Raw genomic sequence first — 113,841 nt, 5'->3', positions numbered from 1 at the left:
TGAATCAAATCTCATTGTAGCAAGGTTGATTAACCATCCAGTTGGTAACTTAGTAGTAAGAGTTTAAAATTAAAGGGTTTGTTCCTCTGTGGTCTCAAATTCGAGCTCTATGGTTACTAATATGATTGTCATTGGAGGTTTACATGATTATTAACTTCAGGGTTTGTGAAATTAGTCGAGGTATGCGTAAGGTGTCACGGACACCTAAGTTAATAAAAAAAAAGGTTGATTATTTTAATTAAAAAAATATTATATAAATTTTTTTATTTGTAAAATTTACTAGGAAGATGGTATTGATAACAATTTGATGAGAAAGGGTGGCAGCTCGGAAGATGGACCTAACTTTATTCAATGGGATAAAGAATGCAGGTGAAGGTGGGGGCGGAGGAAAATAAAGGTGTTGAGTTTTCGAAGAAGAAAAGAAGGTTGAATAATATGAATATTAATTATCATTGCGACGACGAAAACAAATATTCCGTGACAGGATATTTTCGTTGGCATTTTCTGGTTTTTTTTTTTTTTTAGTGATGTAACTTTTTCCTTTATTTTATTATTTATATTTTAATTTTTCTTCGGACAGCTCGTTGTCATCCCTCTTTCTTACCTAATTGCATCCATGACAAGACAAGTTTTAGTGTTTTTTTTAAGTCAAATGCGATCGGTTTTTTCTTTATTCAAATACCATATTTATTGTTTATCACGAGCATGTTTATTTTTATATTTTAAAATTATTTTTTTAGTAAGTTAATTTTTATATTTTTTTAATGTATTGATATTTCAAATAAATCTTAAAAATATATTATTTTAATAAAAAATTATTTTTAAAAACAACTATTAGTTTTAAAATACCAAGATTTGACAACAATAACCATAACACAAGTTCAAGTTTGCATAAACATGTTGAAGGAAAGGATTAATTTTTTATTTTTTACATGGAGAGTGATTCCTGCATCTAAAGTTCATTTTGAATACATGAGGTTTGAATTAAGAGACGGTGTGTGTCTATATATATATACTGGGATCCGGGTAGGAATAGTAATATAAAAGTCAGTATTCTTAGAAAGAATAAGAGACCATTAGACTATAGGTATGCAACTAAATGGTGTAAGTCTCGTTTGAGTTTTAGGGCAATAAATCCATATAACCTGCAGCCTGTTTCCTAGTTTATCTTTCCTTTTTATGGATTCCGTCTTTCACAGGACTACTTCTATTTCGGCTTCCTCTACCTCTGAATCTTCTGAAAGCAGAAGAATAGTACAAAGTGAAGAAATAACTATTGAAGACTTTACAAAAAACATTGATGACTGGAAAATTCCAAAAATTTCTCAAACACAGATTTACCAAAAATCTAAATATGATATTTTCAAAACAGATTTTACTATCAAAACTGAAGAACGAGATATTCAGCTTACCAAACCTTTTGAAACCATTCAACTCCTCTCTCAAAAATCCCTACAAAAACATCTCGCCCGGAACTATAAATATATTCATGTTGGCCTTGTCCAAGTCGGAATAAAACCCCTTACAAAAGAAGGCTTAAACACCTCTATTTTAGCTGTCCTCCGTGATGCTAGATTTCAAAACTTCAAAGACTCCCTCCTCAGTTCTATTGAGTCTAGCCTTTGTAGTGGTCCGGTATCATTCGACTGTTATCCAAACATAACCATATCCCTCAAAGACAAAAATATCTTACAAAGTATGCTACTACAAATAAAGACCCACAATTATGACATGCTCGAAGGATCTATCCATGTTGCTCTCATATTCAAAATCCATTACAAAGTCATGTTCTCAGCCTTTGCCAGCAAACACAAATTTCAATCTCAAAAAGGCGAAACACTCCTACTACAAACAGATTTATCCCGTTCAAACACTGTTGTCCCAAAAGCAATCCAATGGAAAGACATATCCCTACCAGACGATTGGATCCTTGAAGGTGCAGCACCACCAGAAAAACCACCACCACCTCAACCCAATGTCCAAATTAAAAATATTACCCAATACACAGATGGAAAAGTCAAACTATCTTTCCACCGACACTCTACAAGTTCCAGATTCTCAGAAGCCTCTTCCTCTTCCAGTACAATAGATCTGGGAAGAATTTCCAAAATCCCTTCTGTTATCAATATCCCTTATCACAAAAACCTTCTAAGAAAATCTACATTCGATATCCCTTCTCCTAGTTTCCAAAATGCAGACTATACTACAAATATACCAAAACCTGTCTTTACAAACCTTGATCAACCATCTCCTCCAACTTCACCAACCTTTTCAGCTATTACTGAAAATATCCAAAATGAGCTGAATGTTTTGACTTCAGAGAAACATTTTGTTCTTCACAAAACTCTTTTCAAAAAGGATTTTTATTCGACCTGTAACTCTACAAAATGAATTTGGTTTTTTCAAAACTTTCTCGAACACAGAAGTGAAATACAAAAACAATTTTATAATTTCATTGAGTTACACAAAATACAGATTCTATTTTTTGATTGGTTTGAATTATATTATGCATCTAAGCATCACATTCCATATCCTTTTGCATCCATTAAACATGCATGCCCGGTCACATCAAGGTCAAAAACCCCTGTATGGAACCTCACCAGTGGACCTGCAGTTGAATCTGAACATCCACCTTTGAGAAATATCCAGATAACCCACAATAACCAGACTGTCGAGGCAGCTCCTTACAAAATATCTACTGATGACGCCCTTTCCAATACAAAACACATCATTAACCAAAACAACTTTACAAACACCAACCTTAATACATTGGGAAAGCAACTTACACGACTAGAGAAACAAATACAAAGAACTACTACAAGTTCAGTTGGCATTAAAACCTCAACTGACTTAAAACTAAAAAACTCAGTCTTCAAACCTTACCAAATTACAAAAACCAGCCAAACACAAATCCAAGAAAACCAAACAGATTTTCTTAGAGCTATTAAAACACATCTACAACACCTTGACAGTTCGTCTTTAACTGTCCCAGACACACCACAAATAACCAACCCTTCTACCTCCACAAATCAGGTCAACACTTTACAAAATGGCCTCGGGGAGTCTTATGATGAAGGTACTTCTCCAAACCAACCTCCTACCCTAAACAGACTTACCTGGCAAACTCCCAAAACAACCATTGCCCCAGACATTTCCATAACTACTGAACCAACTATCCTTACTCAACACAAATATAATGCCTCTTCCCTCTATGAATGGAATATAGATGGAATGTCCGAATATAATATCCTCAACACCCTCCAACAAATGACTATGGCAGCCAATGCCTACAAAACCCAGACAGGAACCCCATATAAAGCTATTGCTGAGCTCCTTATTGTTGGTTTCTCTGGCCAGTTAAAAGGATGGTGGGATTACCATCTCACTGAAACCGATCACCTATATATCCTAAACTCCTTCCAAACATATGAGGACCAAACACCCATCTTTGACCCATCCGGAAACACTATCCAAGACGTTGTGTCAACCCTTATTATTACAATTTCCTTATATTTTATTGGAGACCCTTCCCATTTGAAAGACAAAAATGTTGAACTCCTTTCCAACCTTAGATGTAAGAAGCTAAGTGACTTTCAATGGTACAAAAACACCTTCCTTACCCGTGTCATGCTTAGGGAAGATTCAAACCAACCCTTTTGGAAAGAAAAATTCCTTGCAGGACTACCTATTCTCTTAGAAGAAAAGGTTATAAACAAAATCAAAGATACCTTTACAACAAAAACCATACCATATGACCAGCTCACTTATGGTGAACTTGTAAGCTTTACTCAAAAGGAAGGTCTTAAAATTTGTCAGGATCTTAAACTCCAGAAGCACCTAAAGTGGGAAATGAAACGTACCAAACAAGAACTTGGTAGTTTCTGCCACCAGTTCGACCTTTCCACCAAAAAACCCTCCTGCGATGGAAACTGTTCACAACCCAAAAAATATTCGAGCCAGAGATCTCCTTATAGACGATCAGTACATAAAAACCGACAACAATTCTATTCTAAACCAGATCAACTTTACTACAAAAAGCCCTACAAAATTACCATGCCCCATAAACCTTTCCAGTCGAAACCCAAAACAAAATTTGACCCCAAAAACATTACCTGTTATAAATGTAACCAGAAAGGACATACATCCCGTTTCTGCAAGGTCAATACCAAACTTCATGAACTCCAAATAAACGAAGATACCATCAACCAAATACAAAATCTCTACATTGAGGCTACAGACACTGACCACTCTCCTTCAGACACTTCTGAAGAAGAATTTCAAATCGATGAAATAGCAACCACCAGTGCTACGTCAGATGCCTTTACAAATTCTAAACAAATCAACGTCTTGACCCAAGATCAAGAATTCATTCTTGAGGCTATCAAACGACTTGATGATCCTCAACTTCAAAAAACCTATTTGGATAAATTATTGAAAGACTTTAGCCAACCGGAGCAACCCCCGCCTAACCGTTCTATATTACCTTCTACCAGCACCAATACTTATGACCTTACAAAGATCCTTGGCAAAAAGAAATCCAAAACCACAGTCACCATTCCAAAATTACATTCTGAAATCAAAACCCTCAAATCCGAATTGCAAACCCTCAAACAGGCCTAACAGAAAGACTCTACCATATTACAACACCTTCTGTCCAAAATTGAAAGCCAGTCTGATACAGAAGATCAAACCATTGAATCTCATGCATTACCACATACACTTACAAGTATTGAGCATATTCCAGATGATTTTTTAAACGTACTAACGCAAATATCTTCCAAGAAATATTTAATTAGAATTCATCTTGTTTTCTCAGAAGATTTCAAGCTTGACACTATTGTCTTATTTGACACAGGTGCAGATTTAAACTGTATCAAAGAAGGCATGGTTCCAAAAAGATTTTTACAAAATACCTCTGAAAAACTCTTTACTGCTAATAATTCCAAATTACATATTGCAGGAAAAACTCAAGCCTCCGTTTTCAACAAAAGCATTTCTCTTAAAACATTTTTTGTTGTTACAAAAGACATCAATTATACCATCATTCTTGGCACTCCATTCATTGACATGATTACTCCATATCAAGCACATCATAATTGTATTACTTTCAAAATCAACAATACCAAACTTATTTTTCCATTCTTAGAAAAATCTAAGACTAGAAATTTAAATTTGATTAAAGCATGTTCCATACATACCTATCATATCAATGCACTGATTCATGGGAAATAATTTCATCTACATGATTTACAAAACCATGTTTCTTTTTGTCGTATTAACAAACAATTACAAAGTTCTGATTTACAAAAGAAAATCATTGATTTCCAAAATAAGATTGAACAATAGATATGTTCAGACTTACTTAATGCTTTCTGGAAGCGAAAATAACACATCGTTGATCTTCCTTATGAAGATACATTTTCAGAAAAACTCATACCTACAAAAGCAAGACCTATACAAATGAATGTTGATTTAGAACAACATTGCAGACTTGAAATCCGCGATCTCGAGTCTAAAGGTCTTATCTAAAAGTCTCGATCACCCTGGTCGTGTGCGGCCTTTTATGTTAATAAAAATTCTGAAATCGAAAGGGGCACACCAAGACTTGTGATCAACTACAAACCTCTAAATTCTGCTTTAAAATGGATCAGGTATCCAATCCCCAACAAAAAAAGATTTATTACAAAAATTGCACTCCGCATTCATATTTTCAAAGTTTGACATGAAATCTGGACTTTGGCAAATCTAGATTGATCCCAAAGATAGATACAAAACTGCTTTTACAGTTCCTTTTGACCAATACGAATGGAATGTAGTGCCATTTGGCTTAAAAAATGCACCCTCCGAATTTCAACGCATCATGAATGACATATTCAATGCACATTCAAAATTCTGCATTGTTTACATCGATGACGTGCTCATTTTTTCACATTCCATAGAACAACATTTCAAGCATCTACATACCTTCTTCCATACTGCCAAGCAAAATGGTTTAGTTGTTTCTAAAATAAAAATTTCTCTTTTTCAAACTCGTGTCCGTTTCCTAGGTCATTACATCTGCCAAGGTACCGTAACACCAATAGAGAGATCTTTAAACTTTACTAATAAGTTTCCTGACAAAATCACTGATAAAACCCAATTGCAAAGATTTTTAAGCAGCTTTAATTATGTTTTGGACTACTATCCCAATATTAGTCGTCTATCCAAACCTTTACATGACAGATTAAAAACCAACCCCATTCCTTGGTCTGACCTCCATACCAACCTCGTCAAACAGATTAAGAAACAGGTCCAAACTATTCCTCTCCTCCATTTACTAACCCTTTAGCTCCTAAGATTCTAGAGACTGACGCCTCTGACCTAGGGTATGGTGGGATTCTTAAACAGCTACAAAATAACAAAGAACAAATACTCCAGTATACATCTGCCCACTGGAATGACTGCCAGAAAAATTACTCTACTATAAAAAAGAAGATCCTTTCAATTGTTCTTTGTATTACAAAATTTCAAAGTGATTTATTAAATCAAAAATTTCTCTTACGTGTGGATTGCAAATCTGCAAAAGAAGTTCTCCAAAAAGATATCCAAAATCTTGCTTCCAAACATATTTTTGTCCGATGGTAAGCCATTTTAAGTATTTTTTATTTCGATATTGTTTACATTAAAGGAGAATCAAATTCCATCCCTGATTTCCTAACTCGAGAATTCCTTCAAAACAGGTCCTGATGCCTCCTAAAGCAAAAGCCAAAGATAAGGGAAAAACCCCTCAAACACAACCTACAAAACCAAAAAGCCCCAAGCCTTCTACAAAACTCATGTTTTCAGCCATCCTAGCCGCCAAACCTATCAAATCTTGGTATGAGGCAGTTATTGAAGACGAAGAAGCTACAAAACCACCATAGGTACAAACAGACGTAGTTTAACATTGGGTTGACACTATATCCAAATTGCCAGAATTACTCCTGGCATTGCAAAAAGTGTCCCAACAAGCCTCCAGTGACTCCGTATCTCAAACAAGTAGTATTTCCAAATCACTTTCAAAACCCCAAGGAGGCATTTCATCTTTAAAACTCTTCCTTTCCTTACAACAAACCAGTTTTCTAAAAATCAAATCCAAATATATTTTCAAAACTACTTTCCAAAATATTTTAACTATGGAAGAAGGATTTTACCATGAAAACCCTTCCATTGCTGCTTCAAAAAATTTCCCTCCAAAATGGTACTACAAACCTTGGAATCTAGCTCAACCACAGTCCTATTATGCAACCATCCTTGAAATTACCGATTCTGTCAAATTCAAACACTTCAAACTACATTCTGATCACATTGAACCGGCATACTCTACATGCATTATTCACAAAGTCATCCACCCTAAAGATTGGGGGCAACCCTTGCATCAACCTCTCTCCTTCCTCATGCACTACCGAATAAGCCCCCAAGACTTCAATACTACCTACACATATTAGGATTACCAACAGGCATGGTTTAATGCCTTCTTCATCCAAAATCAACATCATAGCCATTCTTGGCTTTTCTACTTCCACAGTACCATGAATACTACAAATCTCCCCCTCTGTCCTTCAATGATGGGACTTTTATGGTTGTCATGTTGACTACCTTAAAGAGCATCCTTTAATTGAAAATGGTTATCTATATTTCAAAAATAATTTCCAACCAGCTCCTTCTGAAAGAAAGTTTTCTTCCCTCCTTATCTTCTGTACAAAATTTTTTGTTCCGTAGATATATTCATGGTTCTATGATTATAATCTACAAAATGGACATCCAATACTTGTTCGCAAATTCAAAATCAAGTGGTGGGATTCCTTTGCAGCTGAGTCCAAAAGTTCAAAATTAGTTGTTACAAAATGGTTACAAAAACATCAAACAGCTCCCATCATTGATCCTCATCCTCGATCAAAGTTTTTAGCCTGAAAGGCTCAAACAGCAGCTCTCCTTGCCTCTGCTAGAACTGAGGAAGAATACCTACAAATAGTACAAGGAATTATACAAAGCCAAGACCCGGAAACGGTCTTGTCCCAATCCAGCTCATCTGGCTCGACATCTCCTGCCATTTCCCTTGGCAATGATAATGAAGATGACTGTTTTGGTATCCTGCCATCTATCAAGCGACGTTAAAAAAAAAGTATTTTAGGCCTTTTTAGGCTCATCTGTTTAGCGCCCATTTCTTTTTAGACTCATATGTTTTGAGTCCTTTTGTCTTTAGGCCCATCTGTTTTAGGCCTTTTTCTACAAATGTTACCTGCTATTACAAACCAACAAATCAAGTGTCGGTAGCAAGACGACAACAAAGGAAGCTTCACCAAAAACATGGACAATTTCTATTTTGTCATCATCCAATTAAGACAGACAATACCACATGGGTTCACATGGGTGCTGAAGAGCTTTTTCATCAGGACAGTTTGGCCCCTTCCTTGCCAATTCGTCTATAAAAGGCCACTTCAAGATCCACAAAGGACAGACCAATTTTTCCCCAGAAAATTTTACTCTCCCCTGTAACTCATATCTGTAACCCATCTCCATTCTCCTCTATAACCAATATCTCCTGTATTAATTTTCGTTACAAATTTAAGTAAGCTAATCTTATTTTTATCTGCATTTTTGTTATATCTGTTCTTGTTCTTTTTTATTCTTGTTATATTTAAGTGTGCTCTGTGTTTGATCAAGGATCCTGACATTGTTGGTCTTGCCTTGATCATTCGCATCAGAAATCTGTATATATTCCGCTTTTCTTTGTTCTTGTTCTTCTATAAAATCAGTATATAGGCTGGAAACCTGTGACCCGATCTTTTAGATCATTCTTAGGTATAACAACGCCACGTACTGAATACTCTGCTTATATCTACTTATATCTGTGCTTATAATACTCTGCTTTTTTTTTTATCTATATATATATATATTTGGTGTAAAAAATAATTTTTAAAAAATAATAAAAATATTATTTTAATACATTTATAGATAAAAAAAAGACATTTTAAAGAATAATCGCTACCACACTCTCAAACACGCTTTAAGAGAATATTTGAGAGTCTAGCAGTGATTGTTTTTTAAAGTAATTTTTGCTCAAAAATTATAAAAACAGTATTTTTTAAAAAAATTATTTTTTATATTAAGATATCAAACTTAAAAATATAAAAAAAATTGAAATAAAAAATAAAAAAAATATTTTTTTTAAATACGAAAACAAAAAATTAAATAAATGAGTAATCTCCTCAACTTGATATTGCCTAGTGGTGGTTCATAAAGGAGGTGTCAAGTAACATTCGGCCCTGTTTGTTTTTGTGTTTCAAAAACGTTTTTGAAAAAATCTGATAATTTTTTATGTTTTTCTTTGCTTCAAATTAATATATTTTTTAGTGTTTTCATATTATTTTGATGTGTTGATGTCAAAAATAATTTTTTAAAAATAAAAAAATATATTATTTTGATATATTTATGAGTGAAAAGTACTTTAAAAAACAATCACAATCACACTCAGACACGCTCAAACGCTCTATCACCAGACTTGAATGCTAAAAGCAGTTGCTGCAACAAGATCATGATAAATGTTTTTTTTTTTAAAAATAGAACAGTGTCGTTTCGTTTTATTTTTTCATGATACTAACTAGATCGATTTTATATGAGATTTAAATAAAAAAACTTAAATGAGTCAATCAGATTTTATCAATTTAAAATCTTATTTAGTTCAATAAAAAATAAAAAACACTTGTAATTGAATTTTAGATTTTTTAGATCAGCGTACTAAGTAAGGTTTTTCAAATTAAATTTTAGATCTTAAATTTTTTAAATTAATATACTGAGCTGAGAAAGTTCACCAACTAAGTAAAGTGTTTAAAATTGTAATAAAATTAACATGTTAAATTATCCAAAATAATTTAAAATAAAATAAAATTTAAAATTTCTCAAAAATAAATAAAAAAACAAACACTACCGAACTACCTCAATGATTATCCGGGCAGGGGCAGCGGGGTCCCATGCTAGACCCTCAATTCAACGACCATCATCACTGCCCTTGAACACACAAACGGGCAGCCCTAGATCATTCTAGAACATGCCACGTGTCACCACCTAACCCCGGCCCTGCTTTCTCTATAAGCCCAAAACCCAACCCTCCCTTCCCCTTCTCTTATCCTCTGCAAACCACACATATCAACACCTCCTTAGGGTTTTGCCTCTCCTTCTCTTTCAACCTTTTCGGTTCATTTCCAAGAGATAATCAGAGTAAAATGGCTTCTTCAACTGCCCAGATTCACGTTCTTGGCGGCGGCGGCGGAATTGGTGGAACATCTTCGATAAAACCCAGGTTTTCTTTTGCGCCAAGATCATCAGTATTCTTTGGTCAGAACCTTAGAGGAACCACAGCTACTTCCTTAAAACATACAAATAATACTTCAAGAAGAAGGTATAGTACAGGCCCCGTTAGGGTAGTGAATGAGAAAGTAGTTGGGATTGATCTGGGGACCACCAATTCGGCGGTGGCGGCGATGGAAGGAGGGAAACCCACGATAGTTACAAACGCGGAGGGGCAGAGGACTACGCCATCGGTTGTGGCGTATACAAAAAATGGGGATAGGCTCGTGGGGCAGATTGCAAAAAGGCAGGCGGTGGTGAACCCGGAAAACACCTTCTTTTCGGTGAAGAGGTTTATTGGGAGGAAGATGAGTGAAGTAGATGAGGAGTCTAAACAAGTTTCGTATAGGGTTGTGAGGGATGAGAATGGAAATGTGAAATTGGAGTGTCCTGCTATTGGGAAACAGTTTGCTGCTGAGGAGATTTCAGCTCAGGTATGCTGAGATTGCTTTCTCTGACTCTTTTTTTATTGAATTTGGAATTATGGGTCTGTTGTTTTTCCTGATACTTGAATGGTTAGTTTTTTTGGTTGAATTTTTGGTGCTTAGGAATGTTTCTTTGATGGGTATAAGTTGGATTGGCTTTTGGTGTATTTGTGTTTGTTTTTAGTTGATTTGGGGTTGGAAAATAGGAAGTCTTTCGTGTTTGTGGAAGCTTGAATGCTTCAAAGTGTAATTGCATTAGTAATTAACCTTGTAATCTAGCTGTATGCTATGTTGGTGTTAGGGTTTAGTGGCAACTAAATGTTTAGCCCTTTTTTTTTTTTATCTTCGGGGATGCATGGCGGAATAAACTTTAATATTGATGTACCATGCTTGTTAGGTTTTGGATAATGAGCTCCTAGCTCAAGTATTTTCTTTCCACATTGTCATCGTTGGTTGTTTCAATTATCTTATATTGTGTTTTTACTTGTGTAAATTTAGGTTTTGAGAAAGCTTGTGGATGATGCTTCAAAGTTTTTGAATGACAAAGTGACCAAAGCAGTTGTTACCGTGCCTGCTTACTTCAACGATTCCCAAAGGACAGCAACAAAGGATGCTGGCCGCATTGCTGGCCTGGAGGTTCTTCGAATCATCAATGAACCGACTGCTGCATCATTAGCATATGGATTTGAAAGGAAGAACAATGAAACCATTCTAGTATTTGACCTTGGTGGTGGTACTTTTGATGTTTCAGGTATTTTATTGTTGCAGGTCATTAATTGCAAAGTGCAAAAAACATTAGTGGTATTGTTGTGATTGTGAAATAAAAGATTATGAAAGCTTTTTTTTTGTTTTCTGCCCCTGTCAAAAAAAGAAGAAGGGAACATCGAAGACACAAACTGAACATCCTCTTTTTTCTATGTAGTGCTGGAGGTTGGTGATGGAGTCTTCGAAGTGCTTTCTACTTCAGGAGATACACATTTGGGTGGTGATGATTTTGACAAGGTTGGACCTGCTCTTCTTTGTTGCAAAAGTTCATTACACTTCTGTTGATTTAGTTCCAAGTGAGTTAACTGCTTGATTTTTTCTATGCAGAGAGTTGTTGATTGGCTTGCTGGTGACTTTAAGAGAGATGAAGGTATTGATCTCTTGAAAGATAAACAAGCACTTCAGCGGCTAACTGAGACAGCTGAGAAAGCTAAGATGGAGCTGTCTTCTTTGACTCAGACAAACATCAGGTACTTGTTTTGTGCATGTAGACTTCTCTCTCTTTCTCTCAAATGCTATAAATTTCAACTGATAAAACCTTCTCTTCTTCTGCAGTTTGCCTTTCATCACTGCTACTGCAGATGGCCCCAAGCACATTGAGACCACCCTGACAAGGGCCAAGTTTGAGGAGTTATGCTCTGATCTGCTTGACAGGTATTTTATTTAGCTGTTGGAATCAGCTTGTGTGCATCAAGCCATCATCTGCATTTTTGTCTTTGCTTTGAATGCTTTGGTGGTGCGAGCTCATGGCTGTAAGAAATGTGGCATCCTAAGCTACTGATTTTGTTCTTTCCACCAGGCTTAAAACCCCAGTTGAGAACTCCTTGAGGGATGCCAAACTGTCCTTTAAGGATCTAGATGAAGTGATCCTTGTCGGTGGATCAACACGAATTCCAGCTGTACAGGGGCTTGTAAAGAAGTTGACCGGGAAGGACCCCAATGTCACTGTCAATCCAGATGAAGTTGTTGCCCTAGGTGCTGCAGTTCAGGTGAGGCTACTTCCCTAATCTTAAACAAGACATGCTGTCCTTTTAAGATTACTGTCTCAATTACATGGTTAAAATTGACAGTATATATTTGCATAGGGAAAAATCTCTGCAGTCGTGGTAAATTTTCTTGTGAACTGATCTTTGCTCTGGTTCATCTCTAGGCTGGTGTCTTGTCTGGAGATGTCAGTGACATTGTGCTGCTGGATGTGACTCCATTATCTATTGGTCTGGAAACTCTAGGAGGTGTTATGACAAAAATCATCCCAAGAAACACCACTCTTCCAACCTCCAAGTCAGAGGTGTTCTCAACTGCTGCTGATGGACAGACTAGTGTAGAAATCAATGTTCTCCAGGGTGAAAGAGAGTTTGTGAGGGACAACAAATCTCTTGGCAGCTTCCGCCTGGATGGTATCCCACCAGCTCCGAGAGGGGTTCCTCAGATTGAAGTGAAGTTCGACATTGATGCCAATGGTATTCTCTCCGTCACTGCCATCGACAAAGGCACAGGGAAGAAGCAAGACATCACCATTACTGGTGCTAGCACCTTACCTAGTGATGAGGTATGTCTGTCCCTGAACTATTCAATCTGGATAGCATTTGATACTGCATTAACGAGTGCATATAAACTTCTGGTTAAAAATAGGAATTTCATTTCATGTTTTGAGCTGTGGTGCTGGCTCCTTCCGTATTCTACCTGCTCTTTAAAATTGGAATTTCAAGGTTAATGTGCTTGCTACGATACTCTTGTTTATAGACACGCCTGAATGCTATGATACTCTTGTTTATAGGACAAGTGCGCCAACTAAATACTCTTGTTTATAGGACAAGTGCGCCAACTAAATACTCTTGTTTATAGGACAAGTGCGCCAACTAATAACTGACAGGCTCTTTAGCCAATGCAGTATCAGAGCTGATCAATTGCTCTCATAGTAGAACAGGGTATATTGACTTGTGAATTTTATGCAGGTTGAGAGGATGGTCAGCGAAGCTGATAAGTTTGCAAAGGAAGACAAGGAGAAGAGAGATGCCATTGACACAAAGAACCAGGCAGATTCTGTTGTCTACCAGACTGAGAAGCAGCTTAAGGAGCTAGGGGAGAAGGTTCCAGCCCCTGTCAAAGAGAAGGTTGAGGCAAAGCTCCAAGAGCTCAAGGATGCAATTGCAGGTGGATCAACTCAAGTGATGAAAGATGCCATGACTGCCCTCAATCAAGAAGTCATGCAACTTGGCCAATCCCTTTACAACCAACCAGGTGCAGCGCCCGGTGCCGGCCCTGCCCCTGGCGGTGAAGCTGGACCCACAGATTCATCAAGCAAGGGACCTGATGGAGATGTCATTGATGCAGATTTCACAGACAGCAAATGAGATGGCAGAACTGTTTGCTGTGTTTTTTCCCCTTCTATGTCATTGAAATGTGTATAATAAATTTTGTGGGGATTGGGTCTGGTGCAAAGGCAGTCAAGTTTCCAGACATTTTTGCTACATCGAACTGAGAACAGATTGTTTCTAGTAGTATAGAGGATTAAACACCAACAGCAATATTTTACTAGCCAGAAATTTTTGGGTGCATAGACCCTGCACTTTTGTTTATTAATGATTTGCCCAGATTTAGTGTAACAAATTGTTGGTCTCTGTGTGCATGCGGTTGTTCAAGTCTCCTCCTGGTATCTGGATTTAGATGCTGGTCAAAGGTTTTTTAGCCCACTCTAACTTTATTTTTGCAACTTGATGGTAAAGGAATTCTAGTTAGACAATCTCATTGCTTGTAAAAGAAATGTCCCAATCAGCATGGCAATTGATCTAAAATCTAATCTAGGTCGGTGGTTGACGGATCAATAATTTTAATCTGCCACACATTTACACAATATTGTATGATTTGATAAATTTGACTGAGTCAATATTAAAATCAATTCAAATTAAAATGTAATTTAAATTAAACTTTAAATTAAAACCACGGAGTCAATATTAAAATCAATTCACTTTAAATTATAATTTTATCTGGTCAACCCAATGAACTATACAAACTATACAAGTTTGATTAATATGCAACGAAGGTATTACATATCTTCTACTCTAATGGTTGAATGAAAAAAAATAAACAATATGAAATAATTTAAATTACTCCAGTTGCATTATAGCAACGTATATGAGCTAAACTTATCCAGCTCCTCTGGTTTACAGCAGAAATCACAAGTTCCTCTGTGTTACTTTGAAATGTACCACAGAACATCCCTTTATGTGTAACTATAGCTTCATTTCCTGAAAAGATTTCTGGAATTTTTTCAGACAGTAACAGTTGCACAGCCATTACAGGCACCGAAACAAAAGTTGTGTGCTGTCTTTAACATTTGATGTATAAAGAAAATAGAAAATAAAGAAAAAATGTATTTTGCATCATCTTGGAGCTCAAAACAGCAAGTCGTGATAGCAAACCTGATGTTTCGTCGATGCTCTACTCCACAATTCTATTACCGGGGCTCTGGGGAAGACTGCCTGATCTATCAGCTGTCCTAAACCCATAAGAAGGGCTCTCATCTTAGTGCCCTTTTTTGCTGGAGTTTCCACCCCCAAAATTGTGTCTACTGAAGTAGTATTGATGGAGGCCAATACCAGTAGGAGCTCTCCCAAAATCAGGTCGTCCCAGTGATGATGGTGATAGCCTGTTAGGTTCATGAGGTGGTCTTGAAGGTTGGTGACCATGAGGATGGTGTTGCTGGTTGTGTGGATAGTAATGGTGATGGTGCTGATAAAGATGATGATTGTTCAGGTTATTGCTTTGGTGGTGGGGGGAGTTCAGATTGCATAGACTTGGAGAGCTATGGACTCTAGTCAATAGCTTTCTACTAACAAGATGGTTATTCACACAGGTGGGTTCATGAGGCGCGGAATCAAAAGTGTTGCCTTCTGGAGAAGTACATTTCGGAGAGGAGCTAGCAGAGACGCTGGAGGAGGACCAGTTTGCGTTGATAGGGGGAAGTTTAAAATTGGCAGTTGTACGAACCATACCATTGATAGAATCCAGATAACGTTGTTCTGGTGCACAGGGATCCATGGGAGTAGTTTTTTCTATTGCAGCAGGATTTGAAGGGAACAAGAAGGCCCGGAACTTTGGAGTTCCTGCGCTTTCATGACGGTCATATTCATCAAGCATATGCTTCAGATCCTCGTCACTTTTTACAGACACCAAAACGTCAAGTTCTTCAGGTATAACCTGGTACTTCAGGACCATGTCTCCTTCGAACTCTGCACTAAGCTTCTTTGTAAACTCTGCACGTTACAAACAGGACAATATTAAGAGAGCCATATCATGATCATCTATAAGATAAGCAGAAGAATATGCAAAAGAAGTCACCGTACCAAACAATGTACTCTGACAGAAATTAACAGAAACAGTTAAAGCGGAAATATTTTTGCAGAGAAAACATAACAAGAAAAACAAACAAATAAATAAACTAACCAGAGCCGTACACCACAACTACCACCATCACAATCCTAGTAATACTAGCGGATATAAAAGCTGCTGCTGCTGAGACTAGCTAGTAACTCAGTGTAGTAGAACTAGGCCTTGCTATTAATAGGACCACGGAAACATGGATATACTCGCTCCTCTATATACTTCACTTACCTGTTTTCCCACAAACTATATTTTCTAAGCTTACTCCACCTTAGTATATTGCTCCTAAAAACTTTTTAATTGGCTCAAGCCTGTTTTAATAACAACCCAAACCCTCAATGGATTTTAAAAGCATGGTTTGGACTCCCATCATAGTTATGGGTCTCATTGATAGGCCCATGCCCAACACCTACCACTAGGTGTGTTCAATGTCCAATGAGCTTGAACAACACACCTGAACTCAACACCCCATGGTTTAGGGCGACACACCCGAGCCCAAACATTGGGCCCACACCCAACACCCTCGTGGGTCGGGCGTGGTGCTCGAGGGCCCCCATGGGGTTGGGCGCCTTGCCCAGCACATATGGTCTCCAACCTTGCGCTTGAGCCCAAGCACGTTGCTAAATGTTCTTAGGCTCGAGGAGCGTCCTAACTCCTTTTAGGTCTGACTTTAGGTCTGACTTTATGGCATGAGCTCAACACTTTTCTTCTTGAAAGGTTTTTTTGTCAAATCTTTATCATTTTGCTTGGATTCTACTCAATGTACATAAGAGTCTCCCATAACCTATCACTTTTATTTCCCTTATTAAATTTTATATCAGGGATATTTATCTCTCATTAATCACGTGTAAGAGATATTTGTTTTTCATTAATGTTTATGTCAAAGATATCTATACCCTATTAATGCATGTGTAAGAGATATTTATCTCTCATTAATACTACAATGGTAGAATGACTTTCCAGCCCCCTCCCGAAACAAAAGGACAAGGAGCATTATGTATAAATACTTCATGAACCATGTAGGTAAAAAATTCACAATTTTCATTCTCAAATATACCCATAATCTTTTTACATCTCATTCATTTCATATCAAAACAAGAAGAAATAACATTCTTTTTAGAATTTAATGTTGTTTAAATATTTTGGATTTTAAAACATCACCAAACTATATATTTTAACTCGGATTTAGATTAGGTTATGATACTTTATTTATTATTCATTGGATAATAATTTTGGATATACATGTTTGATACGAAGCAATAAAACACACATATTTAAGTGCTCGTTTGATAATGAGAATGAACCTAATTTTCATGAAAATCTATTTTTTTATTTTAAATTAATTTTTTAGTGTTTTCAGATCATTTTAATATGCTGGTATTAAAAATAAAAAAAATATTATTTTAATATATTTACAAACAAAACACACTTTTAAAAAAACCCTCCATGGTTCTCAATCACCCTCTAAATCAGTTAGGAAGAATATCAGTCGGTTAGGATGAATGTCCATCGTGTGGCATCCCAATTTGCAAAGAGTATTGCTTTTCTTGTAATTATCTACACAGCAGGTACAATTCCACCGTGCTACATCATGTATCATACGGAGGATGCTAATGTTATCACGTGACACGTGTCACTAAACATGGCTATTTAATTACAGTGCATTAATTTATTTATTTTACTTCAAAAAATTTTAAAAATGAAATAAAAGAAGAGAAGAGGACGAGTAGGAAACCTGAGAAGGTGATGTCGCGAGGAATGGCAATGACACGTGTCTCACCGCCGATGTACTTGAGGTGGCCATCAACGGCTCTCGGCAAGATGTTTCCGCCATAGCTACACAAGAACTTCACTCTGTTCCTCGGCGACGACGCAGTAGAACCAGCTTCCTCCGCCATGTCTTTTTATTCCTTCCACCGAGTTCGCATTAACTCAGTACCCATAAGAATACGATTCCTTCATTCCAATTCAATTCCTTTGAATCTACGAAAAATTAAAGATCATTTTTTTCGCTTATTTGATAAAATTAAAAATCGGAACTAATCCTAAAAAAATTAAAAAAAAAAAAAAATTAGAAAGGAAAATGAAGAGAGAAAGCGAGAGGTCTATTTGTGATTTCTGTTTCTTCACCACTCACCAGAGGTCTGCCTCTCTCTCTCTCTCTCTCAGGCCTTTCTTTTTTATTTGTGATCTTTTCTCTTCTTTGTCAGGCAAATTTTCTCCACCAGTGCTGTATTTTTCTTTAATTTGAAAGGACGAGAAGCAGACTCTTTAATTTGAAAGGACAGTGACGTAATTTAGAAGAACACAAAAATAGTAATACGTCAATGGCTGAGGACGAACACATCCTCCCATGTCCTATCAGTTACATACGTCGGAATGTGAAAACCCCCAAACAGCAGGACACGTGTCTAGCAGATATAGACTCAACAGTTTCAGATTAGGTCCACAGCCCATGGTCCCTCTGGTTCTGGGCCTCCTCTGGGGCATGTGAGTGGGCCCCACGGCCCTTTAGTTCCCGATTACGTGGCAGAAAAGCCGGAAAGGGTTTAAAGCTGGAGAAAACGGGGACCCACTGCTGGGAGTATGGGGCCCATGGTCCGCTAGCTCATTCTGGCCCACAATCCTGAAAAAAATCAACAAACGGTTTTGAATTTCAAATATATTAAAATAGAGGAAGGTCAAAACTTACAATTTGGTCCTTAATTTCCTTAATAGCACCCCAGTGCTGTAATTTGAAGGTTTCAAGCTCTAATTAATTTCACGACCTAAGTACAGAATATATACTTCTCGGAAATTAAAGAAGATGGTTCTCCTCCTTCTGAGTGTCATGCAGTTTCTTCATGTCCTCGAGTAGTTCGATCGATCATGTCCTCCCTCAACGTTTTATTCTGTTAATTTCTTCACGTCCTCTCGTTGTCGGTTCAGATCATCGATCGATAATCTTCCTTTTGCGTTGATCTCTTGTCCATGTATTCTTGGGCTCCAACCACACCATGACCGCCTTATTGGCAGCTTCCAAGGAGGACGACATGCATAACAACAGCCGGAGACGGTGGTGGGAACTTGAAGGGTGAGACCAATTATATAGAAACGATAAAGACTGCCAAACAGGAAATAAAAACCCCCATTATTAGAGGAATATTTGGCTTGTTGAGAGTGATGCTGTTAGTCTAATTTCATTACTAGCTTTAGGCTTTCCTGATCCCTCCCAGAGGCTGTTAAATCCGATCCGATTTGATAGGTTAATCTGGAAAATTCATGACTCGAAACCTAACCTTGATTAAGTTTATAGCTGACTAAATACTGATCTTGTAAAATTCTGGTTGATCAAGCCACAGCTAAATATATATTTCTTAAATCTATATTTTTCTTATCGCAACCACAGAAGCTATATCTGAATCTCAAATCCTCGATGTTAGAGCTACGGACGGGAACCTTATGCTTGCATATAGCAGAGAGAATCCAATTCCATAACATTCATGGGCTGAATAATACAAGTTCTGTCTGCTGTGAATCGGGATTATGGTTGAATTTTCGTCCAAAACGTGTAGAGTGAGATCTCGTCATGCTGCATGCAGATCTGGGAACAGACAAATCGTCTCTGATACTTTTCGTGCCTAAAAGGGCATCCTATGCAAGGGAAATTAATGCAGTCCAAAAGATATACAGGGACGATGCAGTGTATTGCCTATATCGATCTTGGACATTTCACTGTTTGGATATTGATTTCCCTTCTCACTTCCAAGCTTCTTCCACACATACATATCCCAACATGACTTGTCAGCACAAAAAGACACACTGCAACTACGAAATGTACTTACCTTACCTTTTTCCAATTTGGGAGTTTTAAAATCCGGATTCGAGAGTAATAAAACGATGAACAACTTGGATTTTTAACTGGTTTTTTTTTTAAAAAATTTATTTTTCATGACTAAAATCCTAAACCTAGTAGCCAAGGAAACAAGTTACTAGCTCCTTGTAAATCATTGGCCAATCTCCTCCTCCATGCGTTGTTGATACTTTTCAGACGTACAAACAGAATTCTTTCATGTCATGGGTAATGATCAAGATCAAGCAGCATTGCTAGCTGTTAAAAGTAAATAATGTTAAGAGGATGCCCGATGGGATTGTTGCTTGAAGAATTGTGAGGACATAATTCGACCTCTGGTCCTTTCTCAATTCCTGTTTTGCTGTGGCGTATTAGGCTGTTGGAAACATCAAATTAATAATGTGGTTCTTAATTAGCAGTCAAGGAAAATTATTGCTCCTTCAAATGGAATTTTGTTGAGGACAAAAATATAATAAAGAGTTCATTTTTAATAGTTTTTTTTTTTTCCATTTCAGCTATCAAACTTAATTTCAAGATTTCATCTTCAAAATCACAATACCATGATTTGTTTTTGGTTTTCATTTCTTTCAACTCGCATTATATACTACTTGAAGATAGTTTGTTTTTTATTTTTGTAAAAACAAAATTTAATTGGGATTGGAACTAAAAATTAAAAGAATAAGAATCAGATTTGATAAGGAATAAAAAAACCTCATTTAGACTTTTGGCGTGGATAAATTCAATTTGATCCCTAAAATTTCAATTTTTCTATCATTTGATCCTTGTTTTTTTGGCTATTCATGTTTCAGTACCAAACCTCTTTTCATAATGTTTCAGTCCCTATGTTTTTAAAGTGACGAGAGAAAATGCTCGTATTACCATATTCTAGCTACTAAAAAACATTGATCTCCGTGTACATGAATGCGTCTTCTCGAGAGAAATTCAGTGCGGGTAGTGTTTTCTATAACCATGTTGGAAAAGGTACCGTAGGATCTGTTGAGTTTTTTATTTTTTATTTTTTGTTTTTTTAGTGATTAGAGTGTGTTTAAGAATTGAAAATGAATTTACTGAGGTTCATTATGTTTTTCAAGGTGTTTCTAGGTTAAACGAGTCAAAAAATGAGTTTTGGGGATTCAAATACTTAAATCCTAAATTTTCAGTTGTTAAAAAATTACCTAGCAACCAACAAGTTAGACGACATATCACTCGATTATATATAAGAAAAACTTGAGAGAACAACGTCCACACCTAAAAGAAGAAGAAGAAAAAAGTCTAAAAAATGTGGGCTTGGATTTCTAAACATAGGCACACTCAGTTTTTTTTTAAAATTATAGGCCAACGCTTGGTTCTAGTATGCTAGACCCATCAAAACTTAGTCATTTTTTTTTACTTTACATTAATCTTTTTTATTTAAATATTGATAATGTTATTTATCTTATTTTTTAAACTTTTGGGTTTAACTTTATTTTTAAATAGATATTGATTTTTTTACATGTTTTTTCTAGTTTCATAATACTTCAAAACAATTAATATAATTTATCTCCAATTTTTTCTTTTTATATTTTATATAAATTAGTTGTATTTTTATAGCGCATTCATAAAAACATAAATCCGTTGTTATGAGTAACTACAATTAGCCTCTAAGATAAAATAAATAAAAACATATAAAATAAAAACAATAGATGTAAACCCCCGGGTAAAATCTTTGATAATAATAAATGAAAATATTATGAAAGCTGGGGAAAATATTAATTAAATTATGAGAATGATAATGAATTGAGAATTCAAAGTAAAATGTTTTGTATGAGTGTTAAAAAAATAAAATATAAAAAATACTTAAAAAATAAAAAATACAGAAATGTGAATAAAATTTTATCGGGAGTGAGTTACTTGAAAAAAATTATCAATATGTTATTTGATGAAATTTAAATTTACCCGGGTAAAAATTTTATATAGACAGATGTCGGGATCTAAAAATTTTATTTTACTATTTAGGATATAGAAGGAATTTGGTAAAAAGTTAGTGTGTGTGGGTGTGCATGTGTGTGCTCGGCCAGATAAAAAAGAAAAGAAAACCACCATTTACATGCGAGAGAGGTGAGAAATTTTAATGGAAACATAAAATCTTGAGAGAAGATCTTGAGGGAACATTAAACAAGGTTAGCGAGCATTAATTGGAGAGAAGAAAATCAAGTGTAGAGAGGTAGAGAGGAAGTTCGGCCAAGATTAAAGAAGAAGAGGAGTTGGAAGCTTTGACTTGGGAAGTATTTAATTAGAGTTTAATTACTTACTTGGTAAGACATTCTAAACACTCTTGATCTAATTTTAATGGCTTAAAGTCCTCAATTGATTGAATTCTTGAAATTGAAAAGTTAGGATTGTTAAACAAATATGGAGGAAATAAAAATTTATTGTAATTTGTTTTTATTTGTAAAAACTCATGATTGTGTAATGTAATTTAATTGTAATTTATGATATGCAATATTGAATTGCTTAAATTTATAATTATGTGTGCAAATTAATTATTAAGAAATGGTATCTTGATAGGATATGAAATTTTGATAATTAAAAATTGTAGATGAGAGTCGATAATTTGATATTTAAAAAATAATTCGGGAAATACTACCAAATTTTTTATTAAAAAAATATGCCATAAGTTATAACAATGTAAAATATAATATTTATATATGTATTTATATTTTGTTTTTAAAATAAAAGAAGAAGAAGAAAAAAGTCTCAAAAATGTGGGCTTGGATTTCTAAACATAGGCACACTCAGTTTTTTTTTTAAAATTATAGGCCAACGCTTGGTTCTAGTATGCTAGACCTATCAAAACTTAGTCATTTTTTTTTTACTTTACATTAATCTTTTTTATTTAAATATTGATAATGTTATTTATCTTATTTTTTAAACTTTTGGGTTTAACTTTATTTTTAAATAGATATTGATTTTTTTACATGTTTTTTCTAGTTTCATAATACTTCAAAAAAATTAATATAATTTATCTCCAATTTTTTCTTTTTATATTTTATATAAATTAGTTGTATTTTTATAGCGCATTCATAAAAACATAAATCCGTTGTTATGAGTAACTACAATTAGCCTCTAAGATAAAATAAATAAAAACATATAAAATAAAAACAATAGATGTAAACCCCCGGGTAAAATCTTTGATAATAATAAATGAAAATATTATGAAAGCTGGGGAAAATATTAATTAAATTATGAGAATGATAATGAATTGAGAATTCAAAGTAAAATGTTTTGTATGAGTGTTAAAAAAATAAAATATAAAAAATACTTAAAAAATAAAAAATACAGAAATGTGAATAAAATTTTATCGGGAGTGAGTTACTTGAAAAAAATTATCAATATGTTATTTGATGAAATTTAAATTTACCCGGGTAAAAATTTTATATAGACAGATGTCGGGATCTAAAAATTTTATTTTACTATTTAGGATATAGAAGGAATTTGGTAAAAAGTTAGTGTGTGTGGGTGTGCATGTGTGTGCTCGGCCAGATAAAAAAGAAAAGAAAACCACCATTTACATGCGAGAGAGGTGAGAAATTTTAATGGAAACATAAAATCTTGAGAGAAGATCTTGAGGGAACATTAAACAAGGTTAGTGAGCATTAATTGAAGAGAAGAAAATCAAGTGTAGAGAGGTAGAGAGGAAGTTCGGCCAAGATTAAAGAAGAAGAGGAGTTGGAAGCTTTGACTTGGGAAGTATTTAATTAGAGTTTAATTACTTACTTGGTAAGACATTCTAAACACTCTTGATCTAATTTTAATGGCTTAAAGTCCTCAATTGATTGAATTCTTGAAATTGAAAAGTTAGGATTGTTAAACAAATATGGAGGAAATAAAAATTTATTGTAATTTGTTTTTATTTGTAAAAACTCATGATTGTGTAATGTAATTTAATTGTAATTTATGATATGCAATATTGAATTGCTTAAATTTATAATTATGTGTGCAAATTAATTATTAAGAAATGGTATCTTGATAGGATATGAAATTTTGATAATTAAAAATTGTAGATGAGAGTCGATAATTTGATATTTAAAAAATAATTCGGGAAATAGTACCAAATTTTTTATTAAAAAAATATGCCATAAGTTATAACAATGTAAAATATAATATTTATATATGTATTTATATTTTGTTTTTAAAATAAAAGAAGAAGAAGAAAAAAATCTAAAAAATGTGGGCTTGGATTTCTAAACATAGGCACACTCAGTTTTTTTTTAAAATTATAGGCCAACGCTTGGTTCTAGTATGCTAGACCCATCAAAACTTAGTCATTTTTTTTTTACTTTACATTAATCTTTTTTATTTAAATATTGATAATGTTATTTATCTTATTTTTTAAACTTTTGGGTTTAACTTTATTTTTAAATAGATATTGATTTTTTTACATGTTTTTTCTAGTTTCATAATACTTCAAAAAAATTAATATAATTTATCTCCAATTTTTTCTTTTTATATTTTATATAAATTAGTTGTATTTTTATAGCGCATTCATAAAAACATAAATCCGTTGTTATGAGTAACTACAATTAGCCTCTAAGATAAAATAAATAAAAACATATAAAATAAAAACAATAGATGTAAACCCCCGGGTAAAATCTTTGATAATAATAAAAGAAAATATTATGAAAGCTGGGGAAAATATTAATTAAATTATGAGAATGATAATGAATTGAGAATTCAAAGTAAAATGTTTTGTATGAGTGTTAAAAAAATAAAATATAAAAAATACTTAAAAAATAAAAAATACAGAAATGTGAATAAAATTTTATCGGGAGTGAGTTACTTGAAAAAAATTATCAATATGTTATTTGATGAAATTTAAATTTACCCGGGTAAAAATTTTATATAGACAGATGTCGGGATCTAAAAATTTTATTTTACTATTTAGGATATAGAAGGAATTTGGTAAAAAGTTAGTGTGTGTGGGTGTGCATGTGTGTGCTCGGCCAGATAAAAAAGAAAAGAAAACCACCATTTACATGCGAGAGAGGTGAGAAATTTTAATGGAAACATAAAATCTTGAGAGAAGATCTTGAGGGAACATTAAACAAGGTTAGTGAGCATTAATTGGAGAGAAGAAAATCAAGTGTAGAGAGGTAGAGAGGAAGTTCGGCCAAGATTAAAGAAGAAGAGGAGTTGGAAGCTTTGACTTGGGAAGTATTTAATTAGAGTTTAATTACTTACTTGGTAAGACATTCTAAACACTCTTGATCTAATTTTAATGGCTTAAAGTCCTCAATTGATTGAATTCTTGAAATTGAAAAGTTAGGATTGTTAAACAAATATGGAGGAAATAAAAATTTATTGTAATTTGTTTTTATTTGTAAAAACTCATGATTGTGTAATGTAATTTAATTGTAATTTATGATATGCAATATTGAATTGCTTAAATTTATAATTATGTGTGCAAATTAATTATTAAGAAATGGTATCTTGATAGGATATGAAATTTTGATAATTAAAAATTGTAGATGAGAGTCGATAATTTGATATTTAAAAAATAATTCGGGAAATACTACCAAATTTTTTATTAAAAAAATATGCCATAAGTTATAACAATGTAAAATATAATATTTATATATGTATTTATATTTTGTTTTTAAAATAAAAGAAGAAGAAGAAAAAAGTCTCAAAAATGTGGGCTTGGATTTCTAAACATAGGCACACTCAGTTTTTTTTTTAAAATTATAGGCCAACGCTTGGTTCTAGTATGCTAGACCTATCAAAACTTAGTCATTTTTTTTTTACTTTACATTAATCTTTTTTATTTAAATATTGATAATGTTATTTATCTTATTTTTTAAACTTTTGGGTTTAACTTTATTTTTAAATAGATATTGATTTTTTTACATGTTTTTTCTAGTTTCATAATACTTCAAAAAAATTAATATAATTTATCTCCAATTTTTTCTTTTTATATTTTATATAAATTAGTTGTATTTTTATAGCGCATTCATAAAAACATAAATCCGTTGTTATGAGTAACTACAATTAGCCTCTAAGATAAAATAAATAAAAACATATAAAATAAAAACAATAGATGTAAACCCCCGGGTAAAATCTTTGATAATAATAAATGAAAATATTATGAAAGCTGGGGAAAATATTAATTAAATTATGAGAATGATAATGAATTGAGAATTCAAAGTAAAATGTTTTGTATGAGTGTTAAAAAAATAAAATATAAAAAATACTTAAAAAATAAAAAATACAGAAATGTGAATAAAATTTTATCGGGAGTGAGTTACTTGAAAAAAATTATCAATATGTTATTTGATGAAATTTAAATTTACCCGGGTAAAAATTTTATATAGACAGATGTCGGGATCTAAAAATTTTATTTTACTATTTAGGATATAGAAGGAATTTGGTAAAAAGTTAGTGTGTGTGGGTGTGCATGTGTGTGCTCGGCCAGATAAAAAAGAAAAGAAAACCACCATTTACATGCGAGAGAGGTGAGAAATTTTAATGGAAACATAAAATCTTGAGAGAAGATCTTGAGGGAACATTAAACAAGGTTAGTGAGCATTAATTGAAGAGAAGAAAATCAAGTGTAGAGAGGTAGAGAGGAAGTTCGGCCAAGATTAAAGAAGAAGAGGAGTTGGAAGCTTTGACTTGGGAAGTATTTAATTAGAGTTTAATTACTTACTTGGTAAGACATTCTAAACACTCTTGATCTAATTTTAATGGCTTAAAGTCCTCAATTGATTGAATTCTTGAAATTGAAAAGTTAGGATTGTTAAACAAATATGGAGGAAATAAAAATTTATTGTAATTTGTTTTTATTTGTAAAAACTCATGATTGTGTAATGTAATTTAATTGTAATTTATGATATGCAATATTGAATTGCTTAAATTTATAATTATGTGTGCAAATTAATTATTAAGAAATGGTATCTTGATAGGATATGAAATTTTGATAATTAAAAATTGTAGATGAGAGTCGATAATTTGATATTTAAAAAATAATTCGGGAAATAGTACCAAATTTTTTATTAAAAAAATATGCCATAAGTTATAACAATGTAAAATATAATATTTATATATGTATTTATATTTTGTTTTTAAAATAAAAGAAGAAGAAGAAAAAAATCTAAAAAATGTGGGCTTGGATTTCTAAACATAGGCACACTCAGTTTTTTTTTAAAATTATAGGCCAACGCTTGGTTCTAGTATGCTAGACCCATCAAAACTTAGTCATTTTTTTTTTACTTTACATTAATCTTTTTTATTTAAATATTGATAATGTTATTTATCTTATTTTTTAAACTTTTGGGTTTAACTTTATTTTTAAATAGATATTGATTTTTTTACATGTTTTTTCTAGTTTCATAATACTTCAAAAAAATTAATATAATTTATCTCCAATTTTTTCTTTTTATATTTTATATAAATTAGTTGTATTTTTATAGCGCATTCATAAAAACATAAATCCGTTGTTATGAGTAACTACAATTAGCCTCTAAGATAAAATAAATAAAAACATATAAAATAAAAACAATAGATGTAAACCCCCGGGTAAAATCTTTGATAATAATAAAAGAAAATATTATGAAAGCTGGGGAAAATATTAATTAAATTATGAGAATGATAATGAATTGAGAATTCAAAGTAAAATGTTTTGTATGAGTGTTAAAAAAATAAAATATAAAAAATACTTAAAAAATAAAAAATACAGAAATGTGAATAAAATTTTATCGGGAGTGAGTTACTTGAAAAAAATTATCAATATGTTATTTGATGAAATTTAAATTTACCCGGGTAAAAATTTTATATAGACAGATGTCGGGATCTAAAAATTTTATTTTACTATTTAGGATATAGAAGGAATTTGGTAAAAAGTTAGTGTGTGTGGGTGTGCATGTGTGTGCTCGGCCAGATAAAAAAGAAAAGAAAACCACCATTTACATGCGAGAGAGGTGAGAAATTTTAATGGAAACATAAAATCTTGAGAGAAGATCTTGAGGGAACATTAAACAAGGTTAGCGAGCATTAATTGGAGAGAAGAAAATCAAGTGTAGAGAGGTAGAGAGGAAGTTCGGCCAAGATTAAAGAAGAAGAGGAGTTGGAAGCTTTGACTTGGGAAGTATTTAATTAGAGTTTAATTACTTACTTGGTAAGACATTCTAAACACTCTTGATCTAATTTTAATGGCTTAAAGTCCTCAATTGATTGAATTCTTGAAATTGAAAAGTTAGGATTGTTAAACAAATATGGAGGAAATAAAAATTTATTGTAATTTGTTTTTATTTGTAAAAACTCATGATTGTGTAATGTAATTTAATTGTAATTTATGATATGCAATATTGAATTGCTTAAATTTATAACTATGTGTGCAAATTAATTATTAAGAAATGGTATCTTGATAGGATATGAAATTTTGATAATTAAAAATTGTAGATAAGAGTCGATAATTTGATATTTAAAAAATAATTCGGGAAATACTACCAAATGTTTTATTAAAAAAATATGCCATAAGTTATAACAATGTAAAATATAATATTTATATATGTATTTATATTTTGTTTTTATTATAAATATTAGCATTTCATTTTAATACTTAATTAGTATAAATATTTTTTTTAATTTATGTATTTGTTTAATTTATTTTATAACGCATAATCTAACAAAACTTGTGAAACAAATGGATATTGTATTGTTGAGAGAGAGCTATTACAATAACAGTGAAAGTAGCTTAACAATACTTGAAAAAAGAAAAAGGCAGCAGCGGCAGCGGCAGCAAAGTGAATAATGACATGATGAGCCAAGTAACTGGGATTAAACAAATGGCAGAAGTGCACTAAAGTCCAAAAAGTTTCTTACAGACCTTCAGGAACCTGCCTGATCTGCTATGTTTTTTCGTCACAGATCTTGTTGACTCCATCGTGTCCAAAGTACCATCTTCATCATGGATGGGTGATGATAGTGTTGCAGACTGGTCATGGATCCTGCAATACCTTTCTGACACCGAAGAGGATCTTGTCACGGAGAATGCTTTCTTCACTGCAGACTGAAGTGCAGAAGCTGATGAAGAAACGGACGAGCTCCTCCTCAGCTTCGCGCCGAACCCCTCTACAACATTGTTTTCTTCATCTTCTTCAAGCACCGAGAGTGAGTCTTGGGTGGTGGTGTCTGTGCTAATCATGTTCTTCTTGGTATTGTCGTGGTCGCCTACTATCTTGTTGGTTTCTTGGGGCTCTGTGTGGGATTTTGTGGGCTCAGGAAATGCTAATGAAAGATCTGAAAAGTCCATGGATCTTGATCTGGCAGTGCCAAAGATTTTGATCTTGGAATAACCATTCATTTTGATTGCTGGACTAGCTAGCTTCTCAAAAGGTATGTGGGGCTATGGACGATACAGACTTTGCCATTGTTGTGAGGCTAGAGCTAGGGTGGAGGGAGGTATATACGCCAAGGGAGCGAGGAAGGTCTCGAAAGTGGGCCTTGTGATCAGTTCAAAGGATGGGACATAACTGGTTATAATGCCTTCCAATAATACATGGACTCCTTGATGTTACTGGATAATGGAATCCATCAATTGATCTGTACTTCGTTATTTTTATTAAAATAATATTATTTATTTTTTAAAATAATAATTATTATTGAACCGACTGATAATCTGTTTGTCTACGCCGCTACGTTTGTCTACGCGACTGCGGCTAAAATAAAACGCAGCAAATATATGTTTGGTTACAGAAAAAAACGTTGTTTGCTATTCATGGGTCCCACCTTTTACTGCGTTACAAACGCAGTAATCGCGAAACAACAGGAAGCTGCTTTTGTTTCAACAGTAAACAATGGGCAACACATATTTACGCACTGTGCATGCTAATTAATTAGCATGCAGAGTGTAACTTGCAGTATACTGTATGCATGTTACACTGTTCATGCTAATTAGACTGGTTCCGGCCAAACCAGTTCCGGTTCAAAACTTAAAATACATCGAATCAGGTTCAACCCAGTAAAATAAAAATTATTTTTAATTTTTTAATTGTTTTTTATTCGAAAAACTAGTGTTTAACATTATTTAATGACACTACATAAATTAGACAGAGATCGCTTGATAAAGTAGCATTTGCAGAATTTGATCGCAATCCTAATTTCGTTCTTGATTATATTTTACCTGATGTTATTCCGCGCTTAAACAACCAAAAAAACTGTAGTCCTTGTCGGATGTATTTCATACGTGATGGAATTGTAGATATTTTAATGGAACAATAAAAAATATTTTATATAAAGTATTATTTATTTCATGATGTAATAACAAAAGTTAAATCTACAATATTTAAATTAAAAACTATCAATATTAATATATATTTTTTAAAATTATTTTATAACCTCAATTTCAAAAGCATTCTTAACCAAACACATTAAACTACTTTTTCTTCAACCTCAATTTCAACTATAGTTTTAACCAAACACCTATTTTTTCAAACCAACATCAACTAAAAGTACTTTTTATAAAACAACTTCTTTCAAACCACAACCACAACAGCTACCGCAACACCAAACACACTCTGAGTTTAGTCTGAATTTATTCGGGTCATTTAAATCACTAAAAATCAGATATGCCAATCTCATTTCACTAAACCAATGCTTTTATTTTTTTAATTTAAAATCCAGTTCGAATTAAACCTATTATATATTTTTTAAATCAACTTTTCAATTCAAATTTAATAATTACATTGTATACACATGTAATGATTTAGGGCATAAGTAGTGGAAGAAGCAATTACAAAATAATTAAGATTATGTTTGGTACGAGGATAAAAATTTTGAAGAGAAATGTTTGAGATTATAATGTAATGTGCTTAAATGAATTTTTTTTTTTTAGTTTAGGGTTACTAAGAGACTCGAGTGTAATGGTCTTATCATAAATTCTAAGGGTAAGAGACTAGTTGTGGCTAGAGAAGATATTAACACCCCTAACACACCTTACCTGAGGTAAGCTGCATTGTACGGTTTAGATATGGTTTCAAGGTCTTGATGGGTTCTTAACCAATGGTCTATCTATGATCCAAAACAAATATTTACACTTATGAATAAATTTGATATTTTAAATTATTATGAGCTCGTATGCCCAGATAAATTCTTATAGAAAGAATTCATGTATATGCCCTGACAGGGTTCACCCATCTTAGAAGGCGAAGGTATTTTCCACAACTCATATATTGTGGTGAAAAATACTCCTAATTAAAATTGATGAATATCTAAAATAATTCTGAGAATTTTCTAGTCAACTCTTGATATTTAAATACCAACCTACTTGTAGGTCTCATATTTATACTAAAATGTTGATCATTAATTAATTTTTAGTAATTAAAATTTCTAGGGTTATTGAAATATTGGCCAAAATTATTTGGAATTTTAATAACTTGTTGTAAAATTCATGCAATTTTTTTTAAATGCCAAAATATTTTAGATTTTTAAATAATGCTCAAATAACTTTTAGGATTTTTGGCCATATGCAATTTAAAATAAAAGAAAGATTTTGATGTTGTTGTTTTTGTGGAAGGGAACTGATTCATTTAATACCGAAAAATACCTCATGTGTGGGTCACAATTTCAAATATTAAATGTGTGAGGGTAGAAAAAAGTGGGGAATTCAAAATTTATTACAAAATGATCTTCCAACAATTAAAAATTTATTAAGAACTATACGAAGACTATGTTTGACAAAACGCAAATAAAATGTTTTTATCAAGGCTATTTAAACCACAATATCAATTCAAAACAAATTATTATACATCAACTCAAAACCGAACAACGCCAAACATCCACACAAATATTATTAATGTCACCTACTTGGCTCAAATTTCATGTTAATCCAAATAAATCAAATTGAACCGAACATAACTCATGTGCCCAGATTTAGCGTCAACAAAACAATCACAACCCTAAAAAAATAAACCCATAATTCAACACAAATAATCAAATTATTTCAAAATACAAACACAAATCAAACCAAATTAATAGTCCAAACAGTCCAAATATTATACAAAACAATAAGCGATTTTGTCCCAAATTTCATAATATTTTAGCAATTTGTCCAAACAAATGTTTTGAGGTTATGAATCGACCTTCCAATGTGTTTGGCGTGTCTAGGATCTATTGGAATCGAGGCTGGAGAACCGCTGGAACAGTGGCGACGGATGTACCTCGCGCCACAAACTCTATCGGGGCGTGGATTCACACGTCACCACTGTTGGTAGAGATCAGGCTGGTGGATATGATGCTCCTCGGTCTCCTCTTTGCTCTTACATCGACGATACTCATTCATGCTGTCCAAGGAGGGACATCCAGTCACTTGGAAGCTCTTTTTTTCTTCTTTTTATTTTCAGGTCTGCTTCACTCTCTCTTTGCTGCAAATGAAAGCTACTATTTTGGAATTATGGAGGCCGAGGCAATCAATTCAGCTTATGCAGGTAGGAGGTGATGACGTAGTTGCTTCAATGGAGACATAAGACATTGCTGGAAAAAAGATGTGTTGCTAGTGTTAGTTGCACTCATTTGTTGCTCTTAGCCTGGTTCTACTAGTTTGCTAGTCCCAATTAGAAAATGAGATGCAAGGCTATTGTATCTTGGATTGTTGTTGTTGCTGCTCATGACTTCAATTGAGTCCAAAGACTCTTGGGTGCTGAAAGGGAAACATTTTGCTGTTGTTAGTTACGCTCCTCTGTTGCTCTAGGTTGGAAAAAACAAGATGCAAGGCTTTTGGATCTTGGATTACTACTGTTACTACTCATGACTTTAATGGAGACTAAATGCACTTATACGTTGGAAGAGAAATGGCGTGTTGTTGTTGAGACATGGTAGAGTGGTCGGCGATAGGTGAAGGGAGAAAGGTTGTATTTGTTCGATGAAAGAGGTGCTATATATCACGGTTGGAATCAATAGGAGAAAAGTTGTTGAGCTTGGTTTTGTCAAGAGCTGCTCATGTTGGAGAAGAAGGATTGTTGTGAGGATCCAGGGAAAATTGGCTAATTACAGTGGAGAGATGTTTTTTGTTTAGACTAACTGCTAGGTTGGATGAAGAGATATTGGTGTAAAGATGAGGTCTAAGGTTTATTGTGTGTCTTTTTTAGAATGTGTGAACTAGATAGAGTTTTTTTTTTGGCATTTTTCTGTTGGTTTTTTTTTTCATCCTTTCTCCTCAACATTATTTTTTTTTTTTGTATAACCACCTTCAATTGATAACAGAAAATAACGATAACGTCCTTCTAGTTATTATTATTATGTTTAGATTATTTATAATTTTTATATCCATGTTGTTTTTGTAATAGAGACATTATACAATCAAGGTGCGTAGGAAAACCGTTCCACGGGTTCTTATATTTTGAAAGGTGTTATGTAATAGTATGTCTTAAGTGTTATGCTGAATATTTGTTATTCGACACTTTTATAAAGACTTGTAATGAAAAATTGTAATGGAACGTGGATGTGGATGTGGATGTGCAAACATGCAGATACGATGTTATGAATATATTTATGTGGTATTCTCGTTCATGAAGATGTTGTGTTAAGAAATCACATGAGAATCATATGAAAGGAGGTATTAATTGTGTAAGATTGTCGTTCGGCACTCGTGTATAAACTCGTGTTGATAACGTGACTAGAACATGAATATAAATTCATGAGTATGTCAATAAGATGTAATGTAAATGTATGAATATGAAAATATAATATTATAGAAATGTCAATTTACGAAAACTATAGCCGTATGATGTCATGATAAGGAAGGGAACATAATTACTAATTCACAGAATATCATTGTGAGAAGTATCGAGAATAAAAAAAAACAATTCCACCGTTTTTGCTTGAAAAAGCTGGGTCGTTTCATGTTTAGAGTTTAATTACTTGCTTGGTAAGGCATTCTAATCACTCTTGATCTAATTTTAATGGCTTAAAGTCCTTATTTGATTGAATTCTTGATCTATTTATAGGTAAATATTTATATCTTCTTCCCCCTAATTGCTTGGTCCCCAAGCAATCTAAATTTTTTTTGGTCCCTCATTTCCTTCCTTTTAGTTTTGGTCTCTTTGCCCATTTATTATATTTTGATTTTTTAAAAAAAAAGAGGCAATATCAACGTTGACAAAAAAAACTGCGTTAACAACTAAACGTGTTGAAAGTAGATTTTTTTTAAAAAAATCTTTGAAAAAGACTAAAAATGATGCAAATACGTCAAGAACATATATATATATATATATATTTTTTTTTTCTATTTGTTATTTTTTTCAAAAAATTTCAAAAACAGATGATCAAAAATTGGATGGCAACAATATAAGCACATTAAAATCATCAGAAAATATTAAAAGAAGCATTAATTTGATGCTTTTTTAAGTCAAAAGTAGAAGCTCTCTCATATACTCTCTACCAACAAAACTAAATATAGACAAAATAAAAACATGTTTGATTAGAAAGATGGAGATGAAGATATAAAATTAAATTTATTTCTACAATGTTGTAAAGATGAGATCTAGGGTTTTTTTGTGTTTCTTTTTTAGAGTGTGTGAATTGGAAAGAGTTCTCTTTTTTTGGAATTTTTTGTTTTTTTTTAATCCTCTCTACTCAACATTCCCCATCTTTTGTGTATGTGTGTGTATAATCACCTATTAACAGGTAAAATCTTTTGCCTTCTTCCCTCTAATTGCTTGTTCCTCAATCTAAATTTTCTTTGGTCCTTTATTTTTTTCATTTTCACTTTTGGTCCCTTTGCTCATTTATTATATTTTGATTTTTCTTATTTTTTTTATATTTTGGTTTTTTTTTTAAAAAAAAAGAGGCAACATCAACATTAACTCAAAAGGTGCGTTAATAACTGAACGCATTGAAAGTAGATTTTTTTAAAAAATTCGTTGAAAAAAATACTGAAAATGATACAAATACATCAAGAACATATTTTTTGGAGTTTTTGTTGTTTTGTTTTTTTATCTGTTGTTTTTTTCAAAAAAATTCACAAAAAAAGATAAAAAAAATTAAGTAGCAATAATATAAGCATATCAAAATCATAAAAAAACAATAAAATAAACATCAATTTGATGCTTTTATAAGTAAAAAACAGAAGCTCTCTCATATACTTTCTGGGAACAAAACTGAAGACAACAAAATAAAAACATGTATGATTAGAAAGATGAAGACGAAGATATAAAAAGAAATTTGCTTTTCTGATAATATATATTATAGAGTGAAATATTTTTATTATTTTAAAATGTAAAGAATAAGGAGACATATCCTCCTTACCCTAAATGCATCCATATTTTCTGTTCCGGTGGATAGAGCAACCAAACACTATAAAATCTGGCATCTTAAGGGAACACTTGTCTTGATCTTCAAGATTATTGGTACGTACATCATCAAATATATTGCAGTAAATGTCAAGCTCGAGAGAGAACATTGTCTAGAATTGGGCGAGCTTTGCACATCGCCACTAAAGGTTCAACTTTGCATATAGTTATCGTAGTGAACTCAGCCATGTCGATTTCCTTTTCACTCACTCTCTTCCACTCGAAGCACTGAATCAAAGAGCCCAAAGTCAAAGCCATCACTCGGTTTGCGAGGCCATCCCCAGGACAAGCTCTCCTTCCCAGACCAAAGGGCATGAGCTTGCATGCTTGATCAACTCTTCCATTTTCAAATCTTTCAGGCTTAAAACTTGTTGGCTCATCCCACAACGTAGGGTCTCTATGAATGGCCCATGCATTTATAAACAACATTGTACGAGCGGGCACATGGTATCCTCCAACAGTGGAGTCTGCGGATGACATATGAGGCACTAACAGTGGAGCTACTGGATATAAACGCAAGTTCTCGGAGATGATATCATGAAGATAATGTAGTTTTGGAAGATCTGACTCGTCTATCAACTCATCTTGGCCAACCTGACTAGTGTCTAATTCTTCTTTAGCTTTCTTCAACACTTCTGGTTGGTTTAGCAGATTCGCCATTGCCCATTCCAACGATGTAGCACTTGTTTCTATCCCCGCGACCAACAACGTCTACAATAGATTAATAAATAGACAAAAAAAGTTAAACCAAGCTCAGATTTAATCAGGAGAATCTATAGGCTCGGTTGGAGATCAGCTCGCTGTAAGGATCTCTATCCAATATTCAGGATTTCTAGCTTTAAACAAATTAAAGACAGAATGAGAATTTGTTTACCAGAACATGACCTTTGATGATTTCGTCTGTGTAGTATTCAGGTTGCGATTCCTGCAAGGTAAGAAAATGACTTATCATGGTGTTTCTGTTCCTGTCAACTCGATGCTCATCAATCAGTCCTTGAAAGAACGCATCCATCCTTTTACTAAGCCTATCCAACTTGTTCACATATCCATTCAAATCAAGCCACTGCAAGAAGGGAAGAAAATCCCCAGCAGTTGCCGCCCCGCTATAATGAATAAACTCTTCCATCATCTCTCTAAATTCCCTTGCCTTGTCTACTTCGTGTACTCCCTCACCATAATATCTCTTCCCTGCAACCATTCTCATCATTATATTACTCGTCAAGTCAAAAAGCAGGGGCCTTAACTCTACCTTGGCAAAGCCATGCATTGAAACGCGGTACAGTCTGCTCAGCAAGAGCTTGACTTCATCTTTTCGCATGCCCAGAAAAGCGTTGAGACGAGTTGACGAGAAGATCTCTATAGCACTTATGCGGCGAAGGTTGCGCCAGTGATCACCATAGTCAGCTGTGCCCATGGTAGTGTTGTTGTAGTTCAAGATTCTTCCGATCAAAACATGGGGGCGGTTGGCAAAAACTATGTCCTTCTTGATTAAGCATTCTTCCACGCCTGAAGGGGATGACACGATGATGGCAAGGCGGGATCCGAATTTCAGAGAAAAGACTGGACCGTATTTTTGCGAGAGAGCTTCAAGGGTTCGGTGGATGGGTTGCCTGAGAAGATGAAAATGTCCTATAACCGGAAGAGAAAGTGGGCTTGGTGGGAGAGTCTTGCGTTGCTTTCTTGTTCGTAGCAGCAAGTTGATGGAAAGAACGAGGAACAAAGCGAATAGGATTACTGAGTATAGTAAGGTGTTTTCCATCTTGGGGTGGCAGAGAAGATTTGGTGACTGACTACGAGGCTGTCCGTGAGGATTTATTTGTTTTCTGGTATTATTAGAAATAAATTATTGAACTTTCCTGTGCTCTGATGTGACATGGGAACTCCTTTCCATCTTGTTTAGAACAACATCAATGGATATATTCAAGGACTTTCTTGCTAAATTTAATTGGAGAATTGATTTCAAAATTGCTTCTTGAATTATTGATTTATCCAGTTAGATCTAAACAATAGCCTTAAATTTAAATTGTGTCTCACAGGTAAATATCCTCTCCGATTTAACTATAAATTTAACATGGATTAGACCTCAAATCCGTAATTTTCAAGATACTAAAGAAAATGACATGAAATAATACAAGAAAAATTTGAATTATTAAGTTAGTCAACTAGGATCAATTATTTTTATTAAAATAATAATATATTTTTTTTCTATCAAATCAATATTTTATTTAATTTAATTAGGAATATATATGGTTAAGAAATGCTTTTAATAATTTACATGTATTGGTATGTTATTGTTGATTTTTTTTTCATGAGTAGAACTGAATTCAAGGTTTAAAGTGTAATTATATAAAAGAAATTTATTTTTAGAGAAGATAAAAATTATATCCAAAAATAATTTTGATATTTATACGAGAGAGACTAGCTACATTAACTAAAATAAATTATTATTATTATTAACATAGATGTTCGGGCTAACTTGCGCGTGCCTCAACTAATTTTATAGATCATAAAGTTAACAAGCATATAAATCTTTAGTGACTTTAAAATTTATGAGACTCGAACATATAATTTCTAGAAAATATATATATTATCTTTTCTAGTTATTTTATAACCTCAATTTGAAAAACATGTTTAACCAAATATATTAAACTATTTTTTATTTAACATCAATTTTAACAACAGTTTTAATCAAATATATATAAATACAAAATCAATCTTAACCTAAATTATTTTTTATAAAATAAATTTTTTTAAACCACAACCATACACATCATTTTCTTGAATTTAACGACATCGTCTAAGTCAACACTTTCCGGCGAAACCATAAAGCTGCATTTAACTAGGGATTTGCTTCCTTCCAAGTCTTAATTTCAAATCCTCCAGGCTACCATTAAATTTTGTGACGTCATACAAGGCTTAACTTTGTATAAAAGTTAATTCTACACGTAAAGAATTAATTTGTTACACGTAAACTAATCTAAAATATTCTGTATTTAAAAAAACATATTTTTTAACAAATATATGGAATAAATTGTGATGTTATATCAAAAAATTCAGTTTTTTTTAATTGAAAAAAACTAAATGGGAAGAGATATCACTAAAAATTTAAAGTGAAATCATTACTTAATATATTATTATTTCATGAAATTATTATAAATTCAACAAGTTAATCCGATACCACCGCCAATAACATAGAATCAAAACATTTTTGAAAATTCATGCCTATTAAACATTAATACACATTTAACACCATTAAATCCATTTCATCAAGACATTCGTCACAATATCTTATTAGACTGCATTAAATTTCATATCTCTAATTTTAATTTTAGTGCAATTAGAATTTGTTTTCTATATTTTACAAATAAAAAAAATTAACTAAATTAAAAGTAAATTGTCAAACTTTATATAGAATTGTTCAAATGTAAATATCAAACATTCTAATTCATAAATCTTCAATTTATTCATCCATCAACAATTTAAATAAAATCCATTTAGTAATATAAATACGATACGCTTGCATGGCGAACTAATTCACGGTCCTGAAAAACATGCTAAAAGATGGTGAGGAGACAAGAACACGGGACATAAAAATGTCTACTGTCCCCTCTGTCTTTGTTTTTTTATAGCAGCCAAGCCCTAACTTCACAGCAATCAAAGTAGGAGATTAGGTCAGAGATTACAAGGAGCAGCAAAGACAAACCCTGTTCATAATTCTGATCAAATGATGTGAATGACAGAAGAAAAATGTTGAGAAAGATCAACGTCAAGGCAAAAGGGTGAGAGAATAAACTAAAAACCATGCATTCTCCACCTTCTCATCCAGCACTAAAATCCTCTATAATGGAGGGCATATCATAAATATACATCACAAATTGTAGTTGTCTTCATATAATAACAAAAATACACCTTCACCAACATGCAAACTTAAAGCGCCTCAGGTTTCACAAATTATCCGAGCTCCTTTGGCAGCACCCTTTCTCACATCAAGTAAAGGATGGCAAGGGAGAAAATTTTTACAAATTTCGATACAAGACAATGGCGTGGAAGTTCAGCAGAACAAAGGTTGTTGTATCGATTCCTAGGTGTGCAAAGCCATGAATAAGTTCTGTTTACGAGCATAATCCGGAATGAGCCTATTGACAATATCAGTTGGTATGCCTGAGAGCTCTGCGGTAACAGAACAGGTTTATAAATTATTTTAGGCATGAAAGCTGAGGCAAAAGAAACTGAAAAACAATTCCAACAGAATACAGGTAAGAAAACAGCATGATTGAGGCAAATTTTATTCGTGGCAGGAAAAGCTGCCGCAGAAGTTGGAAGACATTCAAGGACTAGGTCTAGTTTCTTGTATGTCTCCAAATAAACATGGCAGCACCATGATGCAGCAATTAAGTTGAAACTTACCTTGAGGTTTAAAATTAAACAGTGGAGGAAGAGGGCGGCCATTTGGAAGGCGGGTGGCTGGATCTCTCAATTCATCAAAGAACGGGTGAATGCAAGCTTCCAGCTGCAGTACCACCAAAAAAACAACTCAAATTGATCAATAAATGAAGTTTATCACTCATGCAAATAACTTGAAAACATAATAAAACTTACAGCAGTGCATCGCAGATTAGGAGAGTACTGGAAAAATCTACAGACAAGGTCCACTGCTTCTGGGGGTAAACGCTTTTGGAAGACCTGGTGATTGAGAATTTCAGACAAAATCTCTTAATTCTTGTAACATAATTTATTACTAATCAGATTATAAATAACATGCAGTGCAGATACAGGATGCTCGTGATAAAGATGGAGATATTTCATGATGCAAGCATACAGCCCTGATAAGATGATAGTCTTTCGAGAAGAAAGTTGTGCAAATAATAAAAATGTTTCAGCAGCCAATTAGTCTCTTACAAAAGGAAATTACATGAAGAATAACAAGTTGCTTTGAGATTTTTACTAAATGTTCAATGTTTTGATGCAATCATTTCCAAGATTTAGGCAACTATGGAAGGGACAGGATGAACTCATGGACAAAGACTTGGGGGACTTCTATTGGTTTTTACAATATGGAACCCATCTTAAAAAAAAAAAAAAAATTGAATATCATACCCAATTTATTATGCTGCATAATTTTGAGCCAACTAAAAACAAAAAACAAAAAAGATGAGGTAGAACAGAAGACAAAATATCATTAGCTCTGGTTCACTTTCATATCTCCTCTCGGCAATTAAAGAACATAATCCTAATTTCCTATTTACTACATGAAAATCTAACCATTGAGTCTCAAGTTTCTACTTTTTTTTTTATTTGTTAAGAAAGAACACAAAAGAACACGAATTGATAAACTATGGTTTTAGCTGTTTTGGTATCTTAGACATGTAAAGAAATAGTTTGGATACCACCCCATTATTGTATTTTCTCATAATGGTCAGAAATGAGATTTATTTGCCATATGTTGGACTTGCATGACATCTTCGTTGTTTAAGATATGATTTTGATTCACTGTTGGATGCACTCGCTAGCTTCAGTTTCAAAAAGGTAAGACTTTTCTTTACATAAAAATAAGTAAAGTGTTTCGGACCAAACTAATGATTACTTCAAGTCACAAAAGAAAAAACCACTAAACTCAACTCTTCCAGACTAATTCTCAAAAAAAAAAAAAAAATAGGTTAAAAGACTGCCAGTAATCACTTCCACAAATTATCAGTGGTTGACTTTTGAGAAGATTGAGATTCATATATTGAGCTTCCATTAGTTTAGCTGGCCTCCAAAGATATTCATACAGCCATGGTATAGATGCAGCATCAAAGGTTCAACAAAACTGCATTATATGCTAACAGAATATGGATACACAGGAACGAGCTCTTAGATGAATGATCTAAAGAAAACATACGAGGTTCTAAGGCTTCTGTGACAGTTAAATCAAGCCTTTCCCAACATAAGAAATTTAAACTCATGGTTTATTAACTATATACAATTGACTGATTATAACAATCGCCAAACCCAAGTTAGCGAACCTGAAGAATTCTTCACAATGTAATTCCATAAACTTACTCATTTGTTGACTTCTATATGTATCAAAGATAGAAAATTTGCTGAACTATGCAAGCCATTCTATAATCTAATTCATAACTTAATAAAAATCAGTCAGTATAGGGGAGGAATAACACATACTTTGTGCCATGGATGAGGCTTAATCTGTGGGAACTTAAATTCTGTATAGTTTGGGTTCATGCACTTTATCTCTTCCCTGGTTGGTGTTCCCAAAACCTGGAAAAACACAGAATCGTTAACACTTCCTTCATGGAAGTTGACATTTTCAACTAGGTGCAATCAGAAACACAAATGATGGCATGTGAGAAAGGCAAGTATTCTGTCTCTTGAATTCCTTTCTTAATCTTCAAAGTTTAAATTGTATGTTTCTAGAAAATTGAAGTTTTTCTTCTCCATCTTTGATTTTCTGTTTGCCATGAATTGGCGAGGAGACAATAAGCTAATGTTACAAAATTCAATGTTATTCTTCAACATTTACCCATTTCTATCAAGTACGAAGTCATCCAGAAAAGATATGGCTATTCAGAATTGAATTCCTTTCCAGGATGATTGGATTCAACCAAAAAATAGTCCAAAAGTATCTTCCCAATTTCAAAACTTTGAGCTTCACTTTAGTTATGTTATAGAACTTGGGCAGCCTTATTCAGCACGGGGAACTAATCAAATCTAATTCAGCAATCACATATCAAAAGGAAAAATATCCAGAAATTTTTTTGAGAATCAATAGCTTTTACTACCTTAATGATCTCAACTAGCTGGTCAACTCCACTTTCTCCCGGAAACAAAGGCTGTACAGTAAGTCATAAATCATCAGTTAATCTGAAGAAGTAAAAGAGAAATGGTAATAAGTATAGTAAGCCGAGTATAAAGCTACCTGCCCAAGTAGCAACTCAGCCATCACGCAACCAGTAGACCATATATCAATAGCAGTTGTGTACTCAGTAGCACCAAAAATCAGCTCTGGAGCACGATAGTATCTTGAACAGATGTAAGATACATTTGGCTCACCTTTCACCTGATAAAATGACAAAGTAAGCACACTCGAGCAAGGAAAGAAGAGGCAAGCATAAATACCCAGTGTCATATGAAAGCTTACCAGCACTTTAGCACTCCCAAAATCACAAAGTTTCAGCTGATGTGTGGATGGATTCACCTGGATAATGGACAATTTACTATTAAAACTAACAGAAACAGAAACATTTGAGTATCAGTATCAAATAGAAAAACTAATTTGATAAGCCAAGCAAATGCAAGTTGTGGATTGGCTTAAAATCAGGATGACCCTATTCCATTTCAGCTACATTGACCACAAATAGATGCCACTGAAATTGAGCTGTGTTAACCAACTTAGAACTGCAAACTCCTGGCCTCCAACAAAGAAAGGTTTTTTTCATATACTTCATCAATTTGTTCCATAGAAGCCACACTATCTAAACATCCACAGAGCATAGGAAACTTTAGTTGCTTGGAAATTTCAAACTATTTAGCGCTCAATACATATGTTGAAAGGGAAGCTTCATCAAAATGTTACAAGAGACACCAAAACATGGACAACTATGCTTGTAACTGAATTGGTTAGGTAACCCCCAACTTGCATACCAAATGTTAATTATACTATAAATCTCATTCTACATGTACAAGGGTTTCATCAAACAAGACCTAAATCCTTAAACAGAACATCTTACCAGTAAGTTTTGAGGCTTGATGTCACGGTGACAGATACCAATGCAGTTGTGTATATAGGCAAGCGCCCTACATATCTGCACTCAAAAAAGGGAGGGAAAAAAACAATAAGAATTAATGAAGATTTACACACATTACAAGGATTTGAGCCTTGGTAAACTTTAATATAGTTAATCCATGTATGACCTATACTACTTTTCTGTGCTTTTCATCATACAGCTGTAGTTATTTAGGACAAGCATAAAGGTTTATACATTAGATATGATATTGCACAACCATTTTATAAGCGGAAAGTATAACCATGGTTGAAAACAAAATTATTCTCCCGCAAAAAAAAAGGCTTATCCATGCATGTCATGCAGTCCTCTCTCTAGTGAAGCACTGTTCTCTATCCCCCTCTCCACTCCCATGGAGAGAAAAACGGGAAAAACAAAATAATAAAAGCAGATAGTGTCAGGGTTAACACAGGAGCCTGCTTTTTCCTCATAAACACCTATGTTGTGATGCCAGTATTAAGCCTTGCACTTCAAGAAGTTTCATGGCATTGGCAGGCTGTGCTTCAGAAATTTTCTCAGCTATTGTCAGAAACAGGAAGTATGCATAAATGGCTTTACATTCATCATGTTAGAAGAAGGTTTGACTTTGCAACCATCCCTTCATGGCTTTACAATTGTCATGTTAGAAGAAGGTTTGAAACTTTGCAACCAAGTTGAAGTGGATTCAATCAGCTCCATTTCAGAGTTTTTAGCTGTTTTTGTCTTAAAAGTTTCTAAAAATCTCACGTACAGGTGTTTCCACAGAGATAAAGAATATATGAAGTTAAAAGGTAAGCTAGCTTTAATTGAGGGCTTCAAAAAGCTAGTCTTTACTTTCTCCTAATAAACCAAATGCTAGAATAGAAAAGATAGATGATTTTAATGGCATCCCTTAATGCCACCTAGCAGGAGGATTTCATGACTTGAGAGGAATTGCTCCACAATTGGGAGATACCATCTTATATTACAAAATAGCCACTGGTAGGAGAATTTAGATAATCCCAGCTATTACAAAAATACAGGAAGAAGTCGCTAATCAGTAGGTCATTTGCCTATACCAAAGACTTTTACCCTCGGTGTTATGAAGAGAGACAAATTGATGAAGAATCATGCACCTCCATACCTCATTCTAGCCTAGCCATCTGTACAGAACAGTGGTCAGCGCATGATTTCTCACAAACCTAAAGTGGAATTCCAAAACTAACTCCTACCTTTATGACTCTTCTTTTTCCTGCTACCAAATTCAATTTCCAAAACCCTCAACAAGAGTGATTCAAACTTCAAAGTTTCCTTTTCAACTTAAACCAGTATAACAAAAGAATACTCTCTCAAACCAAACTAAACCCATCAAACATATCCTGAGAACTCTGCTCAATTGGTGAGCAGGCTATTTAACTAAATGCACCAACACAAACCACCATGTCATTCAACCCAAATTGGTGGCAACCAATAAGCCACCATATCATTAATCAAGCCACTGGCCAGCAAAAATCCACTATTTTGCAAACACTAACCCACATGAGAAAGCCAAAGGTATGAACATAGATTTAGATCTTAAACTAATGTAGATGTACAAAAATAGTGCCAATATCTTAATCCCCAATACATAGTTGGAAAAATAAAAGAACAAAATTATGAGAAAAGAGTAGCTTTTAGTTTAAATGGCTACCCATATAGCTGCTTGGTGAGATCTAACATTTAATCTGTTCAAATTACATACTTAAAGCATGTCTTAGATGGCACCAGAAAATCCCTAGCACCTTTCTAAAACACAATTAGAAAAAAAAAAAAAAATGTCTTTGTTTCTATAGAATTCCTATCCCTTTGTTCATTTTTATATTTTACAAGAAGTGGGATTCCTCAACCTTGTCTTTTAGGAAACAGGCCTCATGCCTGGTGGCCCACAAGAACTAGAAATGCACAAGATATCCAAGGGTAAGACTTGAACCAGGAACCTCTCCATATCCCAGGTCAATTCTTAACCACTTGTGCTAACCCTTGTGGATTGAATTCTAATCACTGTTCATTAAGAGCACAAAAGCTTTATTCCCCACACTCAATTGCAAAATCCATGGGACTGAAAATAGTTCTAAACTAGAGACTAAAAAAGTAAGATGCCAAAATAGGACATGCGAAGGAACTAGCCAAATTGCTATGTACCTGATAGGTGTAGAGTTTAACATATATTAGAGGCATTCGTGGGTTGTTCCTGCTGTAGTTCCTAGCAATACGATTAACAGTTTCAGGAACATATTCAAGAACAAGATTTAGGTAGAGCTCTTCCTTGTCTGTTGTAGAAAAGAAGCAGTGTTTAAGAGCTACAATATTTGGATGATCCAACATCTGCATAATCTGTAACTCCCTGTTCTTGTAGCGCTTGTCTTGAAGAACTTTCTTGATGGCGACGATCTCTCCAGTTTCCCTACATTTCGCCTGCAAAGGTAGTTCAGATAGAGTTTAAAGAAATGTAATTTAATGGAAAATAGTTAACAATCAATTCAATGGACAAATATGCTTACTTGAACGACAACACCAAAAGAACCAGTTCCAACCACATGTTCTGCTATATAACTGACGGTCTGTCAACCCAAACAAAGCAGAAGTTACATAGGATGTAAAGGTTTCACCAATTAGGATCACGTACAGGATGAGATTTGTGTATTGCATTAATGAGTTTCCCACCTGCCTAGATTGACCATTTCGGCCACCAATAGTAGTCCTGATGACATGTCCCGCTTCTGCACCAACACCATCAATTATATCGGGTTCACTATCCTGCAATGGAAGAGAAAGGACTAAGTAGGTACAGAAAAAATTGTGAAGCTAGGTAAGCTCAGCTGATTATGGAAATTGAGCCGTGGTTTCTAGATTGAATGAACCTCCCACATAAGGGATCAAATCATTTCGCAACCACTTTGCAGAGTGTTTCAATGACAGGAGATACTCGAAGGACGAGGCCAGTCATTGGATATATAGCAACAGAAAAAGAACACTTCATAATAATATAAAACAAAAGCTTCTATAACATGGCAACTTACTCTGTCCTCATCATGGTCCACCTTGTCTCTCAATCTCATCTCAAGCATCTCTCTGCCCAGCCAATCCATGGAACTAGACGAACTTTTGAAACCATTAACGGACCTGGAACTTCCAACCCCCCCATTTCCTAAGCTGGCAGACGACATGAGTACACGTGACAAGTATTGCACTTGCTAGTATTCCCTACCCTCATGACACTTTGTAGTTCTGCAGTCCACCCACCTATCTTCCTAATAGAATTACAAAATTCCAAGTCAGACACAGAAACTAAACATTCAGGGAAAAAAAAAAACAGAGAAAGAGAGAGATGCCAGGCCAAGGAAGAGTTAATTTCACATAACATCATTTATTGATCAACACAAATAATTTTTCATGCTAGATTTCACATCATACAATCCACAAACAACTTGAAAAGTTAACATAATCAATAAAAGCTATCAAGGCTTGTAACGTGAACTTGGAAACTGCATGAATTCCTTCAAACAAATGCTCAATATCCAGGATACAACTGCTTACATGATAAAAACAGCCCAGAATTATACATAGCACCACAAACAAAATCTGCCCAGATGCTTAGACTTACTGTGCTTCTATCAAAACAATGTTCCAACAAAAAGTTCAAGATTGAAACTTCAACTGAAAACCAATGCTTCTTATCATGATCTAGAAATAAAAAACAAAACCCACAATTTAAATGAGATGAAAAGGGAAAAGAAAAGGAAAATCATTAAACACTGAAACTAACTGAGACAAGACTGATCAGATCTAAGCCCAAAATTGTAACTCCAGAAAAAAAAGAACATTTGATTAAAGCTTAATTAAGCATCTTTTCCATAAATTCAAACCAGATCATGAAGTAAAGAATCAATAGATGATAATCAAACTAACCTGGAAACGTTTCAAGAGAGAGGGCATTTCTTGCCTTGCAGGGTTCAAGTGGGAATTAAAAAAAAAACAATTGTTTTTTTATTCAAATTCTTACTAGTACAATAAAGGTTTTCTACTCAAATTAATTAATTAATGCTTTTGTTTTCTGGGTTTTGGAATTATTTTTTTTACAGTCACCTGACCATGTTCAATAACCTCTTCTTCTTCCTCCTGATTCTGACATTAAATATTATCTGCTGCTGCTGCTGCTGCTTCTGTTTATTATTATATTTATTATCATTATTATTATTTGCTTTTGTTATATTATTTTTTGCCTCATATGACACCTTGACGCTTCTAAAACCCGACCCGTGGTCAATTTAGAGTAAAAACGGATCAGGAGGTTCATCAGAACTATTTTAATTTTTTAAAAAAAATCAAAAGTAAAGAAGAAAATTTTAAAAAAATCAATAAATAAATAAGTTCAACAAAGTTTTTTTTTCTCAATCTGGCGGCTCTTGAATAGATAATATAATATAATAATTATATTATATATCTAACCTCCATGTTATATACTTCTCTATTATTTCTTCTTTCGTATAATAATTAATTATACATCAATTATCACTTCTTCTTTTTTTTTACTCAACCCATTTATTTTTACCTTTTAAAATAATTTTAAAAAGAATTTAAATTTTTTTTATTTTTTTTAAATTAATTATTTTTATATTTTCAAATTGTACTGATATTAAAAATAATTTTTAAAAAATAAAAAATATCTTACTATTCTAAGTGGTCAATCAAGTGAGAGAAATTCTAACACCACATAAAAAGTATTTATGAGTGTGTTAATAGTTATTTTTTAAAGTGTTTTTTTTTTAATATATTAAAATAATATTTTTTTATTTTTTAAAATTATTATTTTATATGAGCACATCTGGAAATAATAAAAAAATTAATTTGATATAAATAAAATTAAGAAAAAAACACTTTTAAAATACAAAAATAATAAATACATTTAATATCGTCATCCAAACATTAAGAAAGCTTCATATGCAAAACAATCTCCTGCCATTTGTCTATCTAGAACCTACTGTTTAATGCTGATTGCTCTTGTCTGCATGCAATTCTCTCAAGCATTTGGTCATCGTTTCAGTTGGTCACACTCTGTGTAGACAAATGTCTCATCTTGTTTTCCTTTTGATTAGGGTTATAAATGCATCATGATAAGTGCCAGTGTTGGCTGCTATGGGCCCTGGGAGGATGTGCGAAAAAATAAAGATTAAAAGACAACATGTTCTTGTTTTGATCTTGAAGTAATAGAGATCCCTTCTACTTTAAAATACCAACAAGATACAACTCAAGAACAATAATAGGATTAATTAATATTTTTACAGACCTTTTATCTCATGATCTGTCGTTAGCGTCAATGGAGACATGAGCACTCCTGTTGAATATTGGCTGCCCTTTTTACCTTTCTTATTTGTCTGCTTCATGTGCATTACTGGCTGGACTTTGGAGCCTAAAGCGCACAAGTTTTTTTTTCTTTCCTTCTTGCCATGAGTGGGAGAACTGGGAGGGTCCTCCATTCATTTACAGTTCCATAGAATTCAAAACCTAGTGGGACAGTAAGTAATCATATGATAAAATGTGAAGTGGAAAATGCAAAAGGATTTTAATTATATGGGGCTAAAAAGACTACAACATGTCTAGGCAAGCTTTTAACACCAACTTTTAAGACTTTTGAATAGATCCCACAGAGTCACCTTCAAGGGGCAATTGTGCTCTTGAGTAACCAACCCCTCCTCCTCTCTCCATGCGTGCATTGGTGTGAGTGCTTGCATGAGTACCTGCGTCCACAGGCACCGTAAAATATAGATAGAATATCTCGCTTGCATCCGAGTCAATCTACAAGCTGTCGGGGTTTTTTATTTTTTATGTTTACCAAAACGAAACCCTGGTTTGGTTGCTGCATTGAGATAGAAGAGGCGGATCTCCTTGTATCTCCTGTTTTGAGAACAGAAATTTACTTGCAAATTATTTTTGACCAAACATATTTTTGTCCTTTCTATATCTGTTGTCTCTTGTGTAGCGGGAAATTATTAGTCGAGGCTCCCATTGGAAACAACTTTTCATAAAGATAACGTAGTCCTGTTTATGTTCATGTTTCTTCTGTTGCTACATTCAGTGTTCAAAGGGACTTTCTTTGCACATAAATTAAGTTGCGGTACAATGTATACATTGATATGCGTAAAGCAAGAACATTCAAGTTCAAAATCAATAAAATTTTGTAAAGGAGAAAAATGAACTCACCAAAGCATTTAAATCCCAATCGCGTCGAGAAGCTGGGAATGTTGAGACACCGAAACTAGTGAGTTAGCAACAATGGCGCCACTAGCAGCAACTGCCGGGACTCCAATGCCAGGAAAAGTAGAATCTCCACAACAATAAAGCTGGGATATGGGAGTTGAATGGCCAGGAAAGGTATTTTTCCCAGCTTCAATAGCTGGTCCATAAGTTCCTCTGTTCCTTCGAAGAAATCTCTTATGTGTCAATGGAGTTCCAACTAACTTCACCTCGCATTTCTCGCGGCTGAAGCCTGGACCAAGGGCACGCTCCACCGCCCTCCACATAACCTGTCTCACAACCAACAAAACAGCAGTAGGAATTTAAGAACACAACTTCTCCTTCTCTAGTATAAACTGATTTAAACAGCAGGAATATAAGATCATCAGCAGCGGGTATAACTTCACTTTTCATTGATCCCTAACAATAGCTTGGCTCAAGTTTTGTTTTTGAAGAAGTCTAGTGAGGAATCAATCAGTGAAACCAAACATGATAAAGTGAAAATATGTTAATTAATCAACTAAAATAATGACTCCAACTAAATTAATGGCTCCAAGTGCTGTTCAACTTCAACGAACCTATTATGAGATCATCATGAAAAGGCAGCATAAGCAGTTAATGATGGGATAAGTCAGTTACTGCATGCATACCTCTGACCGCTCAGCTTTGAGTTGTTTGTACTCGGCACTTCTACGATCGAGTCCTTCCCACAATTCAAAAGGCTCAGTTCCTGGTGTGTAAGCGTGTAATAGATGTTTTCCAGGGGGTGCTAAATCTGGACTAAGCACACTAGGAACAGATATCAAGACAACATTTTGATCTGCATCGACTCCTCCACTCCAATCATTAACAACGATGTGATGAATCCCCAAGTCTTTTTTTATACACTGATCAGTAAAGCAATTTGAAAACGGAAGATGAAAGAAGACGATATCAGTATTGCGGCTTAAAGCTGTAAACTAGAAAAGAATGGAAATATGAATAAAAATAGAATTTGAAAAATAAAAAATTTATATCCTCACCTCTGCATCAAAACCCAAATGGAGATGCATGAATGATTCACACTGAGGTGTTGTGTTGATCCTGTCCAGATATGACTTCGGAAGAACTTCCTTGGGCAACAGATTTGAAGTGTCCCACATGGATGCATTGCTGATTACAGCCTTTTTAGCACGTATAAACTGCAGCATACAAGTATAGAGGTGTTGATACGATAGGTTCTTGTTTAGCAACCAATTCACGTAAGAGTTCAATCTACTCACTTGACCGCTTCTTAGCTTGACTCCAATGGCTCTATTGTTTTCGACAACAATCTCTTCTACATGACTTCTTAGAGAAAGCCGTCCACCAAACTTTTGCAGTCCTCTGACAAGGGCATCAACTAAGGCCCCAGTTCCATGAAGAGGGTACTCAAGACTGCAACCTGGCTTATACCATTCTGCAAACATGTAAATCTGAAACAAAGAGGGAAAGAAAGGCAAGTTATCGTCATATCAGATTGGAAAAAGAAGAGTATATCAAAACTTTTTTCTACAGACACAAGCCTTGAAAAATTCGAAAAGGAAAATGAACATGTTATTAATTATAAAAAGAGCAAATCTATCATGAATTTTTTAAGATGTAATAAAAATAATAAGGGAGATGACCGATTTAGTTTCCAAATAAACAGTTGAGCTGTTAATGGTCATAGACTCTTAAAAGACATCTTGCATATTTGCTGTATTCATCCAGAAAATCAACACATCAAGATCATTAACTTTATATGTGCAGTTGCGACACAAGAATTTGTATCATGTCACCCAAGCATGCACCCAAGCATGCGCAATTGCTCCCCAAATAACTGTTCTACCACACTGAATTGAAAATCAATGGGAAAACAGTCTTTTGCAGAGGAAAGATCATAGGAGAACTTCTCTGTTAAGGTAGTGCACATGCTCGACGCCGCTAGCATTTTTGCTTCAAGTTAGAGCTATTGGTGACATGTACATATTCAAACGAATGGTACAATCTCCCACAGGAAATCATGAAGTAAATGATTAGTTACCATCTCTGCTGAGAGTATACCATGGTTTTTTCTGCATCCCATCTAGAAGAAGTCTCAAAGAATTTCTGTGGAAAATATCAGAAATTAAATTATGAAATAGTTACCATCTCTGCTGAGAGTATACCATTAGATTTCACCCCTGCAAGAAGGAATGCCAGAAGGTCCACCCAGTTTCGTATAAAAGGGTCTTTCAGCTCCAATGAGTCAATGATTTCTGAGAAAGGCCTAAGAAGCTTTGTAGCACCTAAAGCTCCCTGAGGTCCCATCTGCAGAAAGGATTTCAATAGAGAGGGTGCATATCTAGCTGCAGCAGTGGAAAGAACACCAAAATCACCTCGAATAGATAAAGGAGGAAGAGCCATTGCAGCAGAAGAAAGTGGAAGTATCGCATCCTGCGATAGAATTGCATTTAGCATTTAAAGATATTGATCAACAACAGATGGCTAGATGGTTGTGATGCAATTGACATGAAACCATACTATTTACTTGTGAAATGTTTATAAGCAAAAAAAAAATATCAACCCCGTTAGCTCATCTCTGAATAATTGGTTTAGCATGCAGTGATCAGACAAAAATATCATGTACTAGATATATGTTTCCAGAGAGCAAAATCCTTGGAGAAAAAATACATAAAAAAAAACCCACTTTGAGCAATTCATGAAGTAGCTGCTCTGAAGGAAGAAACTTGCTCCCGAGAGTCACAGGTCCCAAACTACACAATGGCACAAAAAAATGGTTTTGAAGTTTGGAAACTTCGGGAAAATAGTGTTACAAATGTATTTCTTTCTTCCTTTCTGATCATTTACATTACATTTTCAAGATAAGTTAAGAACCATGCAAACTTAGATGTCTGATATCCTCAAAGAATGCATTCAACTACTGGTATACATATATACTATATAGTATGAAATCTTAGCAACATAAATCTTAGTAACGGAACATGTATTCATTAAGGGGAGGAAAACTGGCACAACTCACAAGAAGCTTTTTCCACTCTTGCACGGCATTGGGACCTGCATACTTCTCAAGGTCCTGGAGGAAAAGGTAAAAGAGTCCCATTGAGCAAAAACTTGTTTGAATGAATAGAGAGTACTTGGTACTTACCCAAAGTGAAATCATCATAGAAATATGAGATGTGAGAAGAGCACAGAACTTGAGGAATGCCAATCAGAATGCAAATGTACATGGATGATGAGTTGCTAGTCGGATTAGTTGCTGTTCTTTATATTTTTATGTCCATCTTCACAAAAATTAGTTTCATGAACGCAATAATTCAATCACTTGACGAGTGTATACGGCAAGCCAGGAATAGTTTCTTCACATTTCAGCTATGGCATCAAAGCATCAATCGGGATTTATGTAATTTGTTTGTCTATTTCTTGAAGAAAAGCTTCGACTGCAACTGTACATCCCTACTTAATTTAGTTTCCTAAAACACTTAAAAAGTCAGTTGGAATGATACAAGGCAGATTCAGCAACCAAAAACAGCTACCCAAGGGGAATGCTTTATGGTATATGACTTACTAGGAAAGGTCATTCGAAGAACATAAAAAAGGTGGGATCATCCATAACATTTACATATAACTAACATCCTTTGTCATGGCCATTTATTGCATGGTCGAATCTTCAACTTACAGCATAACGAAAAACCAACTCTCACCATCCTTGTTCTGACACCAATATCTACATGTTTGCTGGGGTTTTTCTCTTGTTTATTCATTTATTTTGATACCATGTCAGAAACAATGGCCGTCAATGTGCAATCATTGAAGCCTCAGTGCAACATAAAGAAAAGAATGACGATTATTGAGTTCAGTCAACCAAATACACAGAATCAAAGTCCCACGCAAATTTAATCAATACCCATGTCATCCTGATCTGATACAATGTCAAACGCACCAAAACTGCAGCCAAATTTCAGCAGCTATCATCCGTAATTGGTTAAAGATGCCGCTGAGTGATGTCAGGTTCCATTTGTTTCTGGATGGATTAGTTGTTTCGCATAATTTATATTCCCCCACCTCTCTCCTGTTCTTACATTGAATCAACAGTGTGCATATTTTAAACAAGTTGCACTCGTAGCATGCACGAAACAGATCAAAGATGCAACTCATAAAGAAACAGGACACATGAGATACCTGAAATGGAACTGCAATCTTAACATGGTAATGATCAAAACCTACCTTGTAAAATTCTGTGGGGCCAATGCGTGACAGGAATTCACCTTCAGGTACGTAAACCATCCAAGAGTCATAATTCACACATGGAATTGATTCACCCAGAGCATCCAGAACCTGAAAATCATATAAAGATATGCATTAAACAAAGATGATTATTATTGTTTTTCAAGAAGATAAAAGGTCAGAGCACCATTCAAGAAAAACGAACTTTATCAGTAAGAACATCAGAGAAAGTGGCTTGATACCTGAAGTCAGCAAAGAATTAAATAATAGAACCAGTAAACAAACAATTTGCTTGGACTCTAAAAGCTAGAGCAAGTAGTAATCAATTCTTGCCTAGAGGAAAATTCCAACACTGAAGTCAGGATTATAATAAATCATTAACTACTTCAAAAAAAAAGTGACTGAATCATTTGATAAAATCAGATCATATCTAGTAATTAATACGACTCAAAGTTCATGCATATTTCTCCTTGTCAACTCTATGATTTTATGTGAACATAGTGCTTGGAATCCGGCAACAGTATTTATCATGAAGCAGCAGCATGATCAATTTACTAGCAACAGGAAAACGTAAATAACAACAAAGAAAAATGGAAAGAAGAAATACCTGTGCAAGGGGATTTGCCTGAGGACCTCTTGATTGAAAACCAGAAAACAATGATGGACCAGAATCAAACTTATAGCCTTTTATCTCAAAAGAATGAGCAGCACCCCCAGGGCGATCATGACTTTCCAATACAAGAACATCCTGCTGGTATCTAGCTAGAAGTCCTGCACAACAAAGCCCACCAATACCACTCCCAATAACAACAACATCGGCCTCTGGCTTCCCTGCACAGCATTTTGCAATTGTAGCAGAAGTTCAAGCATCCAGACAAGGTAAAACGAACAAAAGTTCGTGCAATGTGTTATAACTTCAAATGTAGTCTAATTATGCTAAAAGGATCAATGAGATTCTTTCCCGTGAGTATATATATGCAAACAAAGAATGTGATAATTACATGTAATCTGAAACCAACCACTTCAAAAGAACAAGAGGAAGGGACCACAAGAACCTGAGTCAAGGCAGCGAGGGAGCGCAAATGAGTCTCTTTGTCCAAGAACATGGTAGAGATGAATGAAAATAACGATGCATAGAGAAAAGCTTTCATGTATAATATGTTTTTTCACTCCTTTTCTTCTATTTCAAATCCCCTACCTCCTAGGTTAGGAAACCCAAAAGACAGCCATTGATGAATCATTTCAAGCTATAAAGCTATCAACCAGATGATGATAGTGCATACTGGCAGCACAAAGTAGTGGGTTGGATATTAAATTGTTTGCTGAATTCTAAATGACAAAGTCAGAGTCTGTTAATCCTTGAGTAGGCGTCATAGCGTAAGGCACAAGAAACACAGCTACCAAAAAACGGAAGAAACCACAAAAGCAAGTGCCAAGAAGAAATAGAGCTGTACCGTGTGTGTGTGTGTGTGTGAGAGAGAGAGAGAGAGAGACTAGAGAGACCTGGGAAGGGTTTGTAATCATTGACAAGGAGAGAGCCGGCGGAAGAGGGGGTTTGAGCGTTGGAGCTTGTTCGCGCGAAAACTGGTTTCTTGAGAGTAGGAGGGGATTCAGAGTTGAAGGAGAGAAAGTGGGATCGGTTGGGGAAGACAGAGAATGTCATTTCGGGAGAGCTCTATAAGGATAGAGTTAGACTGATCAATAATAAGCCATTGTCCTTAAACTAAAGAACCTCTCTCTCTCTCTCTCTCTCTCTCTCTCTCTCTCTCTGGCCATACAAAGGAAAATTCATCAATCCTTTTCTAAGGCTCTCTTTTCTTGAATTTGAGACTATCCACGTCACTAACCTGTTCCCATCTCTCAATATCTGGTGGCGCGCAAATTAAAGGATTGCTTTCTCAACTGGACACCCGCCCTCTTTTCTGCCCGTGGTGAGTTGTTGATTTAACCGTGGTCCAACCATCTTTTTTAAATTTTTTATTTTTCAGTTTTAATTATTTTTTTAATTATTTGATATATTGATCTCAAAAAAAATTAAAAAAATTAAAAATATATATTATTTTAATACATCTAAAAAAAAACACTTAAAAAAATATTTTTTATTATACTTCTAAACATACCATTAACCCACCTCAATCCATGTTAGAGTTTTAAATTAAATAATAGAAGTAAAGGCAGTATAACTTGATAAATTTTAATGCCAAAAATTAAATCGCTAGATGTAGATAAAGTTTGAAAATATAGTAGGTTTTTTTAAATATAATAATAATTGCTTTTCAAAATATTTTTTATATAAAAATACATAAAAATAATATATTTTTTTATTTTTTAAAAATCATTTTTAACATCCAAAAACATAAATAAATTAATTTTAAATAAATTAATTAATTTTAAAAAAAACAATATTTGAAATACAATTTTGAACCGCCCTCGATAACTTTACTAGTTAAAAAGGCATGATTTCTTTTTTAGAGACTGATACAGTACAAACTAGTTCAAAAATATTCTTCTGTGCTGGATGAAAAAAACAGATCATTAAATTAAGAAAACACAATTTTATCTCTTTGAAAAAAGAATAGAATTAATCCACTTTTCATAAAAATAAAAACAGGTTAACTGTTATTAAACCCGGCCCAGTGGGTTGACCCGGGACCCGGTCGACCCGGTGGCTGGACCGGTCCGGGTCTAATAAAAGACCGGCTGTGGCAACAGCCCGGCCAAACTCGGGCGACTAGGACGAACCCGAACGAGACCCAATTTTTTTTTTTTCAAATGTAGGATTTGAAACCCATTAGTATATATACTCTATGTTCCCAAGAAAAAAGTCATGTTTTTTCAATGTGGGATAAAAAACCTTTTGGTTTAAATACTTTAACTTAAAAGGATAACATAGCACTTTTCCAATGTGGGATTTCAAACCCTTTCATATATATACTCTATGTTCCCATGAAAAAAACCATGTTTTTTTTCTAGGGGTGTTCACGGTTCGGTTCGGTTCGATTTAGACTCAAAAAACCAACCGAACCGAATTACATTAATTTTGTGAAATATTAACTGAACTGGACCGAAAACCGGTTCAAACCTAACCGGTCCGGTTTGGTTAAATCCGGTTTTTGTGGAAAAAAACCGGGAAACCTTATCCCATCATCTAGACTCCCCCAAATCCCTTCCTCCCAGCTTTGAAAACCTGAACCCTGACCCGCCAACCCAAAACTCTATCTGGTCCTTTGGCTCTCTCATCCAAACCTTAACAACCAAATCTGAATCCGTAATCGAAATCTACAAGAAAGACTTGGACAAGCCATCGATGATATTGGATCCTCCATGTGGAAAATCATTGTTCCATGTGGCTAGAAAACAGAAACTATTTCAATCTTTCAGTGGAATTGATCAAATATGTGCCAAGTTTCCAGATACTGGAGATAAAGATGACTTCAAGCCTTTAAATGTCCATCGTCAATCTTGCAAACAGCAAACAGTAAAAGCAAAAGAAGATTGATACGCAAAGGGCATTTAATCTCTTTTATGGCTGCCCCACTACTTTTTGTATGTATACAGTTGCTTATCTTTATCTATGTCAAGAAACGGGGAAAGGAAGATTGAGAATTAATTGAGAATTAATTGAGAGGGGAAGGAGGCGGCTTTTTGTGAGAGGCAGGAGGTGATGTTAATTGTTAGGGTTAGTTAACTATTTATACCGAAATTTTTTGTTAATTGTTTAGTGGGTCCGGTTCGGTTTGGGCCGGTTTCTGGTTCAAAACCGAAACCGAACCGAACCTGTTAAAATTTATGGTTTTGAAAATCAGTTTAATCGGTTTTTCATTTCAGTTCAGTTTTTTCGGTTAATATTTCTTCGGTTTTATCGGTTTTCTCGGTTAATCGGTTATTTTGAACACCCCTAGTTTTTTCAATGTGGGATAAAAAACCTTTTGGTTTAAATACTTCAACTTAAAAGGATAACATGGTATCTTTTCAATGTGAGATTTCAAGCCCTTTCAAATATATATTCTATGTTCTCATGAAAAAAACCATGTTTTTTCAATGTAGGATAAAAAACCTTTTGGTTTAAATACTTCAACTTAAAAGGATAACATAGTATCTTTTCAATGTGGGATTTGAAACCCTTTCATATATATACTCTATGTTCTCATGAAAAAAGTTATGTTTTTTCAATGTGAGATTTGAAACCCATTAGTATATATACTCTATGTTTTCAAGGAAAAAGTAATGTTTTTTCAATGTGGGATAAAAAACTTTTTTAGTTTAAATACTTTAACTTAAAAGCTTAACATAATATCTTTTTAATAATGTGAGATAAAAAACTTTTTAAAATATTCTTTTAAACTTCATAATATGTATAATCTATATTTACATGAATTTTTTCATATGAAATATTAAAACTTTAATTTTTTTTAATTTTTCCGGGTTGACCCGAGAAACCCGGAACCCGGCCACTTGGCCGGGTCAACCCCCGAGCCAGGTTTAATAACTATGGTTAAACGTCCTCCAAGTTAGGTTAGTGATTTAGGTTTTTTCAAAACAAGGATTGTTTTCCATGAATTTTCAAACATGTTAGGACCTAAGAGTAAGATTTGAAAAGGTGAACTTGAATAAAAGCTCTCCATTTCGGTTTACTCCCAGCCCTGAAGAGAGAACCGAACGCATGAAGAGGCATCTTCAAATACAGTAATCCATTGCTTGAGAAACTCTGAAAAAATGCAGACATTGTGATGAGATAATGATAGAGCACATGAACAGGAGATTTACAAGAAGTTTCAGATCCTATGGTGCAAGACATGAGTGAGTGAAAATCCCAGTGCACTGCCTACATTTACAGCCTCATGTTCTCCCCGTGTGCCATATCGCCACACAGGACCTCTTGTTGATCAGGCAAAGAGCAGTGACCTGTTGAAACTTAAACAAACATGAAGGCATACAGCATATTCACTACGGGTATGAAAACCATCATAAGCCATCATGTTGTAAGAAGGCAATCTTCCATTTCGGCCGTCAACACAGCCATAACATACACCAATGAGTTCCTACCAGTTACAATATTCATCCACGCTTTTAACCGATCGGTCAAATCCATTCACAATATACCAAGCTTTTTGCAAAAGACCCACATTTGCTTCTCTTCTACAAGAACTGGAGTATAGGAAGCCCTACAAAATAACAGGGGCGATACAAAAACGCTCACGAAATGCCTATAGCAGACTGCTTAATGAGACATATAACAACTAAAGGAATCCTGGTTGCAACTATTTGCAGTGGATATATATACAGTTTAACTTAGGGATCCACCTATAGAAGTAGAGAATATCCCGATATCCAATCAATGGCAAGAATGAGGACACAAATGGCTGCTCTGTTGAGTAGAACCCAGTAAGGGGACACACCCTGGCAAAAACTGTGGTCTTATGTACGATAGTAACAATGATATCTTTTTCTCCTTTTCTCCCATTCCGAGCCGTCTTTGACCTGAGATCGGGATTTCATCAACCCAAGTATTAATTACATCAATACCTGCATCATTGATGTCCACTTTGAATTTTCTTCTAGGTTTCCAAAAGAAAAACCTTCTCCACTGCTGATACTTCACACCTGATCATCTGTCTAACAGAAAGGGACAGCCTCCAGCATACAGCAACTGCATGCTCCAAAATTTCGCTGATACTAAGCATTCCACTGCAGAAGTAATGCGAGACAGTAAAACATCATCAACTCAGCAAAAGACCTACGCAGGAATAGACGTGATATCCACCAGCTAAAGCAAAAGGCTGCTTTGTAATGAAAGAAACAGATGCAGATGACCACTGAATTTAAATATAGGACGGTGATGAATTTTACATCTATTATCTAATGTATAAAACCATAATCAAAATGCTTGCAGATTTCTATATCAACACATTCAACAAGCTTAATTGCCCGTGACAACCTTAATGCAAATACAACATGATTTTAGATCCCCAACATCCATCCCTTCATATGTCAAGAGTACCAATTATCAAACCAACCAAACGTTGATAATCATTGGTCTGAATGGTCAAGCATGTCAACAGGAACTAGGAAGATGCAGACTCAAAAGAGGGAAGAGAAAGAGACGAGATGAGAAGAGGAAGAGATACCAGTTCTTTTTCTTGGAAGCATTTTTTTTGTTCTTTGGAAGGAAGGAAGAAGATTAAAATTGCTATTACACATTCACAATCCCTTTATCTTGCTTCGGACTATAGCATCCCATTTCTTCCTCTCAAACAAACAAACAAGAACAAAAAACAAATTCCAACCACACCTGTTCCTTCACCCTCCCTACATCTAACCCTCCTTCCAGGTTCCTCCAACCAGTTTCATTCTCAGCTTATATAACAGCAGCAGAGAGGCCACAAGATTTATGGTAAAGAAGATTGTAGCAGTGTCATCATGAGTGTTTTCGAGTTAAAAGAAGACATACCAAATATTTAAGCTGAAAAAGAATTGACTTACCATTTCAAAAACACTAAGAACCAGAACTGGACTTCTGAACCCAGACTTGCTTCTGTAAATTCAGTGAGCAGACCTTCAACATATCAGTAAACAAGAAAGAAATGCAGAAAATGGCAACGAGGTTTAGCATCCAAAAATCAAGTGTAAGCACCTCATGGGACCCATAACCAGAAGCACCACCTCTTTTAAGACTCTTCCCCTCAACAGTGGAGCCATCAGCATCCCTCACAGGATGTGGTGGTCCCCGACGACCAGAATGTTTATGTGATCCTGCATAAAATCAAGCATCTGAGTTGAAAACTCGTATTAATGATTAACAAATGTGCATTGGCAAATAGATGCTGAAGCAACATATAAGTTGAATGTCCAAACCAAAAAAATAAAATAAAAAATCTAACCATTATCTAAAGAAGAATGATTACTACGCCCACTTCCAAGTGCTTTTACTTCTCCGCTCCTTAAATTTAAGGTGTCCGCTTTAACATCTCCATGGTTTACTACAAGATAAAAAAACAGAAGAGTTATTAAAACAAATCATTCGAGTGTAAAATATCCTGCTGCTGAAAGTTGTTTCTTCTTCAAATGGCTGAGGTTTTTTGGCAAATGTTGCCATATGTTATCTTGTATTGTGAGAGTGCAATAAACAATCATTTGAACTTGTTAATGCAATTGCAGGGAACCCAGATGAGCCCAATATCACTACTCTGAACATATTTAGGCTGAAGATCAATAATAGCTTACCTTGTGAAGAATCAAACCCTGACTGTGTAGATAGATATGCAGATGATGACAAGGATTCATCACTTGCATAGGATCCCTCTGATCTGCGGAGAGTCCACACTACACGATCAGGTCTATCTTTATTTCGGGTTCGCCTTTCCTGCTTCTCATTTGGAAAACCATGCAAATCATTCCCAACAACCTTGTCATCTGGTGTTCCATTTGCATCCTTCAAAACCAATGCATGTGGGGGCCGAGGAGGACGTTTGTCCTTTTCTAGATTTGAGGTTTGCATCTGTGGCTCAGACTGGACTCCAGAGGATTGAATTCGACGCGAATCCTTGTTTAAGAGTATGCTTTTGATTACCCTTCCAGAGGATTCATGCCGCTGGCTCTTTAAAGCGGTCGAACTAATGATATTTCTATCAGATGGTGATATGCTCTGTTGCTGGGATGTGATGCCAGTAACATGGAGAATCAATAACCATGAGAAACATTGTTTCAAAAATAACTAAAGCCTGTCATGGTAATCATGATAAAACAAATGACAGAAGGGGCAAAGAGTCATTTAACAATCAAACACAACCATGCATGAATTAGTGCAGGAAACAAAAAAATAAATACATTCAAAAACTACTCAGTCAGGATACGGGAAAAAAAAATCAGTTCACATCATTTTGGTCAGCATTGGATAAGTATTGTTATTTCAATCAAGAGCAACCCAGAATCATTCTGGGCCACTTCATTTGACACAATCCAACAGCAGCCAAATTAGTTGTAGAACATCCATCCAAGAAGGATCTCTTGCATTAGCTTATTTTTTGTGCCCTCTATTTAAAAAAAACCTCCTTCCTCTCTCTTGCACCATTTTCCAGGACAAGGGGGCAAGGGAAAGTACTATTCAGTTGCATATTGCAATTCCTCTCTTACATTTCCCTTATCCTGCAACTTTCCCTCTTGTGATGCATTTCTGAGGGGCATTGCAAACATTAAGCATGCTTTCTCCATCCATAGCGTGTTATACGCCAATTAAATCACTAACGAGGGAGGAGAAGAGAAATGCTAGGCTCACCAGTGAAATTTCCTTCTCTTTCCCTTTCAGAAGCAGGATTTTCTTCTTCCCGGTACCAGTAATTCCAGAAACTGCTGGAATAAAAAATTGATAACAAACCATGCTTAATGACAGCACTGAGAATAAAAGTATATTAAAATAAAAGGGAGAAAGCATAAAAAATACACATGTAATCTAAGAGAAAAGACTCATTTAAATATCTAATGATTATTAAAAGCAGATTTTTGAAATATGAATAACAGAGCAAGGTAAAAGCAAACAATCTCAGACAAGTAGGGAACATGTTCTCTTCCATGAAGAGTTGTATGATAATCAGCAGCTTTTTCTTCCAAAAAGAAAACAAGATACTCAGAAAGATCAAGAACAAAAAATTACAATTTTATATGAAAGAGAATGAAGAGTGCTTAACCCAAAAAAAATAAAACGAGCGTTAATGCATTCCCTCAAATTGTGAAGAAGCTGAATGCAACTTGTAATAGCATACAGGTTTAAAACCATAAAACAGGCAAGAGCTTAGTAGCCAGTCTAAGCATCATTGAAAACCTAAAAATTCAGTTTCACATCATACCAGTTTCCTCTTCTGATACTTCAGTCCCAGATCCAGAACCTAAAGTTACAGCTTTAGATAGTTGCCGGTCATCTAGCTTGGGAACCTGTGCATAAATTGATTTCTCTTTTCCACTTGTGCCTTTCACAGTGTCCCTTAAAACATACTGCCCATTAGACAAGGGAAAGTATTAATAATTTAAAACATATAACATCTCAATATTCACTAACTATGGCTTCTAGATGATTACACAAACTTAAATTAGGACATCTAAAAGCATGCATGTGAGGATCAAAGGACAGAAAAATGGAATGGAATCCTTCAACAAATAAAGCAACAAGTTCCAAGCAAGAAACAACCAGCAAAATTCTACTGGGCTTGTATTTTCTTATTTACAGGTAATTAATACCAAGATATTTTCTAATAGAAAACATAAACGTTCACATACAATTCGTGGTTTGGATCGAGAAAACAAGCACATAGAGCAACATTTCCACCTTTCCATGTTCAATTTTCTGCAAAGTGTTTTCCGTATTCCTCGCATTTTACAATTTCTGGTGAACACATGATCCCAAAATGCACAATAACCTCAAGACAGGTTCAAGGCACTATCTTCAACTAGCAGAGCATTTCAGAACAGTAGCTCAGCAAATACCAAAGAAACAAGACATCAGATTTTCATCATCTTTTAAACACCACAACAATGACTAATTTAAGCTTCAACCACTTGCAAAGCTTGTTTAAATCATCATGGCCCATTTAGTAACTTATCAAGTGTTGCTAAGGGATGCAGAATGTACCAGGCTCAAAGTTCTATTGAAAGAAAATCATGTAAATCACAGACAACATCCAAGCTGGTAAAATAACTTCAGAAAAACATTCCCCTATGTGGCTTCAGGAATAAAACATCATTATAAACATGTACCATTGTTGTTGAAGCTCTCTTCTTCTCAGAACCTCGTTTTGATGAGGAAGAGCTCGGACTTCCACTGCCACCAGCCCTTCTGCTCGGTTTCCCATTGGACAAAATCCTCTGTCACCAAAATCATAATTACTTTATATTGTTATGGTTACAAATAAGATAACAAGTAGAACAAAGAAAAATTATGCAAAGCGAACAGCCACACAATCACGAAAAACACATCAAATCAAATCAGTTTCACAAATTTAAACTCATCTGAAACCATGAAACAAGAGCAAAGACCTGTGTGCATCACTCTATGAAAAGATATTCTTACAGCAATGCTAATTCCAGATTTCAGCTACTTTCACCATGCCTTTATTTATAACTGCAGCAAGGAGTATAGATGGTACATGTTTTTTAAACATTAGCATATGAACTAACACAAGGACTAAACTCTTAGCTAACAGGCTAATTTCCCAGTGTGAATACAATGAAAATTAGCCAGCCCCAAGTTCAAGCTAAGGCATTTTTTGAGTTTTGCACTACAGTTGTCTTTTTTTCCCTGAAATAAAGTCATTGCTACTAAAATCCAAGAAAAAAACTGTCCAATTGAAGCAATCATACATGCCAAATGAATCCATTGCAAATTAATTTATAGTAATTAACAAAACACTGTTCTAAATTCACTTAAACTACAGCTTTCACAATAGCACATAAATTGAGATAAAAAAATGCAGCTTAAAATTAATTGATGATGTTCACATCAGTCATAAATATTCAATTTCAAACAATACCCGAGGTCCACTCTTAGCAGCTCTTTTCTGTCGAATAAATTCCATTAAAGGGGTAACAATGGGAGCATCTTTTGCAACACCTGTAGATACATCATGGGAAAACATAAAGCAAGATTAAATGAAAAATGATATCCAATGCAAACAATCCAATCATTCATTTCCCCCCTATTTCTAGTACTATAATTTCAAAGTGCTGCATTCCAAGATCTTTGTGACTAACTAATATCAAGCAAGATTACATGAAAAATGATATTCAATTCAAACAGTCAAATCATTCATTTTTCCCCAGTTAAATGGAAAAACATGAAGCAAGATTAAATGAAAAATTATCTCCAATTTAAACAATCCAATCATTCATTTTTTCCCTATTTGTAGTACTATAATTTCAAAATGCTGCATTCCAAGATCTTTGTGACTAACCAGCTCTTTCAGCTTCTCTTCTCTCCAATTGTATTTCAGCACTTGGAAGATTCTCGACAGGCTTTGCAATAAATTCAAGGAACTCCAAATACTCAGGATCTATATGTCAACAAGGAAATGATTGTATTTACAGATATCAAAGTGATGGCATATTAAGTTCACTTGGAACAAATATTCTTCAATTTCATTCCACAAAAAAAAAAAAAAACAATCAAATACCTTTCAATATGGTGCCTTCACGACCATCTTTCTTAGACCACTGCTTTGGCACATGCTGTGAAGGAGCATACTCAACAATAGCTTTAAACTGAGTGCCTAAACAATAGATGGAATAATAAGTTAGGAAAAGTTTATCTGACATCAGATCCTGCAATGACAAACCATGGTTTAAATACAAAGATATTTATATATGGAAGCAAGATTTACCTTTCTCATTAACAAATAGGTGGCCGTTAAAGAACTCGGCAAAGTCAATAACATCGTCAGGCCTTTTAAAGTCAATATAGGCTCTAGAACAGGATTGATGCTTCTGGCTGGGAAACAATTTTAAGAAACAATCAGAAGGAAATACTATCAATCACACACTTCACTGAAAACACGAATTTGGGTTGAAACCATCTATCTTCACATGTCATAATTTGATCATAGAGATTAGTGACTTGAAGAAGGGGATGGACTTTCCACAGGAATCAACTCATTAGAAAAGCAGTACTGCAATTCTGTCTAAAATCAAACAAGATTTTGAAAAGGAAGCTATAAAACAGTCAAAAAGAGAAATGCCATAACTAAAATTACATTCGTGAATCAAAATGTTTCATTAATTCTCCAATGCTGGTTACCCATGAAGAGGGAATACAAAAAACAGTTACAGCCTATATTCAATTCGAAACTATCTTTAGACAGAATAAGAAAAAAAAATAGCTGCTTGCACCACATTCTACTGTTAGGAGAAAACAAACTCCTTCATGCTAAGATAATCCAGACATCACAATCAAACAAAGGAAACACCAGTTAAAGAGTATGAACGACCAACAACCAGAGAGAGACACCAGTTAAGGGATTGGCAAAAAAAACCTAGCATTCTCTGTTTTTCCTGGTTTAATTAAACAAAGACAATCAACTCTGAAATTCTAAAACATTAAAACAAACACCCAGAAGCGTCTTGTTCTACAAATCAGTTGATTGTCCATTAAGGCCCCAACACATTCCGTCATTTCAGATTCCCCGTGCTTCTGGAAACAACTTCAATTCAAGCCAGCAATAACTCTTGTAATTGGATGTAATTCTGAGCCATCTCAGTGTCTTTAATTCCAAATTCGCACCCATTCAAGTTTCCAACTCCCCCATCCACAACAGTTGCCTAAGATTCATAAAGCAACAGCCCATTTTAAAATATCAAGTTTATCCCACTTCATTCAAAGTAACCATCAAACCCTACCTTACACGGATCATGGTTAATATAACAAAACATGAGCAGAACTGCCTCACGCACACAGAAACCCTAATTTAATCAAAGCTCTACACGCACAGAAAACCCTAGACCACACTACATGAAACTAAAATGTCAGATAAAACCCTAAATCAGGTCAAATAAAATAAAAAACAAGCAAACCCTAACCTGCTCTTGCCAGGACGATAGGAGAGCCAGTTGTAGCGGCCAGAGAAAGCAAGGTCGATTTGCTCGACGAACATCGGCTGAGAAACCCCCGGTGGCAAGTGGCGGACCACCACTTTGGTCTTGTCAGACTGACCAACCTTCATGACGAAAAGAAAACCAAAGGAACAGAAACAAACCCTAGAAATCTAAAATCACCGAATCGAAAATGGAAAAAACTCAGTTGGCTTGCAAATTGGTTTAAAAAGGTCGTAAATCAGTGTGAGATTACATCTTAATCGAGTTGAAATCGCATCGATCGAGGGGGATTACGTGCCCTGATTTTGAGATCGAGCCCTAATCGCCATGCAGTAGGACTGGTAAAGAGGTAAAGAAAGACTGTCGTCCGCGTGTTGTGTGGGGATTGAGAATTTGAGAGAGAGACAGAGAGAGGAGGGAGGGGTTGGTGTGTATATATATCTTTCACGCAAAATTTCCTTGTTGGGTGCATAGTTAACCGACCCGGTCCGGGGCTGGTCTGGTCTAATATTCGGGTTGTTTATTTGTTGGGTTAGTCTGGGTCGTGGATTTCTAACTTCAAAACACAAGTCCAAAAATTTAAAATTAAATCAAATAAAAAAATCTCAGGTTCTGAAGAGAGTTTTAAAACACCTTAATAGTGCTTCTTTATTAAGATCGATTTTTTTATTGTTTTATGTAGTCAATAGATTATTTTTTTTCTTTTTTTTTTCTAGTAATACTCCCTCTCATCTCTCAAATTTATAATTAAAGTTTATAAAAAATATGACTTGAATGTAAAATAAATTAAAGAAAAAAACCTTGCTTTATTGTTATGTTGGTCTCTTTTCTTTTAGTTATTTTTTACACTGCAAATTTAATTTATATTTTATTACAGTGGCCTCTGGTTAAATTATAAACTATGATCACATACCTTGATTCGTTGAAAATATGCAAAGAAAATAAAATATCATAGCAATGATAAAATTAATAAAATAAAAAAAGTTAAGTGCTAGAAAAATAAAAATAAAATGGCATTGTTAATGTAGAGTGCCATATCAATTTTTTAGATGCATTGTATAATTAACATGGGTGTCAGTTCAATCATATCCCGTTCAGAATAGTTATTATATTTTCTATCATTTTTTAAAAAAATAAACAACTTTCAACAGATTTAATCTTGTTTTGGATCCAGTCCATTATTATAGAGTGTATTTCTATTTGGTATTGTGATAACTTTTATAATTGTGGTTTGAAAAAAGTTATTTTATTATAAATATTTTTAGTTGAGGTTGGTTTGGTATTTATATATATGTTTAGTTGAAACTGTGATTGAAATTGAGGCTAAACAAAAAATAGTTTAATGTGTTTGATTAAGAATGTTTTTCAAATTAAAATTATAAAATAATTAATATATATATTGAATGTTTTTAATTTAAATATCATAGATTTAACTATTGCTATTACATCATGAAATAAATAATATTTCATATAAAATATTTTTTATTGTTCCATTAAACTATCTACAATTCCATCACGTACGAAATCCATCAAACAATGACTACAGTTTTTTTGGTTTCTTAAGCGCACAACAACATCAGGTAAAATATCATTATAAACAAAATTGGAATTACGATCAAATTCTACAAATGCTATGTCATCAAATGTCATTAAGCGATCTCCTTTTAATTTATGTAATGTCATTGAATAATGTTAAACACTAGTTTTTCGAATAAAACATAATTAAAAATTAAAATTAAATTAAATTTTTTTTTACTAGGTCGGACACGGTTCAATGCATTTAGCTTTGGACTGGACCCGGTCCGGCTATAACAGTGAACAATGAGCAGTGAAAAGTGAATTAATTCACTCTCCACCGTGGAGAATGTTTTGATGGGAGAAGCAGCGTGTAGCTGTTATCAGCTACCTTGCGTTTAAAATGCAAAAAATGATGAGTCTCGCAAATACTAAACAATGTTTCCTCTGTTACTAAACATAATTTTGTTGTGGTTTGCTTCAAAAGCAGAAGCAACCACAGAAACAAACACTTTTAATTTTACCACTCAAATTTCATCCGAGATATTTCAGTTTCATTCCACCTGTTTTTTTTTAAAAAAAAAATCAATGTTTTTTATCTTTAATTTCATCATCCAACATTTGATTTGTTAAGTATTGAGCTTCAAATTTGATCGTGGTTTTTTTTTTTTTTGTGGTTATCGTAGTCTCGTGACTCATCTCATGGATTTAACAGGTTAACCCAGTTAACTAGAGGTTTTTTTTTTGTATATTTTTTAAAATTATTTTTTTTCAATTTTATGATTCAACATCTTCAACATTAGGTTGAATATGAGTGTCTTGCCATTTATTTTGATTTGTTTTTTATGAAGTTATTTTGGTCTTGTGATCTAGGTAACGGATTTTGCGAGTTAACTCAAATAGACCTGAATCGTTTTATTGTGTCATTTTTTTAGATTGATTATTTTTCTAATTCCATTACTTAATAATGAGTTTATTAAGGTTTGAATTTCATAATTTATTTCAATTTATTTTATCTAGGATTTTCATGATCTAATGATCCGGGTCGTGAATTTAAAAAGTTATATTAGGTCGATCTAATATGATATCATCTTGATATATTTAAAAATAATGTTGTCTTGGATTTTTTTGAGTGAAATTATGTTTTTACTAATCGTTCATGGTGTTTGGAAGCGCTTTTGAAAAAAATTAAAAATTAAAATTTTTTTATTTGTTTTAAATTAAAATTTTTTTTATGTTTTCAAATCATTTTCATGTGCTGATGTCAAAAATATTTTTTTAAAAATAAAAAATAATATTATTTTGATGTGTTTTGGAATGAAAAATATTTTGAAAAGCAATCATCCATCACGCTTCCAAACAGACACAAATCAGCTATGCCTAAATATTTTTCTTACGTTAAAAAAATTAATCTGACCCGTAATGTAACAAATGATATATATATATATATCCGAAATCAAAATTTAGAATTTAAATTAAAAAAACAAAGCATCAACAGTAACGAAATTTACAACCTTAACGGTACAACCTTAATGATCAGACATGTTCATGGATTGAGCTGCCCAATGAACGGGGGGAGAGACCGATGACAGTTGAACAGACTTAGACATGAATTTTCAACCCACTAGACCGACCCAACACTATATGTCATATTACTTTCCATCGTTTAATGCTTTAAAAAATACTCCTTTATCTTACTGATATGTTCCTTTCCATTGTATATATTTATATTATGTTTTCTACACGACTCGAATTTTCTTCCATCACATATATTATTATTTTTTATTTAGATATTTTCACAACCTTTTAAATGGTAAGACGAGTTCTATTCGAGGTTTGTAACTGTCTCTCTTAATAAATACGCTTCATAAAGATCGAATTTGTGTTCTCACCCTTACATGAATATAACAATACGTTAACTGCTAGATCAATACTTTATTGGTATTGACATATTATTTTACAATAACATTTATATTGATGCATTTTATATACTGACATATTATATTAATATAACATTAATATTACACCTACATATCGACTTATATCAACTTATTAATTCATAATATATATATATATATATATAATAAAAGAGTTTTTCCTTGAAAAATAAAAGAAAACAGGAAAGGTCCACCGCATGTGGAAAGATCCACCAACAAAAACAACAAAGCGGATCCATTTGATAAAGCCAAGTAGGGCGGTGGAAATTATTTGTTTTATAATTATAATTTTAGAAATATTTAATTAATTAATATATACTATAATTTTGAATAAATCATAAATTTTAGTTATGTTTTAAACTCGCTTCTTCAAATCATAATCATAAAAATTATCATAAATCAAATATAATTTAATAAAAACCATTGAAAAGTGCTATAGTTTCTGTCTTTAAATATTTTTAAAAGTATATTTATTTTTAAAAAAATATAAAATTAGTATTTTTCCAATGATTATAATAAATTAATATAAAAAATAAAAAAATATTTTAATATATTAAAAAAAACAAACTGTAGCCCTTTCATACTCTCCTCCATCTCATCCCCAACAACCAACAATACAATAAAAAGGCAAGAGAGGAGAGAGGCTGAAAGCAAAGCACTCATTTTCTAGCTGCCTCTCTGCTCCCATCGACATCCAGTAAGCCCTCTCTCTTCTTTTCATTTCTTGGTTCTGTTTTGTTTTTTGTTTCATTTATGTCTTGACTTGTTTTCACAGTGTCACAGTTGTCCTGATGTTTTATTGTTCTCGTGTTTAAACAGCTACACACTTTGTAATATTGTTCCTTTTCTGTATGTGTGTGTGGTTGTGCGATGGGAGAGAGAATTCCATCCGGGAGTTACTTTCAGTACCCTCCCTCTGGAGTCCACCATGCTACTCCTCAGAGGTCCAGTTCTCTTCCTTCAGATCTTGAAAGGTTAGTTTTTTAAGCCCTTTTGGCGTTTTCACTCCTCATGTTTAATTGTCGTGCTAATTGATCTTTGTTCTCTTGTTGTTATTGGTTGTTTCTTTTGCTTGTTTTCCTTTGCTTGCATACATGGATTTTTGAGTCCTCCTTTATATGGGGTTTGCTATCATTAGTGTTTTTTTTAATTTTTGACTTATTTTATGTGGATCATGGTGTTGGTATTGTGCTCAGGGTTCTTTCTTCTAGGTGTTTCTTTTCATTTTGTGGGTATCTGATAATGGGATTGGAAAGAAGGAACATAAATGAAGGAGTTTTATGGTTTTTTAAACTATCATGCTGGTATTTAAGAGAAAGAGATTGTCTTTGATTCTTGTTTATTGGAAATTCTATTTTGAAAAAGTTTTGTTATCAAAATTGAAGAAAAATTCCTTCTTTTGTTCTCTTTTGAGAGTGAACTTTAGGAAATATTTTTTTTACTGCGAAACCACATGTTGATTAGGGGATTTAGGGGAATATTTCTTGTCGTGGTGTTTCACTCTCTCTTGTCAAAAGGATCACCATACATTGATGTTTTTTCAAATGTTTCTTCATACGTTTTCCGTGTTTTATCTTGCTCTTGAGAAAATGTCTTGTTCTTCCTTTTGTTCTAATTGACATGTCTCGCTCTTTCTTTCTTAAAAGTTGATTTTTTTTCTTTTCATTTTGGTGTTTAAGTTGCAAGCATCTGCAAGTCATTATGGTGCTATTCTTCTCCTCACATCACTTTGCTTCGTATGAAAACAATAATCATTTTCATCATTTTCGGGCTTAAAAAGAAAAGTCCATTGTTATTTGTTTAGATTGAGTTGAGTTGCCTGCTTTCTTTGGAATCAAATTACTCAACTGAATTGAATAAAGTATCATTTATGTTCTAGCTAGGCTCATTCTATGGACCTTTATTTCCTAATATGACTAAACTTCTTCAAGCTATTTGTCAGGTAAAGAGAAGAATATATAATTAGAAGAGAGAAAGAATGATGCAAGATAAAACGTAATTTTTATAGAGATAATCAGGATAAGAATCCTTCCATGGAAGAAGAAGATCCTCCCTTAATCATTGAACAATGGAAAAATCCTCCACTCCACCTGTAATTGGTCTTGATTAAGTGAAAAACCTATTCCACATATATAAAGCTACTAAATGGTTGAACAGAAGATACTTTTATCTCCCCGTCATTACTACACATGAAGCAGTTACAGGGGACAAGATCTTATATGGCCATTAGGATATACAATCATCCTTATATGTATCACAGTCCAAATAAAGGCCCTAAATTTGCAGGGTGCTCCAGCTGCAGTGAAGAAATTGAAAATAGGAGCTAGAGATTTGAGTAAATTACAGAAAATAATTACAACCCTAAATTTGCAGGGTGCTTTGGTGCTCGAGTGCAGTGAAGAGATTGAAACTAGGAGCTATAGATTTAAGTAAAATCATAGCATAGTGCCTGGTTAAATTTGTCCATGGCCAAAGCAAAACAATATGAAGCTGTTAGTAGCATGGTTAAATTAGGGACAGTCGCTGAAGATGCCTTTGTTGGGCATAAATAACTGCCATGGCCATCACTGCTGGAAATCAACTTCTTAACAATTTCATTTATAATCATATAGTTATGAAGCATGCCAAAAAATGCGAGTTCCTAACAACTTTGTACCAATGAAGAAGTCTTCAAATCTTCAACTCAAAAAAAGAAAGAAACAAAAAGAAGTTATATTTTGACTTTTTAAGCTAATATTTCAAGGTTCAAACTTGATTTAGACCTAGAATAACAAATTTTGGTGAAATAATTGGATGGAGACCCTAGTGTGGAGCTAAGAGGTGAAAAAACTAAAAAAGAGGATGATGGGAACATAAACTGACAAACTAGGTGTTGGAATAATTGGATACCAGCTGGTCTCAGAATATTTCAATATATCAGCCGGTGGATATATGCCACTAAGTATGTGATGCAGTGTGTATGAGTATTAACACTAAAAACCACTAATGTAGATTTTCTGTTAATTATTTGCTGGTTGCGTAATGTAATGGCTGATATTTAAAACCATGATTGCTGAGCTTGTATTAGAATTGTTATATCTGTTCGTGCTTCCTTGCACAGAGTCAATGCTTGTGAATGATTGTAAGAGTATCTGTCTGCATGCCACTGAAATATACATCAACTACTGCAGTTCAAATGTGAAAAAAACTACTATCTAAATAGCTGTTGTTATGTTCATTGTGAATCGTGGTATGTCTTTCATCACAAGTTTGCCCATACCCACAATGCTAATCTTGCTGTAAATACTCGGATGCTTATTTTCTTTCCATGACCATTTTTTTTACAAGTTTTTCCATATGTGATTTGAGTAGTATATTGATGCAGATATTTGGCCGAGTTGTTAGCAGAGAAGCATAAGTTGGGGCCATTTGTGCAAGTTTTACCAATTTGTTGCAGACTTCTTTACCAAGGTTATTGAATCAAACTTATCTTACATGATACATGCTGTATATACATGATTTCTTGTTGGTAGCATCACAGGTGTTCTTATCTTTTGAATTTGGCAATTTCTATATCAATGTGCATGGTTTGCATACATACCTGCATGTGGATGCGCATGCTATACTGGTACATGAAATCATCATTTATTTGTTTGTTTTATGATTTTTAAGTAGATGATTGCATGCTGGATATTTGTTTTGTTACATGGATGGGCCTAGATTGGGTACTTTACACACAAATGGGAAGGGAAATCTTGCAGCAGTCAATTTATGAAAAACTGAATACTGTCTCACGGAGGCCATTGCATAATGGATTTTTGGTACATATATAGTTACCTTGAAGTTGGTGGTTTTGGTTTATCAGCTTGCCTGTTCTTGTCTGCTTGGAATTTTCGGTATATGTTTGAATTATAAATCATGATGCCCGTGGTTGATCTGCTGGAAATTCTTGAACTATCAGTTTTTAAGGAACACATCAGACATCATTCATAGCTTTGTCTTATGGTGTTTATTATAGCACACGCTTGCTCTTGTCTGTTGGAAACATCAAGTGTATGTTTGAGTGATACATCATAGTTCCATAGTTGATCTGCTAGAAATTCTTAAACTACACACTTAGTTGCTGTACTTTAATGCCACTTCAGAAATCAGACGGGCATCAGCTTACAATCAAGGTTTTGTAGATCATGAAAGATATGAACATGAGAGTCCATTTAGGTCATTAGGTCAGCATCCAAATGGAAGGCCGATGGATTTGGAGGGATGGTCTGCTATGCCAAAAGAGGTAATGCGAGTTTGTGATTTTGTGCCCGACTTGGATACTCCTGGTATGCTATACAGGAAATAAATTTTACCTGACTTGCTTTTTAACTGCCATATGATGATCCTGCTATCTGGCATTCTTGTGTTTTTTACTAGCTATTACTGCAGGGGTTGTTAGCAGTATGTGTTAACTTTGTTGGGAGCATAACACTTGGCATTATTGAATCCAATCTTACAAAAAGTGCTCGAGATGTTCTGCTTCCAAGCCATTCAATTTAACTCATTCCTGTAAATATTTGCCCATATCAATTATCGATTGTGTCATTCTTTCAAATGTTCTAATATATCAATTATTTGGCTATCATATTACCTCCAATTTTATTGGAAATTGGTAGTTTGACCCTTCATTATTTCTCTAACGTGCATTTCTCCTTGAGAAACTGAAGAAAATGTGCAAACATAAGACTGTACAGAAGGTAATACCACCAAGTCATCTTCAATGAACTAGAAATTGTTGAAGATTTATGGGAATTAGAAAAACCATCTTTTGATCACATGGGATGGTTTGTTGACCTTGAGTGCTTGACATAAAAGCAATAAGCTTGAAATTTATCAATGTGTGAATGGTATCCAACTACTTCTTACCCTCTCCTGATTCTTTAAGCAGTGTACTATATTGTTTCTTTCGGACATATGTCCTTGAGAAACTATAAATTGTTTGAACTTGCAAGAAAATTCTATGAAGTTCCATCGTATGAGGAGGTGACTTCTACTGGGGGTACCCATGTTGGATAAAATTATAAAACTGATGTCTGTGTCGTCCTAAGGATGATAACCTGAACCCCCATCATATTATTTCTGCAAATGAATATCATTAGCAACTCAATGATTGTCTGCTTTTTCCAGATATCTGGATCACTTGGAAAATGTCCTGGACTACCCTTTTTGGTTGTCTAAGTGCATCTCCTGAGGAAATTTTATTTGACTTGTGGTGTTACCACCTGTTAGAAGAAAAGAAACATGGTATTTCATTGAGGGGAGGGAGTTGTTTAGGATTGGATTAACTTCCATGCCCCATCTTGAACAAAACCCTTCTGTTGTTTGCTTGAGAAAAACAATTCTCCTCTCCCCATGCCCCAAATCATCTCACTTCAGGCAAACTAAGACATATCAGTTGTAATTTCTGAAACAAAATAATTGATACTTCAACCAACATGTCATGTCTTACTACAGGAGAATGGGCATCTTCAAAGAATGGCCTCATTACCAGCTGCTTCAATGGGTTGGCCTGGGGTCCCTGGAATTTCAAGTACGCCAGTTGTGAAGAGAGTAATTAGACTCGATGTTCCTGTTGACAAATATCCAAATGTAAGTCAAAGATGTTTCTTGAAGTAATGGAGATTGGAATTAATTATAATTTCTAGCTAACCCAAATTTGGCAGTATAATTTTGTTGGCCGAATCTTGGGACCACGAGGGAACTCCTTAAAAAGAGTTGAAGCCTTGACAGAATGTAGGGTGTATATAAGAGGCAAGGGCTCTGTAAAGGATTCTCTAAAGGTATGATTGACTATGGTTTTTTTCCCTTTTCAATTCAATTGACAAAGAAGTACATTTTACATTAATTAGATAGTTAGGTTGCACTTCACGGAGAATCGGAAGTGAACTCTTGGTGAATGACTCTATAGCTGCTACTTGCATGTACTATATCATGTTTGAAATTGAAATTTCTGTTTTCTGTTTGTGTTTCAAGTAACATTGATTTCCACGTTTTCTTACTGAAATGGGTAGCTGTGTCTTATTATCCTATTTTTCTCCTAATGGAATTTTTCTGAAAGGGACATGTTAATTTGTTGTGATCCAACTAATAGCTCTTTGCGAAGTTTGTTTAATAGTGATGTCTTTTTCATTTTGAATATTTATATTCGTATTCGTATTTATGAAAGTTTTGATCAGTTTTTGCTCCTTAGTCATAGTTTTTACCAAGTCAAGCCATGGTTCCCATGACAGATATGCGACACATCTAGTTGTAACTGGATATTGATGTTGTTTGTGGTTGGTTTTGGTATTTGTGTTAGTGTACATGGAAGGAGTCATAAAACACAATTTTTTTTCCTGGTATAATACCTAGCCTTTATTTCTATTTCGATCATGGCTGTTCTGTCTTGTTTCCCCCCTTCACATTTCATTATGTATGGATTGTTGAAATTATATTAAGGAGACTTAATTTGGTTTCTTACTCGTATTCTCCTCCATTTTGCACTGTAAACTACCACAATGACCATCTGTGTTTTACTTTATGATGAATTGATATGATGGTTGGTTGTTGGTTTTTGATGCCCGAGTTTGGTAAATTGGCCACTTTAGTACTGAAATTTGTACAAACCAGGAAGATGTAAATGCAATGTTTATCTTGTTAGCACCTCAGTTTCTGCTGGTAACTCGGTCCAAAGGCTGGAAGGTTGAGCCTATGGGCTGAACTGGTTCCCGCTTTTGGTTTTGTTTGGGTTAAAGCTGTATACAGGTCCAGTTTCCATTAAAGAATATCTAATACTACTACTTTGAGCTTTGTGCACGCTCGAGTGTGTGTCATCTGTATTCAGGATTTCACATCTCATTTAGGAGAGTTGGTATTTTATGTTGATGGCCAGGAGTGGTAATCTGACAATAAATGAGTTGATCAGATGACCAGGAGTGGTAATCTGACTATAAATGAGCTGATCAGAAATATGAATATAAACGAGATGGAGCTTCCATGATTCAGTTTCATATGTTATTATTTTTTTTTATTCATCTGTGTTCTTTGGTAAAGATATTCTACTCGGATTTAGGAATCACAGTATTTAATGTAGTCACTTTTTGAAGGCCTCGAAGCATACCATTTATTTGATGTGTTACAGAAGGGAACTTCAGTTAATATTTCTCAACTCTCTTGAAAGATAAAGCTTTTGTTTCGTAGTAGTCATGGTTTCCTTTGATAAATGATTTGTTGACTGCACAAGGAAGTCCAATGATTGACTATGAGTTTTGTCCAGGAAGAAAAACTTAAAGATAAACCTGGATATGAGCACCTTAATGAACCACTGCATGTGTTGGTGGAGGCTGAATTTCCAGAGGATATAATGAATGCCCGCTTGGACCATGCAATAACAATATTAGAAAGCCTCCTGAAGCCTGTGGTATGGACACGAATGACTAATTGATTTTGCTGTTAAATTCTTGGCCCCGCCACAGCTTTCTGATTTTTCTGACTGTCATGCTTTCTCTCTGCAGGATGAATCCTTTGATAACTATAAGAAACAACAATTAAGGGAACTAGCTTTGCTAAATGGGACACTAAGGGAGGAAAGCCCGAGCATGAGCCCTAGCATGAGCCCAAGCATGTCACCCTTCAACACTGCAGGAATGAAACGAGCCAAGACAGGAAGATAAACCCCGTTTATTCATTGCTTGATGACAGCAACTGATTGATTGGAGCCCTAATGGCTTCTTGATGCATTATACCCAGAAAGCTGGGAGGAGCTTTGGAGGCTCTGAGCATTTGACCGTCAGCAAACGAGCTCCTCTCTTCTGGGCATGATTGCTTGGAATCTTCCATAGGTTATCTTTTGTCACTAGTTTTGTTCAATGTGCTCTAGCATATATCAAATAATCTCTATTCTTTTCATGTATTATTCATTTGAGCATGGAATTATCTATTTCATTAGTTAAATAAACTAATAATCAACAATTCAGTTAGGTTATTTCAAGTCATGTAAAAGACTTCGCACAAGTAACATCTATATCATTACAATTGCTTGTAGTTCTATGTTACTGCTATATTTTTCACCTTTATCCCGGGCTATTCTTTTTGAAATTCAAAGGAAATAATCTATAGATAATATATTCTTGATTATAATCTAATGAATTTAAAAGAAGCAAACCAAGAAAGAGAAGCGGTGAAAGGTTTTAAATTTGTAGTGATAGAATCTTTTATATTTTATTTGCTTTCAATGTCTCAACAAGATTCCAGTTGAATGACAGTGTTTAAAGCAGGCATCTTTATACTTTTACAATGGCATCGTTATCAATCTTTGGCTATGCTTTGTTGAATGTATTATCAGAGGAATCCATTGATTTCACAGGCCCTTTTCTTCCTTCGATTGAAGAATATGATCAATCTTGAGGGATTTTATTTATTTATTTTACCAGTGTCCTGTCTTGCTGAGACAAACTAAGTGCTTGTTCCTTTCCACCCTTGTATCTTGGTGAATAAGCTTTTAAATCTTAACAGGTCATTAAATTCTCAGCAAAATGAAGAGTTCTTTAACATCGATAGCAAAAGGAATAACTTTTCCAAATTGACCTATTTCTTCACCCGATGCTGCAATAGCTGATGATATTCTTGCATGTAGGATGACAATTACGTGCTCGATTGTATGCCATAAATATTGATGCGGGTAAAATTGATTGAATGCCATAAAAATTGATGCTTGGTTAAGTTAAAAAACAATTTTTTTTTTGGTGGAACCCACCATACTTCGGCTGTTTCAGGTTTAACAAAAGTGAAAAATTACTGCTTCAATATTACTGCTTCAATGCCCGCGTTCCGTAGAGTGAATTATAACTTTAGCCGAGCTGTGCAAAGTAAATTATAATTTATTATTTAGCTGAGCTGTGCAAAATGAGTTTTTAATTTATTTTGCACTGTTTACTTTGCACAGTTCGGTTGAATTCATTGTTAATGGTTAAACAGGTCTAATCTAAATCTAAATATATTGGACTGGGTCTGATCCAGTTAAAAAAAACCAATTTTTTTTTAAAATTTTAATTGTATTTTATTTAAAAAAACTAGTGTTTAACATTATTCAATGACACTGCATCAATTTGACAGAGATCACATGATGGTGTAGCATTTATATAATTTGATCGTAATCTCAATTTTGTTCCTGATGATATTTGACCTGATTTTGTTGCACGCTAAAAAAACTATGGAAACTGTAGTTCTTGTTGGATAAATTTATATAAAGTATTATTTATTTCATGATGTAATAGCAGTAGTTAAATCTATAATATTTAAATTAAAAACCATCAATATTAATATATATATTTTTTAGTTATTTTATAACCTCAATTTGAAAAACATTCTTAATTAAACACATTAAACTACTTTTTATTCAATTATGATTTTAACCAAACATATATAAATGACTAACCGCATACAAGATTGAGGTTTTCTAACATTGCTGTTTGACAAAGGAATAGTACGTCAAACCTAATTAGATTCAAATCTGATTGAGTTAACATGCTTGAAAACTGACCTTGTGACCAGGTAACTTGATCCTTTTTTCAAGTCAGTTCTCGAATAAATCTGACAACTACAAGCACAACTAACACCACCCCCTCTGGGGTTGCAACCAGCTTGCATTTTTCTGTCTTTTTTTTTTTTTCTAAAGAAAATGAACCATGTGTATCGCAATTTTAGGGGGAGGAAGGTTTTTTGTGTTGAGAAATTCTCTTTCGAGGGTTAACAATGGAGTAAGCTTTTTGTTCATGATTGAGAAACTTTTAAAGAAAACAGACCACATTTATTATTTTGTGAAACATGTGGAATTCTAATCCCTAGATATGAAAATTCTAACAAATCTAAGGAAAAGCTCCTCTTTTTTTCCATTCCTTTTCTCTTATTTTCTCGTATCCTCTTAATTCTTTTGAAATATGTGATGATATTTAACAAAAAAATACTCAAGACCTAATAAAAATAAAAATAAAAATCAAACCATTCAAAAAAATATGGACTTGCTCACCTTCATTCCCTCTGCTTAAAACTTAAGTAAAATGGTCAGGGAAAAGAATGGAGTTTTTTCAAAGTTTTAATCTAACAACTAGAATTTTTAAATTATAAGGAAATAAACGGGGAATTGATGAGTCTACAGGGAAAAAAAATACAGTTTACCAAAAAATTTATGCTCACCTTTTCAATCTGTCCCTAGTTGAAAACAAGGCCAAGAATATCCAAGTCATTTTCTTGGGTTGGATGCAAAGCAGAAAAAAGCTTCAAAGGTAAAAAAATTTCAGCAACCAAATGCTGCCCCGTAAATTCATAAAAATTTGCTCAGCAGCTGATGGGAGACACAAAATGTGTACAGGGGAAATTTCAACCACAAAGAACAAGTTCCCTACCGGACCGACAATGCATGTAGCCAACAAGCATTTTCATTCTCACCTGAGAATTTTCAGAATCCATGAAGTTCCAAGATCATGAAGAAATGGAAAAGGAAAAGGAAAAGGAAAAGGAAGTAAATAAAAAACAAATTCATTCACAAAAAGTTCAGAATCTATGAAGTTTCAAGCTCATTAGAAGCATATCCCTGTAAATGAACAGCACTGGCACAGTTTATATTCATTCACAGCTAGCATCTAAGGCTGTAACATTTGAAGCATATTTCTTCATTGTTTTTGATAAGAGAAACTAAATAAGTCTAGAGCCAGAGAGCAGCAGGCACACACATCCATTATGGGAGAAAAAATAGCTCGAAATAGCAGCTAGAATCGAAGAATTTACATCCACTCATCCTTTCTAGTAACATTTAATATATGCATTCAAGATGCTTTGCATCAAAATGCATGATTCTTACACACTTCAATGTTCATCAGAACAAAGAATCATTTTTACAAACTGGGAATGAGACCCTCGGAACTTATTCAAAGAAGAATCTAATCTTCTCTAAGTAATCAAAGAATTCAAATTCATGAAAAGTGACAAATATTACGCAATTCAATTGGAAGATCATCTAACCTCTACACAGGGATCACCACAGCTCAATCTTGGCAACAGAGGAGCAACTTTTCCTCCGAACAAATTTCTTTCAAGCCTGCACAACATTACCAAGGTCAGAACATAAGGTTGATGGGCACCCAACATCAAGACAAATACTATCATTCAAAGCAAGTGCTAGCTTTATTGCTTAATGTTTTGATGTGAACTTTGAGCAACATTTTACACATTAAGCAATCAGTCGAAACCTAGGTAAAAAGCAGTAAAATCTCTCCAATAAAAGAGTCAGTCCCGAAGGCCAAGTTCAACTTCAAGCTCATCATCCTCTTCAAACAACTTCAAAAGACGGGCATACTGCTCTTCTCTTTTCTTCTTTTGCCAAAACTTGAAAAGGAAAAAAGCGAGAAACCCTATTGCCACCATGGAAACAAAAATGATGGCAATCTTGGGGATCCCAGTATTGTTTGTAGAAGCAGCATGCTTATCAGACTTCATAGTGCCATTTTTTGCCCCAGATGAGTCATCGGCTATACCTGCAAACATGAAAAAAAAAAATAAACCTGAAAACCTGATAGAATTCCCTGAAAGTTACATGCATTGCCTTCATTTTTTTTCCCTTTTCAATGGTTTCTATGGGAAAATGAAGCGTTATCATTTATTTTAAAAGGAAAAATAAATCATGCCCAATTAAGAGAAATACAAGCATTTATTTTTCGTTTGGTGATGAAAGATTTGAGTAAATATGGTAAAGAAGAAAGAAAAAAGGAAAGAGGAGAGGGAGAAGGAAAGATCCGAGAGAAACAAACCTGAAAAGAAAGGAAGAGGAACAGAGAGGAGGAACAACGAAAAAAGTAAAGAAGATCTGTTTCTTCTTCTTAAAAATCCACTCATATCTCTCTTTCTGCCTCCCTGCCTCAAAGCGAAGCGTGCAAAATTGGGTGTTAACTGTTAATAATTCTAATGAATGAAAGAAGAAAGGGGTGTTCCCAAGTGGGGGTAACGATTGTTTTTATAAATATATTAAGATGAATTTTTTTTAATTTTAATTTTTTTGATATTAGTGTTGTTTTTAGAAATTTATTAAAATAATATATATATTTTTTATTTTTTAAAATTATTTTAATATTAACATATTAAAATAATCTAAAAAATACTAAAAAATTAATTTATAATAAAAAAATTAAATTTTCATAAAAATCTAGTTTATCACATCTTTAAATAAGCATGAAGTTTTAAATCAATCAGATATAAATTGATCAAATTAGCATATATATATATATATATATATATATATATATATATAATTTTAATGTCAGTTATTAAATTGGTTTTATCCCTCTAATAAACTCGTGATTTAAAGTTAATTTAATATATATATTAAAATATAGATGTAAATAATAAGGTTGACTTACCACAAATGAACGAGGAATCCATATTTATTTTTCCTTAAATTCAATTAGTTATTTGACCTAAGAAAATCATGTTATTAATATTCTATAATTAATAAAATTGAAGTCTGGGATTGAATACTAATTATTCCTCGTATGAAGATCATTAATTATGATTAAGTTATAAATAGAGCTGGAGTCCTCCATGGAAATTCGGCATATCTCTAGCAAAACCTTGAACATAAGAAAGCAAAGAGATCTGACCTCTGGCAAGCCTCAAATATTGTGCACAGGGGTTATTATTTTTCGATTCGGTTCGGTTTTTATCAGAAAAAAATAATTAAACTGATTTTTTTTAAAAAAAACCAAAACCGGTTCAAACTGGGTTGACTCGGTTTTTTCTGGTTTGACTCGGTTTCCGGTTTGGCTCGGTTTTGGCTCGGTTTGGCTCTGTTTTTTTCCGGTTTGGCTCGGTTTTTTTTTATTTTTTTTGTTTGGGTTCGGTTTTGATTTTTTTTCCGAACTGAGCCAAACAGGTTTTCCGAATTATTTTTTTAAATCGAAACCGGTTCAAACCGACCGGTTTCGGTTTTTTTAGAACAAAACCGGTTCAAATCGGTTTGGCTCAGTTTTTTTCGGTTTTGGCTCCGTTTTTTCCGTCGTGGCTCGGTTTTTTTCTGATTGTTTTTTGTTTGGGTTCGGTTTGATTTTTTCGGTTTTAGGCTTATAAAACCGAAACCGAACCGGTCGGTTTTTTTAAAATTTTAATCGGTTTTTCACGGTTCGGTTTTTTCGATTATTTTTTTCTTAATTTTCTCGGTTTAATCAGTTTTTTATTTTTTTTCTCATCCCTTGTACAAATCTCGAGTTTTATTCTTTCAAATTGTATATCTTGTTTGGTTTTTTCAAATATTTGTGCTTGGAATCCCAAAAATAATAATAAAAAATAGCCACACGATCATATTCTTTTTTTTTTTTTAATACAATTCTAATATTATAACATATAGAAATACTAATATGTAAATCTCTCCTCACCTATAGTTTGGATAAAAATAAGAATGAAGAGATTATTAATTAAGATATAATAATTATAAATTCTTAAAAGTTATTTAATTCTATTTTTATATTTAAATACCACAAAAATCACAAATAACATGGAATCGTCTCATTTATAAATAATCCAAGATAATCCATTAGATTAGAGAAAAAATAGTATAGAATAGTTGGTTTATATATTTATTTATTTGTGTCTCTCTTCCCTTTCTTCTACAGTACTTTTCTTATATATATATTATTTTATTTTCTTACAAAACAGGCAATGAGCAATTATATCCTTGATATCGATGACTGCGACGGTGGCTGCTGTTGCTGCGACGGCGACGGTGGCTGTCATCTTGAAGGGTGTGGTGCAAGCTACTCCGCCTTTGTGAGATTTCTACTAAGAAAAATAAGTGTCGGACAACAAGTCTGTTCACCCCTTCAATTAAAAAATAAAGACAAGGCTACTCTTTGATGATTTTCACTTTTTTTTACACTTCAAAAATTTTGTTACCAGATTCACCTTATATTATATGATATGTATGTCCGCGCGTTACCGCGGGTTTCTAAAATAAATATATTTAATAGTGTTATAATTATGAAGCAACACTAGATAAGTAATAGAAACTAAATATATGATAGAACCAGTATTTCCTGACGGAAAAAAAATTGTCTTGGTGATCAAAACTTAGAGACTGAATAAAATGATTTGTAACAATCCACAGTGTTTTGGGAGGAAAGATACAGTGCTTTCGCCACATGATTTAGCTTTTCTGTTAATAAAAAGCAAAAAAAAATTACAAAGCTAAATTCTAACCAACTCAATATTAAAAAAAATAAAATCGACGAAGATAATTTTGGAAAAAAATATTACAAAAAAGAAAACACAAAAGAAACTGGAAAAAAATCATGTGAGGAAAAACTGTATCAATCCATAGTGTTTTGTGAGGAAAAACTTGTATTTACTTGTAATTGCAATTCTTAACCAGCTTAATATTTAAAAAATAAAATTGACAAAGATAATTTTAGGGAAAAACATAACAAAAAAAGAAAAAACTATATGAGAAAAAACACTGTAGCAATCCACAGTAATTTGCGAGGAAAGTTACAGTGCTTTCCTCACATATTGTAACTGTAATTTTTAATCAGTTCAATATTAAAAAATAAAATAAAAAAAATAATTTCGGAGAAAATTATATATATAAAGAAAAACCATGCGGAGAAACACTGTAGCAATAAACAATGTTTTAAAGAAAAAAATTACAAAACTAAATTCTCAATCAGCTCAATATAAAAAAAATCGAAAAATATAATTTTGAAAAATAAAAAAATAAAAAAGAAAAACTACGTGAGAAAACACCGTAGCAATCCAAAGTATTTTAAAGGAAAAAAATTACAAAGCAGAATTTTTAACCAGCTCGATATTTAAAAAGTAAAATAAATAAAGATAATTTTTTTTAAAAAATAAATGAAAAAAAAAAATAATAAAAAAAGCAAAGTTGGAAAAAAAAAGGAAAAAACACCGTGGATTACTGTTGTAATCCACAGTGATTTAGGTGTGGGGGAACAATGATTCCCCCCACACCATTTAGATATTGTTAATATTTTTTAATTATTTTATAACAAATCCAAGTCGCAACTCATTCACACGTGACGACCATGACTTTACGGGTTTCAAGAGCTAATAAACATGTTTGTTTTCTAAATTATGATAAATGAATTGTCGTGTATCATTTTTTTTCTTTTAAAAAAAAAAGATGAACAACATATCGTTTATTTTTTAAATTTTTTAAAAAAACAAGGTCAAGCATTGGGACAAACATTTTGATAGTTTTTTTCTGTCTTCTTTTTCTTTTGGTTTTTTTTGACATTCTGAAAAACAATTATTGGATTCACCTACTCTTCAGTTTTAACATAGTTTTTAAATATTATTATAAAATTTTATTTGAGTTTTAGTAATTGTTTTTTAGTTATTATGTATTTGATAAATAATAATATACTAATAATAAATTGTTTATGAAAATTCAATTGAAATTTGATGTTTATTATTAAAATATTTTAAATGATTTGGAACATGATTTTATTATATTTTTAAGTTTTTTATTTTTTCAATCACATAAATATATGGACATATTATCTTGATATTTATTTAAAAAAAAAAACTTGTTTTAACAATCATATATGTTTTTAAATAATGTTTACAGTTAAAAATATTATATTAGCTAAGATAAATAAGAGATACGTTGATATAAAAATTTATTTTTATTAAAAAATTAGACAAAATTATATTTTCAGGTTTAACGAAAATGCCACAAAACTTAGCGTTATTGAGCTAGACATTTTGTCTTATGTTTTAAAAAAGAAATTAGGCCCCCCGTGGCATATACAGCGAGCATATATACAAATATTTCGAGCAAATAGATATTGTTTTGTAATTAAACAGAAGCGTTTCGTGTATATTGTGTGCATGAGCGGTGGTGGTTCAAAAACTAACGATGATGATAGCAGCGGCTCAAGTTGTTGCAGTGGTGGTTCTATGAAGCAAGAGACACTTCAATGGTGGAAGAAGGAACCGAAGCACAGAACTTCAGGGAAGAAGAAAGAAGGAGCTGAAAGCAAGCATGCAAGCAGTGCATGTACTCAAGGACCCATTTCACCAAAAAGTAGCCATGGAAACCAGCAACATGCCTCCAGTCCGACCAAGCTAGAGCCTCCATCACCAGCCTTACAAGACACTCAAGCAGATAACAAGTCCAAAACTTCGACACAGATTTGAAAAACCTTCTACGTAACTATATATGTTTTGGTTGATACTGATAATTAACAATAAGGATCATATATATTGTAATAATATATAAAGGCTCCGAGAAGGCGCCACAAAGCGAGCCTGCGCGCAAAATTAATCCAAAACTAGCTCTCGAACTAACTAGTAATGTACAAGACACAGTTAATGCCCTCTTCATGGAATTTGCAGTTTCCAAGTCTAATACTAAGGTCGCGTTCGTTCGGGAACTGATTCAGCAGGATATATAGAAAAGATGGCAACAGTCTCCTCCTTGTATTTTCTATATATTTTGAAGAAGGTATACAATTTCATTTTAAATTTATTTTGAGTAATAGCTCCTCACATTCATAGTTTTAAAATCAAACTCAGGTTCGTGGATAATAGAGACTAGAATAGCATCTTTTGACTATTATTATTTTTAAAAAAATCAATGGATTTTTAATAGAATCTTACCCAGATCACATATCAACTCGAGGTTTTTTTGTCGAGTTAGACTAGGGCAATTTTTTCTTCTATCTAGACCGGCTTAGGCCACAGGTTCGCCATTGGTAAACTGGGGCATTGGCATTTAATACGATATCAATGAAAAATCCGATAAAAAAACAAAAGCCCAAGTCCCTTTATCCTGCCTACAAAGCCACCAAAGTAGAGCAAAGTGAGTGGACACAAGTTGTTACTCGTGGCGTGGACCCATCTCACCAAGATACCATTATCAGCATGACTCCAAAGGAAAGCATTCAGCAATTCCATAAATTGATTTCTAGGGTTAGAGTACTGTGTAAATGTCTGTCCGTTTCTACGTTTTAAGACTTGGGGAGGAGGCAACCTGTAACCCCGGCTGTACAGCTCGAATCCCAGGTGACCTAACGAGCCTAGCTGCACACCAAGTGACTAGGTAGGTCCCTCGTGTTCCCTAGCAGCCTCGATAGCTGGGTCGAACGACTCACCCTCTTCCCCTCATGCTCTGCATCTCGGAGGGTAACCATGGCTGTCTACAGACATCGATCATGTTTATCATCTTGAGCCATTCGCACCGGTCAAATATTGACAACTGATCATTCTGATATATAACAAACCAAATTTGGAACATTCTTGAATTTATACATGTAAGAAAAATATAGTAATTCATCACAAAAATACATCGTTAACTATAACTTAGATCAACAAGTTAACTCGATAAAATTTGCCGATTTAGAGTTTACCTTGATTGAATTTTATATCGATGATCATATCAACCAAGTGAGCCAATCTACTACCGGTTAATTAAGATTAATCTTGAAAAAGCATTGCCTTGGACTAACCCGTTTAACTTGGAGTTTCGATAATAAATTTAGCCGGATTTTATAACTATGCAAGGAAAAAAAAGAAAAAAAGAGAAAGAAACAAAGGAAAGCTAATTTCATTATCCCTGTGGGTTCCTTCCGCATGCATATATCCAAGAAATAAAATATCAGTAATCATTAATTTGCCTGTCTCCCATCAAATCTCATTTCTTTCATCACTTATTCTGTATAGATTCAATCATCAATACAGATCAATACATCAAAGATTAAAAAAGAAAAAGTAAAGCTCAAGAACTATTTTAGAAGGCGCTAGACCGACAGAAGCTGAGACCAGAATCTTGGAGCTTCTCTTGAATCAGATTCTCCACACGGCTCACCATTGAGGGTGTTAGATAATTCAGTGAATCTCCCACCTGTCCTTTCCTGAGGAAGGCACTAGCTGGGATCCCAAGAGGGCCTGTGCCTGTCATGGTTGCTTCATAGTTTTTCATGCTTTCAAAGCTGCATAGCCTCGATATTTCCTCTATCAAACCTTGCTCCTCTTCCTCCACAGAGAAAGGAAGCCCCAGAAAGTTAGCTAGCTTCTTGATGCAGGGGACATTGTTCTTTTTAATGTCCTCGTATTTCAGAAACAAGACCTTATCAGGTCTCTCCAAGCTTGCCTTCCAATACCCTAATAAATGATCCCAAAATGGACCGTAGCCATGAAGTCCCTGACAGAACTTGTCAAAAGCATCTCCTAGTGAAAGGTGTTTCTCATTCTCCTTTGGGATATTGACACTGAATTTCCAATAGGAAATGAACATGTCCAGAGGATTCCGACACACATACACAATCTTAGCAGCAGAATCTTTGACCGAACACGGGAGTGCCGTGTAAGGTGAGTGGGTTCCGAAAATCCTAGGCTCGGGAAGCTTGTCTTGTTCCAGAAACTGGTTTCTGGAGCTGATATCAAACTCAAGAAAGGGGACCACCCCATGAGGGCCATTGGTGAGCAAAGGGCTCTTTTCAAGTGAGTGATGAGAGCGATTAACTATAGTATAAGTCAAGGCCTTTAACCAAGTGGTACCTGATTTTGGAATGCTGGCAAGTATGAGGTCAGTTTCTTGTGCCTTGAAGTGTTGTTGAAACAACATCATGCCCTTGATTGATACCTGTGGACACCAGAATCCTTGGTATAGATAGAGAAGATTACCTCCCATACCTATTTCTGTTGGGAGGTGTTGAAGCAACTCCTGGGATTCATCTCTCTGCTCTTCCTCTACAGTGATTTCCACACCCTCCATCAGACTGAGAATCACACTGACAAGGAAGAAGATTATTCAAGAAAACAATGAAATATGACGAGTAGAATTTCTTGATTCTTGAGATCACAGCATGTCTTTTATATATATATATATATATATATATATCATTGAAGGGTATTATGGTTGGGATTTGCAAATAGGCTTGAACCTTCGTGCGTGGGTGGGAAGGTGGTTCTGCGGTCATGCGCAAGGGTTGAATTCACAATTAGAGTTGATTCAAAGTAAACTCAATTTGGTAAGAGCACAAAAAGTTGTAGCATGACTAGTGCTGTCTCTATCAACACGATCATGCTTGCCAAGTTGCGACCCCGACAAAATTAATATCGACAACTTATTCTAATCTATAAGAGATCAAATCTTGAACCTTTTTTTAATTTATATATGTAAGCAAAAATATAATTTATCACAAAAATACATTGTTATAGAATTTATCCTCAGCCCAGCAAGTTAATCCGATAATTTACTGATCTGAGGCCTATCCAAATTGAGTTTTATATTAAACTAGGTTGAGAGTGTGTTTGGTATTGCGGTTGCTGTTGTGGTTGTGGTTTGAAAAAAGTTGTTTTATAAAAAATATTTTTAGTTGAGGTTGGTTTGAAAAAATAGGTGTTTGGTTAAAACTGTGGTTGAAATTAAGGTTGAAGAAAAAGTAGTTTAATGTGTTTGGTTAAAAAAATGCTTTTCAAATTGAGGTTATAAAATAATTAAAAATATTTTTAATTTAAATATTGTAGATTTAACTACTATTATTACATCATGAAATAAATAATATTGATATCAAAATTTATTTATTATTCCATTGAACTACATGCAATGTCATCACATACGAAATATATCCAACAATGACTATATTTTTCATGGTTTCTTAAGCACGCAACAACAAAAACTGAATTTTTTGTTACGTCATCAAGCGATATCCTTCTAATTTAATGAATAAAACACAATTAAAATAAAAATAAAAACTGAATTTTTTTTAACTGGGTCGGACCCGACAAGAACATAATTGGAATTGCGATCAAATTTCACAAATGCTATGTCATCATACGATATCCTTCTAATTTATATAGTGTTATTAAATAATATTAAATACTAGTTTTCAAGTAAAACTCAATTTTTTTAAAAAAAAATTACAATTTCATTACGTCCAAAATTTATTCGACAAGAACTACAGTTTTCATGATTTTTTGAGCGTGCAATAAAATTAGGTAACATATTATCAGGAATAAAATTGAGATTACAGTACGAGTAAATTTAATTCACCTTAAACTAATTTTTTAAAAAAACAAAAAAAAATTAGAAGTTCATGTTCACGTGAACAGTGCGAGTGAAATAAATTAACTGCACTGGTTTTTCAAAAAAAAAAAAACAACTTTATTACCAAATGCTGCTTCTCCAAACCTGTGGTGCAACAGTTAAAATTGGTGGGTCCCACCAATGAAAATCACTTTTTTCTTTGTTACCAAACACTCAAATATATGATTGCGGGTGAACCTCATCCGCAACCACATTACCAAACAGCATCTGAGAGTTAATCATATGAACCAAGTGAATCGTCTTGGACTAACCCACCCGCATAGATCATAAACCATGCCGGGTTTAAAACCATGCAAGAATATATGAAAGGTATTTACCATATCAAGATCCTGAAAAGGTAGCTGCATCTTCTCTCTCGTTTCCCAGCTGCTGTTAGTCCTATCCAAATTTCTAGTAGGAATAAGCTCTCTGTCTAGCTATCAGCTGCATCTTCTCTCCAATGGCAGCGTGAAGTTCCCTCTGCTGGACCTATCCGTTCTTTCTTGAATCTTAAGGGGGCTCCGTAGCGCAACTTGAAGGACAGGGAATGGGCAATCTTGGCTAGACTAAGAACACGCCTATTTAGGTATTTATTAACAAGGCCCTTTGCTCGGTCGGAGATAGCATCTGCGGCCAGGGACTTGTTCCGGTTAAATATAATCAGTGTATCACCTCCTTAAAAGAAAAAAAAATCACTTTGCTAGCTTATCGAGGGGCATTTTAGCTACAATGGCTAAATTATTCCTGAAAACAAAATCTCTTTATTCTATCATTGTTTTTTGTTATAATGGCTATAATCGAGGGGCATTTTAGTAGTTTAACAAGTATAAATACATTTAAAACAAAGGCGGCGTGAGGGAATGGCCTTGCCCTTTGGGCTTATGGGGTCATCTAGCACCTAAATATCGCTTTCTACAACCGCGTTGGAAGCGCCATGGCTTTAACATACGGCGATACTTGTGGTGGTTTAGGCCACGGTGTATTGTAAATGGAATATTTTTTTCTATTTTTTTTTTCCCCTTGAAACCATGTTTCTCATTTAAAATTTAAAATTTATCCGATATTTCAACTCTTTTGTCAAACCTCAATTTATTTTTAATTTTATCATTAAATTTATAATTATGATATTTTATTTTTTCAAATCTGGTCATCATTTTTTTTATTTTAATTTTGATTTTTTTTAGATTCTTTTATGAATTGGACTTTTTTTTTTTACCCTTCAATTTAAAATTTTAAACTGTCTCTCATTTGTTTTTTTATTTCACATTTGGTCTTCATTATCTTAATTGTTATTTTTTGTTTTTTGATATTTTTTATAATTTTTGTTTTAAAATATCATCTTTTGATGTCTGATTTATTGAGAATTAGATTTTATGATTTTTCAATTGTTGCTTCTGGTTTAACGACTTGGGTCACGAGTTTGAAAAGTTAACATGAAATTTTTGTATTTAATTTTTAATTTCATCATTCGACGTTATTTATTCTGAAAAATAGGCTTCACGATTTTCTTCAATTTTCTTTCAATCAAGTTATCCTGATTTTATGAACTAAGCAGCACGTTTGGCTGGTTAAACTAATCATTTTTTTGAAGTCATTTTTTTATATGTTTTTTTTTTATTTTTTCCTTAAAAATTGGGTTCTTTTTAAAATTAAGCTTTATCATCCTTCAACATTTGATTTATTAGAAATTAGGTTTCATGATTTTTTTAAATGGGGTGCTTCCAGTTTAGTGAGTTGGGTCACGGGTTTGAAAAGTCAACACGAGATGCCATCATTTTTTTCACTTATTTTTTTTTCCAATTTATCCTCTGAAGTTGCTTATTTTGAAACATAGACTTCATGATCTCCTTTGATTTTCTTTCAATCACGTTATTCTAGTCTCATGACCTGGTCAATAAATTTAGTCGGTTAACCAGATAATTTCTTTAGAATCTCTTTTTATATCATTTTTCAATTTCATTTTTCAAAACTAGGTTCTTTTTAAAATTAAGATATGTTAACCTTCTATATTTTATTTATTAGAAATTAGACTTCATGATTTTTCAAATGGGGTGCTTCTGGTTTAATGACTTAAGTCACGTGTTTAAAAAGTTAACTTGGATCGGCATCATCTTTTTCACTTATTTCTTTTTCAATTTCATTCTTTGATGTTGATTTTTTTTGAAAAATGAACCTCATGATTTTCTTTGGTTTTTTTTCAATCAAGTTATCCTGATCTCATGATCCAGGCAGCAGGTTTAACTGATTAACCCAACTATTTTTTTGGAGTTTTTTTTTAATTTTTTTTCGACTTTGTCCTTTAAAATTGGGTTCAATTTAAAATTAAGCTTCATCATTTTTCTTGTTTTGCCTTTTATTAGGTTAACCCAATCGCATGATCCAGCTTGCGATGTAACACCCTCAAATTATAATGTCATGAAATATCAAACATTTCTTTACTAAAATGTCAAGTATTGGATAGTATGTCTAAGATTATGGGATTTTTTTTTTTGAAATTTCAGCACAATTTTCTTTATTTTCTGATGTTACTAAGTTATCGACTAGACTTCATTCAATCACAATACTCAAAACTTTCACTTTGATCCAACCATCCTGGATCATATCCCATCTCATCAAATAATATTTCACATAACTATACTTCATTGTATTTTCTCAACCTTATATCATCAACAAATAACACATTAATTACAAACAATTATAAACTCAAAAGATTCATATTGAACTAACTATTACATTAACATGCATCCATCTTTTAAACATGCATGATTATAATTACTAAATATTCCTTTTTGAATAGTTTAATAATATTAGTTCTTTACTCATACATTTTAAATTTATAAGTACCAAAAGCAAACATTTTCATGATACATAAATCACAATCTACATATAATACAAATTACATATAAAGCAAATATATTACATCCCACAAAATAAACAGATTAATACACAAAGCCCATATTTAACGCTCCGCATCACCTCGTGAAAAACCTGTATACATAACATTTATAAGAAATACGGAAGATAACACATTAAAGATGATAAAACTATTATGTTCACAAGTCTTCAAAATATATCAAATTATCTTTCATCGCCAACTTACTATATATCAACATTAATAACCCATTCATAATTTATTAATCTTATACTTATAGGACCTCTGTAACCAACACTCATTGCTTAATTTTTAATTTGGTAATTCATAATTTTACCTCAAACTCGGCTAACCCTCTTAAATAGCCAACAATCAAACTGGTAATTCCATACGAATTACCCAACATCCAGCTATTCTCTATCAATAGCCAATACAACCCAGAGTTACAAATGTATTTCTTTTTGTTTTACATGAAACTAGTCAATTTATAATTTTTCACCCAGAGGTTTTACATGCGAGCTTTGGCTACTTTACCCAGTTTTGCAAATGTTTTATTTTTTTTAGGTTTCTTTTCATTATTTTTTTCAATTTGTTTTCTTTGAGGCTGGAGAGACCTCATGACCAGGGTTACAAGTTTAGCATGCTAACTCGGGTTGACTGCATTTTATTTTGTCATTTCTTATTTTGTCCTTTAAGGGTTATCTTGGAATTCGGCTTTGTGATTTTTTCCCCATGAAGAAAGGTTCCTTTTCTTTTGGTTATCATTACCACGTTTTCTTTTAAGATTCAATTCGTTTATTGTTATTGTTTAATATATCATATAATTGAATGAACATTAATTTTTTCCCCTTCTTTTAAACACGATGGCAACGCTTGAGAATCATTTTTTAACATTATAAAAAAACCAGCCCGCCCGCAATAAAGTGTGAGCCACCTATCTAGTTCTAATCTATAAAAGATCAAATTTCAAAATTATGAATTTAAGCAAAAATATAGCTTGTCATAAAAATATATAATTATAAAACCTGACCTAATCGATTAACTTAGTGACTTGTGAACCTAAGATTTGATCCGAATAGGATTTTATATTAAAATAAATTGGAAGAGTTGATTTGGTCAACCTAATAGATCTAGCCATGATCTAATCAAAACCCAGAAAAGAACATGTTTTTTTTTTAAGAAAAATTAAAATGAAGTCATTTTCTACTTTTAATTCTTTTAGAAATTATGCTGTTTTGAATTTATCTAATCATGAATTTGACTAGGCATGATAACCATGCAAAAACAGATGAAAGTTCTTTGAGTGACGGAAAGTTAATTCCATTCTCTCCATATATAGGTTCCTTCCACATGCATATCCAGAAAATAAAACAAGAAATCGTTGATTTGACTTTCTCTCCTCTCATTTCAATTCTTTCATCACTTATTCTCTATAGATATCTTATTTTTTCAATCATTAAATATAGATCAATACAGCAATAACATTAATGCTGTATATCTGAACTCAAGTCAAGCACTATTTTGGAAAGTGCTAGACAGACAGAAGCAGAGACCAGAATCTTGGAGCTTCTCTTGAATCAGATTCTCCACACGGCTCACCATTGAGGGTGTTAGATAATTCAGTGAATCTCCCACCTTTCCTTTCCTGAGGAAGGCACTAGCTGGGATCCCAAGAGGGCCTGTGCCTGTCATGGTTGCTTCATGGTTTTTCATGCTTTCAACGCTGCATAGCCTTGATGTTTCCTCTATCAAACCTTGCTTCTCTTCCTCCACAGAGAAAGGAAGCCCCAGAAAGGTAGCCAGCTTCTTGATGCTAGGGACATTGTTCTTTTTAATGTCCTCGTATTTCAGAAACAAGACCTTATCAGGTCTCTCCAAGCTTGCCTTCCAATACCCTAATAAATGATCCCAAAATGGACCGTAGCCATGAAGTCCCTGACAGAACTTGTCAAAAGCGTCTCCTAGTGAAAGGTGTTTCTCATTCTCCTTCGGGATATTGACACTGAATTTCCAATAGGAAATGAACATGTCCAGAGGATTCCGACACACATACACAATCTTAGCAGCAGAATCTTTGACCGAACACGGGAGTGCCGTGTAAGGTGAGTGGGTTCCGAAAATCCTAGGCTCGGGAAGCTTGTCTTGTTCCAGAAACTGGTTTTTGGAGCTGATATCAAACTCAAGAAAGGGCACCACCCCATGAGGGCCATTGGTGAGCAAAGGGCTCTTTTCAAGAGAGTGATGGGAGCGATTAACTATAGTATAAATCAAGGCCTTTAACCAAGTTGTACCTGATTTTGGAATGCTGGCAAGTATGAGGTCAGTTTCTTGTGCCTTGAAGTGTTGTTGAAACAACATCATGCCCTTGATTGATACCTGTGGACACCAGAATCCTTGGTATAGATAGAGAAGATTGCCTCCCATACCTATTTCTGTTGGGAGGTGTTGAAGCAACTCCTGGGTACTTTCATCTCTCTGCTCTTCCTCTACAGTGATTTCCACACACTCCATCAAACTAAGAATCACACTGACAAGGAAGAAGATTATTCAAGAAAACAATGAAATACGAGGAGTAGAGTTTCTTGATTCTTGAGATCACAGCATGTCTTATATATATCATTGAAGGTATTATGGTCGGGATTTGTAAACAGGCTTGAACCTTCGTGGGTGGGTGGGAAGGTGGTTCTGCGACCATATATGCATGCGCAAGGGTTGAATTCACTTAGAGTTGATTCAAAGTAAACTCATTTTGGTAAGAGCACAAAAAGTCGTAGCATGACTAGTACTGTCTCTATCAACACGAACAATGCTTGCCAAGTTTCGACCTCAAGTTGGCTTCCAAAAAATTCAGTCGGCATGCTTTCCAACCCCAGGACACTATACACATGAGAAGTGTCTGTGCATCTCCCATAAACGGCTAATGATCGTTTTGGATATTGTGTTTCCGAGCTTGCTCGATCGAGTCTTGCAATGGACATTCCTGGCTACTTCTTCGAGTCATAGAGCTTGAATATTTAGCAAAATTCTAAAAGACTGTACTCTTGTCTAGTGGGCTGTGTTGCGACTTTACGTTCATGTTTGACTGGGAACTTTTTGGAAACGAGTTTTCTAGCTACACAGTTACTTGTTAGACTGCTATGTTTGACTGGACTTCAAGCTTAACACAGATGGGTCTTTGATTACATTTTCCGGCAGAGCAACCCCATAAATTAACACTGCATCTAATTCCGGTCTATTGGTTTATTCTGTAATCTAATGTTTTTCTTGCCGGTTGATCGACCGGTTTCATCGACTGATTGAGACAGTTGCAAAATCTACTGTTTAATTAACCAACCAATCAAGCGGTTCATTTTGTAAAACCAGATGGTCGACCGGCGTAGGTAGATTCATACTTTTTGTTGTTGAATCTATGTTTAGCTATGAACTTTCAACATGATACTTAATTTCTTGATTTTATTGCATTATCATATCCAAATCTTATCTAGATTTTCCTTTACCCTTGAATTTTATCAAGCTATCTTTAACTTTTTCACTATGATTACAATCCAAATATCATGGAATTATCTCATGTCTCATTATTTAAATTCCACGATTAATAAATAATTACAAGGCAAAATATAATTTTATATGATTTAAATTCTAAATTCTAAAGCACTAAATGAAACATAACATCATAAAAGTTTATTGGTAAATCCTTAACAGAATAGTACAAGGATTACATTTTTTACATTAATTACATACAATCTTTTTCATTACAAAAGGATTAACATGTAATAAAGATTTAATCTTCATTAATTAACAAAAAAAAAAATTCTTTTTCATCTACTCATTCTATACAAGGTTGCGAGATAAATGAAATTAATAGTACATTTGATCTTAATAGATTATTTTCTATCAATTTTCTCTTTATATTTTATTAAACTATCATGATAAGTCACATGTCTTGGTCATCGTTGATTGAATGCTTCTAGTCTACTATTGGACATAATCTCCTCTTTTTTGGGTGTTTAGCTTCATTACCGAGGTCTAGCCCCAACAATGGAAAGCCAGTTCCTTTGTTTATTATTAGGTAGTAGTTTCATTATTGGAAAACTGATTTCTTCACCTATCACCGGGCAATAGTTTTATTATCAAGAAACTAATTCCTTCACCCATTACGAGACACTAATTTTATTATTAGAAAACTAGTTTTATTCACAACAATACTAAGATAAAACAAGGCATATTCGGTGAAATTGAAATTATTTATCTTAATACTAGAATATTGAGGTGGTATGAACTTACTCGTTGTCTGAACTCTAGATATAACTCTTTATTGGTGTAAAGCTCGTACGACCTCTTATATATCATGTATATCATATCATTTTTCATTCAATGTTCAATTCACATAATATAATCTAAATTGATTTCTTTCAACTTAATCATTATTACAATATAAATACTATTACAAACTTATATCCCAATTTTCTTTTATAATGATGCTAATTCATTATCAGTTATAATGATTGATTAGTTCATCTTTGGCGCAATCAATTAGTCGACCAAATCAAATAATAGTAAATTACTGTTTCTCTTAATGGTAATTTCAGTTTCAATTTCTTTTTATTTTTTTGTAAAGTTTATAATTTAGTTATTACCCAACCATATTTCATGATAAAAAAAACATAATTGAAACACAATATCATCAATTTAAACAATTTTCCATTCGAAGTCAAATCTCTATCTTGTCTTTACAACTATAATGTAATATTTCACTATCTTGTATATTTCATCTATAATGTAATATTTCATTATGTAAACTCAAGTTTCTCACCTCTTAAATACGAGAACTTTGAAGGAAATTTTATTATACTCTTGCCCTGAGCTTTTCATAATTAAAACTTGACCCCACTTAAACTTTTATGTTTTTTATTTGCCCAATTTTCTTTTTTAATTTGGGCTATTCTCATAATTCCAACCAGGGGTTCACAAGATATACATATATAATGCTAAATTATCCATATTTTTAATTTGCTAAATTCGTTAGCACATCAAATTCATCATAGAAATCATATATCTATCCATCTTACACAAATCATATAACGGTAAATTAAACACCTTTTGCCCTATCAATCAGAACTCAGGAAGATGGAGCCGAAATGACCCCAAAAACTGAGCGCGAGAGGTTAAATCAAGTGCCCTAGTAATCAGAGGCAAAAAAAATGCCAGCAGCAAACTAGCAGGTATCTTCGAGAAGGGAAAATGCAAAAAAAAAAACTTTAACACTATATTGTCCAAATCATTAAATGTCTAGACTTCAGGATGTCTGAAACAAGAGACAAACTCACTACCAAAAAAGGGTTGCGGCCACAAACATGGCCTTGACTGATTACAATTGTTTCACTTGAAGCACTTGGCATCCAAAAGGGCATCCCCCTCAAAAGGCTCGTAATCTTCGATCATCTGACTGACGCGCTCCTTTTGAGCTTCGTCTGAGATGTCAACCTTGGTCCATTCATACAGCTCCATATCATAGCACTCATCAATGACAAACTGAGGAATTTCTTGCCCCCGGAAAAGCCACAGCCCCTTGACCTTGAATGGAGGCTCTGAGCCGATTACAAGCATCTTCCCAAATGCATACTTGCGAGCCAGATCCATCCTTTGAAGAAATCCACCGACCTTGTTCAGAGTGACAAATGACACGGTATTCTCATCATTGTACTTGTAGTCACAGAACCACAGGGAGTATCCCTCGGGATCATACATTTCCCAGAATCCTACAGTAGAAGTTATAGATGACAGACAATAGATCCATTAATAACAATAAAACAAATCCAGATTTCCCTTGATCCTACAATAGAAGTAAAAGATGACAGACAATAACTCCATTAATAACAATAAAACAAATCCAGATTTCCCATGATCCTACAATAGAAGTTAAAGTTGACAGACCATAGCTCCATTAATAACAAAACAAATCCAGATTTACCACGTGTTAAGAAAATAGAAACCAAGTCCTTTTAGGGGAAGAAAAACTAGCACCACCCAAGAGTCAACAGAAAATTAATGTCAATAAAAAAATTTCAGTTTTGAAAAAAAAAAAACGCATTCTGAATCTTCCCTGATACTTTTTCCCAGAAATATATATATATAAGGCTATTTGAAAAGAGCAGATTCCACTGCTCAAAGTAAGAGAACAGGAAAGGGTGAAAAGAAAAGGGCAAAAGTACCTTTGATAGCAACCTCACGAAAGTTAGTCTTGGTGTTAGAGTAGAGCCTCTTCCAATCATCCAATATCATCTTGCTTGGAGGCAGCAAATCAAGAGGATTTTTGGGTTTCGGCTTTGGTGCTTCTTCCTCTTCTGCAGCAGGTTCAGCTTTGGGCTTTGCTGGCTCTTTTTCCTTGACTTCTTTTCTTGGTTCATCCTTGGGCTTTGATTTAGCAGGTTCTTTTGGCTGGGAAGGTTTCTTAGTAACTGGCAAAACTGATTCAGCCTGCTTAACTTCACCCACCACCTTCTTGACATTTGGTTGATTAACCATGGTCCAGAAGTATCTCTCAACATGAGGGAACTCTGAGGTAAAGCTCTTGGTCATGACATATGAAAATCCTGTGTGAAGATTGCATGTCATGATGATGTCAGCAAGAGTCACAGAGTGCCCAACCAAGTAGGTGTTTGAGGTAAGATGCAGGTTCAGGGCACCCAGTGCTCTCTTCAATGCAAAAATCGAAGCCTCCTCAGCCTTCATAAAGAAACATCCATAAAATGTATACATTAATGGGCCAGCAACAATATTATGAAAAGCAGAACTAGCATACAAGGGAACCATGAAATATAGCTTTTTATTACAGAATAAACAAAAAATTGAAGAGTTCTAAGACATGTAGCACAAAAAAATAGACAACTTACTGGAGGAAGGTACGGTTGATATCCCAATCTAGGATAAAGCCATTTTGAAATACCGGCATCAATCTCTGTTGCCGCAAAATCTATCCACTGCTCAATACGGGCCTAAGGATCACAAAAAATATCAAAAAGATTAGCATAACATAAATGGTGCAAACAGGAGCAACTTTCTTTAGGTTCAAGTAAACAGATATTTGAGCATGGTTCAAAAAAAGATTTCACCATTACAAAAATATCTTACATATTCAATCAACGATGAACCATATAGATGATTGTCAGCCTTCAGGCGAGTAACTGCAAGAGCAAGTACAAAATCCATTACAGTTATCATCTATAATAATCTATACCACTTAGCACATTGCGAATCAAGCATAAAGTCTTTTACCATAACGTGCAATCGCATTGCTCTCAAACACGGGACCTTCAGGAGTCTCCAAGACAGGGACCTAAAAGACCATTAACAAATCTCTTTTACAAATCTAAAAGAAATCAAATCAAATAAAAAACAATTTTTTGATAACACACATCTCAAAATTCCAACTGGGTTAACATAAAAAATCACACCTTTCCAATTGGGTTCATTTTGAGAAACTCAGGAGTCTTGTTGGTAACACGCATCTCGAAATTCTCAGCAAGCTTGACATCCACACCAGAGTATTCTGCAGCTATCAGTGTCTTGTATGCATTTTTGTTTGTCTTGCCAGCATGCAATATCTAAACCCAAAACAACAAATCAAGTGTCAGCATGCAATTGCACACACGATTTCCATAACACACATAGTGGGCCAAGAAGAACTTACGAGAGCCATGGCTGAAAAAGGAAATGAGAAGCTCCGATTTCAGATCTGAAAACAACAATTACAGAGTTAAAGAGTGACAGTAAGATTCTTATATTTTACAGGAAAAGACCGATATCCGTGAGTGTGTGTCGGTGAAGAGGGAGGAAGGGAGAGAGAGATGCGCGTACAGGCGTTAAGCGCTAGAGCTGAAAGAGGCGACGAGAGGCAAGTGAGAAAGAGCGAGCAAGCGAGATGGGAACTACTATTAGGGTTTTTGAAGGCTGCGGAATTTAGCCTGGTTGTCTATGCTATCTCACGGGTAAATCTTTTTTTTCATAAAATTGTTTTTAAAAAATCTAAGATTCAATGTTTTTGGGCCTCCGTTGTGGTTAGAACCAAAAAAACATTGGATGTGGCTATAATATTATTATGTACAAGAGTGTTGGGTCAGCTACAATATCATATCCAATAATAATATTTATAATATTATTAATAATAATATATAATTTATCTAGTTCAAGTTCATATATATTTTTTTAAATTTTTTTAAAATAATTTATAGTTTTTTTATAATAATAATATTTTTTTCAAATTTATTAATGATGATGATAATAATAATAATAATAATAATAATAATTTTAAATTTTATCCTTCAAATGAAATGTTGTTTTCGAATATTAATAATATTGTTTTTAAATTAATTAATTATTTTATTAATAATATTAATTTTAATAAGAATAATAATATTTATAATACAAATAATAATATTTTTAATATTAATAATAATATTAAACTTACTTAAGTTTAAGTGGGTCTGACTATAACACCAGATCTAAGAGCTTTGTGCCCCTCTTAAATGTTAAACGCAAGAAAGAGCTTTAGATCTGGCTACAATGTTGTACCCATTAGACTTGGGTCAGAATGTCGGACCCATTAGCATTGGGTCTTGATGTGTACCCATTTGCCTTGGGTCCGGACACCTGACCCAAGTGTCTTGGGCTAAGCGAAGCTGAAAGACCCAATGTGTGAAAACTTGATAAATTATAATCTGAATAAAATAAATAAAATACTGAATAAATTAAACAAAAGAATTTCAAGTATTGTAAATGGATACAATCGAATAAAAGATAAGGTATTATGGTGTAAATTAAGTAAAAAGAAGAATTGAGGGACAAAAATAGAAATAAGAGTTAATGAGGGTCAATCTGTAAATATATAAAAAAACTAGACTATAAATGCTCTATTTTTTTTCTCTTGGTCGATAGTTTGAAATAAAGAAAGAGGGATAAATTGTGTGATTTTTCTACTCAAGTTCTTGTTGATTTCATCAATAAAAGTGAGTAATTAGAGTGATTAACTAAATTAAACATCAAGAGAAGGTGATTTTAAGGTAGTGAGTGCTTTGGAAGAAGAAATTCAAGCTAGGGTTTGAAGAGGGAGGAGAAGAAAACTTGATTTTTCTTGTATTCTTTCCTTAAATCCTTATCAAAGTGAAGTAAATAACATGTTGCAAGTGATTTATTCCTCTAATTTTATGTTTGATGAAGGATTGTGTAAAATTGTAATTATGTAAAATTATGATTATGTAAAATTATAGGTTTATGTTATAAATTATCAAAATAATGCAAATTATGATTGAACCATGTTAGAAGGAATGAATTATGATTGGGTAAGTGTTTAACTTTAAATAAAAGGAACAAAATTATTTTCCCCTTTTTGATTGAACTTTTAGCCAAAAAAGAAAAATTATGTAAAATTGTAGGTTTATGTTATAAATTATGAAAATAATGCAAATTATGATTGAACCATGTTAGAAGGAATGAATTATGATTGAGTAAGTGTTTAATTTTAAATAAACGGAACAAAATTATTTTCCCTTTTTTTATTGAACTTTAAGCCAAAAGAGGAAAAATTTATGAGATTTAAGATTTTAATATAATTGTTTGGAAAATGTGGGAAGATATAGGTTTATAATTGTTATTATGTGAAATGAGTAAGAATTTTTCAAAGAGAAAAGAAAAACCTCCACTTTCTTCCTTAGGTTAATTTCAGCTAAAAGAAGAAGAAAATTAGAAAATTGAGTTTTGATAATATTATTGAGAAATCTTGCCAAATTGAAGATAATTGATGTTGATAGGTTAAATTGAATAATGAATTTTGTAAAAATAAAAATAAAAATGAAATGAATAAATAATTTAAAATGGGGTTTTATCCTCCTTGAATTAAAAGTTTAATTAAACTTAATTAAGGATGTTGGATTTAATCAATAAATATGTAATTGTTATTATAATTTTATCGGTTCAAATGAATGAACAATGATGTAGTAATTGTGTTGGTACAGAGAAGGCTGCAGGACCTAATTAGCAACAAGGGACCTCTTCACGCGCACAGACGCTAGGTAGGTGTTCGACACCTTAAAGTAATTAAATAGCCTATTTTTAAATGATAGTAAAAGAAATATTCGTAGATTGTAATTTTAGTATAAAGTAAAAAAAAAAAGAAAAAAGGGAGACAAAATAATGCCCTGTTGAATGGGCGAGTCGAGGAGATTATTTCCTGGTTACTAGAAATAATGCTTTGTTGAATTGATGAGTCAAGAAGATTATTTTCTGGTTATTGAAAATAACGTTCTGATGAATAGACATGTTAAGAGAATTAACTTATGAGTTAATAGAATAATTACTCGGTGTAATAGATAAATTGTAAAATTTAATCGATTTAAATTGAAGTTAAATATATGGGTTTGTTGGAGATACTCTTGGTATTTTCTGTAAATTTATCTCTTTATCTAGAAAATAATTTATGAAATTATTAAATTACTAAAATATTTTATATGATAATTCATTCAATGATGCGAGAATTACTTCAATGTACATTAATAGTTAGTCCTTAATCAATTATTTGTTGAAATGTGTAATTTTAATCATGTTTAATGTGATCATGTTTTTAGGTACATCGCACCCTCAAACCGGAAAGTAGATGCATGGATAAATAATTTTTTGTTAAGAGATTGATGTAATTAGAATAACTAATATTTTGTTGTAATACACTTTTATGTTTAAGAATCGTAATGTTTAACTTATTAACTCATGTATGATGTAATTTTATGATGTTGTTATTATTAGTAAGTTGAATTATGGTTGATTGTATACATATTTTGAAAACAATTACCTTTCTTTTAAAAAAAAGGTCATGCATGCTATGAATTAATTAGCTTTTAAAAATTGTTCTATAGAAAATAAAAAATGAGATATTGATATATGCTTGAGTTTTGAAAGTTCAAATGATGGGATGAATATTGTGATTGATATTACAGGTTGAGAAATAATTAAGTCGATAACTTGGTATCAAAAGAAAGCAAAGAAACTTTGCTAAAATTTCAGTAATATATATATATATATATATATATATATATATATATATATATATATATATATATATATATTAGTAACTACGAATATATGTAATATAATTTGAGTTTATATAATTGAGGTTGTTATACAAGGGACTTAAATCTGCGCTCCTGCCACTCTCAAACAACTTGGGTCAGGAGTCTCTTTCCAGTCCCAAGTTTCTTAAGTCTGTAAGAGGATGTCAGATTCAAGTTAATAATAATAATAATTGATTTTATCCTTCAAATTAAATTAATGTTTTTATCCTTCAAATTAAATAAATGTTTTTTTTATAGTAATAAAATTTATTTCAAATTTAATAATATTAATGAATTTAATAATATTTATAAAATTAATAATAATATTAAATTTATCTGACCCAAGTTTTTATAGTTTTTAATCCCTTTAAATAAAATTTATTGTTTTTATTTGATAGTAATAATTTTTTTTTCAAATTTAATAATAATAATAATAATAATAATAATAATTTTACTCTTCAAATCAAATCTATAGTTGTTTTTCAATATTAATGATATTTTTTACAAATATATTAATTATTATAAAAATAACAATATTTATAATACAAATAATAAAATTTTTAATATTAATAATAATATTAAACTTACTCAAGTTTAAGCGGGTTTGGTTGCAACACCAGGTCCAAGAACTTTGGGTCCTTCTTAAATGCTAGATCCAAGAGCCTTGGGTCTTGCTGCAACGCCGAACCCAAGAGCCTTGGGTCCGGATGCTAGACCAAAGAGCCTTAGTTCTTGACGTCGGACCCAATATCTTTGGGTCCGTCGCCGGACCCTAGAGTTTTGGGCCAGACAGGGTTATAAGACCCAAGGGACTTGGGTCTACGCCTCTACCACACCCAAGCAACTTAGGTCAGACGCCCCATTCCAGACCTAAGTTTCTTGGGTCTGGAAGGAGATGTCAAACCCAAGTTAGTAGTAATAACAACAATAACAACAACACCACCAATTGATTTTACCCTTCAAATCAAATCAATGTTTTTTCGATAGTAATAATATTTATTTCAAATTTAATAATATTTATAATATCAATAATAATATTAATCTTGTGTGGCCACTGATGCTCTATCTTCACTTGCTAGCACATCCCACATCTTGACACATTCTGTATCTCTCCTTTCATGTTCGGTCACTAGTAATATTCCTTTAAATCCCAGTACATCTTGGTGCTCCCGGGGTGAGTTGTAAATCGAGATTCATGAGTTTCTTTCAAGATTTCATCCTTTAGTAACTTATTATTGGGTAAGTAAACCAATTTGTCCATTGCCACCAATCCTTTTGGCAAAATTTGAAAAGGTATCTCTATGCCCCGATTTATCTGTTCCTTGATTTTTCCTACTCTCTCGTCCGCCAGCTGAGCTTCCAGGATTTTATCTCGAAGCATCGATCGAATTTTTACTTGAGCTAGTATTAACCCTTCTGGACCCACACTTAGCTGCAAACCCATCTTTTTCAACTCTATTAAACTTTTTTGTTCTTTATTCCCCAAATCATCAACCACCACTTTCTCCTTCCTGCTCAAAGCATCTGCTACCACATTGGCCTTACCCGAATGATAATCAATCACACAATCATAATCCTTTATCAATTCCACCCATCTCCTTTGCCATGTTTAACTCTTTTTATGACATTAGATACTTCAAACTCTTATGATCAATAAAAATCTGAACTTGCGTCCCATATAGGTAATGTCTCCATACTCGTAAGGTAAATACTACTGTCTCAAGTTCTAAGTTATGGACTAGGTAGTTCATTTCATGTGGCTTCAGTTGTCTGGGAGTATAGATGATCACTTTCTCGTGTTGCATTAACACACATACCAGACCTCTCTTCGAAGCATCATTGTATACCACGAACCCCTCTGTTCTCGAAGAAAGAGTCAAGACCGGGGCGGAGGTGAGTCTCTCTTTCAACTCCTGGAAACTCTCCTCACATTCCTTCGACCAAATAAACTTTACTTCCTTACGGGTTAACTTGGTCAAAGGTGATGCTATTGTAGAAAAACCTTTGATAAATCTCCTATAATACCCCACAAGGCCCAGGAAACTCTAAATCTATGTCATATTTATAAGTCTCTCCCATTTTAAAACAACCTCTACTTTTCCTGAATCCATAAATATTCCTCCCGTGGAGATAACATGCCTTAAAAATACTACTTTGAGCCAAAAGTCACATTTATCCCGCTTTGCATATAGTTTATTCTCCTTCAATGTTTCCGACACTTTCCTCAAGTGTTGCTCGTGTTCTAAATAAGAGCTAGAATATACTAATATATCATCAATAAACACCACCACACATTTATCTAGATAAAGCCAAAACACCCGATTCATCAAGTTCATAATATTACGGTGGTGTTTGTCAACCCAAACGGCATCACTAAAAATTCATAATGCCCGTAACGGGTCTTAAAGGTAGTTTTTTATATGTCCTATTTTTTTTATTCTTAACTGATGGTACCCCGACCTCAAATCTATCTTAGAAAACACCATCACACCATTCAACTGATCAAACAAGTCACCTATTCGTAGTAATGGGTACTTGTTCTTTATCGTCACTTTATTCAGCTGACGATAGTCTATACACAACCGAAATGTGCCACCTTTTTTCTTCACAAATAATATCGGGGCTCCCCAAGACGAGTTGTTTGGCCGTATGAATCCTTTGTCCAACAATTGCTGAAGTTGGATCTTCAGTTCAGCTGGTTCTATGAGGGCCATCTTATAAGAGGATTGTGCTATAGGGTTGACCCCTTGAAGGGTTTCAATGGAAACTTCAATCTCCCTAATTGGAGGTAGCCCAGGTAACTCTTTCAAAAACATATCCGGAAATTCTCTTATAATAAGAATATCCGCTAATTTTATGCTTCCTTTATTTGATTCTTTTACATGAGACAACTATATAGGGCACCATTTCCTAATCAATTTCTCGGCCATCATATCTGAAATTATAGAATTTAAGACCACCATTCTCTTTCCCCTAAATACTACCCTTTTCTCACCCTCCACTTGGATAACCATAATTTTAGTAAAGCAATCCACTTGTGCTTTATGTCTACTCAACCAATCTATACCCAGAATCAAATCAAAGTCATATAATTTTAATGGCATAAGGTTCACCCTCAATTCCGCCCCCTCAATGTATAATACCACACCTTTATATACATCGTCAATTTCTATTTTTTCTTTTAAGGGCATACTAATTATCATTTCTACACTTAGTCTACTTGGTGGCACATTTAAATTATTCACAATTCGATAACCATAATTTTAGTAAAGCAATCCACCTGTGCTTTATGTCTACTCAACCAATCTATACCCAGAATCAAATCAAAGTCATACAATTCTAATGGCATAAGGTTCACCCTCAATTTTGCCCCCTCGATGTATAATACCACACCTTTATATACATCATCAATTTCTATATTTTCTTTTAAGGGCATACTAATTATCATTCCTACATTTAGTCTACTTGGTGGCACATTTAAATTATTCACAATTCGATAAGCCACAAAAGAATGACTAGCTCCATGATTAATTAAAGTATAAACTTGTATTGAGCCTAGTTATAATATACCTGCTACAACATCTGGCACCGCCCCCATATCTTTTTGAGTCATGTGGTATATCTTGCCCCGAGTCCTCTCTTCCTGGAACCAGGGTCGACCCCTATTGGCACTTGCTCCCGATTTAGTAGGTCGTACAGGTCGATCCACTATCATTGATTGTTGTTGGCTTTGTGTGGCAGCCCTCTGTCTCTGTACCCCTTCAGTGGTCATGCATGGACATTCCCTACGTTTATAACCTGTATCCCCACAGTGGAAGCATCCTCTCCCCAAGCATTGGCAATCCCTCCATCGGTGCCCCTCGTCTTTGCAAATATAACATCTTACCAGCATTGCAGAACAGTCTCCGGGGTGTTTCTGATTACACCTCATACACAACGAGTAGGTGGGTCCCCTTTGTTTCGGGGGTCCTCCCGCAATACTGGCTCATTGCCGAGCCTGACCCCTAATATATCCCCTAGTATCGGCACGTCTAGATCCCCCTGAACTCCCTTCATGAACAAAACTTCCCCCTCTATTTTGGAGTTGCCCAAAAGACTTACTACTTTTACCCTTCTTCGGATATGAAGCTCTCTCCAGCAGAGGCACAAAGTCCTTTCTCTTAAACCCTGTCATTTGACTCTGTTCATTGACTGGCCTCGGAGTATCATTCATCACCCTTTTCATACCCTACACAGCCCGCACTAGATCCCAGACGAACTGAAATTACATAGCTACTAATATTATCTTCAGCTCATATCTCAGTCTATCCCGGAACCGTTCTACTCGATGATGCTTGGTGGAGAGGTAGGTGATGACAAAGATAGATAAGTCCTGGAACCTCCTATTGTATTCCAGAACTGTCATCTCCCCTTGCTTTAGGTCGAGGAACTCCTGCTTTTTTTTTTCTTTTTGTGCTACCAAAAGTAATACCTCTCTTTAAATTCCTCTTGAAAATATTTTCAGCTCAACCTTTCTCCTGCTCTCCTTTCTCTGATAGTTTCCTACAAGGAGTGGGCACTCTCTGTCAACAACCACCCAGGTTTTCTCTGGCACTTGCAACTGATCTATAACCCTTTTATACTTTTCTCAACCAATGTCCTACTAATTCAACGTCTTCTTCCTCTAAATAGGTTGTACAACCCATTTCTCGCATACCTTTCACCCATTGAACCAGGGTAACCACTCTCTCTGCCGAGAGGCAGGACTGGATGTTCCTGCAGTTATCCCTGCTGCTACAACCTTGACTAGTTGCTCCAAAAATGAAGGGGTCCGAATATGGATTTGGTGTGGCCATCGGTGTAGCCGGTGGAGGTCTATCTTTTGGTCCCTGACCACTCATTGCTCTGCATAGCAACACTTCTGCTCGACGGGGTACAAGGTCATCTTGATGCCCCCTTGATTCTCCCTTCTCATAATGGGCTGATGTTGCAGGTAAATGAGAGGCAGTGTCCATCAGCGGATCCCCTTCAGCTTTGTTACCATCCAATGAGTCATACTTTTTCCTTCTTATGGGAGATGAGTCTGTCATTACTCCTTGTCATGTACGAAATATCCTACAATATATTTTCCAAAACCACATCGTTACTTCAGTCCCTGAAATTTCAATCAGAGGCTCTAATACCAAATTGTAACATTCTCATTTTCAGGATTAAACAACACGATTATACTATCGAATTTGTGGGTAAATTTTTTTTGCATTATTTAAGGTTTCCTAAAATTTTCACCGAAATTTCAGCAGAGTCTCCCCTATACTGGGAGGTCCGAAGTTATTGACTATCATCCTGTACACATCTTATACTCACATCTCAATCATATCGCAATCACAACAAGTCCAACTCAACAATATATTCAAGAACGTAGATATGACATCTTGTCTACTCAATTTCTTTCATATTTAACATACATAATTTAACAAATAAAAGAAGCATACAAACATTTGAATTCCAAATACAAAACAATACAATCCAATATTTCAAACACAAAATTACAAGGATGACACCATTACGCCAAGTAGGCCGGGTCAATCTTTATTTTAAAAAAATTCAAAACGGCGTCGTTTTAGTAAAAAAAACAAAAGTCAACGGGTTGCAACCGGGTTTTTGATCGGGTTTTGCCGGGTCAACCCGATGGGTCGGCCGGGTCACACCGGGTCATGAATTTTCCTATTTTTTCATCAACTTGGCCCGGTTCCAGCCCCGGGTCGACCCATCGGGTCGGGCTGGGTTTCAAAACTATGCTATTACGTCCCGAGTTAGGTTTCAAAACTATGCTATTACGTCCCGAGTTACATGGTTACTTAAGAACAAAATATGTAGGTAATTCTTACATTCTTAATTCATGCAAAAGAAACCAGGGGACCTAAATACTACTCCTGACGTGAGTGAGAAGGACCTACAATTTATAATTTTTAGAATAATTAAAATAAGCATAGAATAAAATAAAAAAAGGAAATTTACACGATACATGCATATTTATTTAATCATATATTAATCCAAGCATAACAATGGCTTTTTGAATTATTAATTTGCCTTCTATGATTATGTCCTTATTTATTCTTCTGAGAATCACCTATTATTTTTCATTTCATAAACATCCCAAATCTAATTAGGAGCACAACATCGTGTCACCCATTCTGGAATCGACTAATCAAGTTCGTGGGAATGCTGACGCCAACGTAACCCGTTCATGTCATTAACTATTTCTGAACTGAAATAGTTAATTAGTGTTCCATATTACCTTGGAATATCCTCGGGTATGTTGATGTCAAGAATTCTTAACATCATTAGCTTTTACCTCAAGAAAGTTAATCAATTTCCATGAGTTTGTCGATACCGACATCAACCGACGATATCATTAACTATTCTTAACTCGAATAGTTAATCAAGTCCAATGTTTCTCCTTCTCCGTATTGGTCATGTCGATGTTAGCTAACCTGGCTAACATCATTAGCCTCCCGTATTTGGGGACTGGCTAATCAAATCCAAGGGATGATTTTCCTTGAAAACTTGTTATTTTCATCCATTCTCTCTAGAGGAACTCATAAATCAAATCTGGTTTTCCAGTTCTTATTCATGTCATTTCATCTTTTCTCTTTTCGGTCTCATTCATAGGCACATGATATATAATCCTAACAGATAACTAGAATCGTATTAACTAAGGAAGATATAGGTGTAAAATACCTACCTACTATAAAAGCTCAGATTACGTTCCCTTGATGTTGTTATACTCCTCCTGCGATTCCTCTTGAATCCACAAGTACCCATCATTATTCCATTCTCAATCACATTTCGCAACATAGTAATAGAAATGGTGACAACATTCATTTCTTTTTTACCATTATTTTTACATTTACCCTCTCATTATTATCCTTTAGGATTTCAGTTCATTAACAGTCATAACAAACATCACTAATTCAATTTCAAATATGGTTTATTTCTTTTTGGAAGTCAGGACATGATACTACACATTTTATAAAGGGAGGTAAAACAAATTATATTCTTAACATGGCTAAATTTTGTCATTTTGTCATCTTGACTGAATATGTCAGCAGGGATGATAGCTCGATCTCCCCTCAGATGTTTACCTATATCTAGAGCTCCAAATTAAGCGAGGTCGAATTCGTTGGAAAGATAACATCTCAGACTACAACTTCTATGAAAGGAGATACTCCAGATTATGCCTCCATCTCTGTCAATTCCTGGGCGCAAGTTAATTAACACAACAACCCAGATTTTCTCCTGGTTTGGGTGTCCAGCACATAAACCATTATTTTTCATGCATTTCTTTTCCTTTCTTCATCCGTTATTACCCACAGAATTTCACCATTTTCTCACGTTAACAATTACATATAAGGATATAGTACATTTAGGGATTAGGCTTCACAAGAATATGTGTAACAAGGTTGTTCATATGTTTTCAAATATTAGCGTATCATAATTTTGTGAAATTCAATATTGTCTCTCAATATGCATGCTTAATTAGTATTAACATATTTCTCCTCCCTCTCTGTTCATATTTTACTGAAGGTCTGCAGACCTTCCCCTAGTTTCTTTGTCCTTTAGTTTGGTAAAAAATATCACAGAAATTTTCTCAAGAACTTAGCTTAGGGCTGATATTTTTTTGCATGCAACTTACCTAAAATGTTTGAAATTGCTCTAGAAAGGTCTTAGGTTTGTCCTAGTAGTGTTTTCTGCTCTTTGTAACCCCTTCTCCCTCAAATGTTTCGGTTGTTCTTCTTTTCTTCCCTTGCTGCCACCAGCTCCTTCTTGGCTTTCTTCTTCTCTTCTCTTGTCTTTTAATGTCTAAATCTTCCCTCACCCTCCTAGTTTCCTCCCATATGGTGAATTGCATGTAGTTCTCCTTGTTTGTTCTTGAGAGAAAATGAAGAGGCAGTGAGTGACTCTTCTTCTCCCTTTTTCTTTCTTTTCTGCTGTTAGCTCTACTCCTTCAAGGGATGGCGATTTTCTTCTCTCTCTCTCTCTCCTTTTTTATTTATTTATTTCTATCCCTTATTTATTCATACCTTTTAAGTCTGGTCCTCCCCTCTTTGTTTCTTCCACTTTAGGTCTCCAAATCTCTCTTTTCTTTTTGTATGGGTTGCCGACTCTCTTCTTCTTCTTTATTTAATTGCACTATTATTATTATACTCACCATATATATATATATATATATATATATATATATATATATATATATATATATATATATATATATATATAAAGTGTGTTTCTCAAGGTTTTACAATTAATGATATTTTTTACAAATTTATTAATTATTATATTAATATTATTAATTATAATAAAAATAATAATATTTACAACAAAAATAATAATATTTTTAATATTAATAATAATATTAAACTTACCCAAGTTTAAGTGGGTCTGACTGTAACACCAAGCTCAAGAGCTTTGGGTTCCTCTTAAATGCCAGACCTAAGAGCCTTGGATCTGATTGCAACACTGGACCTATTAGACTTGGGTCAGGGCATCAGACTCATTTGCTTTGAGTCCGAACGCCTAACTCAAGTGTCTTGGACTAGACGGGGCTGCAAGACCCAAGGCACTTGGGTCTATGCTCTTGTCACTCCCAAATAATTTGGGTCAAGTGTCTCTTTCCAGCCCCCAAGTTTCATGGGTCTGGAAGGGGATACCAGACCCGAGTTAATAATAATAATAATTGATTTTACCCTTTAAATCATATCTATGTTTTTTTTCGATAGTAATAAAATTTATTTCAAATTTAATAATATTAATGAATTTAATAATATTTATAATATTAATAGTAATATTAAATTGTCTGGCCCAAGTTTTTATAGTTTTAAGTCCTTTCAAATAAAATTTATTGTTTTTCTTTGATAGTTATAATTTGTTTTTTCAAATATATTAATGATGATGATGATGATGATGACGACGACGACAATAATTTTTAATTTTACCCTTCAAATAAAATCTATGGTTGTTTTTCAATATTAATGATATTTTTTACAAATTTATTAATTATTATATTAATAATATTAATTATAATAAAAATAATAATCTTTATAATACAAAAATAATATTTTTAATATTAATATTATTAATTATAATAAAAATAATAATATTTTTAATATCAATAACATTAATTATAATAAAAATAACAATATTTATAATACAAATAATAATATTTTTAATATTAATAATAATATTAAACTTACCTAAGTTTAAGTGGGTCTGACTACAACACCAAGTCCAAGAGCTTTGGGTCCCTCTTAAATGCCAGACTAAAAAGTTTTGAATTCCGCTGCTACGCGGGACCTATTAGATTTGGGTCATACGCTGTACCTAAGAGCCTTGGGTCCTGATGTCAGGTGGGTTTGAACGCCGGACCTTAGAATCTTAGGTCAGGCGAGGCTACAAGACCCAAGGGACTTGAGTTTACATTCTTGCCACACCCAAGCAACTTAGGTGAGGTGCTCCATTCCAAACCCAAGTGTCTTGGTTCTGGAAGGGGATGTCAAACCCAAGTGTCAGGGGTCTGGAAGGGGCAGCCATGTCATGCCCCAGCTCCTGGGGCCCACAACCTGACCATGCCCCAACAAAATCCGAACTGACCATTTGTCCTCAACCATTCTTTCAATACTAAATGGAAAAGACAGCCCCACACTCCCACTGCATGCTTTGCAAGTTTATGTGGCAAGGACAACTCTGTATTTACACTGCTCTAATCCACAGTAAACTATATCTAGGTAAATAGTGAAGGGGCACTGATGCCTTTTAGTTTAGAATGTAATATAATAAACAACTCAGCGCCACTTGTCAAATGTTTCATTGATGAAAGAGCTGAGCATTGAAAGAGTTTTGGAGAGAATAAACCCAAATAATATAATTCATAGTGAAAGCACTCGAAGTTCACAGTAAAACACTAATCTCTTTTATTTTTTTATAATATTCAATTTTTATTGGCAAACCAATCCCAATCTTTAAAAGTAGTTTCAATTAGATCCTCAACTTATTTTTTTCATCTCAATTACATTTTCAACGGATCATTTTTTGTTTTGTTAAATAAGCTAGTGAACCTCATATAATTTTTTTATAAAAAAATAATGAATTCTCGACATCTCTACTTTGAATCACATGAAAATCAAGTAACATACTAAATTATATATATAAAAAAACATGTAGTTTTTTTTTTAAATAAAAAATTCTTTGACGTTTCTGTTTTGAATCACATAAAACTCAAGTAATGAATATATATATATATATATATATATATATATATATATATATATATATATAAGTAGTTTTTATATATATATAAAAAAGAAATTATTGAGTTCTATGAAATCTTTACTTTGAATCTTTCAGTACAACTCCCATTAAACTTAAGATGAATATATTTT

At 33.8% G+C, this 113,841-nt stretch overlaps 11 protein-coding genes across 21 annotated transcripts; 2 read left to right on the top strand and 9 right to left on the bottom strand.

Moving 5' to 3' along the window:
• Window positions 1-10,133: 10,133 nt before the first annotated feature.
• On the top strand, window positions 10,134-14,168 carry LOC18111154 (stromal 70 kDa heat shock-related protein, chloroplastic). The gene is made up of 8 exons (XM_006389455.3): window positions 10,134-10,802; window positions 11,292-11,544; window positions 11,716-11,795; window positions 11,886-12,028; window positions 12,114-12,212; window positions 12,358-12,547; window positions 12,709-13,107; window positions 13,514-14,168. Exons 1-8 carry the CDS (start codon window positions 10,245-10,247, stop codon window positions 13,910-13,912), a joined length of 2,121 nt encoding a protein of 706 aa, XP_006389517.1. The 5' UTR covers window positions 10,134-10,244; the 3' UTR covers window positions 13,913-14,168.
• A 338-nt stretch (window positions 14,169-14,506) lies between these two features.
• LOC18111153 (uncharacterized) lies at window positions 14,507-18,273 on the bottom strand. 2 transcript variants are annotated; one of them, XR_008058687.1, is made up of 4 exons: window positions 18,079-18,273; window positions 17,677-17,924; window positions 14,981-15,814; window positions 14,507-14,806 (listed from the first exon to the last, which is right to left on the bottom strand). XR_008058687.1 is itself a non-coding variant. In XM_006389454.3 (3 exons), exons 2-3 carry the CDS (start codon window positions 17,837-17,839, stop codon window positions 15,084-15,086), a joined length of 894 nt encoding a protein of 297 aa, XP_006389516.1. In that variant the 5' UTR covers window positions 17,840-17,924; window positions 18,079-18,273; the 3' UTR covers window positions 14,507-15,083. The 2 variants fall into 2 exon arrangements, 1 of the variants encoding a protein (XP_006389516.1); XM_006389454.3 differs by having other exon boundaries at window positions 14,507-15,814.
• A 10,169-nt stretch (window positions 18,274-28,442) lies between these two features.
• Window positions 28,443-29,271, bottom strand: LOC18111152 (uncharacterized). The gene has a single exon (XM_006389453.3). The coding sequence runs from the start codon at window positions 29,111-29,113 to the stop codon at window positions 28,610-28,612; it is 504 nt and encodes a 167-aa protein (XP_006389515.1). The 5' UTR covers window positions 29,114-29,271; the 3' UTR covers window positions 28,443-28,609.
• Window positions 29,272-34,957: 5,686 nt separating this feature from the next.
• Window positions 34,958-37,052, bottom strand: LOC18111151 (cytochrome P450 81Q32). Its single transcript, XM_006389452.3, has 2 exons — window positions 35,971-37,052; window positions 34,958-35,807 (listed from the first exon to the last, which is right to left on the bottom strand). The coding sequence occupies exons 1-2, from the start codon at window positions 36,853-36,855 to the stop codon at window positions 35,187-35,189; spliced, it is 1,506 nt and encodes a 501-aa protein (XP_006389514.1). The 5' UTR covers window positions 36,856-37,052; the 3' UTR covers window positions 34,958-35,186.
• A 1,824-nt stretch (window positions 37,053-38,876) lies between these two features.
• Window positions 38,877-47,059, bottom strand: LOC18111150 (shaggy-related protein kinase kappa). Of its 3 annotated transcripts, XM_024597228.2 has the most exons (14): window positions 46,784-47,053; window positions 46,479-46,558; window positions 45,895-46,125; window positions 45,539-45,631; window positions 45,376-45,435; window positions 45,017-45,289; window positions 42,824-42,898; window positions 42,235-42,291; window positions 42,013-42,153; window positions 41,876-41,926; window positions 41,259-41,354; window positions 39,696-39,779; window positions 39,504-39,606; window positions 38,877-39,266 (listed from the first exon to the last, which is right to left on the bottom strand). In XM_024597228.2, the coding sequence occupies exons 3-14, from the start codon at window positions 46,039-46,041 to the stop codon at window positions 39,178-39,180; spliced, it is 1,269 nt and encodes a 422-aa protein (XP_024452996.1). In that variant the 5' UTR covers window positions 46,042-46,125; window positions 46,479-46,558; window positions 46,784-47,053; the 3' UTR covers window positions 38,877-39,177. The 3 variants fall into 3 exon arrangements, with proteins under 3 accessions (XP_024452996.1, XP_024452997.1, XP_024452995.1); XM_024597229.2 differs by lacking the exon at window positions 46,479-46,558 and having other exon boundaries at window positions 46,961-47,059; XM_024597227.2 differs by lacking the exon at window positions 46,479-46,558 and having other exon boundaries at window positions 46,784-47,052.
• Window positions 47,060-47,760: 701 nt separating this feature from the next.
• On the bottom strand, window positions 47,761-55,109 carry LOC18111148 (prolycopene isomerase, chloroplastic). Of its 4 annotated transcripts, XR_008058723.1 has the most exons (12): window positions 54,839-55,108; window positions 53,943-54,166; window positions 53,336-53,446; window positions 52,131-52,184; window positions 51,257-51,544; window positions 50,371-50,562; window positions 50,131-50,289; window positions 49,759-49,995; window positions 49,076-49,398; window positions 48,529-48,612; window positions 48,162-48,379; window positions 47,761-48,017 (listed from the first exon to the last, which is right to left on the bottom strand). XR_008058723.1 is itself a non-coding variant. In XM_024597226.2 (10 exons), exons 1-9 carry the CDS (start codon window positions 54,996-54,998, stop codon window positions 49,084-49,086), a joined length of 1,740 nt encoding a protein of 579 aa, XP_024452994.2. In that variant the 5' UTR covers window positions 54,999-55,109; the 3' UTR covers window positions 48,027-48,379; window positions 49,076-49,083. The 4 variants fall into 4 exon arrangements, 2 of the variants coding, with proteins under 2 accessions (XP_024452994.2, XP_006389508.3); XR_002980880.2 differs by lacking the exon at window positions 47,761-48,017 and having other exon boundaries at window positions 48,027-48,379; XM_024597226.2 differs by lacking the exons at window positions 47,761-48,017; window positions 48,529-48,612 and having other exon boundaries at window positions 48,027-48,379; window positions 54,839-55,109.
• A 3,206-nt stretch (window positions 55,110-58,315) lies between these two features.
• On the bottom strand, window positions 58,316-66,330 carry LOC18111147 (regulator of nonsense transcripts UPF3). 5 transcript variants are annotated; one of them, XM_024597601.2, is made up of 13 exons: window positions 65,894-66,330; window positions 64,702-64,808; window positions 64,495-64,590; window positions 64,276-64,374; window positions 63,856-63,935; window positions 63,083-63,190; window positions 62,179-62,323; window positions 61,611-61,684; window positions 60,560-60,980; window positions 60,217-60,315; window positions 59,970-60,088; window positions 59,819-59,870; window positions 58,316-59,023 (listed from the first exon to the last, which is right to left on the bottom strand). In XM_024597601.2, the coding sequence occupies exons 1-12, from the start codon at window positions 66,034-66,036 to the stop codon at window positions 59,832-59,834; spliced, it is 1,530 nt and encodes a 509-aa protein (XP_024453369.1). In that variant the 5' UTR covers window positions 66,037-66,330; the 3' UTR covers window positions 58,316-59,023; window positions 59,819-59,831. The 5 variants fall into 5 exon arrangements, with proteins under 5 accessions (XP_024453369.1, XP_024453370.1, XP_006389505.1 ...); XM_024597602.2 differs by having other exon boundaries at window positions 61,611-61,681; XM_006389443.3 differs by having other exon boundaries at window positions 60,560-60,986; window positions 65,894-66,329.
• Window positions 66,331-69,928: 3,598 nt separating this feature from the next.
• On the top strand, window positions 69,929-77,409 carry LOC18111146 (KH domain-containing protein At1g09660/At1g09670). The gene is made up of 8 exons (XM_006389442.3): window positions 69,929-70,057; window positions 70,180-70,334; window positions 72,725-72,810; window positions 73,485-73,624; window positions 74,836-74,970; window positions 75,045-75,161; window positions 76,637-76,780; window positions 76,875-77,409. The coding sequence occupies exons 2-8, from the start codon at window positions 70,231-70,233 to the stop codon at window positions 77,031-77,033; spliced, it is 885 nt and encodes a 294-aa protein (XP_006389504.1). The 5' UTR covers window positions 69,929-70,057; window positions 70,180-70,230; the 3' UTR covers window positions 77,034-77,409.
• Window positions 77,410-80,095: 2,686 nt separating this feature from the next.
• On the bottom strand, window positions 80,096-81,351 carry LOC112326892 (uncharacterized). The gene is made up of 2 exons (XM_024597279.2): window positions 81,165-81,351; window positions 80,096-80,891 (listed from the first exon to the last, which is right to left on the bottom strand). Exons 1-2 carry the CDS (start codon window positions 81,247-81,249, stop codon window positions 80,644-80,646), a joined length of 333 nt encoding a protein of 110 aa, XP_024453047.2. The 5' UTR covers window positions 81,250-81,351; the 3' UTR covers window positions 80,096-80,643.
• A 5,599-nt stretch (window positions 81,352-86,950) lies between these two features.
• LOC112326913 (cytosolic sulfotransferase 15-like) lies at window positions 86,951-95,013 on the bottom strand. Its single transcript, XM_052451181.1, has 2 exons — window positions 93,960-95,013; window positions 86,951-87,265 (listed from the first exon to the last, which is right to left on the bottom strand). Exons 1-2 carry the CDS (start codon window positions 94,833-94,835, stop codon window positions 87,152-87,154), a joined length of 990 nt encoding a protein of 329 aa, XP_052307141.1. The 5' UTR covers window positions 94,836-95,013; the 3' UTR covers window positions 86,951-87,151.
• Window positions 95,014-97,571: 2,558 nt separating this feature from the next.
• LOC18111142 (elongation factor 1-gamma) lies at window positions 97,572-100,341 on the bottom strand. Its single transcript, XM_006389437.3, has 8 exons — window positions 100,182-100,341; window positions 100,015-100,059; window positions 99,779-99,928; window positions 99,600-99,660; window positions 99,456-99,508; window positions 99,218-99,319; window positions 98,537-99,050; window positions 97,572-98,083 (listed from the first exon to the last, which is right to left on the bottom strand). The coding sequence occupies exons 2-8, from the start codon at window positions 100,021-100,023 to the stop codon at window positions 97,704-97,706; spliced, it is 1,269 nt and encodes a 422-aa protein (XP_006389499.3). The 5' UTR covers window positions 100,024-100,059; window positions 100,182-100,341; the 3' UTR covers window positions 97,572-97,703.
• Window positions 100,342-113,841: the final 13,500 nt, after the last annotated feature.

Source organism: Populus trichocarpa, chromosome 3 (genome assembly GCF_000002775.5).
Source record: "Populus trichocarpa isolate Nisqually-1 chromosome 3, P.trichocarpa_v4.1, whole genome shotgun sequence".
Lineage (NCBI taxonomy): Eukaryota > Viridiplantae > Streptophyta > Magnoliopsida > Malpighiales > Salicaceae > Populus > Populus trichocarpa.
Note: the sequence above shows the minus strand (reverse complement) of the source record. Positions and strands in the feature narration are given on the sequence as shown.

Coding starts and splice junctions, on each gene's coding strand:
- LOC18111154 (XM_006389455.3), top strand. CDS start 10,245: ATGGCTTCTTCAACTGCCCAGATTCACGTTCTTGGCGGCGGCGGCGGA. Junction 12,029..12,113: donor TTGACTCAGACAAACATCAG/GTACTTGTTTTG, acceptor CTTCTTCTGCAG/TTTGCCTTTCATCACTGCTA. Junction 13,108..13,513: donor GCACCTTACCTAGTGATGAG/GTATGTCTGTCC, acceptor AATTTTATGCAG/GTTGAGAGGATGGTCAGCGA.
- LOC18111153 (XM_006389454.3), bottom strand. CDS start 17,839: ATGGCGGAGGAAGCTGGTTCTACTGCGTCGTCGCCGAGGAACAGAGTG. Junction 15,815..17,676: donor TCGCGACATCACCTTCTCAG/GTTTCCTACTCG, acceptor TGTAACGTGCAG/AGTTTACAAAGAAGCTTAGT.
- LOC18111152 (XM_006389453.3), bottom strand. CDS start 29,113: ATGAATGGTTATTCCAAGATCAAAATCTTTGGCACTGCCAGATCAAGA.
- LOC18111151 (XM_006389452.3), bottom strand. CDS start 36,855: ATGGAAAACACCTTACTATACTCAGTAATCCTATTCGCTTTGTTCCTC. Junction 35,808..35,970: donor TCATCAAAGGTCATGTTCTG/GTAAACAAATTC, acceptor AATCTATTGTAG/ACGTTGTTGGTCGCGGGGAT.
- LOC18111150 (XM_024597229.2), bottom strand. CDS start 46,041: ATGTCGTCTGCCAGCTTAGGAAATGGGGGGGTTGGAAGTTCCAGGTCC. Junction 45,632..45,894: donor TGGACCATGATGAGGACAGA/GTAAGTTGCCAT, acceptor CTTCCATTGCAG/GATAGTGAACCCGATATAAT. Junction 42,154..42,234: donor TTGGGAGTGCTAAAGTGCTG/GTAAGCTTTCAT, acceptor TCATTTTATCAG/GTGAAAGGTGAGCCAAATGT.
- LOC18111148 (XM_024597226.2), bottom strand. CDS start 54,998: ATGACATTCTCTGTCTTCCCCAACCGATCCCACTTTCTCTCCTTCAAC. Junction 53,447..53,942: donor AGGCAAATCCCCTTGCACAG/GTATTTCTTCTT, acceptor TATGATTTTCAG/GTTCTGGATGCTCTGGGTGA. Junction 50,563..51,256: donor GTATACTCTCAGCAGAGATG/GTAACTATTTCA, acceptor TCTTTGTTTCAG/ATTTACATGTTTGCAGAATG.
- LOC18111147 (XM_006389443.3), bottom strand. CDS start 66,036: ATGAAGGTTGGTCAGTCTGACAAGACCAAAGTGGTGGTCCGCCACTTG. Junction 64,375..64,494: donor TGAAGGCACCATATTGAAAG/GTATTTGATTGT, acceptor GTTGACATATAG/ATCCTGAGTATTTGGAGTTC. Junction 60,089..60,216: donor TCATTCTTCTTTAGATAATG/GTTAGATTTTTT, acceptor GATTTTATGCAG/GATCACATAAACATTCTGGT.
- LOC18111146 (XM_006389442.3), top strand. CDS start 70,231: ATGGGAGAGAGAATTCCATCCGGGAGTTACTTTCAGTACCCTCCCTCT. Junction 75,162..76,636: donor CTGTAAAGGATTCTCTAAAG/GTATGATTGACT, acceptor AGTTTTGTCCAG/GAAGAAAAACTTAAAGATAA. Junction 76,781..76,874: donor AAAGCCTCCTGAAGCCTGTG/GTATGGACACGA, acceptor TTCTCTCTGCAG/GATGAATCCTTTGATAACTA.
- LOC112326892 (XM_024597279.2), bottom strand. CDS start 81,249: ATGAGTGGATTTTTAAGAAGAAGAAACAGATCTTCTTTACTTTTTTCG. Junction 80,892..81,164: donor TCCTCTTCCTTTCTTTTCAG/GTTTGTTTCTCT, acceptor TCATGTTTGCAG/GTATAGCCGATGACTCATCT.
- LOC112326913 (XM_052451181.1), bottom strand. CDS start 94,835: ATGGAGTGTGTGGAAATCACTGTAGAGGAAGAGCAGAGAGATGAAAGT. Junction 87,266..93,959: donor CCTTCCTCAGGAAAGGAAAG/GTGGGAGATTCA, acceptor AGGAAAGGACAG/GTGGGAGATTCACTGAATTA.
- LOC18111142 (XM_006389437.3), bottom strand. Junction 99,051..99,217: donor ATCAACCGTACCTTCCTCCA/GTAAGTTGTCTA, acceptor TTCTTTATGAAG/GCTGAGGAGGCTTCGATTTT. Junction 98,084..98,536: donor TCGTGAGGTTGCTATCAAAG/GTACTTTTGCCC, acceptor CTTCTACTGTAG/GATTCTGGGAAATGTATGAT.